Raw genomic sequence first — 144,179 nt, forward strand, 5'->3', positions numbered from 1 at the left:
TGAGCTCAAAGAAGGTTAAGGGGTAACTCGATCACAGTCTATAAGTATCTACAGGGAAACAGGTAATATTTTTTATTAGACCAATTTCTTTTGGTGAGAGAGACAAGCTTTCAAGCTGCACAGAGCTCTTGTTCAGGTCTCTCTAATATCCTGAGACTAACATGGCTACAACTCTACTGCACACGTGGGGACAGATATTTGGTAATAGAAATTTTTCAATCTAGCAGACCAAGGTATAACCGGAAGTTCATGCTTGACAGATTTAGATTAGAAATAAGGTGTAAATGTAATGGTAAGGTTATATTAACCACTGGAACAACTTATCAAGGGCTATGGTGGATTCTCCATCACTGGAAATTTAGACACATCCAATCTTGAGTTCAAAAAGATATGCTCTACTTCCAATAGGAGTAGATTCAGATCCTATGGTCTGTTATACAGGAGGTCACACTAGATGATCACAATGATCTCTTAGTAGCTATGAATATAATGGGTATTTTCACTGTTCATTTTGCAGCAAGTTACATAGCACTGGGCTGATTAGTTAAATAACCTACAGATCAACAGAGGGGAATGAAAGCTTCATGCTGAAGCCTACTCTTATCAGCTCTAAGAATAGGAAATAAAGTGAGGGAAAAAGGTGTTGACTGGCTTATTTTTATAATGCTAACAGAGTACTAGGAACTGTACAGAGAGGAGACAAGATCTCTGCTGCAGTTTATAGTCTAGCCTGATCAGAATATCCAGCAAACACACAGATGGTATCAACTGATTTTTGTACCACAGAAAAGCAGCAGGTTTCAGAGGTCACAGAATCATAGGTCCTTGTGTATTAGATGGTGGTCCTGAAAGATCTTAAAGGTGACCTGTGAAAAGGAGGGAGGGAGAGAGAGAGAGAGAGAGAGTGTCTGTGTGCGTGTTCAAATCGTTACCTAATATGATTTCTCTTTTCGCCATCTAGAGAGACATCCTTTTAAGGCTAGTCATGACATTGGCTGTAGAAGTAGATGTTCTTTGGTATCAGCATTTGGGCAGGGTTTGGCTAACTTAAATGGTTTCAATGGACTCCTCTTGGCTCACCTTGTTTATCTGCATCATTGTCAAAGATTTTGATGCATAGATAACTAATCCTAATGAAGATGTATTTATAGGGCTTGTATTTCTTGGGGTTTGTTAATTTAATTTTTGGGTGTATTTTTAGCAATTTTTGACTTGTGTTGATTTAAAAAAAATTTTTTTTTCAGGGTTTCTTTGTATATACTGTAATGAGTAGTACATAAGAACGGCCATACTGGGTCAGACCAAAGGTTCATCTAGCCCAGTATCCTGTCTTCTGACAGTGGTCAATGCCAGGTGCCCCAGAGGGAAAGAACAGGTAATGATTAAGTGATCCATTCCCTGTCACTCATTCCCAGCTTCTGGTAAACAGAGGATAGGGACACCATCCCTACCCATCCTGGCTAATAGCCATTAATGGATCTATCCTTCATGAATTTATCTAGTTCTTTTTTGAACCCTGTTATAGTCTTGGCCTTCACAACATGCTCTGGCAGAGTTCCACAGGTTGACTGTGTGTTATGTGAAGAAATACTTCCTTTTGTTTGTTTTAAACCTGCTGCCTATTAATTTCATTTGGTGACCCCTAGTTCTTGTGTTATGAGGAGTAAATAAACTTCCTTATTTACTTTCTCCACACCAGTCATGATTTTATAGACCTCAATTATATCCCCCCTTAGTCATTTTTTCTCCAAGTTGAAAAGTCCCAGTCTTATTAATCTCTCTTCATACGGAATGCGTTCCATACCCCTAATCATTTTTGTTGCCCTTTTCTGAACCTTTCCCCATTCCAATATATTTTCTGAGTGGGAGTGACTACATCTGCATGCAGTATTCAATATGTGGGTGTATTATGGATTTATATAGAGGCAATGTGATATTTTCTCTTATTATCTATCCCTTTCCTAATGCCCAACATTCTGTTCGCTTTTTTGACTGCCGCTGCACATTGAGTGGACATTTTCAGAGAATTATCCACAATGACTCCAAGATCTATTTTACACATTCATTACGGTAGCATATCTTTATAATATTCCCTGGTGCATTTTGTCATAGTACTATTTTAAATAGCACTACGGCAAAAATACTAGAGGAACCATAGTGTGCACAAGCAAGGTCTACACAGACCAATTAATTCACAACATTTTAGAAATCAGGCTCAGACTACTGCGTCTGCACTACTGCTCCATGTAGACAAGCTCTTAGATACAAATATTGTAACTATTTCTAGTGTTTATCGGTTAAAACCAAAAATCAGATGCCCCATGTATTTATCATGATAAGCGAAGAACATAAGATTTTTTTCCAGCTCTAAGTGCACTACTTTTAATTAAATCTGCATGTTTTCCCACAAAGTCATGCTATATCCTGAAATAGCTCTCTGTGTGAGATTGTCAAGTCAGATACGTTTAGTATGGATTTTCCCAAGGTATGTGTTTACACCTTGACTTCTATTAACAAAAAATTTTTTTAAGGGGGTCAAACTCAGCAGTAGCTTTTACTTAAGATTTGTCTGTTTTCATGCTGTGCTGGTTTTCGTAAGTTTTGAAAGCGAGTTACCTACATATGGATAGGGCTCACATCTGGATATCCACACATCAGATGCGAAAACAAATTTTTCATCTAGAACCCTGCAATCCATTTTTGTGGATTGGATGTGGATACAAATTTTGTATCCGCTCAGGGCTCTACATGTGGATTTTGCTTCCGCATCCATGTTGACATTTCGGTTCACCTTTCCTTGCTCTCTAGGCATTTCAGTTGGTATTTACATTGCTGTCTGTTTTTTTGTCATTGCCAAACACAAGAAAATCCACCATGGCCTTCCAGATCCCTAAGAATGGGCATGATGCATATGTGAAATAGTTCCTGTACATTGTTTATTTGAAACTGATATCTTACTTAAAATATATGTTCCCAATAATTCATTGGGCTGATATGATTCTTTAAGGAATGGAGTTTGGCAACAGCTACTGTTCGCAACTTTCACTGACAGACAGCAAACCTCTTGGATGGATGACGATTTCAGCTACTTTGGAAATTTGGAAACATTCCCTGCTCACACCATTAAGTTCTTAGATCAAGGCATAAAGATTAAAGCTACCAGTCAGATTTTCAAGGTAGTGTTTCTATTTTCTTTGTACATAAATATAAACATAGTTCTTAGTCTTTCATACTACTCCAACTTCAAATTTGTTTTTTCCAGAGTGAATCTAATTTGTTTTGTTACACACACCTTTTATTTGATTTCAGGATTTTTTAAAATTTATTTTCAATACAACATATAGTAAGGTCTCTTGCTGACATGAATGTCTGTCTACACACTGTTAAAAGTACATCATACTCTGTACAGTAATTACAAAGCAATTAAGACCAGCTGGAAAGTTTTTGCACTCTTGTCCTCTCAGACTTCTAGCTGCAAGCTACAGAGTATGTTATGTGTTGCCTTCAGTTCTAGATTTAACCTTTTGATACCCCAGAACCTGAGTTTACTCTGGTACTTAACGCTAAAAGCAACCACATCTAGCCTTTTGTTTTGTTCTTTTAGAAGGGCAGGATGTGCAAAGGTATTTGTTATCTACGAGTTTACAGTGGGAATGGTAGAGATGGATTTCTTGAGGCAGACACTAGGCACCACCTACATTTTTAATTCTTATAGACCCTGATGGAACACTACGTCAAATGTCCTTTGGTTCTTATGCATTTCAACTTGGAATTTCCCCCAGGGTACTCTCCCCCCAACCCCAAGGTTGTAGAAAACCACAAACTTACTAGTCTCTGTGTTAGTTTGCCTACTTCCCTTTTATGGCAACATCTACCTTTTCCATCTATTAGCTGCCCCAGGAAGTCAGCTATGCTCAGTCCTTTTGACCATAACTAGACCAACTATCCTCAGGTATTTGTTAGATGAGTGGCTGTATTCACACACGGGAATAATTTGAAGAAGCATGCAGCAAAGCCCCTCTAGAGATTACTTTATCATGTGTAACAAATGTGAAAGCATTTGCAAGAGCTAGAGGCACATGGAATTCAATTTAGAACAGTCTGTACTAAATTCTGACAACTGACCTTTCAAATCATATCCAACGTTGATGCTTTCTCTAGGTCCATCTTCCACTGAATTTCTTCTTTGTTGAACAGATTTTTGTCCTTCATATACTTGTTAATTTAATTTTTTTCTATCCTATTCAATTTTTCCTTCTGTAGCGAGCGTTCATTGTTCTAACATGTTTGGATTTTAATTTTTAGATTTTTCACAAACATAAGGTTTTAATGAAAGTGGCTAATTGTCTTGACTGGTTCAACAGAAGTTCAAACAAACAAACCTGATATAAACAGCAAATCTAAAACCAGTCAGCTCCATAGTATGACTGCAGGTACGATTCATGTTGTACTATTTATGTACACGGAGTAATCTGGAACAGGCAAGTATTTGATTAAGGCATAATAGTAACACCTTTAAAACTGATAGAGTAAAGAATGCAAGAGCTTCAAAGTAACACTTTGGTAACTTTTCAAGTGTATTAGAGATTTGATTACACTTTAATTAGTAAATATTAATGCTATATGTATTCTCCTCTCCAGCAACAATACTTAACTTCTTATGTACTGTTTGATCTGAGCAGCCCCAAAAGACAATAGAAAAAACACGTCAGCAGTTTAATTTCATGATAGTTTTAATCAGGTAATTGCAGAAAAACATTGAAACTGTTGTATGATATTATCTGATGTCAACTTACAAGTGTATGATGTAACAAAACAGTTACAAACTTATATATGCATATTTACATTATATACTCAAAAGTAACAAGCTATATTCTTATACATAGAAGAAATACATCTATGACATGAGTTAAACTAAATCATACATCATTTAGTAGAAAGAAATAGCTGTTAAGATTTTAATGGAAATAATATACAAGTGAGGCACTTTTTGAGGTCGTTAGGTGGAAAGCAAATGGCACTGTGCAAAAGAAGAGGCAGTCTTCACAAATGAAAATCTATGTACAGATTATACTGTAGCTTCAAATACAACTGTTTCTCCACTAGGTAATGCTTTAGAAATCTCAAAACTAACAACAACATTTGCAATTTAAGAAGCTTTAAGAAAAAAATGCTTACGTTTATCAGTGCACCAAAGCATATGGAAGTTTTAACCACTTGGCTGCTGACTAACAGTACCATAAGGCTTTCTCCCCCCCTCTGGTAATCCTTATCTTGATATTTTATTTCTTTAATGAATACGTATGCATCACGGTACTGTCCACATACAGTGGTGTAAATTCTGTGAAAATGTAAACTCCAATTTAAAAATTGTGCATTATTTACATGGGGGTTTTCAACATTATCCTCTAAGTACACATGGAAAGATCATCCAAAAGAGAACAAATCAGAAATGGGAGTGCTACATTTCAACATGCAAAAATCTATGCATTCTTTGAAATAGTTTATCCAGAGCATAACTCATGCACTAAGCATCCCTTACTTTGCTCTGGACACTTGTGAATTTTATAGAACCATTTACTGTGCTGTTCTACAAACAATTACTTATCAGAGGTTTCTCAGTATTTTGTTTTAATCTTGCTTAGAAGATTATAGGCACCCCACTTCACAACTGTTGGGCTGATGGTGTGCTTGTTTAAAAAAATTTACCCAAAGAATTAAATTCCTCTATCTACATAAGTGTTTGTACCACCATCTTGTAACTAGTAAAAATCCCAAACAAAGGCAAAAAAACCCCGACCCAGTTATTCTTGGATGTCCACTGGTAGAACACTTTTTTCAGTCATGATTTTAGCCATTATCTTGATTTTAGTGACACAATTTTATATTTTAGGCCCATCTCATATAATCTATGGTCCACTTTGCAAATTTGTACTCTAGCAAACACTATTTTATTTTTAAAGTCAGCTGTAATGGAAACATTTAAAAGGCATAAGATCTCAGGAATCAGAGTAAGGGTTCTTATTCCCACTTCCAGTTTAGGATAGTTTTTACTAAATTCATACCTCAAACAATGTACTGTTGTATTTAGCTGGCAATTTGTACGGGAATATAGCTACAATACATGATTGGGCTATGTAATCACGCTTGCCTTTAGTTTTTCCAGTAGGTGGTGCCAAAGTGCTACAGTTGACCTCTTTCCCCAGGAGACTAAATGCTTTCTTTTCATAACTGTAGAGTTCACCATGCCAGGAAAAAGAAGAACAGGAGTACTTGTGGCACCTTAGAGACTAACAAATTTATTAGAGCATAAGCTTTCGTGGACTACAGCCCACTTCTTCGGATGCATAGCATCCACGAAAGCTTATGCTCTAATAAATTTGTTAGTCTCTAAGGTGCCACAAGTACTCCTGTTCTTCTTTTTGCGGATACAGACTAACACGGCTGTTACTCTGAAACATGCCAGGAAAGTGAATCTTCTATGGCGGTTTCTTAAAACTTAGGTCTCCCATATGGCAGCACAGAGATCTGTTACAAAGTCACATGACTAAAATTTGACTTCCGACTTTTCAGAAAAAAAAATTGTATTAAGTTTCCCTCTTCACTTTCAAAAACTTGAGAAAAGATTTCAGAAGGAAAGGTAAATGTCACTTAACAGTGCCACAGACAAGGGGTGGGATGCAAGGAACAGTCTCTGAATGGTTTTGCAAAGTGTCTATTTTTGGATACTCAGAAAGTGCCTCCAAAAGTGAATAAGAACCCAAACAGTACAGAGCGGCATACATCTCTGTGCTCTACTACTTCCAACCCATGTGTCAGTGTAATTCTTTTAATTAGTCTTAAATTGGGTGAACTGCTAGAAAGACCCATGGTGAAAAAAGATAATAATGGTATTAAGGTTTGTTTTTTTTTAAATGGATTGAATTTTTAAAAAGAGTAAAGGAAAGGATGGGGACAAAATTTTAGCAGCAAAGTGGTTAAATGCAAATTGAAAATATTACTGCACACATTCAGTAAAATTATTAAAGCATATATGTTGCATATAAAATACAGTACAGGACCAGGAGTTGCACTATGTTGAATAGTGCTCAGAGGAAATTGTTAAACTAATTTTTTCCTGAAGTATATACACAATACAATTCTACAGTATTTTCCTATACAGCCAGCAAGTTCTTTTCTTAGGTTGTTCATACCTCGCTCAATCTTGTTAAAAACCTAGCACTTACAAATATTTTTTATTCACAAGGAAAACATTCCCATTTCACTAATGAATAGTTTAAGTAACAGTCTATTCTAGGCAACCAAGTTTATCTGAAAACACATAAAGCATGAAAATCATCCAGAGTAGCAGCTTTCAAATATATAAACAGTAAAAACGATACTTAAGACTGCTGCTACAGTGTCATATTCTTGGATTCAGTTTATCCAATCAATTTTTAGTACAAAACTAGAAGCTCTTTCATAACTTCTACAGTTATCAATATATTTGTCTTCTTTTCAATGTGAAATAATACTTCAAGATGCTCTATGTACACAATGCTGTCAATTTGAGCTGTCATATAAATATAAATGTTTTCTTTAAAAAAGTATTTTACAGACAGATAGTGTTATATACATTTGTTCAGAATTTGATTCCTGGACTACAGAAGAGAACTAACAAAAGCTTTAATATATGTAAGAAAGAAAAGGTACATACACCCACACTGGGAAAAATGCATAGAAAATTAAGGTTATTTAAAAAAAAAAAATCAACTATGCAACTTTTTATAGGAAAGGTGTACAAAGGACATTCCTTCCCACTCCAACCCTATTGGGATATCTTCCTAAATGAATGAAGGCCTTTACTTCTGTTAGAATTTTAACATGACATTAATTAAACATTATGAGTGAATGTATTTTGTTATACCATGTAATAAGAGTCATAACAACTTGTTTAAAAATTCTCTAACAGTTAACCTGTTAGAATACTTGACCAACTGTTCTGTAAATTAAACACTTAGTAATATAATACCATGGCCAATTTTATATACATTTTGTGTGTGTGCACACAGACACAGACAAACAGACAGACACACACACACACACACAAAAAAGTTTACTCCAATTTTTCAGGGGCTGTAAGTTGTTAATTTATTTTTAAACACAGAATAATTTTATTCTTGCCAGTTTAAATAAAAAGATGCTACAATTCAAAATAATGAAAACAATTTCAATTTTTGTTAATTATTAATCTTTCAGTTTAATCGTCGTACATGATAAACAGTTGAACATATAATCTTAGTTTAACAGAAGGATAAATTGAGAACACTGATGACATACCATTACAACTGCCTTATTGGACCTTTTGCTTTGCTGAACATTTGTAAATGCGATAAAATATTTTTTGGAAGACACCCCAAAAGAAAACAACTTGCTGGTTGAGTAACAGAAAACAACTTCTTTTGCTATAATTGTTGAAACCAAAGTAATTTATATAGAAAAATAAATGTGTTCTTATTAGAACATTTTAGACACTTACATCTGTGCTTAACAAAAAAATATTGGTCACTCAAGACTATAATAATTAATATTTTAAAGGTTTTTTGAGATTACCAGAATGCATGGATACAACTCAATACAAACTGTAGCTGACGGGAAATAGGACTGAAAATACCAATTTGTCCATCTGGAATAGAAATGCTACTAAATAAACTAATTAAATATTTAAAATACTATTATGGAATGTGATTGTAGATATGATTCATACCTACTATATAACTGGAAGGGGGAAGGAAAGTTTAATATGTAATAATTCGTACCTTACACATTTAGTTAAATATAAACATTTGTTATTTATATATAAAGTTGCTTCCAAAAATCTATTAATAAGTGATTTAGTTGCACTTAAATCAGTTTCATTTCTCATTTGCCAAGTATTAACTTTTCTTAGTCTTAAATCAACTGTCATTAGTGCACTTTTAATTTCCTCTCAAATAATTTGTAATTCTTTTAAGAGCCCCATCACCTAAACCATGAATGTACAAAATGGCAAAAGTTAATCCCTTTTAGTATAACTGTAGTTTATATACTCATTTTATAGCCAATAATAAGAAAAGGCTTCCTTTTCCAAACTCCTTCGTAACTTGCAACGAAACACCATGCACTGAAAGGAAATAGTTAGGCATGGCTACTAGCATTTGTAAAATGCTAAGGTCTGACAAGTCTTGCTGCTTCTTCCACATCAGGCTTCTCTTACACGAGAAGATTTCCTTCTGCTTGCCAAAGGCTTCCACAAATCCAAGATAGATGCTTCCTGGAAACAAAGATTTTCAGCTCTATTTGGCACTAGACTGTTCATCCAGCAGCTTTATGCTTTCCTCCACAGCACCCACACACCTCACCACAGTGATGGCATGCTCTCAAGGGGAGGTAGCAGCACATACATGGGGCAATGAATGACAAAGCTATCAGGGCTAACCATCGTAAGCAGAACTTGTCATCACTAGTGTCACATGAGCAGGGGTCAGAGAAATCTCCTTCAGAGTCTGACATGCAGTGATATAGCATGCTCTCTGCACAAAGCATGCAACTAACTTGGTATATGCATCTTTTAATAGGATCTGGAGCATCCTGACATTTCCCCCTGCCATTCTCTTCATGATTAAATCTCTCCTGGCAGTATATACAGCGAGAACGCTCACCATCCTCTTTCCTTCTTTTTGACTTTTTAAATTTTAACGAGGAAGGCTGTGTTTTAAATACCACAGAACTCTTCGGGTCTTTTAGTGAATTCAGCTTAGTCCCATCCACACATGGATATAGATAGTCCGATTTTTTATTGTCGGACTTAGAAAACTGTATATTGGAGTCCGCCTCATCCCTCTCCAGATCATTTTTCCACATGTCAGGATGTCTGTAGTCTGCATAACGACGTATTAAAATATCACGAGGATTTATTCTAACAATTTCCTCTTCATCCTGAAAGCTGACGTGTCTGATTGATTTCAATGGGACCTGAAATGGTAAATGGAAGCATCTTGTTAAATTACGTACAGGGACACAGTTAAGTTAGTACTTCAGTTACCATACAAATCAGGTCTCAGAACTTTTCCCCATTGCCAGGAGATGGTGCTTTCAGTTTATATATGATCTAGCACAACCTGCATAACAGACTTTTACAAGGGGTAAGCTCAACTTATCTTGTGAAGCAGATGATCAAATAACATACAGGTTGCAATGCAAAAGCCACCACCATCCATTCTTGAATAATTTCAAAATACTTTCTAATGGAGTTGTCTTTGCTTACTGAAGCAGTACTTCAGAAGAAATGCATTAATGTTTATGGTGGGAGCTCACAGCCAGTTACCACAAAAAGGGTTTAGAACACAGCTGGCATCTAATGGAAATTTTGCTAAACCAAGATTGACATAACTTTTTCATAGTTCTATAAAGATTGGCTGGTGATGAGAGCCATCTTTCACGATTAATGAAAATAAGTTTGCTATAAAGTTTTCGCTTATGAGCAACGATTAAAAGCAAACAATCCTTTCCCATCGCTGCCAACAGCAAACAAGTCCCTCAGTTATAGGGGAGGTTAACCTCTGCCGAAATACTTGAGATTCATGAAGATTTAGTTGGCTCCATGGAATAAAGTTCAGAACCAGCCAACCTTGCAAATGGTAAACACACTAATATTGTAGAGCAAGATAGAGAGGGGAATCTTTGAAAAGCTGCGGAGCACAGTCCTCAATAAAAATATAGCAACAGAAATCTAAGATACTGTAGTGGTGCTGGGTCTTTAATGGCAAGCATATATACCTGACTTCAGCTCAGAATGGGGGGTGGGATAGCAACGAATGCTGGGAAAGGCAGCACTATATAAAATTGTATAGTTCTGTCTGCAGTGCCTCATGGGAGCAGTTTGTGCTTTATGCTTTCCACAATGGCTCTAAGAAACACTAGACATGAGGAAAAACCTGGAGTGGGGCTCTCCATTAAGGCAGCTAGGGTAGCAGAAAGGACAAGCTGTGGGAAGGACCTGTTAAGAGGCTTAGAGACAAGCAGAAAAGAAGGCAAGGGGACTTTGGGGAGGATTATGTTGTCCAAGGTCTGAAGGTATTATACAGAAGGACCTCCATGGAAGAGTGAAGTAAATGAAGGGAAAGGCCTGTGGCAACACAGTAATGGTGTAGGCTTGAGGCCTGGCATTGGCACCTGCTGTTCAGGTGCGTCAAACTGGGGATTCCTCTACAGCAACATAGACTTCAGAGGAGGTGCAAGAAATCCCACAGTAGACATATGTGATAACTGCTCCCCAAGGAGCATGAAGTTTTATATTCTTTATGAAGTCTTTTAGTATCTACTATAATAGTTCTATTCTTGTTAGCCATACAAAATATCCAATCTTTCTTTGAATCTTGCTAAATTCCTGACTTCCACAACATCCTGTGCAGGGTGGATTGATTTAAATGAAAGCAATTTAAATCACTGATGGTAATCATGATTAAATCAGGAAACAGGAAACCTTCATTTAAATAATTGATTTTAATCTTGTTCTGCATTTGCACTTTAGGCATTTTCCTAAAGAAAAGCTGAATCTCATTTGTTTGTAACCATGCTGAACTGCAACTAAATAAAGCCTTTACATTAAATTTGGTCCTTTTTGCTAACCAGAAAGATACAGCATGTCTATACACATTTCTTTAAACAATTATATAGATTAACATATATTTTTTCAGATTCTTAATTTTTATATTTTATAAAATGGATGCCTTTTTGTAAAATGGATATATGATCCATTTTTATTTACTAGATTAGTTTATTTGTGATTTGTGTTAAGCTCTATTCGGATGGAAATTAGAATTCAATGGGCAAAACCAGCTTTTTTTATTAGTTCAATTAAATGACCTTAAATCAGACATGCCAAACCCACGGAAAAAAACTGCAGAAATTGGGCTTGGTTTTGGCTTAATTGGTGTGAGAGTTGCTTGTTGGCTAGTTTTTGGCTAGTAGCTTGTTTGGTTTGTAGATTCTTTTTTTTTTTTTTTGATTGGCTCCCGGCGGGTAGGGGGGTGCCACAGGGGGGACGACAAGCAAGGGAGAAAGTCGGGTGCACAGCAGACCCACCAGAGCCCCAGACTGCATGCCGGGGGGATCTAGTCACATAGAGTGTTGGGGTTCTTAGGGACTGGCTTGTTTTGAAATGGGATTAGCTTGATTTTTGGCTTATTGTGAAAGTTAGGGTGCTTATTTACCACGTGAAAGTTGGCAACTATGCTTAAGTGTGCTGGAGACTTTCCAGGACTTTCCATGATCTCCGTGACTTCTGCAGTGGCTGGTGCTGGCTCAGGGACTGCCAGGCAGCCCCTGGGCCAGCAGCAGCAGTTTGGGTGTGTAGGAGGGGGTTCAGGGCTAGGGGGTTGGGGTGAGGGGTGGAGCTTACCTCGCGGTGGGGGGCTCCCCCCCAGCATGTCTCTGCAGCTCCTAGGCGGAGGGGCCAGGGGGCTCCACGCATTGCCCGCAGGCCCTGCCCATGCAGCTCCCATTGGCTGTGGTTCACAGCCAATGGGAGGTGTGGTACCGGTGCTTGTGGCAGGAGCAGAGCGTGGAGCCCCCCTACCCTTCTCCTCCCAAGGAGTTGCAGGGACACACAGTCAGGTAGGGAGCCTGCCAGCCCCGCCAACCCTCCCCCTCAGCACCAGCAGGGGTCCTGGGCCATGCGCCACTGCCAGCCCCTCCCTCCCAGCACCAGCAGGGGTCCCGGGCCACCCACCCAGAACATCTGTGGTCCCCCTGGACCATCCCTTCAGAGCATCTGCAGCCCCCTACCCAAGTTTTAGTTAGGGGTATATAGTAAAAGTCATGGACAGGTCACAGGCCATGAATTTCTGTTTATTGCCCGTGACCGGTCCATGACGTTTACTAAAAATACCTCTGACTCAAATGTAGCCTTATTTATAACTAACTGATTTATTAAACAAAAGGACATATCTGTAGTTAGTGAACTGAACCGACTGCTTCTGGTCACTATGAACTTCAGATTTTAAAACTAGTAGATCTCATCCTCTCACATCTAGTTTTTATTGCAACACTGGAAGAGGAAAACAAGCTTCCTTGCTTTTTCAAATTCCAATTGGTTTCTTAACAGTCCGAAAGAAATAGTTATAGAACTGAAATAGTTCAATAAACTGAAATGAAGAAAATATTCTCTCTGCCCTTGCAGAAAAGCCTACTGCTGTCAAAAGCTGGTTTAGCACTTCAATAAACTAGTTCCAGGTGCTTAACCAGTAACTTTCACCCATTCGGTGGTTTGAAAAAGTATTTCCTTTTATCAGTTTTGAGTCTGCTACCTTTCAGTTTCGTTGGATGCCCCTTGTGTTTGTATATTAGACATGGAGAACAGAAGTTCCTCATCTAATTTCTCAATACCATTCATTACTGATGTATACTTTTATCATGTCCCCTCTTATTTGTTTGATCTCTAAAGTAAACAATCCCAATATTTACAGTCTATGTGAGAATTTTTCCATGCCCCATATAATCTTGTTGCTAGTTTCTGAACTCCTTCTAATTCTGCAATATCCTTTCTGAAACTGGGGTGACCAATACCGAACACAATATTGCAGAGGTCACCTCATCTCAGAAAGAATACTGAAAGAAACTGGGACTGTTTACCATAAAGAAAAGACAAATAAGACAATAAAAGCATACAAAATAATGAATGGAACTGAATAAGCAGCTAGAGAACTTCTATTTGCCCTATCTTGTAATACAAGGAGTAGGGAACATTAAATGAAACTCCATTGAAAGGAAATACTAAGGAGCTTACAATCGAAGTATAAGAGGAGACAACAGCTGGAGGCAGACAAGCAATAGCGAGGCAATTATGTTCAGTATAAATTAGCAGCAGTCACAGCACATCACAAGCATAGCCTTTATTGAGTGCTTTATTGATATCAAAACACAGGTGAGTTTTAAGGAGAGATATGAAGGAGGATAGCATAGAGGTTCTGCACGTACATATTGCAGAAACTTCCCATAAAATAAGAGGCAGCTGAGAGAAAGCATAAGTCTCGGTTCATCCATAAAATGGGAATACTAATACTTAACTTCCTCACGGGATGCTGCAAGGATGAATTCACTTAGGTTAAGCGAGGAACTCTGGTACTATGCTGGGGGGTTATAGAAGAACCCAGAGCAAGAGAATGGAAACTCTTCAACTTTCAAGTCAGTTTTTTTCTCACTCTGCTCTCAGGTGCATGATTTGTGAACCTTCTAACAGAAAAGGCTGAGGGGGTTGAGCCCCCTAATTTAGCAGATCCACATGATACCATAGGTAGGGGCCATCTGTGAGGACACCGTGGTCGCTGTACTATCATTTAGACCGTACAGAAGCTGTTCTACCAGAGATACCCAGCCCTTCGGACTGACATTCCCTGGAGCCTCTCTCAGTGTGGGTTTCCAAAATGCAGAGGAATTCAGTTGAGTTGCTCAGTGAGTTTAAGGGTGGAATATGTCATGAAGAATATTTGTTCCCTTGGCCCTAATCCATAGAAAATTTGAGGCTGGGCTTCCATTTGGTCTAGGAGAAAATGCGTGAACAGAGGACTTATGGCAGGCAACCAATACTACTACTTTTTTCATGCTTCCTCTGGGCCTGAATTAAGGGGTTAGGGCTCCCTTCTGCTCATGGAAGCAGAGATATCCCTAAAGATTAGGGAAGTTTCTGAACAGAAGTCTGAACAGAAGTAGTTATGGTTTTAGCACTTGAAGCGGATAATCAGTTATTTTTTTAAATAGTTACTGCATATTTGTCATAAATCTGTTCATTCTTTCCTTAGAAGTCCTTCACTCACACAAAATGCTGAAAATGCATTCTAATTAAACAGAAATAAGTCCTTCCTTAAAAAACTGGTTAACTAATAATAACTAAGGACAAGATTAGGGTTAATAGTCCTGAAATTTGACTTTTTTCCTTCCCCCTTTATGTTTGTAAACCTCGTTATTTTTATTTATTCATTCATACACATGGATACTGTATCCACTTCTCCTTCCCCAAATCACCCCCCAATCTACCACCTGCTCAAATGCTTCAATGCTGATATATTAAAAACTTGGCAGCAGTCCATCCCAATAGCAAGCTAATAACAAATCAGTGGTCAAGGGAGCAGGGGAAAAAAAAAAACATCTATAAGGAAACAAGTTTTAGTACTGAACTTCCAAAAGGTTTTATACATGAAAAGTATGAAGTAATTTTAAAAGCTAGGTGATACACCTTGATAGTGTCCTTTTAAACAATTCAAAAACAGGAAGTAAAGGAGACTACAACAGTGTGTGACCCAGGATCAATTATGTACAAAACATGGTTGGCGAAATAAATTATGTTTACAGTGTGCCTTTCATTCAGAACAATCCCATTCTCTAACTCAACGCGCACACACACACACACCATGAAAAAATGGGTGTTGCCATACCAATTCTAATGAGACTAATCAATTAAGGTGGGCTATTAGCAGAAGGAAAAAAAAAAAACGTTTGTAGTGATAATCAGGATGGCCCATTTCAAACAGTTGACAAGAAGGTGTGAGTAACAGTAGGGGAAAAATTAGCATGGGGAAATAGTTTTTACTTTGTGTAATGACCCATCCACTCCCAGTCTTTATTCAAGCCTAATTTAATGGTGTCCAGTTTGCAAATTAATTCCAGTTCTGCAGTTTCTCATTGGAGTCTGTTTTTGAAGTTTTTTTGTTGAAGAATTCGACTTTTAGGTCTGTAGTTGAGTGACCAGGGAGGTTGAAGTGTTCTCCGACTGGTTTTTGAATGTTATAATTCTTAATGTCTGATTTCTGTCCATTTATTCTTTTGCCTAGAGACTGTCCGTTTTGGCCAATGTACATGGCAGAGGGACTCTGTCCACATATCTATTCAAGGGACTCCATCATAGGACCTAATCACATCAGCCACACCATCAGAGGCTCATTCACCTGCACATCTACCAATGTGATATCTGCCATCATGTGCCAGCAATGCCCCTCTGCCTCTAAGGTGCCACAAGTACTCCTCGTTCTCAGAACCTCATGAATCCTTTGCCTATTTCTTCAGATACGACTGTCTTTCAAATCAAAGAAGAATGTTTATTTTACTACTTCTGGGTAATTAGCACTAGCTGATACAAGTTTGTGAAAGGGGATCTTATCTTTCTTTGGAAGAAGACCTAATGTATTAGAGGGCTCCCTCCTTATGCTTTTTCCAGAGGCAGAAGTATATTCTAATAAAATGCACTGAACTATTATTTGAACTTCCACATTTTCAGCACATGTTATGAACATACTCTCTAGAATTTCCTTAGTAAAAAGTTCCCAAAAACTTCTTGGCATATAGTCCTCTATAATAAATTTGTTACCCAAGTCAATAAAAATGTCTACTACTTCTATGCTGTCTATCAAAAACCTTGATGCTTTGACACTTAAGAAGCAGCAAAATGCACACATCATATTGGAAGACTAAAGTCAGTATTTTCCTTAGTCTTAATATTGTATGTAACACTATCTTTTGGAAAGTGTATTTTAACATTTGAAGCAGTAAAGCACACATTTCCTGTGTCAGTGGTCTTTTCCTTTTGTAACTTTTAATACTATTAATGTACAATTTATATATTGTTTTCCTGTTGTACCAAACATTATATCCTGGTCTCTGATGATGCTATAAATGAAGTTTCTCTAATAATATTAATTAGAAAAATACTCTATGCAATACACCCCAAGTATACATTTATTTATAATTTCTAACCAACACAGTTTTTCCATACTTGCCAAAAATGTTGTTTTGCTGAGGACTAAGACCATGGCAAATCAAAAGTTTCAAAAAATAAATGGCTTATTAAAACACAGAAATATGTAATAAAGACTTGAAAAAAAAATTCAGAATGTGGAAATAATGGCTTTTCACCTAATCTGGTTAACTCAAGGATGACTAAACAATTTTACAAAACTTAACTTTCAAAACATCCTTTGTGAGGTAAAAATCCTACCACATTTCAGAAAGTAATTCAGTGCAGTATCTAAATATAGGGGTTTATAATTCAAGTGTCATCCCAGCCATACCTATGTAGTGTTGGATTAAATGACTAATATAGAATTACATGGTAAGTGAAACAAGAAATGTTTCTATGGTTGGAAGCAGGATTGGCAATTTCCTGGGAAAAAATTAGGTTAGGACAGGGCACTGGCAAATACCAGTTGAAACTGGGAAAAATAAAAATTATTAGAATATACTAATGAAAATTACTAAAAAAATATCTAGCAATTTAAATAGTTTTGCAGTATATATAATATTTTAAATTGAAATGAGTCATAACATGTATAACTTCCTTGAGAAAATACTGAAATATATACACATTCTGATGTTCAGTATATTAAATATATTAGTTTACACCTATTGCAGTTTTACTTTTTATTTGTACAATTTTAAATCAATCTCTGAATCTACTGCTTATGTAACCACAATGTGAATATGTAATTAAAATGAAGTGTAATGGGATGTGCATGAACAAAACAGTTTTTAAAATAGAAAATGCCTTGAACTGGAACTAACTAGTCTTTCCTGGGGTGGTAACAACTACAATTTCACATGGTAAAAATCACATCTGGTAAATACCATGTCATCCCCAGTTGGAAATCTCTTACCTGGTTGGGATGGCTGGGAAAGTAGGCTCTTCTAGAGTTCAATTCCTCAAACGTTGAGGGCCTTATATTTGGACTTTTATACGGTTCGCTGGTTACTACGGTTTCATGTTGGAAACGGTGATCTTTTAATGAACTGGAAGTATCGTCTTGAATTGCCTAAAATAAAAAGAAATCAACTTTATTCTGTTCTTGATATAGATTTAACATTTACGTAAAAATCTCTAGGAATATCAAACCATAAAAATCTTCAAACTCTCCAATATATACATATATATTTTATAAGATACATGTTAGAAGGAAACATTCACAAGGTCTCAAACAACATTTTTTTTAAAATGGTTTCAGTATCGACAAAGTCAGTCTGCCCAACAGAATGAAATTCCCTGTCCAGAGAACGGATACAGCATAGGCAGCAGCAATACAAGCCTCTCTACCCACCCATGCACTTCAAATCTGACATGGAAGAACCACTTCTAGGAGGGAGTGTTTAGTCCAGTCTCCAATACTATTTGTTCTAGAAATGTCCACAAAGGTGTTAATTATTGCTGATTTTGACAGTAGCTTATACTGTGTGTTTGCAAAATTGTATTGCTCTCACTACAAATTGTGTAGAAACAAAAACTCAGACATACTGCTGGAGGAAAAAGTTCTGAAAGTAATGATGCGTAAACAGAATTACTGTTTGGGTATCAAGTTTAGAAAGCAAGTTTGTTTAACAGATTGGCTTGCTATAAAGGAAAATAAATGAACAAAAAGTGAATTTCAAGATAGATACTGGAGCTGAGTGCCACATAGTCACAGCAAGCATACACAAAACTACTAATGACTATCCAATATTGAAACTAAGTTTACATGAAACAACCGGGCACAAGGTTAAGACCCCGTGGCAAATGTATATTAAGATATCTTTAGGATAAATCCCACTCATAGCTTCAGACTGTGGAACAGGAAGTGTGCTTTGGTTGAATAGTGGTCTGTTTGTGCAGACGATCAATCTACTGGACAGAATGGAGATAATTTTAAAGAATCTGAGGTGTTTAATGAGTTGGGATATATTGAGGACAGGATGTAGTGAATGAGAATGAGGCAGATCCCAGTTAGCTGCCCCTTCCCCCCCCAAACAACCACCCCATATGACATATAAAGTTCTGTTAGCACTGACAGATATAATTAAAAACTAGAATTGACTGGGTGATAAAATCTGATGTTACTGAAAAAGGTCAAACTTCAACTTTGAGTTAATGGTGGTCACTGTAATAAAACCAAACAAGCTAAAGATTTGTAGAGAGCCGAAATATTTGAATAAGCCAATTCAACACAAACTACTGCATAGGACCAGATGAGATAGTGATGTTTAGACTTCAAAATAGAAGAGTATTTTCCATTTTGGATGCAAACCAAGAGCTTTGGTATGTCCAAAAGATACAGCAAGTGCAAGACTCTTGACTTTTAACTTTCCTTTTGGTAAATTAAAAAAGTTCTGAAAGTAATGATGGGGGAGGGATAGCTCAGTGGTTTGAGCATTGGCCTGCTAAACCCAGGGTTGTGAGTTCAGTCCTTGAGGGGGCCACTTGGGGATCTGGGGCAAAATCAGTAATTGGTCCTGCTAGTGAAGGCATGGGGCTGGACTCGATGACCTTTCAAGGTCCCTTCCAGTTTTAGGAGATGGGATATCTCCATTATTTATCTATAAATATATGTTTAAATAATTTCTTCTTTAAATTAGCTCTGCATCTGAAGTAGAGAAAAGCATCACATTCTGGATCTTTGAAGATCTGGATGAGATGGAAGGAGAGGTTACTTACCTTACAGTAACTTGAGTTTGAGATGTTTTGCCCCTATGGATGCTCCACCGTAGGATGCATGCATGCATGCTTGTGCCCTCTCGACTGGAGAATACAAAGCAATGTCCATTGGCACTGTCACGGGGCACATCACTCACTGTTGGCCTGGCGCTGCCTCGTGGTACTCTGGGGATTATCTCGAGGCCGATGCCCGTCTGTGGTTTGCACACCGTCACTCTGTCTCTGCTATCGACTTGCTGCCCCTCTCGCAGCCTCAGGAACTACAACATCCTCTTTGTGGCTCAGCCCTCCGGCCGTGTCACTGTCTGTGTTCCCCCCTTCTGGGGGAGTGTAACTTCTCAATAGTCGGGCAGTCCCCTCACTCATTGCCTCGGTGCCACTTGCTTAGTAGCTGATAGGGGAACCCAGGCCTGCCTTCTTCTCTGGGTTCTAGTCCAGGGACCCTCAGTTCAGCAGTCTGGGCCTTCTCTCTCTGAGCTCACTGGTCTATCCCTGAGCTGCTTTCAACTACTGGTTCCCCTTCTCTTCCTGGGCCTACCAGTTTCCCAAAGCCTCCTCCCAGGGATTGACTGCCTTTTCCCAGCTGCCTCTTCTCCATTCAGCTCCTGGGCTTTATAGGCCCCACAAATTCCTGGCCAGCTGAAGTTCTTTAATCAGCTGCCATATGGGTTAAGTGTACCATCTGGCCTGCATTAAACCCTGCAGGGTGAGTGTGGGGTAGTCATCCCACCACAGGCCCATATTTGCACAAAGTAGCATCTTGTGCCTCCAAACCAGGGGATATAAGGAGACAAGGACCCACTGCCACTCATTTCCTTCTCAGCAGTTGAGAGCCTCCACAGCTGAGGAGGAGGAGGAAGAGGACAGGAGGCGGAGCATCCATAGGGACAAAACATTTCAAAGAACTCAAGTTACTATATGGTAGGTATCTTCTCTTTTGAGTATATGTCCCTATGGGTGCTCCACTGTAGAAGAATCCCAAGCAGTAACTTAACAAGGAGGTAGGTGCTGAGGAGGCACATTCAAGACCGTTCAGAAGATTGCATCATCAAAGGTAGTAGCATCCCTGAAAACAGGAATGATGGTGTAATGCTTGGCAAAGGTATGGATGGAAGACCAAGTCACAGTCCTACAAATTTCTGGTATGGAAACATCCTTCAATAGAGCTATATATGTGGACTGAGATCTAGTGGAATGTATTACCACTCTGTGAGGGTACTGCATCCCAGCAGATTCATAGCAGGTAAAAAGATGCATCCTGAAACCCACTTTGCCAGTCTGTGTGTGGGGAAATAGGTTATCCCTTCATTCTCTCAGAAAATGATAAGGAGAGGTCCAGAAGGTCTTAGTCCCATCACGTAGAAGGCAATGGCCCTTCTGACATGTAGTGTATGTAGGCTGGTCTTATCTGTGGAGGTATGAGGTTTTGGGTAGAATACTGGGAGTCAAATCTTCTGATTAATGTGATATTCTGAAGAGACCTTTGGGAGGAAGTGAGAACGATGGCATAGTATCACCTTTTCTTCATAAAAGATGGTATATGGTGGGCCGACCTTAAGGGCACCAAGTTCTCCCATTTGTCTAGCTAAAGCAATGGCAATGAGGAATGAAGTCTTGAGGGAGAGAGAACAGGTAGCTACTGGTTCAAAGGTAGGTTTCCTTAGGACAATAGGAAACAAATCGAAGTCGCAACTGGGAGAAACAGTCTGTACAGGGGGAAACAAGAGGGTTAAGACCCTTGAGGAATCTAGCTGTAGTAGGGTGGGTAAAGACTGAAAAGTCTTTGATGGGTGAGTGGAAGGCTGTAATAGTGGCCAAATGTACTCTGAGTGTAGTGACAGGTTTTCAAATCCAACAGGTAGCCAGGAGTTTGGAGACCAGGCCCTCTGAGGCTTGGGAAGATTAAAGAAAACACCAGGAGTGGAGCACTTCCATTTTTGAAAGTAGTCTAGCTCCATAATAGAGAACCATCTAGGAACCATGTTGTCAGGTTCAAGAAGGAGGATTGGAGTCGATCAGGGCCCCGAGTCCTGCAACAGGAGATCCTTCCTGAGATGAAGTTGGTGAGATGTTGGCACAGAGAGGTGTAACAGGCTTGAGTACCATACTTATCTTGCTCAGGAAAGTGCTATGAAGATAACCTTCACTCTTTTCTGATGCAGTTTGGAGTCAGGTCTTGAGGATTAAAGGTAGAGGTGGATAACATACGGTAGGGGATGGCGTAATATATCGTGAATGTGGGTACCGAAGACCATATCGCGGCCCTGTAGATGTCCTGGATAGGGACGTGCGCCAGGAAGGCAGCCGAAGACGCCTAAGCCCTAGTCAAATGAGCGTTTACTATCGGTGGAGGCACAGCCTGTGCCAACTCGTAAGAAGTACAGATGCAGGTAGTGATCCAATTCAAAATCCTCTGAGAAGACACCGGAAGGCCCTTCATCCCATCAACTATCATGATAAAGAGCTGGGTTGATCTGCGGAAGGGCTTGGTGTGCTCCAGGTAGAACGCCAGGGTGTGCCTGACATCTAGAGTGTGCAGCTGCTTCTCCTCATTTGTCATGAGGGGCTTTGGACAGAACACCGGGAGGAAGATATCTTGGTTGACATGGAAGTGCGACACCACAGTTGGCAGGAAGACCGCATGGGGCTGCAGTGGGACCTTGGAAGACGTGATTAGATTTCTTTCTTTTTCCCATTTCTTTATGGCTTGTGGACTCCTCTGTGCTAACCCAAGATGCTTTTTGTTTTGCTTCTAACCTTTAAGCTGGACCTCAAGAAAGCTGTTGTTGGTGCTTAATTCTTATAGTTGCGCTCTCTCTCTCTTTTTTTTAAATCTAGCAACAGCCTGAGTTTTCAGATGCGTTTTCTTTTTTCTTTAAATACAATTTACCTTTTTTAAGAACAGAATTGGATTTTTGTGTCCTAAGAGGTTTGTGCACATGTTTAATTAGCTGGTGGCAACAACTTATTTCCTTTCTTTCTCAGCTCTTCCCCAGAAGGGGGTGAAAGGGCTCAAGGGTACCCACAGGAAGGAATTCCCAAGTGCGCCTTCCTGGGTTCTCAAAGGGGTTTTGCACTTGGGTGGTGGCAACATCTACCCATCCAAGGTCAGAGAAAAGCTGTAATCTTAGGAGTTTAATACAAGAGTGCAGTGGCCAGTATTAATTTTTAGAATCCTTGTGGGCCCCCACCTTCTGCACTCCAAGTACCAGAGTGGGGAATTAGCCTTGACAGAGGCCAAGGAGACCATGGGGAACTTCAACTTCTTGAGGTACTTGTTGAGGCGCCGCAGGTCAGGGATGGGTCGTGGACCCCCCCGTCCGGCTTTTGGGATAAAAAAAATAGGACAAGTAAAACTCTTTCCCCCTCAAGTGCAGAGGGACTTCCTCCACAGCTTCCACCTGCAGTAGGCCTTGCACCTCCTGAGTGAGCAGATGCTTGTAAGAAGGGTCCCTGAAGAGGGACAGGGGGTGAACAGAAAAAAACTGGAGGGTATATCCCCCCTGCTACTGTGCTGAGGACCCACTGGTCTGGTGTTATAGAGACCCAGACAAGGAGAAAGGGGGACAAACAGAAAGTAACAGGGGAGCAGGATCCAGCACACAGGCTGGAAGGGTGTCCTCAGGCACATCCTCAAAATGCCTGCTTGTTACCTGGTTGGTTACGGGTGGAGCTCAGGTGAGCTGAGGGTGCCGGCTGATGGCCTTGCCAGCGCTTACAGCCCTTGCGGAAGGGCACTGACCGAGGTTTGCTTCCGAACCTCGGGAGCTGTTGCGGCTTAAACCGCTTCCTCGCCGGCCCCAGCATGTAAAGACACAGGAAGTGCAAGGTAGTCCTAGAGTCTTTCAGGCCATGTAATTTACTGTCTGTTTGCTCCGAAAACAATGCCAAGACATCGAATGGGAGAACCTGGATGGATTGCTGAACCTCCATCAATAGGCCCGACAACTGCAACCAGGACGACCGCCTCATAGAGATGACCAAAGCCATGGTCTGGGTCGTAGAGTCTACTGCACCTGAGGCCGCTTGGAGGGCTTCCCTGGCCACAGCTCTGCCCTCATCGAGACTAGCCAGAAATTTTTTCCTGGGGTCCTCTGGCAACAAATCCATAAATTTGGCCATGGACTGCCAAATATTAAAACCATAACGGCCAAGTAAAGCCTGATGGTTGGCTCCTCTCAGTTAGAGGCTGGATGTAGAATACATTTTTCTAACAAAGAGATCGAGCCTCTTTGCCTCCTTGTTCTTAGGCGTCCAAACTGTTGGTCCTGCCTATCATGCTCATTGGCTGCCAACACAACCAATGAGCTTGGGGCAGGGTGGGTATAAAGATACTCATACCCTTTAGTGGGGACATAGTAAGAACGGTTACTTACCTTCTGTAACTGTTGTTCTTCGAGATGTGTTGTTCACGTCCATTACACATTAGGTGTACGCGCGCCGCGTGCACGGACGTTGGAAACTTTTTCCCTTAGCGGCTCCCGTCGGGCCGGCAGGGCCCCCTCCTTCCCACCAGAGCGGCGCCCCACTCCAGGGTATATATATCCCTGCCGACCCGACCCCTCCAGTTCCTTCTTGCCGGAGACTCCGACAGAGGGGAAGGAGGGTGGGAAGTGTAATGGACGTGAACAACACATCTCGAAGAACAACAGTTACAGAAGGTAAGTAACCGTTCTTTCTTCTTCGAGTGATTGTTCACGTCCATTACACATTAGGTGATTCCCAAGCTTACCATTGGAGGTGGGTAGGAGTCAAGGTACAACTGACTGTAGCACAGCCCGTCCGACCATCGCGTCCTCTCTGGTCTGATGATGGATCGCGTAGTGGGCTGTGAACGTATGCACGGACGACCAGGTGGCCGCCTTACAGATCTCCTGGATAGGGACCTGCGCCAAGAAGGCCGTTGAGGACGCTTGGGCCCTAGTCGAGTGGGCCCAGATCTCTGGGGCCGGAACATTGGCGAGCTCATAACACGTGCTTATACAATGCACAATCCATGCCGACAAGCGCTGTGTCGAGATAGGCAAGCCTTTCATACGTTCCGCAATGGCAATGAACAGCTGAGGTGTTCTGCGGAACGACCTGGTCCGTTCCAGGTAGAATGCCAATGCCCTTCGAACATCAAGGGTATGTAGGCTGCGGTGGTGAGGGTCCATATGGGGTTTAGGGAAGAACACCGGTAGACAAATGTCCTGTCCCATGTGAAACTGCGATACCACTTTCGGAAGGAATTTGGGGTGCGGCCTCAGTTGCACCTTATCCTTATGAAAAACTGTATAAGGGGGTTCTGAAGTGAGGGCCCTCAATTCCGATACCCTCCTGGCCGATGTGATGGCCACGAGAAACGCCACCTTCCACGAGAGGTGCATGAGGCAGCAAGTGGCTAGGGGTTCAAAGGGGGGGTCCCATGAGCCTTGTTAGGACTAGGTTCAGACTCCACGCAGGGACAGGCGGGCGCGAGTAGGGAAACACCCTCTCCAGCCCCTTGAGGAATCGGGCCACTGTGGGGTTGGAGAACACTGACACTCCCAACTCTCCCGGATGGAAAGCCGAAATGGCGGCTAAATGCACTCTAATCGAGGCGGGCGCAAGCCCTTGATGCTTGAGGTGCAGTAAGTAGTCCAGGATCGACGGAACTGAGGCCTGTAAAGGCTGTATGTGCTGAGGCTCGCACCAGTGGGAGAACTTTTTCCATTTGGCCAGGTAGGTCGCTCTTGTAGAGGGCTTCCTACTACTAAGGAGGATTTGTTGAACCTGGTGAGAGCACCTGTGTTCTGCATCGTTCAGCCAGAGATACCACGCCGTGAGATGTAGCGAAGACAGGTTCGGGTGGAGCAGGCGACCCTTGTCTTGTGTGACTAGGTCGCGATGGAGGGGGAGGGTGATCGGGTCGGCTATGGACAATTCCAGCAGGGTCGTGAACCAATGCTGGCGTGGCCAGGCCGGGGCGATGAGTATAACTGTCGCCCTGTCCCTGCGGGTCTTGAGGAGGACCTTGTGTATGAGCGGAAACGGAGGGAAGGCATACCTCAGGCTTCCTCCCCATGGGATCGTGAAGGCATCTGCTAATGATCCCGGGCTGAGGTTCTGGAATGAGCAGAACTGAGGGCATTGACTGTTGTCCTTGGTGGCGAACAGATCCACCCGGGGAAAGCCCCACCTCCGGAAGATTGAATGCAGGACGTCTCGCCTCAACGTCCATTCGTGCATTCGGTAGGATCGGCTGAGGCGATCTGCTAAACCATTTTGGATCCCCGGAAGATACGTTGCGATGAGGTGGATCGCATGGGCTATACGAAAGTCCCATAATTGGAGTGCCTCGCGACAGAGGGGAGAAGACCGGGACCCGCCCTGCTTGTTTATATAGAACATGGCGGTAGTGTTGTCCGTCAGGACTGCCACGCTGTGACCTTCTATGGTGGCGTGGAAGGTCTGACAGGCGAGGCGAACCGCTCTTAGCTCCTTTAGATTGATGTGAAGCAGTTTGTCTTCTCTGGACCACAGCCCTTGGGTCCGTAGTTCCCCCAGATGCGCCCCCCAACCCAGGTCCGATGCATCCGTTACTAACGTCAGAGTGGGCTGTGGGGCAGCGAAGGGGATCCCTTCGCAGACCTGCTGTTGATCGAGCCACCAGCGGAGCGAGCCCAACACCTGATCTGGGATCGTCACCACTCGATCCAATGGGTCTCTGTTGGGGCGGTACGTTTGGGCAAACCACAACTGCAAAGGCCGGAGCCTTAGGCGGGCATGTCTGACCACATGTGTGCAAGCTGCCATATGCCCCAGGAGCTGCATGCAACACCTTGCCGTTGTCATGGGGAATTTTTGGACTGAGCTTACGGCCCTCTGAATTGTCAGGAACCGTGACTCTGGGAGGCTTGCCCGCGCGGTCACCGAGTCCAGGGTCGCACCTATGAAGTCCAGTCTCTGTGTGGGGACTAACGTGGACTTGGGCACATTGACCCGGAGGCCGAGTCTGTCGAACGTCTGCAAGGCCAGCGTCACGTGAGATCGGACCTCGGCCTCCGACCTGCCCGCGAGAAGCCAGTCGTCCAAGTACGGGAACACACGCATCCTTCTCTTCCGAAGGAAGGCTGCTACCACGGACATGCATTTCGTGAATACTCGTGGTGCTGATGGCAGGCCGAAAGGCAGGACTGTAAATTGGAAATGGCGCTGGTTGATAATGAAGCGCAGGAACCGCCTGTGGGCCGGATTGACAGCGATGTGAAAGTAGGCATCTTTCATATCGAGGGCAGCGTACCAATCCCCCGGATCCAGGGATGGGATAATAGTTCCAAGGGAGACCATACGGAAGCGCGCTCTGATCAGAAACTTGTTTAGGTCGCGCAGGTCCAAGATAGGACGGAGGCTCCCTTTTGCCTTGGGAATCAGGAAGTATCTGGAGTAGAATCCTTTTCCCCTTAGGTCTGGTGGGACCTCTTCCACTGCTCCTGCTGCGAGAAGGGTCTGTACCTCCTGCATGAGAAGTTGCTTGTGAGACGGGGAAGGGGGATGGCAGGGAGGGGGCGAGGAAAACTGGAGGGTATAGCCCGCCTTCACTGTGCGCAGGACCCAGCGGTCCGATGTTATGCGCAACCATGCCCGGTAGAAATGGGACAGGCGGTCCTTGAAACTCGGAGGAGGATCCGGTATGGAATGTGGTACGCTGTCCTCGGGCGTAGCTTCAAAAGCCTGGTTTGTTCCCTGGCTGCGGCTTGCCCTGGCCGTGACCTTGGCCCTGGTTAGGCGTATTGTTACGTCTCCGCCTGTTATCCCTGCCACGACAGCGGTATGGTTCGTGCCGAGGGCGGTACTGCCTCTGTGGTGGCTGAGGTTTAAAGGGCTTGCGCTGTGTCACCGGGGTATGCATACCCAACGACTTAAGGATTGCTCGCGAGTCCTTAAGGCTATGTAACCTGGCGTCCGTTTGGTCGGAGAACAAGCCCGAACCTTCAAACGGGAGGTCCTGCAGTGTGGTCTGCACCTCTGGCGGAAGGCCTGAAGCCTGTAACCATGCCGAACGCCTCATCACTACCCGACGCGATTGTTCTAGCCGCTGCGTCGGCTGAGTCGAGGGAGGCCTGCAATGAGGTCTTGGCCACCGCCATCCCCTCGTCCACCAGGGCCGTGAACTCAGGATGCGCGTCAGGTGGTAGGGAGTCCTTAAACTTGGAGACTGATGCCCAAGAGTTAAAATTGTGTCTGTTTAGAATCGCCTGCTGATTAGCGATCCTCAGCTGAAGGCCCCCAGATGAATAGACTTCCCTCCCGAACAAGTCTAATCGCTTAGCTTCCTTGCCCTTGGGCGCAGGAGCTTGCTGGCCATGACGCTCTCGCTCGTTGACCGCCGAGACCACCAGCGAACAAGGAGACGGGTGTAAAAAGAGGAAGTCAAACCCTCTAGATGGGGCGAAGTATTTCCTCTCCACGCCTCTTGCAGTCGGTGCACTGGAGGCCGGCGTTTGCCACACCGTCTTATAGTTGGACTGGACTGTCCGTATAATCGGGAGAGCGACTCTGGAGGGCCCCTCCGGGCTCAGGATATCGACCATGGGGTCCTCCTGTTCTACAGTCTCCTCCGCTTGCAAGCCCAGATTGAGGGCTACCCGACGAAGCAGGTCTTGGTGCGCCCGATGGTCAATCGGGGGAGGGCCGGACACCATCGTGCCTGCTACTGCCTCGTCCGGCGAGGAGGAAGAGGTCGGGGCCTTCTGCCCATCCTCATCTTCTTGCAACCCGGCATCGACCGGTTGCTCCTCTGGGGCCTGACCCACATGTGCTCGGTGCCGAGTCCACTCCCTCCCGCTCCGGCGGTCTAGAGACCGTTGCCTCCTTATGCGATGGCGGGTGGTACCGCGGGGAGCGGGATCGGTACCCTGATGGCCCGGATCTCGAGGTCCTAGATGGGGGCCCTTACTGGTGGTAGGCCCAGGGTGTCCAGAAGGGCCATTGGCTCGGTTGGCCCCACTGGGAATGGCCATAGGCTTCGTAGTCCCTGCTAGCCTGCGCCCTATGGGCATACCCGCCGTACCGGCCCGAGTCAGTCTCCGAGACCACGGACGGTGACCTGGAAGGCCACGGCGGAGCCATAGGATGGTGCCGGTCCGGGTTTGGGGAGTAGCGCCTCTGCGACCAGGACCTGGAGCAGCGTCTCGCCGACCTGGATCGGTACCGGTGATCGCGGGACCGGGAACGACTACGGCTGGTCGGCCTCGGGTAACGTACCGCCGACGCCTCGCGGTGCCGACTCGTGCTTGGTTGCTGAGTCGGTGCCGACCGCTTGTTGAAGCCCGACTGCTGCAGTGCTTTCTGCACCGAGGGCAACCGGGAGTCCACCGAGGCGGAGCTCGACCGGGACCGGTGCCCTGAACGGTGCCGAGACGGCGACCGTGATGGGCGCACCATCGCCGGCTTGCCTCTGTGTGGCAGCTTCGGCGGAGCGTCCTCAGTACCTGTAGGGGCCTCAACGGACAATGCAATGAGGTCCTTAGCTGCCTCAAATGTGTCCGGAGTGGAGGGCTGTTCCAAGAGCTCCTCCAGGCCTTCATCCTCACTCGACGCGCCTATCCCGGGGCTCGACGGGCCTTTCGGCGCCGGAGCCACTACCGGGGTCTGTGCCGGGGCCGTACCGGCCTTAGGCGCACTCGAGGTCTTCACCGGCGCCGCCCTCTTATGTGGGGAGCGTCCTCGGGCCTTGGGTTGGCCCTTCGATTTTGCCGGTGAAGACGACTGGTGTCATACATGCCCCCGTTGGGTCGGTGCTGTGGGCTTCGGGTGACCCGCCGGCGCCGGTTCCCGCACCAATGCCGGGGCGCTCCGCACGGAGGCAGATGGTGCCGCCGAAGTGGAGGGCTGCAACGCCGTCTCCATGAGCAGCTGCTTAAGGCGAAAGTCTCTTTCTTTCTTAGTTCTGGGCTTAAAGGCCTTGCAGATCTTGCAGCGCTCTTTCTGGTGAGCTTCCCCCAGGCAGCGGAGACACGAGTCGTGGGGGTCGCTCAATGGCATAGGCTTGCGGCACGTGGCACAAGCCTTGAAGCCTTGGGCGTGCGGCATGCCCCGCCGCCCAGGGCCGGTGCCGGGGTTGACCAAGCAACCACAGCAGGAACTTTAAGTACCTAATGAGCTGTTAACTACTAAGCTCAACACTACTACTAAATAATTGATAACTGTTTGCTAAATAACACTAATGACTATGCTAAGGGATACTCTCCGACGAGAGACAGAGTTGTTCCAACGCCGCCACGGATGGTAAGAAGGAACTGGAGGGGTCGGGTCGGCAGGGATATATATACCCTGGAGCGGGGCGCCGCTCTGGCGGGAAGGAGGGGGCCCTGCCGGCCCGACGGGAGCCGCTAAGGGAAAAAGTTTCCGACGTCCGTGCACGCGGCGCGCGTACACCTAATGTGTAATGGACGTGAACAATCACTCGAAGAAGAATTTTCTTTCTGCCCGCTTGGAGATGGGGGGCAGAAAGGAGGGTGTCTGCCACAGGGCCTTAGTAATTTTTACCACTCCCTCGTGCACTGGCAATGCCACCTTGGAAGTGGCTGCTGCACTTAGCACATCGAACAGGGAGTCTGAGGGCTCTGCCAGTTCCTCAGCTTCCAGCCCCAGGTTTGAGGCGACCCTCTTCAAAATTTCCTGGTGGGCCCTTGCATCATCCTGGGAAACCAAGTGAGAGGGCCTTGCTACCGCCTCATCAGGCAAAGATGAAGAGGAGGCAGGTACAGATGGGTCTGTCAGCTCCGCCACTTCTGCTAAGGGAGCTTGGCCGAGGCTGGACGGCCTTGGGGAGCCTGCTCCGACTCCGCGTCCGAGTCAGGGGGTGGGCAAGAGACTGTCACTGACCATCTTTCAGATGCCCCTGAGACTGACCTATGCCTTGTGATGGGTGGGGAAAATCCCCAGGGGTTCCATGCTGCCCCTGGTGGCCCACAGGGGAATGCCAATAGTGGGTGGCCTTGGCCTGCGAGCACGGTCTCCTCCTTGCTTTCCGAGCCCGAGGACGGAGAAACTTGTCTGGGGGACTGGGATGGTACCGAGGCCACCTGTCTACCCCGATTCTGTCAGCTCTGGCTGTGGACTTCCATTGAGGACCTGTACGGAGACGATGGCTCTTGGTGCCAAGACCCCAATGACCGGTGTCAGCGTTCGGTGGATCGGTGATGGTAACCTGGCGATCGATGCATCAGTTAGAGAGTGGTGCCGCTCTGTAGATTGGGAAAGGGAGCAAGAAGACCGACGTGTCAGAGACTGTCAATGTGCTCACGGTGAACTGTACTGGTGGATCTGGCGACCAGGCTCTGGCGTCTCGACCCTCCAGAATGGTGCCGTGAGCTGTGAGAGCAGCTCGGGTGCTCCCGGCACCGGTGTTCTGGGCTTTGATCTGCACCAGATCGCTGGCAATTGATGCCTAAAACCCAAGGAACAGTGCCTCGAGTCCAGGGACCGATGCCGGGGACTCTGGCAGGCCAGCTGACCCGCATCCGGGGACTGGTGGCACTGTTCAGGCAAGTGCTGACAGGGCACCCACTGTGGTGAGGAGCAGTGCCACACTGATGGAGACCGCTGGAAGGGTCCCAAGGCAGGTTTACCTCTTGAATGGGGAGCCTCACCGGCTGGTGTGGGCGGTACCGGAAGGGACAGTATGTCCTGAGGATACAGCAGCACCAGGTGCTGAGTGCCTCTGCCACTTCCTGGGATGGGGTTGGGTCTTGACAGCTCAGAGCCTGGCCACCATCCAGAGGGGAAGAGCTGCCCCATGCAGGTTTTTGCTCTCCTCTGGCTCTCTCCTTCCTTTTACGGGACATAGGAGAATGCCCCCTCCCGGCCTTAGTTTGCTTTTTAGCTGGTACAGGGATGAGGAATGGCGCCAGTTGGAGGTTGGTGCCGGCGGTGCGTTCCGCACTGAGGCTGCAGTACTTGGAGCAGAGTCTGATCTTGTTGGCTCTGAGGCCGGTGCAAGGGCCGACTCCATAAGGAGCGTTCGGAGATGAACATCCAGCTCCTTTTTAGTCTGTGGGCTGAAGCTCTTGCAAATGCAACACTTGTCGCTCATGTGGGTTTTTCCTAAACACTTCAGGCAGATTTTATGGGGATCACTGACTGGCATGGTTTTTTTGCCACAGTCATAAGGTTTGAAGCCCAGGGACCAGGACATGCCCCCGTCCCTAGGCTGAATCCCACATGGGACTAACTATTTCTAACTTAACACTAAAGGAACTATTAAACTATGCAACTTTGAACAACTATATACAACAAATTCACTACTAGATATAGTACAGATGGGAAAGCTTGTGAAGCAAGGAGACGGTCCAGCACAGTCACTGGCAGCAAAAAGGAACTGAGGGGGGTGGAGACGGTGGTGCCCCTTATACCGGCGCATACGCGGGCCACTCCAGAGGGAACCAGAGCCGGTCTCCTATGGATACCACTGAGGGAAAAACTTCCGGCACCAGTGCATGTGGTGAGCACACATACCTATAATGGAATGGATATGAGCAAGCACTCAAAGAAGAACGAGAAAGATATAAAATTAACATGGAACACATTCAATGGATTAAAAGCTGGCTAATTGCTAGGTCTCAAATGTAACCGTAAATGGGGAATCATGATTGCACCGGTGTGTTTCTAGTGGAGTCCTATGGGGATTGGTTCTTGGCCCTATGCTATTTAGTATTTTTAAGTAATGACCTGGAAGAAAACAAAATCATCACTGAAAGTTTGCAGATGACACAAAAATTGGGAGAATGGTAAATAATGAAGAGGTCAGGTCACTAGTACAGAGAGCTCTGGATTGCTTGGTGAGCTGGACTCAAGCAAATATGTATTTGACCAAATGTAAATGTATACATATATGTCAATGTACATATTTAGGAACAAAGAACGTAGGCCATACTCATAGGATACGGGACTCTATCCTGGAAAGCAGTGACTCTGAAAAAGATTTTGGGATGGAGATGGATAATCAGCTGAACATGAGCTCCCAATGCAATGCTATGGAATAAAGGGCTAATGCAATCTTTGGATGCATAAATGGGGGAATCTTGAGTAGGAAGGTTATTTTACCTCTATACTTGGTATTGGTGCAACCAGTTCTGGCATATTGTGTTTAGTTCTGATGTCCACAATTCAAGAAGAATTATAAACAGGAGAGCATTCACAGAAGAGCGAGACGAATGATTAAAGGATTAGAAAACATGCCTTATAGCAATAGATTCAAGGAGCTCAATCTATTTATCTTAACAAAGAGAAGGTTAAGGGTTGACTTGATTACACTTTAAGTATCTACATGGGAATATTTAATAATGGGACTCTTCAATCTAGAGGAGAAAGATATAACATGAGTCAATGACTAGAAGCTGAAGCTAGACACATTCAGACTGGAAATAAGGCATAAATGTTTTATAGTGAGTAATTAACTCTCAGTACAATTTTCCAAGGGTAATGTTGGATTCTCCAATGAAAATTTTTAAATCAAGATTGGATGTTTTTCTAAAAGATGTGCTGTAGGAATTATTGTGACGAAGTTCAATGGCCTGTGTTATACAGGAGATGAGATTAGATGATCACAATGATTCCTTCTGGCTTTGGAATCTATGGATCCATGCTCCGGCACAAAAAAAAAAAAAGGTAAAAAACCCCTAAATGCTGGATTTAACGTGCAAATTTCTGAGCGCTAAATTGTCAAAGAAAGGTACCTAAGTTGTATCTACAAAATTTGCATATATTCAGCCATGTAACAGAAGTATGCAAAACATCTATTTGTGTATGCATTAGCATAGTTTGCAGGCATATCTTAGAGTAAGTCTACATTGCAGTTGGAAGTACACCTCTACCCCGATAGAATGCTGTTCTCGGGAGCCAAAAAAAATCTTACCGCATTATAGGTGAAACCGCATTATATTGAACTTGCTTTGATCTGCCGGCGTGCACAGCCCCCTCCCCCCCCCCCCCTCCGGAGCACTGTTTTACCGCGTTATATCTGAATTCGTGTTATATCGGGTCGCGTTATATCGGGGTAGAGGTGTATAAAATTTCCTGCTCGGGTAAAATGTACACATGCTAGCTTTGAGCTAAAGTGCTAAAAAATAGTGACATACAAACAGTTGCTATACTATGTTTTGTGTGGAGTTCCTTCCTATCATCTGTCCATATTTACTTGAGCCCAGCTTACCAGGCGATATAGATCTTTCTGAATTAGTGACCTGACCTCTTCATTATTTACCCACTCTCCCCAATTCAGGGCAGGGTGGAGATGAGAAGAAAGAAATGTACTAGAAATTCATAAGGTAATAACTGAGGAAGGAAAACTGTAGAAAGGTTGACATTTTGCCTAATGACACGGACAGTGTCCTTTTAATTATCTTCACAGTTTTTTTCCTATTCAAAATATCAGAAATGATTAGATTTCAACAAAGCCGCTTACTTTATATGGGTGCAAAATAGTTAAATGAACCAATAAACTTTTTTAGTGAACTCATAATTCAGAAATATCCAAAGCAATTTTATTAAATTTGAAAAAAGCTTTACTTTGGACAGAGGATATATATGCCAAATTTTAGTCCAATGTGAATTTTTATGGCATAATTATGAACATTTAAGAAACAGCATTTATAATGGAAATGCTGACTCAACTTGAAGAAGAGGTCCTAGAAACAAACTCCAGTTATACTGAAAAAATTCTTTAAATAAGAACCAAGCATGTAAAATCTTCCTTAAGAACGAAGTTACATTAAATATAATAAATATATATATTACACAAACACACATGCACACATCCTCCTCTTCTACTGTCCACAGCAATTACACACCGCCCACATTCAGTATCCTTTTACCAGTCTGCAAAGTTCAGCACAAGCATAGGTTATAGTCAGTATTATCTGTAAAGTAATCTACGCCAGTTTTTAATGCACAACGGAAATCTGGTTTGCTCCCAGCTGCTGGTATAATAATTACTGTCCTATGGTTGCTACGAGATACTAACATTTTTTTCCCCAAGACTACTAAAACATTTCTGTGCTCACAGGCAAAAGGATGCTGGGAAAAGCAATAAAATGAATCCAGCTGTAGCTCTCCAGCGGAATTCAAAGCCAGATGACAGCTGTAGAGAAAATGAAAACCAGAAAGAGCTTCTCTCTTCTTCAAAGCTTCTCTCCTCACTTTTCCCTTCTCCCAGTTTGCCAGAGCTAAGCCTTGGAGAGAATTCAGCATTGTTTTGCAAACATTGTTAAAGATGTTCTGTTTTCAGTATTTTGAATGATTATTCAGAAGGAAGGATAAAAAAAATCACATTTCCCTTACTTGTACTTTGCTTCCATGAGGCCTGAAATTTTGCTGCTTGATTCTAACCAACAGGTGAAGGTTTTAAGTAATTTTTTTTTTTATTTGAGTAAGTGAAACAGATCTCAATAAATTTAAAGTAACCACCTTCTGTTTTGGTTTATCTTAAAGTGATGGAGCAATTTTCAGATTTCGCAGTAAAGCCTTCACTACAAACAATCACATGCATTTTTTGGCCTAGATTCTGAAAGTGTTGAAATGTTGTCCAGATTAGTTTGAATATTTTTAAACAGTTTAAGAAAAATAAATAAGACATATGACATATATTGCTTCTCCTAAGTCTGCTTTGCCTAATCACAATGGAACACGATTTTTGGTGTCAAATCTGGTATACAAATTCATAAACCATAACAGGAAGTGGTCTACCTTTGAAAAAGTAAATAGGGAGAGATTAAATAGCTAATAATTTGTATTAATCAGAAAAAAATAGTAATTCCGCTTCCTTGTTTAGTATGCACTATCCCGCACACAGAATTGCTATATTAAATTTAAATAAGGAATACAGATGACTGTCACATTTACTGCTTGGAGTTAAACCTAATTAATATGCTATTTGCACCGCATACAAATAATTAGTGTAGGAATTTCTTGACCCCGTAATACATGAAACAAATGAAATTACAAACATCACAGTATCTCTGCTAAATTAGATTGCAGTTACTTGCATGAGGCCATAATGCTATAAATTATTTTGGTAAGATGAAGCCTAAACTTACTTCATTTGAACACAAAAACCTGGACACTCATTAAATATTACCTTTACAAAAAGGAACATGACCAACTCACATCCTATCTGCTGCAGTAAGACCATTTTAGACAATGTATGTGAATCACAGGCCTTTTTGCCACTTTGGCTGAAAACCTGAAGCACTTAATCTTGATAACAACAATCAAGCACTTCCTTGGAGTCAAAGAATATGACAACTTTTCTTTTTTTAACCATCAAGTTTAAATTTTCCTCTGTCTTTGCCTGCAGCAGGAAACTCAAGGAAGAACTTCCTGTCTTAGTACATCAAAACTGTAGTGAAACAGTGCTAGTGGCCTGTCAATCACACCAATATACCTGAACAACAAAATCTGTCAGGCATTGTAACATATTTGATGCATCTTGCAAGTCTCAAAATCAAAATTTACAATAAGCATATCAATTTGAAAGAAATAGGCAAGTATTCCAACAATACAGTATGCTTAGACTTCACTATCAGATGAAAACAGATTAAAAGATATTGATTAGTTCTTCACTTTTGGTTTATGATTCTTAACTTCTTCATTTAAAAATAAAAAAAAAATCACCTCTGTATCTATAAGTTTATATTTAGTCGAGGAAAACAACTATGGCCAGCCACTTAAAACTGCAGGTACACCAAATGCAAAAACATGCACTTCAGCTGAGCCCACATGTCCTATATTTAAACAAGAAAATCCGATAAATGCATGCCTCATTGCTTAGCTTCCCACTCATGAGCAATAAATGGGTCTCTGTGCACCCACTGTACTCAGTTAAAAATTTGTCCTTTAAGTCTCTATACATGTGTATGCGGAGATTTTATAAATATACACACACACACGAAGTCATTTATGATTGCACCAACCTTTTTATATAAATTTATATTTGGAATTAATGTAGTAACTAGTTAATAAATTGTACTTAAAATGTTAAGTTGAACCTACTGTAAGAAAATTGTTTTTGAAAAATAAATAATGTCAGCTAACCACTTATGGTGGTGAACTGGTATTTTATGGTGCTAAACAACAAAAATATGTAGACTGAGTGCTAACAGTGAAAGTCTTCAGATATAACACACAAGTGATTTAATAAATGGTAGTTTTAGTCTCACTAATCAATAAATATACCTGTACCATTCTTTCACTTAATAGCAGTTTGGGAAAAACTGAAGTGCCGATTTTTTCTTTAAAGAATGTTTAGGATTTCAATAATATTTTCTGCAGTTGAAAAGTAAATATTAAATTATATAGTTTGAAGGTCAAATGAAAATGATATCAATTGAAAAAACTTGTTAGATTTGGTTGTCAGCTGGGAATTTTCTTAAGTTTCTTCAGGATTCTTCATTTACACAATCTACCTTCTCCCTCATTAATTCTAGATAGAAAGAATTATCTAGAATTATCTATCTATCCTTCAGCTTTTGTATTGGAAGGTATGAACTCATTTTCATTTTTTAAACTATTTAATTATTCATGTTCTGTAACCTGCCTTGCCTTTATTAAAATGTTGTGTGGCCAAACTTCCAGTCTTTATACTAATAATATTCCTATGGATTTCAGTAGCAGCAGAACTTATGCTCTAACATACATTTCTTTCATTTAAACCAAAAAGCCATCTGAACATAAAGTTACAGACCCTTAAAAAAAAAAAAAAAAAAGTTATAAAGCAAGAAGTTCAGTTATCACCAAACTTAGCTCCCACACATTAAAGGGATTTTATAACAGTGTAATATTATTATATACATATCTTTTAATAGGTCTACACTAGTAGAAGTACAAATGAGTCCAGAGATGTTATGTAGATTTTGAATTTCTAGGGTTTTGATAGTTTTAAATAACTAGTTGTTTTATAATAAAATGTATTATATGCTAAATATTGTATTGTAAATATTGTACAGTAACTCCTCACTTAAAGTCGTCCGGGTTAATGTTGTTTCGTTGCTGATCAATTAGAGAACATGCTTGTTTAAAATTGTGCAATGCTCCCTTATAACATCATTTGGCAGCCACCTGCTCTGTCCACTGCTAGCAGGAAGAGCAGCCTGTTGGAGCTAGCTGGTAGGGGCTTGAAACCAGGGTGGACCGACACCCTCCATCAGCTCCCCACTCCCCTAAGTTCCCTGTGTGGCAGCCACCCAGCAGGCTGTCAGTTGCCGGCAGTTCAGCTGTCCCTCCCCCCACTGCCATGTGCTGCTCCTGCCCTCTGCTTTGGAGCAGGGCAGGGAGAGAGGGAGGCTAATGTCAGGGTGTCTCCCTCCCCCCACTTCTGCACCCCACTTTCCCCATCTCCATGGGGGGAAGGGGGAGAACAACACGACAGGGCTCAGGAAGGAGGGAGCTTCCTGGGAGCAGCTGCTGTCAACTTGTTGATCTACTTAAAAAGGCAGTGTACTTAGAGTGGGGTCAGCATACTTAAAGGGGCAATGTGCATCTCTCTCACACAGGGTGTGTCTCTCTGTCTGCCATGCTGTCTCCCCTCCCTCCATTCATGCTGCCTTGTTAATGTAGCCTCACACTCTACAACAATGGGTTAACCCCTAAGGGCTCAGCCAAAAGCTAGTTCATCATTTAGCAGTAAGGCATTCCCTCTGACTTCACCACCTCAACCAAGCTTCACAATCATCATCGCTGTGTACAGTATTAAATTGTTTAAAACGTACAGTGTGTGTGTGTGTGTGTAAAAAAAATAAAAATAAAATATAGTCTTTTGTCCGGTGAAAAAAATTTCCCTGGAATCTAATTCCATCCGTCCCCCAATTTACATTAATTCTTATGGGGAAATTGGATTCACTTAACATCGTTTAGCTTAAAGTTTAATTTTTCAGGAACATAACTACAATGTTAAGCAAGGAGATACTGTATTGTAAATACTGTAAAATGTATTACATGCTAAATATTACAATATTCTTACTGCACATGTACACAATCTTTTTGTGGGATCTGTGTAGTATGATGATTTGAGAAAACTGCAAAACCGTGTTAAAAAGGTGGATTAACATTTAAGAACCTACTACAAACATCAGCAAAATATCTTTGAAATTTCAGTGAATTTGTCTAGCATCCCAACTAACAAACAATAATATGAACTGCAGAATTCTGCTATATAGCGGGGCTACTTTGCTGATGTGAATTTCAGGACACTACTTTTTGTAGCAATATCTTTATAAGTTTGAATACAAGTCCGCCCCCTTGTATTTTAACTACAGATTGCGAGGATGAGCTCTATTGGACATATAAAATTCTGGCTTAAAACAAGTGGATTATGCCTCAAAGATTAAAATAAATATTTTAGCATTTTCATCTCTGAGCAAAGAACAGTTCAGATTAGGTCAAATTTGGGGCTTATCTTTTAGATGTATCTGCCAATATTTTAAACACTCTCCTGCTCCTCTCTCTCCCCTCCACCCTCATTTTTTTTTTTTTTTAAAACTAAAGGCTTATTGTGCACATATACTGAGTCATTAAAATTTAAGCATATATCAAAGAAAGTACTACCTAATAATTGGAAGAGATGTCTGGATTAGAACAGTGGAATGGGGATGAAGCCTTTTAAGATTTAGTGCAATAAAACTGGATGAGCCCTGTCTCTCCAGATATTTAGCACAGGAACTTTTGTCAAGGAAGTGATTATAGACCTCTTCATATAGCAAACCCCCTAGAGTCCAGAGCTGGAGTACTTACCTTGATGGAAGAGAGGTTAGGCTCTCAAACAAGGGGGGGGGGGGAATGTAGTCTAGAGGGTTAGGGTTGAAGAGTAAGCAAGTTATGTGGTACAATCAATGAAATAATCTAGCGATGCTGCTGTTATGCTAATCCTGCAATGAAGTAACATAAAAGAGCACCAAGCCCTACAGAAGCATCGCTGTACTGAATCTGGTTGAAATGTGTTATTTAACTATAGTCAGACTAGTAGATCTTAGCATGTGACAGATTCCGCAACCCTTCCAGTCCATAGAACACATATGGCTAAACAGAAAGTTCAAAATTCAGTCAGAATTTGCCCTGTGCTGCAGCTTCAGCAAGGAACTCCTCATACTTCAAAGGGCAGAGCTACCTGTTAGCAGTCAAGAAGCAATAGGGCACAGCTGATGCATTTTGTTCTGCTCCATGTGTGACATTAGTGCCAATTATTTAATCTAATTTGCCCTTAACCATAAACACACTTCTGATCAACCCAATCTGCTCTTAGTAGTGGTGGTGGTAGAACACAGAACTGAACAAAACTTGGCAGTTGTGGCTTGGGTAGGTGGGTCATCAAGGGTATCTAGAAGCATAGCTGGGTGGGGTGCTGACAGGATTTCTACAAATAATGGTACTGGAAGTCAGGGAGCTCATAAGCGAGCTTGGTGCAGCTGACTGTGGGAAGAAGGAGAGCACGCAGGCGCCTGAGACTAGTATCGGGCCCCTCACCTTGTGGTAGTGTGCTTCCTCCTCAAGTGCTCCTTCCTTACTGGGATGCAGCAAGGGGAACTGCAATAGAGGGGGTGCCTGGCTGCCTGTTCAGAGACAGAGTGGCCAAAACAGAACCTACAAATAAATGCTTGCAGCCTTCCCATAGCATAACCAAACATACGAGATTCAGCCTGACCTGCAGGAATGTGAGACAGGGCGCCAAATGCAATACTGCATGGAACTTGGCAGTTCTGAAAGGGACTGCTAGTGAAATACCCAGAATGGTGATTATTTTTAAGATGACCAACTTCATACTTCCTTAACCTCACCAATAAATGGTATCTAACTCCACCACTACCGCACACACTTCAACAACAGTGAACCACAGACCCGGTCTACCCCATGTGAGGCTGTAAGTGTGCTCTGATTATGCCCCTTCCTACCATCAATGCACTCTCTACTCTAAGGAAGTAGGAAAGGATGGTGTACAACTGCCTATGCCAGCCTAGGATTCCTCCATACTAAGGGAATCCTGAGCTACCCAGTTAATACATCTTTTCAGAACCTTATCCCTGGTGGCTAGAGCAGTTGCTCCAAATATTTGTATATTAGAGGGGAAAATTAAGGCTTATTAATTGATTGTCGAAGTTTTGCTTTCACTAGCAGTGTAAAATCCTTGTCTGAAAATATAAGTAAAGGTACGCAATAAACACATGTCTTTTTCTGTCTCATCTACTGCGTGAATTTCTTCATTACCAAAATATCCCTTACTTTACTATGCCATGCAGATAGAATGGGAGAACTTATTTTGATATTTGTTTTGCCACCAAGAGACAGATAAGAAATATGACTACAATAGGGATTGCTAATCATGATGGCACTTCACACTGTGTATTCTGGACTGTCTGGGATACTGTACTCAGATGAATTTTATCTATAAATTCAGACTAATTGTAAACTCAGACTAATTGCTATGAATAGGGGTAACAACCATCTTTTGTGAAGGAAAACTGAGTCCCCACTCTCCCTATAATACAAGTAATTCTATCATTATAAACTTGTCTAAATTATGTTAGTTTAAAATATATAAAATATTAATGTGATTTTCCCCCAACAATATTATTGTTCCTTCTATCTATAATTAATAACAGTGTCCCCAGACTGTGAGGTGTGCCCCCTCAGGGGTGTGGGGGTATGCAGAGGAACATTTTGGGGTGGGGACATGTGTCAGGGACAAGGCCAGCCACCATGGGGGGCAGGAAGGGAGCACCACACAGCCCCCTCCACCCTCAGCCCCACTCCACCCCCAACTGCAGTTCTCTTCTACCCCCAGCTGCAGCTCCACTCTCTGTCCTCAGGCCAGCTCCTCCTCCTTCCCAGTTCTGTCCCCAGCTCCATCTTCAGCCCAAGCTCCTCTGCTGAGCCAACTCTGCTGTAACAGACTGTAGTTGGGACTTACATGCTTATAAATGAAGAAAAGCACCTATGCTTTATACAGAGGTGACGTGGGTTTTTAATTGTATAACTTGGTAGTTATTACTACATATCAATTTCAGAGTACTCAATGGTGTCTGAATAAGGGAGCTTGTTAAACTCTAATCTCATCGATGTCTATAGAAATTGCTCAAGAACAGTTCAAATAAAAATTAATCCTGTAATGTTGCTATGGTCAATAAAACCTTTAAAAGATGTGTAGGGACAGCTTTAACTATGGCACCAGCTTTATTTAAAATTATCTGAAGTTTTCCAATATGACTAACCTGTTTGGACTGGACTTTTCCCACTGCTTCCTCTAAGACTCTCTCAGGTTGTGTTGCAGACCCTCCAAAAAAAAACACCCCACGAACCAAACAAAAAACCCACAACCCTAATCATGCCCAGTGCCAGCAGAGTATACAATACCACAATGACATCCAGGTCAGCAAATAAAACTGTATATTTTTGAAAGACCCTGGCTCCTCTGCTTTTCTTTAAATGTTACCAGAGGATCAGACTTTGTTTCAACAGGACACATGTTCCCCTGGAACAGACAACAAACTTAAAAATTGGACTTTTAAAATGGCAAACCATCTCCTTGTTTAATATGTATTACAAAGATATGAGATGGGCTGGATTATAAATTACTTTCCAAAATAATGAATCTAGGAAACTCACTTTAATTAAACTTTAACTACTATAAGTACTAGGAAGAAGCAGCAAAATAAAATTACAAAAGTCAATCAACTGTCATTTGCTCTAAATTATGTGATTGGTATAAAGCTAAAACACTTACTTGAAAGCCATCTTCAGCCACTTCAGCATCACTGTGCAATGGTGGACAACCTGTGGAAAAATGAAAAGGGAAAAAATAAACAACATTCGTTTTACTTCCTTCACTATATATGGCTTCAATCATTCCATCTGAACTTCCAATAACCACCTAGGATACAAAAACTGAACTAAATACATAGACCTTTAAATAAGTAGATACACTGCTTCATCATTTATGGTTACAAGCCTATCATACAGGTTCCTAATACTTCTGCTGCTCCTGTCAGCATGGTCTTCTAACTAGCTTGCAGTTCTGCTTTGCTATGTTCTTACCATGGACTATTTCTAGTCACCTACTTATTTGCTTTTCTCTCCTTGTCTTGTAAAAGCTCCCCCTGCCCCCAGAAATCTCTACCATGAATCAGAATTAAGAAAGCACTCTTTTTTGGATTAAATATTTTACAGATTTTTCAAACATTAATATATTTTGTTCTACTCCCTCATACTAGAATCTTGCAACTCCCAGAATTATGCCTTAAGCTGCATCAATTGGTAAAAAGGCAATATGTTGCACATATCTAAAGACAAAAATATTTCCTTCAAAAAGTTACTTTGGAATACCATCAATAAGTGCACACACACAATACACAAGGATAAACATTAAAGGGAAAAAACAGTGTGTGCTCAAATGTTCACTGATTAGTCTTGCATTTTTTCCCTCAGAGCTCAACTCATGACAAGTCTTTTTAATAGAACAAAACAATTAGCATTCTGCCTTTTACTTGCATTGCTTCATGTACATAAAAAAAAAAAAATCTCAGAAGGATATCTACATAGAATATTAAACTCTCCATTGTTTGACCTTCCCTTTTATACGTCTGAAAGGGACATTCCCTCCCTTTTCCATTGGCAATTTTTTTTTGCCTCCTCCCCATTTATTGTGTTTCTACCTCAAAACAGTCTTTGTTTTACTGTCCTTATGCATCAGTTTCTATGATACAAGCACAGCTCTGGGCCTGTGTGTCAATTAGGCCACGTCTACATTACCCACCGGATCAGCGCGTAGTAGTCTATCTAACGGGGATCGATTTATCGCGTCTTGTCTAGACGTGATAAATCGATCCCCGAATCGACACCCGTACTCCACCTCGGCAGGAGAGTAAGCGGAATTGATGGGGGAGCCGCGGTGGTTGACTTGCCGCCATGAGGACGGCCAGGTAAGTCGAACTAAGATACTTTGACTTCAGCTACGCGAATAGCGTAGTTGAAGTTGCGTACCTTAGATCGATACCCCTGTGCCCCCAGTGTAGACCAGCCCTTAGACCAGAGCTTAAGATTTTTCCATGAGACATTTTCCCACAGATCCTACTTAAAAATCATGCATGAAGTTACTTTGACAGCGTCATTTTAAAAAATTACTATGAACTAAGCATCTCAGCAAAGAAAGTAATCTTAAAGGTGTCTGACCATTCAGCTACATGGTTCACATGCTAAGAACATATAATTTGACATTTCCCTAGAGATACTAGTGTGGATCCATTGATATATACAAAACAGTATCAACAAATGGGAAAGATGGACTTGTAGTTAAAGCATAGGACTGGGAATTTATGGATATGGTCAAGTCAGTTCCATCGCAGGCCTCTGGCATGATCTGGGTAAGTCACTAAACCTCTTTATGCCTCTGTTTTCTCATTTGTAAAATGGAGATAATGCTTCTTCATTACACAGGCATGTTTTGAGAATTAGTTCATTAGCAAAATATTAGGACCTTAGATGGAAAGCGCTAGAGAAATTCAAAGTATTATTAAACTGTCCAACCATTACAACCATAGTATATTGTGGAACAACGCAAATTTTTAAGTACTTAACAGCATTACATCAAAATACATTTTATGGTGTCATTTCACAAGGTTAATACGGATTCGTTTAAAAAACAAAAACAAAAAACAAAAAAAAACCCCCAAACCAAGACATACCTTGAGAGATATCTTCTACAGCTCTACGGATGCCTCTGTCAAATGCTCGTGCATCAGCAGGACTCTGAAATGTAAGGCCAAACTTCTTGTCATCAATCTTCCAGTGGTGAAAAGTTGGGGTAACTTTGTTGTAAATGAGGTCCTTCTTTAATGTACATTCCAAAACCACCTTCCAGAAATTAAGAGGAAAAAAAATTGTAATTCTCTGAAAATATCACAAATTTGTAAAGAAAGGGTATTCAGTATACATCTTTGGAATTTTACTTGAAAAATGACTTCTTAAATACAGTTAACAAGTCCTTGTTTAATTTCTTCCCAGTACAAGCAAGCAGTTTCAATTAAGGCCAGGTCTACATTAGAAACTTTTGCCAATATAGAAATGTCATTGAGGAATGAGATTTTTCTTTAGTGACATTTTTATACCAGCAAGAGCCCTGGTGTTGGCATTATTTTCCAGCATGAAAATGCTTTTGCCAGTATAGCTTATTTTGCTTGCCAAACCAGTATAAGCTATACTAGCAAAAGAACTTTTTTTTTATTATTAAACAAAATCTTCCTATCACTCTGCCATTTTTCTGTTTAAAAGTTATCACACAGTAAGCTTCAGTTATATTACATTTGTTGCTAAAAAATGTCAATAGTGAACAACCTGTAACAAGGGCCTTATTATCTCATGTTTTCGCAGCACTGTTTAAATTTAAAGCACTTCATGATAAGTTGTTACATACTATTTTTTTCCTTTAACCTTGCCATATAGTCTTTTCAGAATGCTAACTTCAGCATTTGTTTTGTACAACATAGTTACAAACACACATAATATAAAATCTCTTATAGTAAATGAAAAACAATTATTTTGAACACAGTATTTGATTAAAGAGAAGACTCGATCAATGTTTTCTGCATATCATTTTTACCCACTAATTATAAGTACCTCTTGAAAGCAAAATTCTGTTTCCTTATACCACTAAGGTTCCCTCACCACAAAAGCATATTTGCCACTGGATTGCACTATTTATATTTTTTTAAATATAGGTCATTTGCAATTTCTGGGGAAACCAACATAGAAAATAATTTGCAAAGATTACAGTTAAGAAAAAGAGGGTCATTCTGGGCCATCAACATGCTGTGTAAGAAATATTAGGTTCTTAAGCCAATCACTGGCATTTTTCTGATGACAAAGTCCTATATTTAGAACAGCTCTGAAGGAGATAACATTAGTTGTTAGATTACCTATATTAGCCTTCCTTCTCCTCCCAATCCAGGATTGTTCCCCAGATTTTTTTTTTTTTTTTAATGCTTTGTCTAGTCCATTTTGAAGCATGTGATGTGATGGAACTTCCTTTGCTTCTCTTGGAAAACCATTACACAGTTAAGGTGAATTTAGGACTATTTATCTTCCTATTTGGCTTTTGTATTCCTTATTCATCCCACTTTTCAGACTTCAATTGTCTTCTATCGTCAATAATTACTCCTCTCTATGCAACATTAATTTTAATTTAGATCTTTTACTCTTTCCTTACATATGAATCTCTTCAGATTCATAATTATTTTTGTTGCTCGTCTCAACTCCCTCCAAATGGTTGATACTGAGGTACTCTATTCTAGGTATAACTGCCTGCAAAGAGAGAAATTATGGCTTCTGGCTACCTGCCTTTACATGTGCATCAAAAAACCCCAAACCAGAGTGTGATATGGTAGCAAAAAAAACATTGTCTATTTTTAATTTGCAGTCCACTATCACCCTATGTCTCTTTTGGTACTAGTGCTTTGTAAGTTTCTTCCTCCAGCTCAATGTTTTCATTTTGGATTGTTCCTCTTCTTCCCCAACATTAATATTTCTTCTTCATTTTTAATAATATATCACCAGGTCCATTTGTATTTTTGTATCTTATGGTGTTCAAAATGCCTCCTTATCTGGAACCAAAATTATGTTATTTACACTCGAATCCACAACAAAAGATGTGAAGTACAGGAACACTGATTCCGGCAGTTACCTGACTGGACATCTGCTCCCAGCTGTGTTAATCTAAACACCAGGAGATAAAATTAAATGAAGGATGGGAGAAAAATCAGTGCTTTAATTTTGTTGCTAACATGTGAGGGAAGTCTATTTTGAGACAAACATCCTTTACAGTAGCATTAACCACCTTGTGCTGAAAACTAGCATTTCTGGATGGCAAGAATGCTTATACAAGATACATTAGCACTGAGTCAACCTCCAGGCTGGCTATAAATTATAATGCTATTCACAAATCCAGACTGTCACTTGATCAAAAGAAAGGGGTTTTGGTGGTCCCCCACCCCTTTTGTTAAACTGTTTTATGGAATATCTGTTTTCTATATTACTCAATATATTTCTCTATGTGAAATACATACAGATCCCTAACCCAGTTTAGACACTAGGATAAAGTTTAAGTTGCAAACCCATAGCCAAATATCCAAATTACTCCTGATACCCTATGTAAACCCAAAGGCCCTGTTTTCCCCTCTGCAGCATAGAACAGAAGAATCTCTCACTTGCTCTTAATGTTCCCCCAAAGAAGCAGAATTTCAAGAATGCCTCCCTCATTTTCTTAAGCCCACAGATAACTCTCTCTGCTAAAGACAAGTCGTTGGGGATTTTCAGGAATTCCACCTCCATGAAGAGCTTAGAGATCTTTAGATGAACAGAGTTATACAAACTTGTTAGGAATTATGTTTATATGGACCCATGGAGAATCTGCTTTTTTCAGCACGTGTCCCTGAAGCACCAGCAGATTTCTGGTTCGAATGAAGCAACATTACTCCATTTCTATAGTGTCTGGTCTTGCCCATCCAGAGTTTGAGTTGTCTTTCAGCATTAAGTTATGCTAGTTTTGCCAACACTCTGCAATTTCCCTCATCCCTCTTGTTGGGTGGTATGAAGGCCAATGGCAATACATGCAGGTGGTACAGGTAGATAACCTTGATCTCTGGCAGATTTCGTGGCTGGAATAAATGAAGTAGATATAATCTGGTCCCACATCTAAAACAGTACTTAAGACTGTCACCCAAGATTTGAAATTTTCTTTAAAAAGCCCCCAATTCAATATAATGGCATGATATAATTTTCCAAAATAGGTAGAATAAAAGATTTCATCCTGGAGAAGGGAATTGTAGAGAAAAGCTCTTTCAGTAATGGTTGGCATGCTATTTCTCTGCATTCAAGAGCCAAGCTTCCTTCTACTTCCTTACAAATATCTTGGATTCTTCCATTCTTAAAAAGTGCTTACTAACCGCTCATCTGTCTTAATGCAACAACCATCCTGGAGAGACGTACGATATTGTGCCACATCCAACAGGATATCTATTTAGGTCCCTGCATATTCTGTGGTTGAAGAATTTTCCCTGATCCATACAATGCTGCTAAATCATGCTGTAGATTCTAAAAATTTTCCTTAAAATAGCTATTACCCATGTTTCTGAAGATAACTCGGGAAACATGAACCAAGTTTATATCAATGCAATTTTGTCTTCCGAAGCCTGCAGATATCCTGAAACATAGTGCTGAGGTGTGAACTGGCCTGCTCATAGTAAATGATTAATTCAAACCTAAATAAGACAATCTAAATATCAATACTTATTTCTCTACTGTGCTTTCCCCACAATCCTGAATTGCCATTCTGATGCTTTCCAGGGGCACTCAGGGTTATGAGGCAGTTCACTATCACCCATCCATAGTGTAAGAACTGTGTCTGCAGTGGGTCAGCTCCCTGACTCCATCAAGAAGCCCCTGGGTCACACTTCCAGATGTCATGCGGCTAACAAAGGTTCCAGCTTCCCTACTGCCTACTCCTAACCCTGTGTTATGCATGTCAATTTAAAAAAACAAAAAACAAAAATCTGCGGTATACTAAAATATGAAGATGTGGGCATAGTCCAAAAACTGGGTTTAACAGGGTCTACTGTTCTTATTATTCATTTTGATACTGAATAAAAACCCTCCACTTGAATACTCAGTTGAAGCTGATGTAGAATTCTCAGTTTTATATACCATAATCCAAGGACCTCACTCACAGAAGTTAGGTCCCATTTGCCATATCAAACACATAATTTTGCATCTATTTGGTATAATGAATTTTTTTTAAAAGATTATTAATTTGAATTTTCTGTGCAACTTTTTTGTTTTAAAAGGATGATTTATTAACCTACCATCCCAAAAACTAAATATTTATACTTTCAGATAAGATATACATAATTGTTTCCATGATTCTGGCCAGAAAAATGTCATTTTACTACCATCAGCTATTGTTACCAGCCTCTAACTCTGCATCACATAATACTTATTATTTTTCCCTAGTGGAATATGTGTATATATATTCAAGAGACAACATGCAAGTGTACACGTGTAAGTGTGCTGTGAACAGAAATTATTGCTTGCTAAATTATCATGCATCCCAACTAGCTTAGATTTTCAACCTGAATTAACATTTCATTGGTTTGAATGCCATAATCTCATAACAGTTACAGCAGAGAACCTATAGACTTCATGAGAACACTCAACGGACAAAACACTAAAAGGTTACCGAAATAAAGCTATTATACTTTATAAAATATACAAACAGAATATTACTTCTGTGTAGTGCAAGTCAGAACCATTTTATATCAGGAGCATATACAGTCTCAAAGTAACAAGGTTTAGACCCTAGAAGCAGAATATTAGCAGAGATCAATAAATTCTTAAGTACAGTAACAAAGTGATGTGGTTTTCCTTTCTATCATTATAAAAATCAACATTCATTTTGTGTGTCTTTGTTAACTGCCATTCTCAAAACTTTGCTTAAATTGGCAAAGGTGTTTAAAGCAATTTTTGACCTGGGTAAGCAAGTCTACACTGAAATACAAGTTACAAATTCACACTTTCAAACAGTTAAATTTATTTTACACAAGATTAACACAAGATACCTGTACCACTACACAGAAATTTTTTTCAGTAAGCATAAGATGACATTTTATTTGGTGTACACCTCCGTTTTGATAATATGCCTCAGAACTGGAAGCTTACTTATACAGAGATATACCTATCTCCTAGAACTGGAAGGGACCCTGAAATGTTATTGAGTCCAGCCCCCTGCCTTCACTAGCAGGACCAAGTACTGATTTTGCCCCAGATCCCTAAGTGGCTCCCTCAGGGATTGAACTCACAACCCTGGATTTAGCCACCCAATGGTCAAACCACTGGGCTATCCCTCCCCCCTGATTTTGCTTTGAACACCTTTGCCAATTTAAGCAAAGTTTTGAAAATGGTAATTAACAAAGACACAATTAGCTTATATCGGGAAGCTAATTAAGCAAGTTACACAATCTAATTGGCTTCCAGTTGTGCTTCTAACAAATTATATCATTATATGTAAGTAGATACTGTTCCATAATATATCACAAAGGGCTCAACCCTGCAAACACATATGCATGTAATTTTACTTGTATGGAGTAGACCCACTGAAATCAACAGGATAAATGAAGCCCTCTATTTTCAAAAATCACTAAAATGTGGGAAAGAAAGAAAGAAAAGCAGAGAGGTTTTACTTTTTTGGGAAACTGTGTAGGCACATGTAAGAGAATAAATGGTGATCCACTATGCTATTACAGCAATCGACCTACAATCATGGGGTATAATTATATGCAACAGAAAAATACTTAGGTTTGCAGGAGTGAGGTCACCTTGGTCAAATGTGGCTATAACCAATGCCAGGACACCTTCTGCTGTGTTGCACCAGTAACTTCCGCAATTGGCAGGGCATACTTCATAGGATCATGCAACTACAGTCTTGTTTAAAATGTGCATTAGACCTTGCTACAACCAGTTAATAATTTCTAAGGACTAGAGAGTCAGACACACTTATTCATGCTGAGCACCTTAGTTCTTGAGTAGACCAACTGATTTCAAGAAGCTTCCAATTCATGGGGACTTCTTTGGGTGGGGTGTATAAAATGTATTGTCTATAATGCATTTTATACAACCCCATGTAAGAAAGGTTTATGGTTTGAAGACTGAAGCCACCTATGGGAGTCTCCCAGAGAGGATATGGGAAGGAGAAATCCTGTCCCTGTCTCTGTCCTTCTGTTTAGAGGACTACGGTCTTCTGCAGATTGAGATTATAAGGAGGAAGATGACAGGGCACTAAATCCTCTTCTTGGGGCACACGAAATGGGAGGACCCCTTTTGGAATCCATACTTTGTTTCAACCTCCTTCAACTCTGCAGAAAATGCAAAAAAGTTGCTCTAGAAGAAAGTCCAGATAGAAGGAAAGTGTTTCCATTTGCTTCTCACATAGATTGTGTTGGAGGAGGAGAGAGATGTTTTTGTGGAGGAGTGGAGGGAAACAGCAACTTCTGAAGCAAGCCTCCTTCTCTGGGCTCACGAGAAGGAGAGCTAAGGTTTGAAAATTTTCTAGATAGAACAGAAAAATTAAACCCTTGAGGGAAGGCACCCCCTCATGACTCCGCATTTTGGGCATAGCCTTCTCTTGTCCTGTGGAGACAAACATTTCTATGGTGCCACTCTGTTTTGCTTCCCCTTTGGAACAGCCTTCCAGACAGGGTTAAGAAAGGGCTGACTCCTTGCCTGCAGATTTTTATTGTGGGGGGTAAGGTCACAAAGGAAGATTCTATTGTTCCACACAAGAAAAAAATATAGCCTAAGAGTTTAGGCAGACTGTGGAGGGGCTCAAAGCAAGGCACACAGACTGTGCCCAAAGTGGGAGATTTAAGCCATTTGGTCCCCTATCATAAGGTACTGACGCCTACTCTGGGTGCTCAGAGTAGCGCTCCCCCTACGGTCATTTTGGAAGTCAGAAATCTACTCTGTGTTTGGTGGTGAAGCTATGAACATCAGTTCAGGCATCTTAGAGCAAGACTTGCTCTGGTTCTTCATAGGCAAATTAGCCACAACCACTCAAGGGGCAGAAGGGCTTGCTGAAGGCAACATCTTGTCTGAGACAATGTATGCTTTATTTTGCAATGGGGAGGGGACTGAGACAAACCCCAGGGGGAAACCTGGAGAGGGGACCCAGTTCCTGACCACACAAGACACAAACCTCTGAGTCCATCCAGATCCTGAGGGGTGAAGACAAGTTACCACAGGCTTGTGACTTGCTCTTAAGAGTTTACCTGCCACGTGATAGTGAGCAGAGTATACTAGGGACTGAATTTATGAAGACAGAATAGGGGGCACCCTGGTTCCTGGGAAGGACTCCTCTAGAAGCACAGCTACCATTAGTTTAGAAATTCATTTTGTTGCTTTAGCTGATTTGGCTCTGCAGCTGGTGCACCTTATCTGCCTTCTGACAGCTGCAGAAGAAGAATAAAAATTGGCTGGGCCTTCAGGGGTTGGGCTACTTCCCTTCTTATCAGTCAGGCTAGATAAATATCCATGATTTCTATGTTTATGGTTCTAGTTCTTCACTTTCTTCCCATTTTATTCTCTTAAATTGGGAACTTTTTTTTTTTTTTTTTTTTTTTTTACACACACACACTGGTTTATTTAGTTTCTTAATTGGTACCAGATTTTTACAATTTAGATAGTTTTTTTACCTTCACATTTAAAGAGCCCATGTGTTTCCGGAGCCGTCGGTACTGAGGTGGCCGCACTCACAGCCCTTTTTATGAGCCTTTACAGGGAGAGTCTGCTGACTTACAGGGGACACCACTTACCACGCATCTCAATTCACTGCCCGTTTCACCCTCACTTGATTTACATACGGTTCGCTTGAAATCACTTCCTGGTTGCATTATACTGGTATAGAGCTGGAAGGGGTCGCTTCTGATTGGCTTCGAGGCAGCAGGGTAGCTTGTTGCCGGGTAGGGTTGCTGCTTGTTTTTGATTGGCTGAGCCTGGGGCTGGGAGCCAATCAGAAAGCTTGAACAGTGATTGGCTGAGGCTCAGCATGTGTTCTGTTCTCCCTGGTTTTCTGCGCCTGTGTTGCGGGCATTCGGAGCAGCATATATGAGTTTATAGGTTTATTTGAATGCTGTTTACAAAATACAGTGTTCAATAAATACATTAATGTTGCAACATTAGTCATCTATAATTCATTCAGTACAAAAATCTGGGTTATTGTGGTGAAAAGCCTTGGTTCAGGAACCAATCCCCCCTCATACCATTGATTCCTATGGGAAAATTCTGAGGAATGAATTGTGTTGCAAGTCCGAGGACTCCCTGTAATAAAGGAGGAAGTGTGTAATTATGTCAAGGGTATTTTGTGAGACAACTTTACATTCCAACAGAGATCTACACAAGCTGGGTAAAGTTGTCCAATAGCGAGCCTCCTTTTCCTCTCCTAAATTAAATCAATATCTTTGTTACCACCACTTTGACTTCCTTCCTAAACTACTATCATGGCGTTTGTCAATAACATGCAACATTTTAAACATTTTATTTAGAAAGACTGCACTAAGTTTCTTAAATTGACCCATCACATGTAATTCTGAAGGCTCTACATAGGATCCAGCTAAAGTTTGTTCATCACTAATCTTTAACTTCTAGAGTAACTAAAGAATCTTCAAAGTTAAGAATTCAGTGTCAAAATAATCAATAATTGCTTGCTAAATGCTCTCAATTTAGTGAGGTTATTTTAAGAGAAGCTTTTATGTATACAATTTAATTGGTTAATCCACACTCACATATAATTCTAATAACATTTATTTAGATTGTTAGGGTTTAACAAAAAAAAACAACACAAAAAAAAAAAAATATCCAGGCTGTGCCTGGTAAAAATACTTGCAATTCAGACTGATCAGATATTTATGCTGTTAAGAAATGAGTTTCTTTTCAAGTTAATAGCAAGACTTCCTACAGACAAGGCAAACACTCTTGAGCCTGCTTTAAATCAGAAGATAAAAAATGAAAATATAAAGACAATTTTATGGGAGTAAAACAGAAAAAAATTGTAATTTAGGAAGACTATATACTCATGAAGGTAAAAAAAAAAAACCCCCACACATTTCTGAAAATTCTACTTTCCACAGACCAAGAATTCATATGGGTGGGATGGGAATGATATTGGAAAGGAAGCCATAGTTACTTGTGTCCCAATCCTGCAAAGACTTACACAAATGTTTAAAAACTTTAAGCACAAATAGTCCCACTGAATCTTATATGACTACTCATATGCTTAAGTCTTTGCAGAGTTATAGCCTTAATAACCAAAACATTACAGGACATACTATGCAAAGCTAAAATAGTCTTTCCCAGAAATCAGAGACAGACTAAATACATAATATTATTTATTTATTTATTTGCTGTATCCAAAGATTATTTAAAAACAAATCAAAATTTAATTAAGAGGCCCACTTTAAAATTAAAGACTAAATATCATATTGAAGAGATTCAGGTTTGAAGACCTCGACTGCAAGAACACAAAGTGAAACTTTCTTGGAGACACTAATATCATTCAGTGACCATATAAAGTAAATTTTGAACTGTATAAAACAATGCTTCTGGAAATTTAAAATTAATTTGCTTTGTGTTAAGAACTGCCATCTTGTGTCCTATGCAGCCATTATCATAATTATAGTTACATGTAACTATTTCTCAAAATCAGAAGTTGATAAGGATATTCTAATCTATATTTAAAAAAAGATTTTGTGAAGGATCCTACAATCCCATGTCACTTGTTCCACTTTGTGTCACAGTGGTCTCTATAGGCTCTATTGTGGAGAAAGATGGAGACTTTCTCCATTCCTTTGACTTTAACTGTTGTGGTATCCAACTTTCTTGCCTTAAGGACATAGTTCTGTTTCCTTCCAGAGCACTAGCAAACAACTTGATAGGGATAACACAAATCTCAACTCTGTTCAGATTTAAAAAACAAACAAACAAACAAACAAAAAAACCCCACACACTTGTCCATTTGCAGAAAAGAGAAGAGAATGGGCCAAGACTTACATGCTTGAACACAGAATCTACAATAAGATCCTTCAAACTAGCAACTACACAAATTTTACCAGTGTAGGAAGGATGTTAATCTAACAGCTCTTAGCATCATCCATTTGTTCCTTGACTCTAAGGGTATGTCCACACTGCAAGTAAGCCTGTCCTTGAGCCCAGGCTGATGCCTACCCCCCGCATCTACACTGTAATTACACTAACCCAGGACCCTGTAGGGTTGGAGAGTCCAAGCTCAACTTAAGCCACTACCCAGGGTCTGAGCCATGTTCCTTTGCAGTATTGAGGCAGCCCCGCCTGACTTGGATACTGGGAGTCAGCTGGAAGTATTCCACAATTCTATGGGGATACTTCCTTAGTCCTTTCTATCCCAACAATCTAAAATCCAACCTATTGAAAACAGAAGCCCCCCCCACCACCACCGCCCCTTTGCAAAGAGCAGCAGCTCAAGTCAGCATTAACTCATTCTCTTCTGATCACTGATCTGCAAGAACACTATCAAAGAGCCTCATGGGTTTGCAAAGGAGAGCGAACTGATCAAGACTTTTGCTAAACGAGCTGCTTCCTGGTAATGTGTAGGGAGGGCAGTCAAGTTTCCCAGGCCCAGGGCTAGAGTGGTCACATTTCCAGGGGAAATGGGGACTCTGGGATATGATTACTTTGACTTGGGTCTGTGCATTGCAACATGGACACCAGAGCACTAGGTTCAAGCACGCATTAGAAAAAAGTTTTAACATAGGGTTAAAATACAACTGAGATGCTCAAGCCCAGAGTCACCTAACAAGGGTCAGCTGACTTAAGCCCCACTAACCCTGGGCTTACATTGCAGTGTAGACATGCCTTAAAAGGCTGTCTTACAGCTTGCTATAGTCCGTCTGATGAAATATCATTGTCTGAGGATCTCCCCACCTACCCTAGCTACTAGATGGATATGAGGTCATTTCTTTTATCCTAACAGTTATCCTAAATCACCTGAGGTATCAGATCTTTCCTGTTGAGTCACTACATTAGCTTTTGATTACAGCAGCTTTCCTTTGAAGTCAGAGACAATACAAATGTACAGCTTCCTTTTACTCTCTTACCAAACATCTATCCCCATAATTAGCTACACAGCAACTCCTTTTCCAAGCTGTATTGGTATCTGTATTTTACAGGAGTTTCTCACATTGTTTGCTCAGACTGCACTGGAAACAAACTTCTTGCCTGCATTCTAGTTATCTTCCTCACTCTGCTGGTATTCATTTAAAGAGGCACCTTCCCTAGAACTTAAGTAACATCTAAGTACAGGTGTACGTCAGTGGTACAGAAAAAAAGTAGTATTAAAATTGGGGATGGGGCACACACACATACACACAAGTTGATTGTTTTGAACGTGTATGAGATTCCAGAAAACTAGATAATGGGTCTGCCCTCCAGGACCAGAGCGTGCTCATGCCAAATGCAAAACCTCACTATCTTCTGAGTGAACTAGATACCAAATAGATCACATGAGGCAGGAACCAAAAAATTTGGTCCAAAACCCCCCAAACAACAACAACAACAACAAAAAAATAATTTAATTTCCAATCCCCTCACCTCACATCAGCTTAGTAAGTCTGCCCATTTGCTACTTTTGCAATGGGCTTAACAAGTTCTAAAGGTAGTTTGATGTTTGAGTAAATAATACATTTGCACTTTATTTTCAGTTTGGATACAGGAGTAATTAGCCACTGAAACAGATTTCCAAGGGATGTGGTGAATTCTCTGTAATTTGGTGTACTGAACTCAGTATTAGATGGCTTTCTAAAACACATGCTTTGATCCAACCACATGATGTTGGGTATGTTACAGGAAATGACCTGTGTTATGCAGGAAGTTCAATTATATGATCATAATGATACCATCTAGTCTAAAAATCTGTGATCATACAACATGAAACTCCAGAAAACAAAACAAAAACAACAACAACAAAATCCAAAGCAGTACTAGGTGAATATTTTCTTTTTATATCCTTCCCCCCTAAATTCCCAAACAGGAACTAAAAGACCTCTTTGTGCTCTAGAACCAGAATAATGAGAAAGAAGGTCAGAGAGGATGTGTCTTGGGATTCCATGAGGAATCGCCCCATCTTAGAAAGCATAGCTGCTGGTCATAGTACCAGCAAAGGAAGAGAAAAGTTTCAGACCTCCTATGCAAGGAACAAGTTTTGAGATGTCAGGACTTTGGAGGAGAAGCGGTCTCAAATGGTAGCCTCTCTGGCTCATGAAACTGGGAGCAGGTGATAGAAAGGACTGTTCAAACAGAGACTATGAAGGCTATGGCTGCTTGCAAAGCAGGAGAAAAGAATTCAAAGATCATTTTAGCAAGCTCTTCATTATCTGGTCTGCAAACAACTCTTCGGGGATGCTCCCTGCTCCAGTCACTTCAATGGAAATTTTTTGTGTTGAGAGAAGTACTGATTGAGATAAGGAAAAGAGTAGTCATTCCTGCAGTCTGAAGATAATTTAACTAACTTGTCCACATGAATATAGTATGGCTGGATTAACTTTGAAAATGGATTTTCCCTTCTGAGTGGATCATTGATTTCACAATCTTTATCAGAGAATCTAAGATTTGGAACAACTGCTCAGATCTTCCGACACATTCTTAAGAGCTTCTTTAGATGAGAGAGGCAATGGGTTGAAGGCTCTTTATTTGTTCCTAGTGAGTGAATAAGATTCACCAAGTTTGTCAACTTCAATACTGGTACCTTTTCCTTTATGCTGAACTAGTCCAAGGATGATGGAGAAAGTTTGCCCTCTTCCACTGATGACGTGGGTGATCTATCAGCTCTTCCGAAGTCAAAACTCACCAAGAAACTCCTTTTAATGGCTTTTCCCTTTCTGGTCACACATCACCCCCTTTTATCCAATCAAAAGAGCGTGTTGCAGAGAGTGACCTGGCTGACAGCCTAAGCATGTCAGAGGTTGCACTGTGCAGGGGGAAAAAGAGACAGTGCTACTATGATGGAATTTAGCACCTTATTAGAATCTTAGAGTTTATGGAGGTCTGGTGAGAGGCTGGTTAGGGCTAGAAAAAAGGTTTGTGAGAAAAATCTAAACAACATGGGATCACTAATACCCTCAGTTTCTGAGCCTGCCAAGTGCTGGACAATGGGAGGAGGAAGAGGGTCCAAGGCTTTCAACAGGGTTTGGGAAGCAACCACCACTTGCCATGGAGATTGTGACAGCATCATAGGACCTCCTTTCTAACTGCTGAGATAAAGGCAGAAAATTCATCAGTACTGATGGAGGAGCAGGTACTCACATGTGAGAATTAGCAACACAGATCTAAAAAGCAATTCTATCTTTCATCCTAAAAGGAAACTGCACACTTCATACATGTAAGAGATGAAACTCTTGTGAAATGCAATGTTCGCTAGCATACTGCGCTGTAACTCCCCTGTGTGGTTTTCAAGCAATGCAATGTTTTCTAGTATTTATTTTATCAGAGTCCAGACAGATTATTTTCAAGCAATAACTACAGAAACTGCCTTACTCTAGGTGGAAAATTTGACCCAGAATAAAATGTTTATAGTTCAAGATGGAATTCCTTCTGGACTTTTTTTTTTTCCCCCCTTTTTTCTTTTTTTAAACAAACTTCAAGAATGTTGCATGCTTGTACTTTTCTGCTTTTCTGCACTTTGCTGACTTCACTGATTTTGCCAATGCACAAACAGAAAAGAGAGGTTAGTTTGAAGCTCTCTTAGAAAGACAGAGGGGAGAAAAACTAATTGTTTGCCAAAAAGTGTATTTTTGAACTTTTGAAAGGGCAACACTTAATTTTAGAGACACAGGAAGAAAATTTAAAGAGTCAAAAAATAAAATACGGTACTTGCTCTTATAGGCATATGAATATTTAGACAGTGTAAAATCACGCAACAAAGAGTGGAAACAACTATGGCTAAGAAGTTTAATTATTCTGTAGACCGGGGTCGCCTACGCGGTGCCCGCAGGGGCCATGGCGCCCGTCGGGGCATCCATGTGCGCCCGCCTACTGGCCACTGGAAAAGCAGCTGATGAAATGCTGCCAAGAAGCGGCAACATCAAGAAGCACTACCGCCAAAATTCGGCGGCATTTCGGCGGTGATGCCACTTGATGACGCTGCTTCACAGTGGCATTTCGGTGGCGACGCCTTTTGACCGTTGCAGCTTCACGGCGGCTGCTTGTCCGGCGGCCACGGTCCTTGGCGGGTAGTCGTCCGGTGCCCGCCCCACGGAAAAGGTGTAGACCAACAACATGTAGGTGTTACTTTTAGGTTCTATCAAGTTATACATATGTTGTATTCATAATGTAATTTGTTACCGTTTTATCCCTGAGTCGTTCTCCGTGGATAAGAAAATCAGCACAGCTGTTCTCTTCTTGATGAATGACTTTGAAGACCGTAACGCAGCTTAGTCCACCCCCTCCAAGTGGTAACCATCCACCACTTGAGTCATCCCGGGTCATCACCACAGCTCGCACTCTTGCATAACTATTACTGAAAGAGATGCAACATGAACAAATTAGTTTTTCCATAGACACAAAATGGCTGAGCACCCAATCTTATTTGAAATACCACGACCACATTAATAAAAATAAATGTCTGTTAAGTGCTTTCTGTTTTCCTAACAGTCAACCGAAAAGAGAGCAGACGCTATAACCTGGAAATCTGCCCAATATTAAACTAACTTTTAACATGCTTTTATTTTAAATCTAACTTAAAAAAATTGTTTTGTAAGCCTCTCCTTTTCCTTGGGCGCTTTTGATATAATTTCTTGTTGTGGTAAATATCTGGTGATCAGAGAAATCTTACCAACCAACATTAGCCTTCAGTAAAGATACAAATGGATTTAGAAACCATATATTTAATGGTCTAACTATATCTAGGAAGCATCGGCTTCTGACTGAAGACTAATTATGAAGTGAGTCAGGTTTCCAATATCAGTTGTACAGAAAAGTAAACAAATGAGAAGGGCTTGATCCTGCTCCCACTGAAATCAGATTAGGAGCAGGCCCTAAGCTAAGAAACCTGTTTTTTCCCCCCGTTTGCTTTACAACTATGTTTTCACCAGTTCCAAAAGTTATATTCTTTAAGCAATAAATAAATAAATACATAAATAAAATAAATAATAAAAGAAGCATATATACTACAGGGTCCTATGAATAAAGAAAATCTTAACTGACAATAGATATTTCTGCTGATTGAACTATGTAATTTTTACGAACACCTAAAATTACTTCTTGTACCAAAGTGGCATTTTTAAGAGAGTACTAGACTTATTTTAGGACCATTTGCTCCCAACATCATCTTTTCTGTTTGATACATGATGGAATTTACTTGCATTTTACATAGTTCTTTTGAAATACTGTAAAGCAGAGAAATCTAAAAATTGGTTTATTTAAAAAAAAGTGTGCTATATTATTTCTTCAAAAGTCTCTGCCAACTCGTTTTGTTTTTTTGTTTTTAAAAAATGGAAATGCTAGTTTGTGACTTCCAATTTGCAACTTGTTGTGTTTAAAAAAATTAAAGAGAGCACATGGTTAACCCAGGAACTTGTGTGATCGTGCCCTCTGCACAATCATTTATGCACTTTAGAAAAAGCAATCCACTATTTTACAAGAAATGAGGACCATATGTTTGGCTTACACTGGGTTTCAGAAATCAAGTTTGCAAAGTTACGCCACCTGAGTGATGTTATATGAACTATAAGAATTGAACTAGAAATTTACAAAAAGATATCTATACAAGAGTACTATTTATAATCAAATGCATCTTTTTGGGATGTGGGAGAATGTTTTATTTCACAAATGGTTACATTTTAACACATTAGGAATTTCTGATATTCCATGCTGATCTTTTCAAAACCTTTTAACACACCAGAAGTCATTGTTGGGCTTTCCTGGTTTAACTTGTAATTCAAATATATAAAATAAGCATTATGATGTAAACATCTAATGATCAAATACATAAAGTTGTGCAAATGCGGCTGTACAAACTGGAAAATGAAACAAAAGTACACAAGAACATTTTAGCCTATGGGTGACAAATGAAATATAAGTTGTTCACTGAACCTATGTCTTTCGTCGCTAAAAACTGTAGCTAAAGTAAACATTTGCTGTGGTCTGTGTAATGACACCAATGGGAGCCATTTTAGTACCATTATCAATTAGCATCCTCTCCTTCACCAGGGACATCCCAAAACGCATGAAGGAAGCACTGCCATGCACTCACTCATTCTTATATTCCCAGAAGCAGCCAGATAACCAAGTATGAGTCTCAAACTTAATTTTTCACAGTGCAGTATTACTGCAAGTCTAATTGGTCTCAGATCTATATTAAGAGAATTTCAGTTGTAAAGACAAGATCTTAAAAAGTGTCTGCTTATACATTTAAAATCCATTTGCTTCAGACTTTTCTTGGTCACTGCTCCCTTGACAGCATATAAGCTGCTCCTTCTGAAGGAAATCAAGGATATTAGGGCTTCCCTGTGAATAAGGGAAAAAACAGTGTGCAATGCCACAATCTTGTCTGACAAAATATTACATTTCTGCTCTCTTCCACCAGGCCAACTTCAAATTTAATGTAAGGAAACTGAAGTTCACAAACCAGCAGAATACAGTACCTAGAGAGGTTTCAGAACTAAAGTTCAGTACTTCTCTTTGTATGTTAACAGAAGTATTGCCACTTCCACAGGCTTCTGTACTTTTACTATATCCCCAAATATAATTTACAGAAATATAGAACTTCCTTTTGTCCAAGAGCTCTCCAAGTTACAGTAACACCATCTTCACATTTAACCTTATGCTTAATTGTACCATCTAATCAAGTATATTGAACTATGACAACATTCAAACCGTAAACATTTTGATCAACTACTGTGAAATCCATTTATACAACTGATAAAGGCCAATTAGTGTAAGATTCCAAAATAAAAAGTCCCAACACAAATAAAGATGGTACAGTACATTAACAACCCCTTCATACTAAAATGATGAAAACTTCTCATCCAAACATCAAAGGATGAAAAACTAGGGCTATCAAATGATTTAAAAAAATTGTGATAAAAAAAAAAAAAAAAAAATCGCACTGTTAAACAATAATTTAAATTCATTATAAATATTTTTGGATATTTTTCTACATTTTCAAATATATTTATTTCAATTACAACACAGACTACAAAGTGTAAAGTATTCACTTTATTTTTATTACAAATATTTGCACTGTAATAAAGATAAACAAAAGAAATAGTAATTTTTTTTCAGTTTACCTCATACAAGTACTGTAATGCAATCTCTTTATTGTGAAAGTGCATTATGTGGGGAAAGGGGGGGGGACGGAAATTAGAGGTAGGACCCCGTAAATGGAAACAAACTTGTCTGTCTTAGCGATTGGCTGAACAAGAAGTAGGACTGAGTGGACTTGTAGGCACTAAAGTTTTACGTGTTTTATTTTTGAGTACAGTTAAAGTAACAAAAACAAATCTATATTTTTAAGTTGCACTGCAACAACCAAAAGGTTAATTTTTCAGTATCTTTTGCGAATACAGCAGAGATCGCTCTAACTTTTATGCCATTGGAGCTATTAGTCCCTAAAATCTCTAACACTTCACATGTTGATGTGCCCTAGAACTCAATCTACACTTGGGAATTTTAGGAACAAATTCCTACTGGGTGCTACCACTGGCTTCTGTAGACAAGATTCCAAGATCTTTCAGAATTACCACCACTGAGTCAATTAAACCTGTGACATGACATTTTTAAACAACTGTCAAAGGTTTAATTGGCATAGTGGCAAACAGAACTGGCGTCGACGGCGAGCACTTCCAGGATCGATCCGGGATCGATTTATCGAGTCTAAGCCAGACGTGATAAATCGATCCCAGAACATCAATTGCCTGCCGCCGGACCCTCCGGTAAGTGTAGACGTACCCTTTGAGCTCAGACATTCTTCTGGCTGACATTATAGCCACAAAAACCACCACTTTACAAGAGAGATAAAGCAGAGAACATATTGCTAGAGGTTCGAAAGGAGAACTCATGAGCCTTAAGAGGACCAGGTTAAGGTCCCAGGGGGCACCAGTTGCCACACCTAGGGGTACAGTCTGTCTAGCCCCTTAAGGAAGCATCCAAACATAGCAAATACCAACTGCCCCGCTGCATGTGGGTGGAAAGCGGAAATAGCTGCCAGGTGCACCTGGATTGATGAGACTGCCAGCTCATGCTGCTTTAAGTAGAGTAAGTAGTCCAGTGTAAAAGGGATTGAGGACTGCAGCGGAGGGGTGCCCTTCTGTGCAGACCAAATAGAGAACCTTTTCCACTTGACTACACAAGTGGCTTTCAACTGCCAAGGAGAACTTCCCCAATCAAATCAGAGCACTGGTGCTCTAGTGGGTTTAGCCATGGATTTTTCACGCGGTGAGGTGGCGAGACTGCAGGTTGGGTTGCTGAAGGTGGCCGTGGGTCCTGTGTGATGAAATCTGGAATCAGGGGCAATGTCATGGGCATGTCCACCGAGAGGTTCAACAGCATGGAGAACCAATGTTGGCGGTGCCATGCTGGCACTATGCGAATCAGCAAAGCCTTGTCCTGCCGGACCTTGAGGAGGACCTTGTGGATAAGAGGGAATGGCAGGCATGCACGCACGCATACAGCAGGCGCCCCATCCATGAAAGGATAAAGGCATACGTGATTGAGCCGGGGTTATGATTCAGGAAAGAGCAGACCTGCTGGCACTTCCTATTGCTTCGTGTCGTGAGATCCTTACTTCAGGAAGATACTGCTGACGACGCCCGGTCAGAGAGGTTTGGAAAAAGGTACGCCCACACAGACTGACTGTGAATCGAGCCACCACCGGAGGGACTCGAGAGCCCGAGGAGAAAGCATGAGCACCAGACTGTCCTGATGGTCCAGGTTTGGGCTGTAGGCTTGGACCAGCCACACCTGGAGGGGATGGAGGCTGCAGCCTTGAGTGTTGCGTAAGTGCACACTGCCATATGCTCGAGTAATTTTAGGCAGTTTCTAGCAATCGTGGTGGGGATCCAGTGGAGACCTTTTATGATGGTCTCCATGGCTAGAAAACGAGACTCTGACAGGAATGCCCTGGCCCTGGGTGGAGTCCAGGAGAGCCCCAATGAATTCTATTGTTTGAGTGGGACCCAGAGTCGACTTTGCCACATTGAGGATGAGACAGATTGAGGAACGTTGTCCGTACCAGGCTCACAAGTTCCTCCACCTGGGTTTGGGACCAGCCCTTGATGAGCTAGTCGTCTAGATATGGGAAGACTTGCACCCGACACTTTTGAAGGAAGGCCGCCACGACCGCCATGCACTTGGTGAACACCCAAGGCACCGCCGATAAGCCCAAGGAGAGGACCATGAATTGATAATGTGTGCCGCTGACCACAAATAGTAGAAATTGTCTGTGGGAAGGGATTATGGAGATGTGGAAGTATGTGGAAGCCCTTCAAGTCGAGGGTGCGTACCAGTACCTGGATTCAGAGAGGTAATGGAGGAGGCCAGGGAGACCATGAGGAACTTCAGTTTTTTCATGAATTTGTTGAGGTTTCACGGGTCTAAAATGGGTCTGAGCCCGTGTTTGGCCTTGGGGATTAAGAAGTAGCAGGAGTAGAATCCCCTGCCCCTAAACTCCAGAGGAACCTCCTTTACACCCCCAGCTGTAGGAGCGTTTGCACCTCCTGCATTAGCAGTTGCTTGGAAGAAGTGTCCCTGAAGAGGTACAGGGAGGGTGAGTGGAAGGGCAGGAGGGAACAGAATTGGAGAGAATACTGCAGTTCTTCAGTGCTCAGGACCCAAATGATTTGAGGTTATTTGAGCCCAGGCATGGGACAGACAGTTCACAAGGGAGGGGAAAGATCCGGGTATTGAACTGGTGCTCTGTCTTGGGGCACACCTTCAAAAGTTTGGCTCTGAGTCCAAGGTCTGCTTAGCCGAGCCCTTCCCTTGGCCGGAGGAGGACTGAGATAAGCACCTCCTTCTGCCCCACTTCCTACTGTAGTCCTGTTTAGGAGGGGCAGGGTAGAATTGTTGGGCAGTCTGGGGCTCAAATGCCTTTCTTTGTGGGGCTGGTGTGTGCAGTCCCAAAGACTTGAGCGTCACCTGCGAGTCCTTAAGGTTATGCAGCCTTGAGTCTGTCTGTTCAGCAAAGAAGATGGAGCAGTCGAAGTGCAGGTCCAGAATTGTGTTCTGGACCTCATGCAGGAGCCCTGAGGCCAAGAGCTGCATCTCATAGCTATGGCCGTGCCCATAGTGTGGGTGGCCGAGTCAGCTCAGTCCAGGGCGGCCTGAAGAGAGATCCTGGCAACCACCTTTCCCTCCTCCAGAACCGCTCCAAACTCCGAGCGGCAGTCAGCTGGGAGTAATTCCTGGAATTCGGCCAGAGAGCTCCAGGAATTATAAGCATAGCGGCTCAGGACCGCTTGCTGATTCGCTATGTGAAGCTGGACCCCCTGGTGGAGTAGACTTTCCGACTGAAGAGGTCCAGCTTCTTAGTGTCTTTGGATTTGGGGGTAGGCCTCGGTTGCCCCGGCGCTCTTTGTGGTTTGCTGCCTCCACCACCAGGGTCCCCAGAGGTGCTCATACCCCTTAGAAGGCACAAAGTATTCACATTCTGCACCCTTGGCTATCAGCGGAACAGAGGTGGGTGTGTGCCACAGAGCCTTGGTGGTATTCTGTATGGTTTTGATGAGGGGCAGAGCCACCCTCGAGGGCCCTTCAGGGGCCAGTATATCCACCATGGGATCCGTATCCTCAGAGACCTACTCTGCATGCAAGTTCAGGTTCTGGGCCACCCTCCTGAGCAGGTCTTGATGGGCCCTGATGTCCATAGCGGGAAGAGTGGTGGAGGTGCCCGCTACCACTTCATCTAGGGAGGACGAGGATGATGTCCTCGGAGGCACGGTGTCCTCTTGCCCCTCCGGCCATTGGGGATCCCCTTGAGAGGTGCAGGAAATGACACTAGCACCCAGTGCCGCAGCTGCTTCAGTGCGGACGTCCTTATCAGCCTGGGCTTGTGCATCCCTACCCCAGGCAGGCTCCTGGGCTACAGACATGGCCGATGGAGGGATTAGTGCCTCCGACACGGACCTGGAACCCAGACCCTGGACTTGGCCAAAGGCCGATGGTGTCCAGAAGGGCCACTGTGTCGGTCCCTGCCACTGCGGTTGCCAGGACATTACAAGCACTGGCTGCCCTTCATCTTGCCTAGGGCAGTGACGAGAGCGGTGCCGGCTCTGCCTGGAAGCATAGGAGTCCGCCTCCGACGAGAAGTCTGAATCTGACCAGGGCGGTGCAGATCTTTTTTTCTTGTGAAGCACCAGCAACTGTGAGCAGTGCCTCGCACTACAATTGGTCCTCGGTGCCAGGGAATGGCAGTGTCATGGCCCTTTAGAGGAGTCCTTCCTCGGTGCTGAGTCCAGCGCGCTGCACACTGAAGCACCTGGCACTGGTTTGGAAGCTGCCTGGGGTGGTTGGGGTTGAAGAGCTGACTCCATTAGAAGACGCTTTAAGCAAAAGTCCCACTCCTTAGTTCTGGGCTTAAAACCCTTGCAGATTTTACACCTGTCAGACTGGTGTCCCTCTCCGAGACACTTTAGATAGGAATCGGGTGGGTCTCCCTTTGGCGTGGGCTTCAGGCAGGACCTGCATGGCTTGAAGTCCTGAGACCGAGGCATGCCCCAGTCCCCAGGACGGGAACAAAGCAGTGTGTCTGTGTGGGGTAACCCCCAACTAAAACTTAACTATAACTTTCAAACTATTTACAGAAAGAAAGGGAGAGTCCACTAGGGAATCTCTTGCTAATGCAAGAGAAAGCTGCTCCAACCATCACCACTGGTGGTAAGAAAGAACTAAAAAGGCGGTGGGTTGGCAGGGACCTATATACACGGCCATGAAGGCGCCACTCCAGGGGGCTCCACAGCTGACCTGATGGGTACCACTAGGGAAAAATCTTCCAACGATCGTGCATGCGGCGCGCACAAACCTACTTGGAATTGTCATGAGCAATCACTCGAAGAAGAATTTCAGTTAACATATACAGCTAGAACTCTCACCCTAGATAATAGACATTTTAAAAAATGTTTGGTTTTGGATATTATGTAAATAGTTATATTATAGTAATGCCCCAAATTGGGGTTGTTGTCCTAATGTAATGGATGCTGTACAAAAACATAGAAAAGATGCATCCCTGCCCTGAAGAGCTGTTACGTTTTTTCGGTTTAGCAGCTGATAATTTTCAAATAGTTAAACTACTATTACACTTTTTCCTTGAATGTGTGAAACAGATATCTATACCATGTGAACTCTTTCAGATAATAGATGCATCCTTACAGAACTGTAAGGTCAGCACGTCTTTTTTTTTTTTTTTAAATTATTACTTTGTACATTTGTTTACAATCACTAGATCTGCGGTCCTACATACTTGTGATACTAAGCCACTGGAATGCATTACTAAACATTAACGGAGTTCTCCCTTCTTCCATCAGCATTGCAAAAGTTTAAGAGCCTACTTCCATGCAATTTCACGGAAAGAAAAACACACCACCTTTCAGTTTCTACAGTATTCCACTTTTGAAACTACCAGTACCATTCTCACATTCAGCATCGCTATCCTTTTATTTAACCTCAAATTGGAAATATAACTCAAAGAAATAGTGATCACATCTGAAATTACACTGTGAACCTATGGGTAGAGCAACTATCCTCTGCATATTATTATAACTCATGAAAAATATTTTTCAGCATTTTAAAACTATAAAGTCACCTCCAAAAATTGGATCCACAACTGGAATTACTAACTTTAATGCATGTGACACTGGCTACCATATAGGATTTTGTTTATTTTTTTAAAATATGTAAATACTTCCCCCTAATTTGTTTCAATATTACTAAACTTTCTATTTGGAAGTATGTAACTAAAATGTCTTAACAAAATTAATTTTTTGTATATATAGCTAACATAGTACAAGATGAATTCCCATAAATCCATGGTCAATATATTATGGCAAAGATAGTTGTTACATTGGCTAGGCAGTCAATTTGTCAGGGAAAAAATCAATTTGTGCAATGGAGTGTCTAACAGATTGAAAATGCATCACTATGTTGGAAGAGGAGAGAAAAGAGATTTTTATATTATAAAAGTCTATGTGCCAACTACAGGACACTATACAAAAAAAAAAAAAAAAAAAAAAACACTCTGCCATGCTCTAGGTTGGCAGGTCAGAGTGAGCTCTTCCTGGATCCACACTCCCTACCTCAGGTTGGTGCTTTGTAAGCCTGTTTTAATTTTTGGGGGTTTTTTTTTGTTGGGGAGAGGGCAACATAAAATGCTTTTGTTTGCTCTTTGGGAGAGACCTCAAGAGCTATTCTTCTGACACTTAGAGTACCTGATATCAAAACAGGAGAGCACTTTATGATTGCAAACAGACAGGGCAGAGGAGACTTTATGTATATATAATTAGAAACAAGATAAAAATGTGTGGATTACATAAAGGGTATCGTACTAACACCAAAATAAAGTCAGACAAATCTACTGTTTAAGTTAGGTGAATATCTGTACTTGTAACAGGGTGCTAGTCCTTCGGGCACATGTGTGGAATGGGATGTTTGCTTTAGGTATGTAGCCCTTTGAAAATGGAGTTTTGGGAGTGGCAGCCTCCAGGTGGAGGACATGACTAAGTCCTAATGGAGATGCCACTTTTATCAGCAAATAGACTTTGTCAGGGTAGCTGCATCTTCCCAAAGCCTTTTGCTGGCCTAGCTATGTTGGTTACTGATGTGATTCCTATTTTCCCCCTTCCCCAAGACACATTCCTAACTGACAAAGCTATGCTGGCAAAATTTTTAAGTGTAAACACAGCCTGAGAAGAGTCCTGTGACCACAGGATGAAAGCAAGACCGCTGCTATAGAAGAGGCAGCCTACTCTCAAGTAAGGGAGAAACCAGAGTCTTGGCAAGACCTGGGGAAGTGGGGCTCCGGACAGCAACCAGGCCTGGGAAATGGAGTCCACGAGCCAGACCAGATCCAAGAATTCTTAGAAGGGAGTACAGAAAGAAACCCGAGAAAGGGTTAGGATAAAGGGCCTAAGAGGAAGGCCAGGTGATAAGAACAGGAAATACCTCCAAATGTTGCAGATGGACAAGGCTGAAGTGGAGGACTGCTTCATTATTTAGGGTCTTGAGGCTGGAGAGCCCCACACCTTGGGGCAGAAAGGACTCAGCCTGGAGGGAAGGACTAATTGTGAAACTGCTGACCAGTGAAGGAACTGTTTTCATCTTGCAAAACCAGGAGAACTGTTTGTTGTGTTGTACCTTAATAAATCAGACACCAGGAAAGGAGATTTTACTCCAAAATGCATTGTGTGAGAGTTCTGAGGCATGAATGACTACTTATTCTATTCCCAGACAGTGTAACATACTTATCACGTTTTCTTGAATTTTATTAATAATGATTCCTTGAAAGCAAACTGAGCAAGATCACTAGACCTAGGTTTTCCTTATTTAAAAACTATGTAGATTTGATACTGTGAGTATAAAAATGCTTTAGTGCTCTTCAGCTCCCAACCTCCCACTTGACATATTAGAAGCCCTTACAGGATGCCCTACAACAAAACACCGTTAGGTGCATGATAAATGGAGAATTGGTAAGAAACTGATCTGAATTCAAGAGATGATTATAGACAGCAACTAGGCATTTAAAAAATATGAAAAATATTTTGACTGTGTCCTTTTAGTAAAAACTATTTCTTATTCTGTGTGTGTGTGTGTGTGTGTGTGTGTGTGTGTGTGTGTGTGTGACAGAGAGAGAGAGAGAGATGGTTTTAGCAGTTATTACTTTTCCCCCCCACAAGGCGTGTTTAAAATGGTAACCATTTAGAAGCTTCAATCACTAGAACATACTCAGAAGCCACCTCCAGCAAGAGAGTAAAAAAACCAACCAAACAAATAAAATAAAAGCTAAAACTCATCGTTTAGGACACAGTAGTACACCTCTACCTCTATATAACGCTGTCCTCAGGAGCCAAAAAAATCTTACCGTGTTATAGGTGAAACTGGGTTATATTGAACTTGCTTTGTTCCACCGGAGTGCGCAGCCCAGCCCCGCCTCCCCCCCCCCCCCCCCCCCGAAGCACTGCTTTACTGCGTTATATCCGAATTTGTGTTATATCGGGTCATGTTATATCGAGGTAGAGGTGTAACTACAAGGGCAAATGTACTAAAAGCCAAGTATTTATGTTTGAAGCAGAGTCTTTTTCTGTTCATTATACTTCTAATGTCCTCTGAGAATTTGTTCACCCTGCTGTGCCCAATTCAAAGCCTTCCTAAAACCCACTTCCTGTTATGAAGCCTAGAAGTAGAGGAGAATGTATTCCCAACTCTCACAATTTTATTGGCACTCTAGCATCTTTTGGGTGTTTTTTTTTTTTAAACCTGTCTCATGAAAAGATGAAAGGCTGCCAACTCACAAGTTTTCCATTCTTCAAACTAGCCACCATCTCCAATTGGGGCTGAAGCCAGCACAATGGCTACCATTTCTCTACAGTCTATCTGCATGTGGAAGTGATGCTATCCTTAATAAAACTGACTACCACCTCCCACTGTTTTCAATGAGATTGAAGCCATGCCCACAGGCAAAATGGACTTCCACTCTGGTTCAAAGGGCTAGACAGGACACAGGGTCTTTGAGGAGCAGCAGAGATACTGTGAAGGTGGATATGGAGAGTGAGGGCGAGCAGGCAACTGTAGGGAACTGAAGGTGGATTTAGTGATTGCAGGGGGTGGCAGGAGAGAAGTGAGGGGAGTGCTGTCCAGTCTCAAGCAACATGTGAGCAGAGAAGGGGTAGAGGGTGTCAGGGAAGTGTTACTTTTTGAAAAAGACTAAACCAATCCCATATTGTTTTTATTGTGACATGATCACTTATATGAATGAATACGTTCTTTATATGTATATGGAATTCATCAACCCTAAAAAGGTAATGAGTTTTATTTGAGTGTAAACCAGGGGTTCTCAACTGGGGGTTGGCACCTCTGAGGGGATCGCAAGGTTCTTACATGGGTGGTCACGAGCTGTCAGCCTCCATCCCAAACCCTATTTTGCCTCCAGCATTTATAATGGTGTTAAATATATAAAAAAGCATTTTTAATTGATGGGGGTGTTACATTCAGAGGCTTGCAATGTGAAAGGGGTCACCAGTAAACATGGGCGGCTCTAGCTTTTTTGCCGCCCCAAGCACGGCAGGCAGGCTGCCTTCGGCGGCATGCATGCGGGAGGTCCAACGGTCCTGTGGCTTCGGCATACCCGCCGTTGAATTGCCGCCGAATCCACAGGACCAGCGGACCTCCCGCAGGCAAGCCACTGAAGGCTACCTGACTGCTGCCCTCACAGGGACCGGCAGGGCGCCCCCCGCGGCTTGCAGCCCCAGGCACGTGCTTGGAGTGCTGGTGCCTGGAGCAGCCGCTGCCAATAAAAAAGTTTGAGAATCACTAGTGTAAACCATCATGCATTAATTAGGTTGGAAGTTCTCAAACTATTTACCATCCAGCCCTTTTTTTAAGGAAAGGAAATAAACTAGAAGGGGAGAAAGTCAAGACAATGTTAGGAAATGGATAACAGTTCTCCTATCTGAGGTGTGAGGAGAGGGTAAGAAGTTTTCATCTGAGTAGCCAGGGAGAGGCATGCATTTGTGTGTGCGTTAAAGGTTGACTTTTCAACCTAAAATTATCACACACATTGGCAGAGGACCATAGAGGAAAGTCAAAAGACGCTTAAAAACTATGATTTTATGGTTTTTTAAATCGCATTATTTTGGGGTCCAATCTCATCAGTTTTGAGGGGTCCGTCCACCTCATGATGTCTGATGTCCTAAGGTTGGTAATACTGCCTACCAAGAAATAAGAACCTGTAACAAGAAAACTGAACCATCAGGATGTATATTACAACTAAAAAACTATACTAAAAAGGAATATTAAGGTTGCAAAATTAAACACTCAAAGTTAGAAAATGCCAGAATTAAGGTTGGTCACACAACCTTATTTCAGCTCCCCTGTTTGGATACAGTTTTAATCACATACTATTTCCCCCCACAGAACCCTTGTCTCATTCAGTTACTGAATATTTATTTTTATCCTCCACATTCAATGTGTTGCTCCAGTCCTGATTTAACACTCAACACCCAAACCTAACACTGAATACAAAGTTATTCATTTTTTTCTGGGATGTTTCTATGGTACTCTCACTAGCAGTTAACTTATCCTTACAACACCCCTGTGAGATTAGGTGGTACTATCATCCCCATTTAAAACAGTTGGAGAATTGAGGCTCAAAGATTAAGGCCACAATTCTCAAAACTCTCCACTAATTTTGGATGTGTAACTTGGAATCTAGGGCCTGATTTTTCAGAGTACTTAGCATACTTTATATGTTCAAAACAGAGCTCCCATTTACTTAGTTGCAGGCTTTGGGTGTAATTTACTAATTAAAAAAACAAAAGTGAGAAACAGAAATTCTATCATGTTGAACATGGGCACACAAGATTTTTTTCCCTAACCTCATTCTTGAAAAACAGCTGAGCTGTTATAGCTGAAACTTAAAAAGAGTAAAATAAAATAAAAAAGCCTGAGGCAGACACTCTGTATGGGACAATTCAGCTCAAACAAGTAAAGTTTGCCAAAGCTATAAGCAACCGAGAGAACAGGATCTTATAATGAAAAGTGTTGGAAAACCATAAATATAGCAGGTGATACCAGTTGTGTCTGTAATACTATTGGTTACTGAACAAAAAAACAACAACAAAGTGCCAAAAACCTTATTGCCATCTTTGCCCCTTACACCGTTTACCTGTCTGCCTGATCCTTACTTGCTGTGCCACATCAAGTCAAAACTGTACACTTTTAGGAGCAGAGACCATATTGCCACTGGTGAGGTGCCTCCACCAGAATGCTTGGAAAAAGACAAGAAAACCAAAAGAAAGTTTTACAAGACCTTTTAAATAAAAACAGCACTAGAACAGTTTGATATTTTGTCTAGCAGCAGGATGAAGTCTGAAAACACCAACATTTACAAGGAAGACAGGCTTTGTAACTTTTTCAGCCAATTCACCAACCTGAGGACAAGTACAGGTATGTATCCTAAGGCAGACTTAACTGAATCTTAGATGACCTGACACTTTAGTAAGTTGGCACCTCCAGGGTATGTGAGTACAGTAAGACCACACACAGAGTAAGGTACTAGTCATCTTGGTTAAGGATGGCAGAAAAATCACCCTCAGTGTGCACACTGAGGTGTGGACATGTTTGGAACAAAATGACTTGTTGATTAATTCTTGACAAATCAAATAAGACTGGGCTACCTAAAATAACTAAGTAGACTATAGTAATATTTTATGTGGAAGTATGGCTGCTAAGAATTCATGCCACCCTCCACTCATTAAAGTTTTCAAACAAAGTACCTTTGTGCCGTCTCCTATGCTGCCCCTCACGCTTGAAACTCTGTAAACATCCAGAAAGCTACTTCATTATCACCCTTCACATCCCTAACTTTGCTGTGATGCCTTAAAATCCATACCCCCACCACCACCACACACTTGGCAATGGTGAGAGGTCTCTGATGTGCTTAGACCACTACCTATCTTGCCAACCAGTACTGTCTTACTGTTTCCTTGTACTCCTCTCTGTCTGTAGACGTTGTCTCTTGTCTTTTACTTAGATGTAAGCTCTTTGGAGCAGGGAACTTCCTTTTGTTCTGTCTTTGTGCAGCAGCTAGCACAATGGGGTTCCCAGCACTATGGAAACACTACTAACAACAACATGCCAGATCCACTTCCTCACATGGGTTGTGAAGCTCTAAAGCCGGCAATACCACAGAGGCAGGTTGCAGCTAGGATGCACAAGTGGTCTCTGCATCCCAGTACCTCCAACTCTGTGGCAGCTCCTTCCACAATAAGTGTCTGGCATATTTAGTTAGACCAACTGCAGAATCACCGACAAACTCCACCACACTTTCTCCCCAAGGAAAAATGGCAGTCCAGCCCTCAATCCTTCAATTTACACCTACATTCAATAAGCTTACTCTTAACTCAAACAGTTGCATATGAAGTAGAGAATCACACAATTAAGGTAGTTAGAGCCTACCTTTCGTTTAAACCTACCTTTCCACTTATATCTGTTTACAAAGTCCATATAATTCTTTGTTTCCCTTCCCACATGGGTTGGGTGGGAAATGTAGGCAGAAACACATCAAATCAAGTAGTCCTGAGCAAATACATAACTAAATAAAACAGAGAAAAGAATTTTCATTTAAAAAAAAAATCAGTGTCAATCTCTAAATGGGCTATGAACTTTGTGTATAAGTTGTATTATGGATTATAAAAAGTATGCTGAACAAAAATGTACTATCAGGTGCCTTAAAACCCTGTATTATTACAGTGAAGTTTGTGTCAATATAAAGTTTGTGCATTATAAAGATTGACTTCTAAAAAGAGTTAAGTTGGGTATATAAATTTGCTCCTAAAATGAAACTCAGTAATTAAGAGTTTTAGCGAAAGCTATTTAAATCAATCTCTCTCTCTCTCTCTCTCTCTATATATCTCCCCATCATTTTAGATATTTGTATTAGTAACTAGTAAATTTTAGTTCTGTCAAATGATTAAAAATAATCACGATTAATCACAGTTTTAATCGCAGTGTTAAACAATAACAGAATACCATTTCTTTAAATATTTTGGGGTGTTTTCTACCTTTTCAAATATACTGATATTGGTTACTACACAGAATACCAAGTGTAGAGTGCTCATTTTACATTATTTTTATTACAAATATTTGCATTGTAAAGAAAGATAAAAGAAACAGTATTTTTCAATTCACTTCATATAGATACTGTAGTGCTATTTCTTTATCGTAAAAGTGCATTACAGGGTGGGGAATTACAGGTAGGACCCCATAAATGTAAACAAACTTGTTTGTCTTTGCGATTGGCTGAAGAAGTAGGACTGATGGGACTTGTAGGCTCTAAAGTTTTACATTTTTTATTTTTGAGTGCAGTTATGCAACAAACAGATCTACATTTGTAAGTTTCACTTTCATGATAAAGAGATTGCACTACGATACTTGCATGAGATTAATTGAAATTATTACAGTGCAAATATTTGTAATAAAAATAATATAATAAAGTGAGCACTGTACTTTGTATTCTGTGTTGTAATTAAAATCAATATATTTAAAAATGTAGAAAAGGATCCAAAAATATTTATAATAAATTTAAATTGGTATTCTATTATTGTTTAACAGTGCAATTAAAATGGCAATTAATCATGATTAATTTGTTTTGAGTTAATTGCAATTAATTGACAGCCCTAGTAAATTTATTAGTTTCAAAACAAAGAAATGACTTTGTCCCTTAAATGTGGGCTACTAGCTTGCAATCTTTCATTACATTTTCTTTTCAAACAGCAAAAATACTTAAAGGGACAGTATGCAAGTTAGATTCAAATTTTGATCTAGCTTAAAAAACCCTATGAAATCTAAATACCAATTTTAAATCCACCACTCAGTGAATAAAGAGAAGCTACACAATAATTAGCATGCAAGGCCTCCTATACTGATTTGCATTAGCTGTTCAGCTATTTTCACAACTGCATACCTTTCAGTAGAGAGACTATAATGAGGCATACAGACTAACAAAAGGAAATTGCACAGGCTTCTATTTAAGCAGTCCTTAAAAGAAGAGAGGAACTGTACGATGCAGGGTTGTTTTAATGGTTTTGCAGTCGGTCACTGGTAAGAATCCAGATAAAATCAGTAGGGACCAGAAATGATTTTTAAGTAGCCTATGTGCAACTTCATGATTCATATTTCTACAATCCCAGTCATAATTAGCACTGTTCTTGGCAGTCTCAAATGCCAGTGATTGAAAGGAAATGGTGACAACTATGCTCTGAATACTCCCTCTAATTCAGAGAGTTAGGAACACTGGCAGGATATTGTAAGGAGAGCCTTTGACAGCTACCACTTAATTTTAACTCCTGTGTGGCTAGGCAACTTTGTTTCCAACTACTGCCAAGCTATTATCTTTCACAAGGACCAAGTTATGGAAGTTAGGTAAGGGTTTCAAGTGGGTGTGCATAAATGAAGAAAACCTACAACAAAACAGTAAACATATCTTAATTCAAACGAATTAACTGTAATGGAACATTATTTGCTGCTGGTCCATGTAGTCCAGCAGCAGCCAAACATCAGAAAAAGTTGAGAACTTCCTCATCAGTTGTGCAAAAGCGCAAAATTAATAGTGCAGTATTATTTTTGGGGAGATATTTTCTTCTTGAACAAAGATAACATCCATGAAGCTGAGTATATTATTCTGAACTTGCATGCCTACAATATTAGTTAGCATAATCATCCACCCTGTTTAAAAAAAAAAAAAAAAAAAAAACGCAACTGCAAGGGGGATCCACCGTGTATACATTTTTACATATCCTTATTCTGACAACAGCAAAGTGTTACAAACAAACAGAGATCATGAGATGGTTTGTTATGCCTATATCTTTTTGCTTCCTCTTTGGACTTTAAAAAAAAATGATTACATTTATTAAAAACAAAGGTTGGGTGAAATTAGCTGAAAGAAATTCTGAAGAGGGATTCAAAAGGAAGCAGGTTGAGGCTATATGGTATACAGGGTCAAACAGTCTGCTCCAGGAAGCGGGCTCAGCATGAGAGAATGCAAACTCCACATTAGGTAGCTGTTTTGCTTAGTTGGTGATGTATCCAAGTTAGCAAGTACCATCCAATAGAAGAGGTGAAACCTCACCTACAGTTTAAGAAGAATGGGACTTTTGCATTGTTAGCAGAAGTAGGGAGATTCTTGCTGCAATTGGATTTAAGTTACACAGTTTTATAAGACAATATAAAAACTAGCAAATTCTAAGATATGTTTAACTAGTTTTCTATTAGTCAATTTACTTCTTAAACAGGATGGATAAAATCAATTATTTTTCAAAAAGTCTATTTGATCTAAAATGAAATTTTAGTTAAATAAAAACCACTTATTTTTTATTAAAAAAAATAATTTGAAATTATGGCAACCTATGTTAAATCCAAAATTATAATCTATTAAAATAAAAAAAAAATTAAATAGTACCTATTTGCTGCCAAGTTTTAAAGAAAAGTCAAATCACTGAGCTGGTGGAAGTCATTGGCTATGTACCTGGAAACAAGTTTAGCACTTCAACAAACTAGCTTTTGACAGCAGCTTCTGCAGGGGCTGAGAGGATATTTTCTTCTTTTCTGTTTATTCAACTTGTTCCAGTTTATTCAACTAGTTCAATTTAGTGACTAGTTCATTGTTTTTGTTTGTTTGTTTTTTTCAAACACCACACACAATTGGAAGCTGAAAAGGCAGAAAAACTTGTCTTCATCTTCCAATCTAAGAATAAAAACTAGGGGTGACAGGATGAGAAAGACTAGTTCTAAAATTCTGAAGGACATGGTGACCAGAAACAAGCACTTCAGTTCACTACCTACAGAGAATACTTCCTTTGTTTAGTAAATCCAATCATATTTTTCATTTAAAACTATGTTTTGATCATTTCTTCTTATGTATCCATGCATTTAAGCTAGTTAAAAAAACAAAACAAAAAAAAAAAAAAAACCCACAAATTAACCACCTGGTTTTGTGCATTAATTGAATGTAAATTTGCATCCAAATATAGCTTGACAAAAATCACAAGTAAAAAATTAATCTTCATCTTCTCAATAAGAAATGCATCCGTTCACCATCTTCTAACATAACAAAAAACATGCAAAAATTAAAAATCTGAATGTTAAGCTATAAATAAATACATATATTGTTTAAATAAATATGTATAGTTATAAGGCATTCTCCTGGTTAGCAAAAAGAAATGTAGTGTAAAGTGTATATTTATTAAGTGTAAAGGCTATATTTAGTTACAAATCAACATGTTTTAATGGTTACCAACCAATGAAAATGACGCTTGCTGTAGGAAAATAACTAAAAAGCACAAGCGCAAAACAAGATTGAAACTGTTTACTTAAATCATGGTTAAATCAATCCAAGCTATTACATTTCTACTTATCATACATAATATTTACAAAATAAGGGACCTTATTCAAGTAGTGGAAGTGGATATACATTAGTCTCCCTCTTCATGACCACATAATTCTGTCTTCCCACATCTATGTAGCTGCCATAATCTAGAGAAATTGCCTCTCAAGTGATTTTTGATAGTGTCTTTAAAAAAAAAAAAAAAAAAATCTCCAAAAGAGTTTTAGAAGCAGAGACCTTGCCTACAGAAAGATAGACACACCATCCAGTTTGTCATTCTGCATATTTAATTCCTAACTGCAGCTGTAGATGGTATAGACCAAGGAATAAGAATCCAAACAGGGCACAGCAGCAGCATATTTACTCTTGCCTCTTTTCCCCCTCCAGGATCAGAGATACTTTCTCTAACCACGAGCCACAGATTGCAAGTGTGGGACTAATATTAACCTCCTGTAGATCATCTTTGATATTAGGTGAACAATCACTCTTCTGTGTTTCTAAAAATGCCAAAGAAATCCTATCTGGATTCTGTTGATTGTAATGCCTGAATAATCCCACTCATTGAGGAAAGTGGAAGTTATAAAAAACTGGTGTACTATCAGAAGCAATGCTACCACCATCATCAGGATTTTATTAAGAGTGCTCAGAGCTGAGACCAGAACAAATGTCAAGTGTGTACTACTCCAAGTGGAGTGTTCTAAAGATGACCATTCAATACCTCTAGTAACATTCACATAAGCATCTTGTAAATTTACAGGCATAAAAGTCCTCATACGGATTTAAGAAGCTAGGATAGATATTTACAACTTCATTTTTAAGTTCTGGCTGTGGACAAAGGGTCACCTATTTTGGGTCCAAGACAAGCCATCTTTCTCTGGTCTTTTTTCAACCATGAAAGTAACAATGTATTCGCCAAGTAAGAACGGCTGTACTAGAAATATAATTCTTATATCGAGGAGATAATACTGCTTTTGAGTACAGTGGAGGAAACATCGAAGTCACCATTCTTCAAAGGGAAGGAAGAAGAGCTATGAAATATTCCCTAGACACAAAACTCATCTATATAATTCAGGGAGCATGGGGTGAGGTCCCAGAGGATTGAAGAAGGGCAAACATAGTACCTACTTTTAAAAAGGGGAACAAATTGGACTCAGTGAATTATAGACCAATCAGCCTAACTCTGATACCTCGAAAGATACTGGAACAAATTATTAAACAATCAATTTGTAAGCATCTAGAGATCATTAGGTTATCAGGAACAGCCATCATGGATTTGTCAAGAGTAAGTCATACCAAACCAACCTAATTTCCTTGTTTGACAGAGTTACTGGTTTAGTGGATACGGGGGAAGTAACAAACCGAATCTTGATTTTAGTAAGCTTTGATACAGTCCCACATGATATTCTCATAAATAAATTAGGGAAATGTGGTTTCAATTAAGTTACTACAAGGTGGATGTACAACTTGTTGAAAGGCCATACTCAGATTATCATACTCAAAGAATATCAATGGTTCACTGTCAAATTGGGAGGCGTATCTAGTGGGGTCCTGCAGAGGTCTGACCTGGGTCTGGTACTATTCAATACTTTCATTAGTGATTTGAATAATGGAGTAGCAAGTATGCTTATAAAATTTGTGGATGACAAAAAGCCTGGGGCAGGGCGGGGGGATTGCAAGCACTTTGAAGGACGGGATTAGATTCCAAATGACTTGACAAATCGAAGAATTATCTGAAGTCAACAAGATGAAATTCAGTAAAAACCAATGCCAGGTACTTCACTTAGGAAGAAAAAAAATTCAGATGCACAACTACAAAATGAGGAATAAATGGTTAGGTGGCAGTACTGTTGAAAAACATCTGGGAATTACAGCAGATCATAAATTGAATGAGTCAGTAATGTGAATTGCAGTTGCAAAAAAGGCTAATATTCTGAGGTGTATTAATAGGAGTATAAGACAGGCATGGGAGGTATTTGTCCTGCTTTACTTGCACTGGTGAGGCCTCAGCTGGAGTAGTGTGTCCAATTCTGGGTGCCACATGTTAAGAAAGATGTGAATAAACCAGATACAGTCCATAAAAGGTTTAGAAAACCTGATCTCTGAGGAAAAGTTCAACTAAAGGGACATGCTTAGTCTTGAGAAAAGAAAAGTGAGGGGGGACTTGATAATAGGCACCAAATATGTTAAGGGCTGTTACAAAGAGGACAAGGATCAATTGTTCTCCACGTCCACTGAAGGTAGGATAAGTAGTAATGGTCTTAAACCACTCAGAGTTTTAGGCAAGATAATTTTTTTCCCCTAAGAGATAGTTGGTTAAGCACTGAAACAGGTTTCCAAGGGAGGTTGTGGAATCCACATCACTGGAGGTTTTTAAGAACAGGTTAGATAAATACCTGTCAGGGGTAGTCTAGGGCAGAGGTCCCAACACTGTGGGGCACATGCCCCTCTGGGCGCACCGAGGAATGTTCAAGGGGAAACAGCAGGGCCTGGACCAGTCCACACAAGTGGTGGGGAGAGAGCACCACCCAGCCCCACTCTGCTCTGGCCACACCCCAAGCCTCGACCCCTGTCCACAGCTCCGTTCCTGGCCCTGCTTCCACCCCCAGCCCCGTCCATGTTTCCCCCTTGCCCAGGAGCCACAGCCCCGCTTCCGACCTTGGCTCTGGGTGGGGCATGACTCTGAAAAGTTTGGGGACCAATGGTCTAGGTTTACTTGGCCCTGCCACAGTGCAGGTGGCTGGACTCAACCTCTCAAAGTCCCTTTCTGCCCTACATTTCTATAAGAAGATTCCAAGATTGTCACGGCGTGTCAACCTGAAGCTTACAATGTCTGCTGAGTCAATGCAAAGTGACGGAAACAGCTACAACCATGGTTGAGAGATCTTTTTGTTTAGAGTATCAGCAGGTTCAACTTCACTGGGATTCACAGTCTGTTATCCATTTTTCAAGCTCTCAGCCATTTTGACTTTATGAATTTCACACGAGTGGTGTACAGCTATAGCAGGGCATGTATTTATGCCATACCAAGAGTCTTAAACCATTGTGATACCAGAGGTAACTCAACCAATCACCACACTTACTTTACAGCTAATATGAGGAAGACTGCACAGATGGTTGATTATTTGGCCCAACAGCCACCACCCCTTTGGGATGGCATGGGCTTTCAGCTGATAATACAAACAATTCTCATCCATTCCTCCCAATACTATAAAAGCCTCCCTTTTCTGACAAAATGTTTGAAAAGACAGCAAGTGAACAGAGAAAAAAACCCTTTCCTGACATTTTGGGATGTTGGAGTTATAATCCAGTTTATGGAAGAAGTCGTTAATCCTTATTTTGTCTGTATTTTAATGTACATATTCTGCCTACAAAGCTTGGTGGCCAACATGGCCTCCACTCTGGGACATTTAAACTAAGCATTGTGTGAAAAGTATTAATGAGTCCTCAGTATAAAAAGGCAACCTTTAAATAAATAGGGCTTAGGTCCTCCTTAGCTTCTTTATGATGAAAGGTTTTTATCAACAGAAGAAGTTCCCCACATCTCATCCTCAACTGTTTGTTACATTAGAAATTCAGATCTGGTCTATCCTGGGAGACTAACATGACTCAAGAATAAGTGGAATTAGGATTATCACAAAAGACTGAAAACTCAGTAATTGAGAGAGTAAGAGATTCTTATACCAAGGTGTAATGATTTAAATCAAAAGGATTTAAGTCACTCATTGTAATCCTGATTTAAATCAGCAAATAGGAAACCTTCATTTAAATAACCGGTTTTAATTTTGTTCTGCTTTTGTACTGTAATTATTTTTCCTAAATAAAAGATAATTCTCACTGGTTGTTAATCATTGAAATATGTTGATTTGCAACTAAATATAGCCTTTACATTAAATCTGGTACTTCTTTTTGCTAACCAGGAGGATACTGTGTATCTACCTACATTTATTTAACACATTTATTCAAATTATTTTTTACTTTATTGTTAGAACATGGACTGCTTCCTTCAGCACTGAAAACTAGCAGAACTCATCCTCACATATAATAATTTGATTCATAAATTATAAGAGGAAAATAAGCTTTCCTGCTTTCTCAATTCCTGGTTGGTTTCTTTGAACTTTGAAACAAACACTAGTCATTAAACTGAACTAGTTGAATAAGCTAACATGTAGAAATTCTCACTGCAACTGCAGAAGGGGCTACTACTGGTCAATGGCTGGTTTAGCACATCAACAAAACTGTGGTTTAAATGCTCAACCAGTGACTTCCACCAGTTCTGTGGTATGGCTTTGTTTAAAACTCTAGCAGCAAACATATTGCCTAAATATTTTTTATTAATTCAAATTTTAATAGATTATAGTAAATTTAGGCCTTAGAATATGTTGTCATAATTTTAAATAGATTTATTTAAAAAAAGAATCCTATTTTAATTTAAATAAAAACAATCCGTTTTTTAATTTATGTTCATCCACTTAGTTTAACACCTATACCTATGGCCTGGTCTTCACTAGTAAAAATAAGGTGTATTTAAAAAACAACAACAAGCAACAAAAAAACCTCGGGGCAGCTAACGTGCATGAGCTCTCCCAAGCAAGAAACAAATGAAGACAGGGCACTTTATAGTTTTACACAAGGTAAGCTCTATGAGGTCAGCCCCAGGCAGAAATATAATGCTGGCCTCGCCTAGTTTACCTTGCAGTAAAACTTAAGTGCCTTGTTTTCACTGTGTTTCTTGCTTGGGATAGGTCATGCATGATAGCTGCCCCGAGGTAAAATTTATATTATATATATATATATATACACACACACACACACACACACACACACACACACACACAGGTTTTTTTTTTTATTACCAGTGATGACAAAGCGCAAGAGAGTCTGTACTCCATCCACTACAGGTAAGTTCATCATTCCTGCACAACAGCGCTCACAATAAACATCTTTCAGACCACCAACACTAAGCTGCCAACAAACCCAGGGAAGACCAAATTTCATTCCTGAATATTTTTAAGATTAAAATAAGCAGGAAAATAAAACGTAACTTTTCAGGACTTTTTTTAATATAACTACCACCACGAAAGGGCACAATACTAGTTTTAAAAAATCCTTTAAGAGCAGATTCCAGAATATTTCCAGGCAAGATCTTCTGAAGGACGGTGACATGCTTTGTCTGGAAAAATCCCCTATGCCAAAACAAAAGAAAACCAAAAGCCCAACTAAATGGACAGTATGCTAAGACTAGGTTCATACTGTACTGGTACTTTTGTTGGTAACAAACTTTTGTCAGTCACGGGTGTGAAAAAAAAACACACCCTGACCAAGGTAAGTTTCACTGACAAAAGCACCGGTGTGGACAGTGCTATGTCAGCGGGAGATGCTCTCCCGTTGACACAGCTACTGCTGCTCAATGGGGGTGGTTTAATTATGGCAAATGGGAGAGAGCGGCTTCATGGGAGACCTTACAGTGTAAAATCTGTAGTGTAGCCATAGTCTAATTCTCTCCCCTGAAAAGGCACAGGCAAAGTCCATCAGGCCAAGCGATAAGCGCTAGTGATATTGGTGATCAGTGATGTTCCTGAGGACCTTCAGCAAATTAAGACATTAATCTGAAAGCCTCTGTCACCTAAAGAATCTGGGGTAGCCACGTGAAGGGAGATGAAAGAGAGAAAGAAAACAAAAACACTACCGCATCTTTACCTGCAGGAGCAGTAGCTTGAGAGTGAAGCACATCGGAAGGAGAACCTGGGTGCCCTTGCTTAATATACACACAAACTGGTGGGAAACGTGTCTTATTTGTATGCGACAGAAAACAGATAGCAAACATCTAAGCTTTACTGTGTAGTTCTGTTATTTTTCATATATTAACAGTTTGTTTTCTTCAGTAGCTAATCTTTAGCTGCATTTGAAGATGTGCTGATGACTTGAAACAAATTTTGGGTTTAAACACCACAGAAGAAAAAACGTGGATAGTCTGGGACTATGGAGTGGGAAAAGAATGAGAACCACTAGTGTAAGAAATCTGTAGTCAGACAAAAGAAGAGATGCAAAACAATCCGACCTATTAGGTATTTTCTGCAGAATGGAATCCATGACTCCATCATCTTCTACAGTCCTTGAATTCAGAAGTTCTTCCTGTGCCAGGGGAGAAATAAGGATCTGAAACATCAAGAGCCTCAAGTCTTCTCCATTTAGAAGCCTGGCTTCTTAGGGCTGGTCTACACTGGGGGGGGGGGGGGGGGAAATCGATCTAAGATACGCAACTTCAGCTACGCTATTCACGTAGCTGAAGTCGAAGTATCTGAGTTCGACTTACCTGGCCATCCTCACGGCGGCAAGTCGACTGCCGCGGCTCCCCCGTCGACTCTGCTTACTCCTCCTGCCAAGGTGGAGTACAGGTGTCGATTCGGGGATCGATTTATCGCGTCTAGATGAGAAGTGATAAATCTATCCCCAATAGCTCGATTACTATCCGCCGATCCGGCGGGTAGTATAGATGTTGCCTTAGATGTGAAATCAACTGCAGAATAGAGTGCTACCATAAATTGCACCTAGTTTCTTCATCCCAGGATTATATTAATTTTTTCCTAATATTCTTTGCTAGAGTTAATTAGATAAATTAGATTCCAGTTGGTGAAGCATATATGACTGTTACACAAAAGAAGTTTCACTTTTGTGTGACTCTAAAATACACAAGGAGGAAGCAAAATTGGTTCTAGAAGAGGAAGATGAGAAGGGGAGAAAATCTGGTAGCAGAAAATACAGACATTCTGGCCATTGTGAGAAGGTAACTCTGGTAACAACTGCTTTGCAGGGAAACTGTTGATTCCAAACAAATCAACTGAAAAATGTATCTCAGACATTTAAATATTAGCAAATCTAGTCTGTATAGCTTTCATCTTCAGTGATAATCATTACTTTGACTGCTTGCAAATATTGTACAATATTTCTATTTACATTTTCAAAGTTAAATAATGAAGTTATGCAACACTGCACAGCATACTTAGACACTGATGAAGTACACTGGGTCAAAACTTTGGTCCAGTTATTTAATGTATGTGTTATGGTAACACTCAGATATTCTAATTAGTTTTGAAGCTCCATCGTACTAGGAACTGTACAAACGCATAACCACAAGTGTTTATAAACATGCATTTTGTAGATTAATCCTGTTAGTAGTTTATCTAGTGCAACAGATGCTCCCAAAGAGATGAGTCCCTAATGTTCCACTCTAAGCTAATGCTAAACTCCTTATGAATTCACCAGGAACAGGACTGGACCTGTGGTTATTTTAGTAATAAACAAATTACTACCATTATAAACACTACTAAGCTTCTGAAGTTTCATTTCTCATTCAATATGGAGATGTGGAAAAACAATACCACATGATATTCATGTTAATATGTCAGTGGCAACCAAAAATAGACAGATTATTAAAACCACATTTTTTTTTTACATGCTATATTTTTGTTGTTAAAATACTGACGTTTCAGAGTTTGCTATCCTGCAACTATTTAGGGGAGTGAAAACAGTAGCGAAGTTCTCTCTACACTATCGAGGCCTAAACACAATTTTATCCAGCTATAAGACTCAAAATCGATCACTTTACACTCATGGCTTTCTGCAACAGAGGTAAATATTCAATCTGGTTCTACCTGTTTTATATTCAGAACTTCCACCAGCCACTATTTTCAAACAAGTTAACACATACCAGGTGAATGTGCTTTGTCTAAGAGACCCGCAGGTTGATGCATGTTGAAGCATTTTTCTGTCACTTACATTAAAAGAAATCAAGAACTAAAAAAAATAAAAATAAAATAGCAGGTTGGCTTTTCAAGAATAGCCTCAAAGAGGTGTAAGTGATGATAAAAACTTTCCAGCATAAAAAAGTATCCACTGTAAAGGGTACTGAAACCAGTCATTCTTTAAACAGCCATCTTCATTAAACTATACTTCTATTCTATGTACTTACACTTACATTAAGCCTGTTAATTCATCTTGTACTATAATATGAAAACTGTATACAATTTTAAATGCAACTACTATGGTCCTGAGGACCCTATATAGTCCTCTCTATACATTTTACTAATTTGTTAGTGATTGTGATTCTTTATATTTGCTCCAACTATGGTCTGTGTTTATCTGCATTTATTTGCTCTTTTTGGCAACCTTTTTTCTCCTTAAAAAAATCTATTTTAAATATAAAGACATATACAGGAACACTACAAGAGTTCCTGGAATTCCTCCCTTACAAGGATTCCATTATTTAAGTGGGGATCCCTGATTTATCTGGAACACAGAAAAATGCTGGGATCTGAAAGAAGAGCTCTGTAGAGTTCAAAAGCTTGTTTTTTCCACCAACAGAAGCTGGCCCAATAAAAGATATTACCTCATCCACCTGGTCTCTCTCAGGAATCTGAAATTTTAAGTTTTAATGTTGGGCTCTGATATACTATCTTTTGAGGATAAGTAGGTTCTATATTCCTGAAATGCAGGCATTTCAATATGAACAATCTAAACATTTCACAGAGACATGTAGAGTGACACTATTAAGGAGTCATGTGGTAGAAATTCCTCTGCCTAGTGCAATCAATATCAACTTGGGCCATACGCCAGCAAACACCGAAGTACCTGCATAGCTTTATTCACATATGAAGTCTGGTCATATATGTGAATTTCCAGACATGTATCAGTATCCTCTATGTTTGGCATACTGTCCTGTAACTTAGTAATACACATAATGATTTGCAGTTCATGTTTTACTGACTAAATTTTGTATTTCAGATACATTGATAAGCATTAAGTTGGATAAAACTCAAACTAGCAGGTCTATTTATTCTAATAGCAGCAAAAAACGCTCTACTTACACAATGGACAGATTTCAATATGGTATTACAATATTGATGTGCAAAGCTGGAGTAAGGGCTTTTCTACATGGTGCTACAATAGAAGCACACCAGAGAGGGGTGATTTCATGCTGTGCTCAAACTACCCCATCTAGACCCTGCTGGTGCACTCTAGAAGGTTCCTCCACAGAACTACATTAATGTGAACTAGGCATGTCTTAGAGCAGTGATCTCCAACCTTTTTAAGCACAAGATCACTTTTTGAATTTAAGTGCAACCCAGGATCTACCTTAAAGAAAATGTAGAAATAACTGTAATCACACAAACCCAAACACCACTGCCCCGCCCCTTCTGAGGCTCCGCCACACTCACTCCATCCGCCTCCCTTCGTCACTCGCTCTCCTCCACACTCCCTCACTTTCACCAGGCTGGGACAGGAGGTTGGGATGTAGGAGTGGGTGCGGGCTCTGGGCTGGGGACAAGAGGTTCGGAGTGTGTGACGGGCATGGGACATGGGTTGGCATGCCGGAAGGGGTTTAGAGTGTGGGCGCTGGGAGGAGGTGCAGGGGGGCTCAGGGCTGGGGCCAGGGTGCGGATGGGCTTCAGGCACTGCTTATCTCAGGCAGCTCCCGGGTGGCAGTTCAGCAGAGCCAAAGCAGACTCTCTGCCTGCCCTGGCCCCATGCTGCTCCCAGAAGTGGTCGGCATGTCCGGCAGCTGCTCCTGGTAGCGGGGGTGGGGTGGTGTGCAGGCGGCTCCACGCGCTGCCCCCATCCACAGGCACCACCCCTGCAGCTCCCATTAACTGCAGTTCCCCATTCTCAGCCAATGGGAGCTGCAGGGGCAGTGCCTGCAGGCGAGGGCAGTGTGCGGAGACACACCCTTCCTCCCCCCCAGGCAGTGCCTGCAGGCAAGGGCAGTGTGCGGAGAGACACCCTCCCTCCCCCCGGGAGCTGCTGCCGGACTTGCCAGCCGCTTCCGGGAGCAGCATGGGGTTAGGGCAGGTAGGGATCCTGCTTTAGCCCCACTGCCCTACTGGACTGTTAGAGGCCAGCTGCAGGAGGGTTGCCAACCCTAGATTGTGATGGACTGGTCGATCATGGAGTGACTGAGACCAACTGTCAGAGGCTCCATGATCAACCAGTCCATTGTGATCTCCTGGCTGGTGACCACCGTCTTCGAACATGCCAGCTGGGTCTCCATGGAGCAGTTAGAGCGCAACACATTACAGTGCTTTGCGAATCACACCCCTCTACCGAGATAAGCCCTAACTTACCTTTAAGAGGGCATAGTAACTTTTGAAGAAAAATTACCTTTAATGCTGGACTATTTAGATCAACATGGATAGATACAGTCTTCCACTAGTTAGAGTAGATAGTATTGAGTGCGTTTATGTTCATATGTATAATTTTTATTTTAAAAAAGTTTTAAATATGGGTAATGAATACAGATCAATAGCTTCACATTTAGTGACTACTCTCCGTTCATTATGAAACACTGCATTTTATAGTACAATCATTCCATTTCAAGCTAGACCAATACGCCTATTTACACTAGGGATGTAAACCATAAGTTAACCGTTTAATGTTAACAGTTTATGTAAATTTAATCAGTTAACCAATTAAATGGAGAGGGGCCCGGGGACCAGGGTCACAACGGCTGTGTCCGGGGGTTAACAGTTAGGGTTGGTTAACTGGTAAGACTAATGCTTAATGAGTTTCTATTAGAAACGTGAGCCAGAATTCGTCATATAGAGCACTGAACTTACATACAAAAATCTGGCAGTGAACAAAGCAGCAGCATATAGAACTACTCGATCAAATTTGCAGTATGGAATTACTGAACTCTACTTCTAAACCCAGCAAAGGGCTTTATAAGATGGAATCTGTTTTACACAAGTTGTCTATCCGAAGAGGGTAACTCTGACTTTAATTTGAGGGTTTTTTTCCTTCCAATCTGTAGCTGGAACTACACTACACTACAACTGTGCTATTAAAGGTAAACAATACCCAAAAAAAGAAAGGCTGAAGGAGAAAGAGAGGGACAAAATAGTAAAGCACCCTCCAACCCCACACCTGCAGCAGACAGGAGACTGAGGTAGGTAGAGCAGTAAACACATACCCCTTCAGAGGAAGTGGGGTGTGGAGTACAGCACAGTAGACTCAGGGGGGGGAAAGGCGAGAGATTCTCCTCACTTCCAAAGCTCATGAGGGAGAAAGGTCTGAGTTTTAGACACCTTATAGCTAATAGCTGAGATGAAAGAATCCCCAAACAAGGCTCAGAGACAGTATCTGGGTAAGCATGCCCTCTTCCTTAGCAGAGAGGGTGGGAATAAATTTATCACAAGGGCATAGCCCCATGACTTATAAAGTCAAAGCAGTGTTTTGCGCTAGGATTTTGCTCTAGGATCAAATGCACTGGAATAGGATTATGTTAGTTTCCTTTCCTTGACAGTTTAACTAGAAACGTTAAGAGGAGCTTATTTCCAGTCTCTCTCAAACTAGATCATCTTGCTTTACAATTCTGTTGCAGAGACTATATTCAGTTTTTAATAGCAGGGCAAACTTGCAACATCTCAGTTAAAACACTTATTGCTTAGATTTTAATTAAAATTGTTTAAGTGAATGTGAATTTAAGTGAATGTATTTCAAACAAAAAAAACCCCAAAACCATAAAAAAGCAGGGGACCCTGTGCTCATAACCCCACGATTATACTTTTTTTTTTTTTTTTTTAAAAACAGGTTTCTTGCCCTAGCCCATTTTCTGTGAATAAGGGTAATCAAACCTCATTTTGTTATATGACAAAACAATAACTGAATTAATTACCTTGCCCTGTTTTCTGCACTCCATTACTTTCCCCTGTAATTATAAGCACATAATAATAATACTTTTATAATAGTAATCAATTATAGTAATAAGTGGGCCCGTTAAGAAGGAAAAGCTTGTGAACTCAATCTAGCTCCAGCACCTGCATATTCCCCTCTGGAAAAGCACACAGACATTGACTGATTCCATCATATTAAAAATTATGTATGTAACTACGCATAAACCATAAGTGCAACATAATTCACTCAGATTCATAAAAATCTATTAAATCATTATGCACTACCTTCTTATTACCAGTTGTATGCTATGTAAACTGACTTGCCATTTGTGACCCACATGTAATACTGTCCCATCACTTCATGAGTGTCTCAGTAGTCCAATAAACTGTATTCAGAGACCCACAAAAACGTCAATACATGAGCATGTGGCATCCATTTTAACTTCAGAAAAGCAAGTCGCTGTAGCTGCTTTTAAAGATTTTGTGTTGACAGTAAAGGCATATCAGAGCTTTAAATCTGGAAAGACATTTCAGAACAGGAAAGATTACTTACTGGAATTTAATTGGTTATAACTCTGATCTGCACATTCGGATTCATCATGGACCAAATCCTTATTTCCTCCCCACAATTAGGAAGTTAATACAATTCTTACTGTTGACTCAGAGAAAAAAATTCTATGGAAAAGCAAAGGGAAAAACTTAACTCTAGTATTTTTAAAGGATATTTATGAAGTCCTAGAGAATCTGATTGCTAAGTGATTAAAAATGAATTCAGCATTTTTCTAATGATGAAACCTCCAAACATATTCTTAAGATTTCACCACATACCAATGTTATAAGCAAGCTAGTAGCAGTGGTCAATTATATCTCTCTCCTTGATGAGTATTCACTGTCTCCCCCACCCCCTTGCAAGGTTTAAGCAAATTATTTACACACACAATTGCTATGACTGAATAATTTTAATTGTTAAGTGACATCAGGGAAAGGGGTTTTTTTTGCTACTGAAAACACTGTACTTTAGCACAGATGAAAATGTCATCTGGGGGGTTTTGTTTTAATATTATGAGAACATTTGATTTTGCTTGATTTGATACCTAGCTACAACAACAAAAGCATAATTTTCTTTTACCTTTTTTGCATCGTTTTATGGAAAACAAAACACCCCCGCACCTCAAGCTTTACAGGTTCCAATGTAGCTGTGAAGGGACTGGAATGGTGGAAACTGTTCCTCATTTGGGCATCAAATTTAAGACAAAGTAATTCAAGGGTCCTACCAGTCTGCACATTTCCACACACACTTACACTTTAGTCTTGCTGATCAAGTTAGGATAACCTTTCTAACTTTGAAATTTCTGCTTAATAATGGTTTAAACAAAAGTATAAAAATCTTCCATTAGGATATAAACTGCAATTCCTCCTTAAAACCAGGTTTTATAATCCTAATATTAACTAAACCTTATCATGCAAGCACCATTATTTGTTAAGGGCCTCTCTCATATGGGTTATGTGTCAAATAGATTTAACTCCAGAAATGTAACATGGTCTTATAATTATTATGACTAAATTACAAGTTTTAAAGTAGACAGACATCAGAGTAAGGAGACCAAGCAATCATGGATTCAGGTTATGTACATTCTCACATACTCAGTAAAAGGGAAATTAATAGATTTTTCTCTATCAGGAGAAAATAACTGACTTCATTTCTGTTTTAACAACTGACACCGGTTGACTAATCAAATTGTATCTTTGTTTCATATGATGACAGTTACTAACCCATCCTCTGTAACAGATGCAAAATAAAACACTTAGCAGCTGTGAGGTGAACAGAAAAGCTGCTCTATTTAGTAACCAAGATCTGCACTACAGGCCTTCCTCTAACACTGAAACTCATTTTCTACTGCAGGATGATGAAAAGACACAGCACAGTACAAAACCACACATTTAGCATTTAAAGATGCCCAAGGAAATCCCTTACAGAAACAATAAATTCTTATGAGGGGAAAAAAAGAGGCGCTGTAGGAGTTAAAACAAGTCACAGGTAAATTAGAGACGAGAGCTGAAAAAGCTGACAATCCTTTTAACAGAAAGAAGCCCTTAAGACTTAGAATAAGCTTCCTTAAAAAAAAAAAAATCTTCCCCGCATGTACCTGCATTTACCATTAAGTATTTTATTAAATGTAATAAACCCAGTAAGGCACACTTTGTACCACATTAATGCATACAATAGAACCCTTAGTTCATAAAATAACTGGAGACTGAGTTCATAAAAATCAAAAAGTTAATAAAATTGACCTGAAAATTACAGTAGATATGGTGCACAAATTGCAGTGTGGACCTTACAATAATGAAGAAATTAAATTTTACTGTCTGGCCCATTTTTTGTTTTCCCAGGCTGACTGACAATAGGGTCCTAGCTTGTGATAATGCACTAGGATAACAGCTTTACAAGTTTCAGAGTGGTAGCCGTGTTAGTCTGTATCAGCAAAAAGAACGAGGAGTACTTGTGGCACCTTAGACAGCGTTACCATACGTCCAGATTTCCCCAGACACGTCCGGCTTTTTGGTACTCAAATCCCCGTCCGGGGGGAATTTCCAAAAACCTGAACATGTCCGGGGAAATAGGGAGGCAGCATAAGCCAGGGTCTGCCTGGCCCCAGCACAACCCGCAGGGTCGGCAGCGCAGCCCAGCCACCCGGCTACATTGTAGCAAGCTCGGGTGGGGGAAGGGAGGGGTGCCGCCGCAGAAGGCAGCGAAGGGGCCGCTTGCTGCCCTCAGATGCCAGGCAGACCGCGCGCCCCAGCAGAGCCCGCAGGACCACGGGAGGCCGGGCCCAGCCAGCGGCTCAGGCTTCCCTCACGGGCGGGGACTCCCCAGCCACTGGGAAACCCTTTCTGCGGCCCCATCACCCCGCACAGCAGGAAGGAGCTTGTGGGACAGAGAGTGCGGCGTGTGCCGGGGCTGCAGGGACCCGCGCTGCCCCGGTCGCCACTGAGCGTCTGAAGCCCCTGCCAGGCAGAGGCTGCCGGGTGAGCGGGGGAGCAGGGCAGGCGGGGGGGTGCAGAGGCTGCAGAGCGAGGAGGAGCAGGGCAGGCAGGGGCATAGAGGCTGCAGGGGTACGGGGGCGCAGGGGCAGGGCAGACGTGGGGCGCAGAGGCTGCAGGGGCGGGGGGGTGCAGGGGCTGCAGGACGAGGAGGAGCAGGGCAGGCAGGGGCATAGAGGCTGGAGGGGCAGGCGGGGCAGGGCAGGCAGGGGGTGCAGAGGAGCAGGGCAGGTGGGGCATAGAGGCTGCAGGGGGGTGCAGGGGCTGCAGGGCGAGTGGGGAGCAGGAGGCACAGAGGCTGCAGGGGCCGGGGGGGTGCAGGGCAAGTGGGGAGCAGGGAAGCACTTAGCAACTCCCAACCAAGATCAGAGTGGCAGGGAGGAGGGGGAACGCAGGGTGCTCAGGAGGAGGGGGCAGAGTTGGGGCTGGGACTTTGGGGAAGGGGTTGGACTGGGGGCGGGGAAGTGGTGGGGTTGGGGCAGGGCCGGGGCCCCGTGGAGTGTCCTCTTTTTTAAATGTTTGAATATGGTAATCCTACCTTAGAGACTAACAAATTTATTTGGGCATACGCTTTAGTGGGCTAAAACCTACTTCGTCGGATGCATGAAGTGGAAAATACAGTAGGAGGAGAGATTTTTTATATACACACACACACACACACACACCATGAAAAAAAATGGGTGTTGCCATACCAACTATAATGAGAGTAATCAATTAAGGTGGGCTACTACCAGCAGGAGGGAAAATACAAGAGATTTTTTTTTTTTTTTTGTGATAATCAGGATGGCCCATTTCCAAAAGTTGACAAGAATGTGTGAGTAACAGTAGGGGAAAAAATTAGCACGGGGAAATAGTTTTACTTTGTGTAATGACCCATCCACTCCCCGTCTTTATTCAAGCCTAATTTAATGGTGTCCAGTTTGCAAATTAATTCCAATTCAGCAGTTTCTCGTTTGAGTCCGTTTTTGAAGTTGTTTTGTTGGAGTATTGTGACTTTTAGGTCTGTAATTGAGAGACCAGGAAGGATGAAGTGTTCTCCAACTGGTTTTTGAACGTTATAATTCTTGATGTCTGATTTGTGTCCATCTATTCTTTTGCGTAGAGACTATCTGGTTTGGCCAATGTACATGGCAGAGGGGCATTGCTGGCATATATCACGTTGGTAGATATGCAGGTGAACGAGCCTCTGATGGTGTGGCTGATGTGATTAGGTCCTATGATGGTGTCCCTTGAATAGATATGTGAACAGAGTTGGCAATGGGCTTTGTTGCAAGGATAGGTTCCTGGGTTAGTGTTTTTGTTGTGTGGTTGCTGGTGAGTATTTGCTTCAGGTTGGAGGGCTGTCTGTAAATGAGGACTGGCCTGTCTCCCAAGATCTGTGAGAGAGAGGGAATGTCCTTCAGGATAGGTTGTAGATTCTTGATGCGCTGGAGAGGTTTTAGTTGGGGGCTGAAGATGACGGCTAGTGGCATTCTATTACTTTCTTTGTTGGGTCTGTCTTGGAGTAGGTGACTTCTGGATACTCTTCTGGCTCTGTCAATCTGTTTCTTCATTTCAGCAGATGGGTATTGTAGTTTTAAGAATGCTTGATAGAGATCTTGTAGGTGTTTGTCTCTGTCTGAGGGATTGGAGCAAATGTTTGGCTGTAGACAATGGATCGTGTGATGTGGTCTGGATGAAAGCTGGAGGCATGCAGGTAAGTACAGCGGTCAGCAGGTTTCCGGTATAGGATGGTGTTTATGGGACCATCACTTATTAGCACTGTAGTGTCCAGGAAGTGGATCTCTTATGTGGACTGGTCCAGGCTGAGGTTGATGGTGGAATGGAAATTGTTGAAATCATGGTGGAATTCCTCAAGGGCTTCTTTTCCAAGGGTCCAGATGATGAAGGTGTCATCAATATAGTGCAAGTAGAGTAGGGGCATTAGGGGACGAGAGCTGAAGAAGCGTTGTTCTAAGTCAGCCATAAAAATGTTGGTATACTGTGGGGCCATGCTGGTACCCATAGCAATGCCGCTGACTTGAAGGTATACATTGTCTCCAAATGTGAAATAGTTGTGGGCGAGGACAAAGTCAAAAAGTTCAGCCACCAGATTTGCAGTGACATTATCGGGGATACTGTTCCTGACGGCTTGTGTGGAATGTTGGTGTAGAGGGCTTCTACATCCATAGTGGCCAGGATGGTGTTTTCTGGGGAAAGTGACCAACGTACAGAGTGTCTAGAATAAGAGTGTCCGCACAGAGAGTTAATCTTGAATAGCTACAGCACTTGAAATAAGGTAGCACTTTACCTGATTCTGGAACAACTGCTCCATGTACACAAGCCCCTGTTCAAGATATTAATTAGCAAATGAAAATGTAATGATTTTCACCTTACTTCATAGCAACTAATGTGGGTGCAGTCTATCTTTGTTGCATTAGAAGGCAGACATATTAACATCAAAAACTAGAGACTGATAACTGTACACTTAAAACTCCAAGAACTTAGTAAGGGGCAAGGTACATTTTAAAACAAAGAGAGGTGTATTTTTTGCATTAAAGACAAACATACCCATAAAATACTTCCGCAAGCATCTCCCTTCACATCAATGCTCTGTGCTGCTTGCCTATAATACAAAATATACCTCTACCCCGATATAACGCTGTCCTCGGGAGCCACAATATCTTACCGCGTTATAGGTGAAACCGCGTTATATTGAACTTTCTTTGATCCGCCGGAGCACGCAGCCCACCCCCCCTCCCCCGGAGCGCTGCTTTACCGCGTTATATCCGAATTTGTGTTATATCGGGTCGCGTTATATCGGGGTAGAGATGTATATATAGAGCAACACTGTTCCAACTTTTCTGTTTGAAAACCATATCCAAAAAAGTATCACTGCATAGAATACTGAAGTGTCTATATCAAATGGTAGAGCATGATTTCCCAATCTCTAAAATGTTTCTGCCACTTCTAGTTAGTAAGTGGCTTTTATTGTTTTGTAGTCTCAATTTTCAGTGCCCCAGGCAAGCACTTAACTGATTTGTGAAAAACCTCCAATACCTAACATGGGCTTGTTAACATGTAGAATTTTTTCCCTACTGCCATAGCAACACTGCATGAAATGTGTGGGGGGGGGGGGGCGGGCGCGCGGGGGGGAACAGGCAGGCTCTACAAGAGTATGTTTAAAGTTTATGATAACATAGTATTGATCTCTTAGCTGTTTTAAACTAGAGAAGTTCAGGATACATACAGAAAGGATAACATACTGGAAACCTTATCAGGATTAAGTTTCAACATTTGTTACTTGCCTACTAAAAAATTAAGTTTCCTGAAGGGTGGCACAGGTTAAGGGGAATTAAGTCGACAGGACTTATTTTCTAGTTATTTTGTATGCATTAAGGGCCTGATTTTTAGAAGCGTTGAGTATCTGCAGCTCCCACCAGCTTCTTCTGACCTCTTGGGTGCTCACCATCTCTTAAAAATCATTTCAATATGCTTTCACTGATATCAGCAAAAAACAGAGGAAGGCCAAAGGTTTCAAGTGTGTCCATTAGTTTTTAAGATCTCCTTTAAAACATCTATTTATTAGTTTTAGAGATGGTGAGCACCCAGAAATCTCATTTACTTCAGCTAAGGTGGTTTGTACGCCCAGAAAATAAAAAAAAGGGAGGCCTGGCACTGGTTTTGTAAAGAACCCAATAAATGAAGCACCAAATAGGTGGATAAAGTAAAAGATGCTGGCCCTAACCCTTACCTGTAAAGTGTGCTTCTGTCAGGTGTGCACTACCAATTAGGCAGAAAGACAAAGCTCAAATGTTTGTGTGATTCTCCTCATCACACTAATGTTTTAGGAAGACTAAAAAGAATATGACTAAAGCATATTTAAGAGTAAAAACTTTCCCACAATGAAAGAGAAAGGAATGGGTGAATAAGAGATCGGGGGGAAGAGGTGAGCTTCCAAACTGATATGTAATAACTCAGCTTCCTGGTAAGCATTAAAATATCCTTTTATGCACAGAAAAAGTACCGTCAAGCCGAAGAGTTTTAAGAAGCAGTTCACAACAATCCTAGCTAGAAATATTACAGGGTATTGTACAGACTTGCCCAGGAGTAACACCACCTATATCTGAAAACTGCAGTAAACAAAAGAGCCTTTGATTAGTATATGAGGAAAAGAATCAGAGTAAAATTCTGTCTAAATTACATACAAAAAACCATTAGGACAAGGTCAATGTTTCAAAGAACATTACTCAGAAGTTTGATAGTGTCAGAATTAAGGCTAGAAACCCTATTTCTGCCCTTTGACCATAAACATGATAGTCTAATTATATGATCACATGCTATTTGTTCTACTCTTGCCTCATTCTGTCTGCAGGAATGAGGCAGAGGGCTGCAAGAAGAGGAAGGATGTTTCTTTGTGTTTAAGGCATTGTACTTGAGGGTTCTATTCCAGACTCTGCAACCCTGTCAGAAGTCTTCCCACTTATGCGCTTGCCCTAAGGTTAAATAAGCAAATGCTGGCATTTTCAAACTTTTAAGTGCTTGAATATGCAATATTAATGTTATTTGGGCATATCTGTGTATGCCATTTGCAAGTGTTTTTAAAGACTCAACTGAAAATACAAAAATGCCATCATGAGGAATCACAGTAACTGCCCATATGGGCTGGAGCCCAGGACCTTTAATAAAAGCCACAGCACAGACCTAACACTTGAACTACATGAGTACCTTGTAACAGAAGTAGGCAGTTATCCTCTGGAGGCCAGAAGGGGATTTAAGACACACTTTGCCATTGCCTTAAAAGTATTTGATAGACAGAGGAATGAAGGGAATTGGGAATTTTGGATTCTATTTCTTCTGGAAAAGTGGGGAAAGACAGCATTGCCCAACAAATAGCTTCACCATATTCATTCTCAAAGGCAGTATAATTAAGAATCGAATAAATCCTACCGGAGACCTGGGACCAGATTCTAATCCCTGCTACTACCCCTTTATAACATTCCAGATGTATAAGGAGCTGTAAGGGGAGAAGAGAGGCCCATAGAAAGAGTCCCCCGGCATAGAGCTGGCAAACATACTGCTATGCTGCCCCTCCATCATGGCCCCAGCATAGTAGTTTACTGGGAGCAGGAGTGGAAGCACCAGAGCATGGAGCACTTCAGTAATTCTGGACTGCAGCCACACCCTCAGGCAGCCACATAAAGATGCCATAAATTAGAGCAACCTGAGTGCTCCCATTCCCCACTGCCCATTTTATCCCCTACCTTCCTGAATGTCAATGGCATGGCAAAAGCCACTCCTGCTGCCATTCAGGACCTGCCCCTTCACCAAAATAGGGCTGTGCTGTTCCCTGTGTGGGAAATCACAGGCAGTATATCATGCTGTGAGCTACATCTTATTGATTCTCTTTTAGCCTTTTAAAAACAGGACACGTCCGTTTTAAAAAACTATTATTTTAACAAACTTATTTAGCTATGTTACTAACAATAATATAAATTAAGAAGATCATTTTACAAATCCAATTTACTCTTCACTGTGCTTCTTGTTTACTCTCTGCATTAGTCTCAGCTCCTGGGGGGAAAAAAGAATCAAATCAATTTCATTTCTGTTCACAATCAATCTCAGCTTCAGTGATGGGATGTCACACATTACAGGTGAATGTTTATTTGTTTAAAATTGTTCTTTATGGAGTTATTTTAAAATGGGCAGGAAAGCATTTCTACAGGTTTTAGAGAAGCTTGTGCTTATAAAAATTAAATATGGGAACAAATGCAAGTTAACAATATTCCTTTCATTGTTTTAAATAGAGAAATATTTAGATTTTCAAAATACACATATACTAATTAGGAATTTGGGGTGGAACCTTGTAAAGGGTGGGGAACACATCATCTGTTTTTACTTTTATGCATTTATTCTTATGCTTGAAAGCCTCCATCTCCTTTCTTTAACTACAAAAAATTATATTTCAAATTCTGGTACTGTTCTTCTGTGACATACATTGGGATCATATTATTTGGTCACTCAACTAAAATCCGTGCTTGTCAGAGGGGAAGAACCTAACTACTTACATTTCTGTGGCATCATATCACTAATCACTTTATTCAAATGCTACGTTGTCAGAAGCAATACATTCTTCCAGAAGAGGCACTAAAATTACAACACATGGACTTTTTCCATTTCAAGTTAACACAAAGATCATAAGATAAAACAATATAGTTGTAATGTCTACTTGTGTTAAACTCTAATGATATTTTAAAATAAATCTTCAAAAGCAACTACATCCGAGATAATCATCTGTGGCACAAAAAGAGTTCTGTCAGTGCTAGGAAGCAGGATATAGTTAAGACATCTGTGGTTTTTGGTCTATCTGCCTGTAAAGGAATTAGGTCCCAAACTACTGAGTTTAAGTGCAGCTTTTTCAAGCTTGCTATACACTTATTTAATCTATTTTTAATGAATCTGTGGTGGCACTATGAACCAGAGGAATAGAAGCTTTTAATGTTCATGTGTTCTTTTCTATTTCCGCACGACTGACAGAATCTATAAATACAATTATCATGATTTATTACTTTGGGAATTACTTATTTTTTTTCCTTCTCCCACGTTACTTGGACTTAGTTGGGATTTTATTCAGGATGACAATTATATGCAGGAAACCACTCACTACTAAAGGTGCTTTTCATAGTGAACTGCAGTATTTAGAACACTTAAGTGCATGTTCCCCCCTTCAAGAACATACTTGTCTACCTTAAGGAAGGCCAACAGTAGAAATAAAATAGTATCCAAGCCACCATTTTTTATAGCTTATAAACTGAAATAATGGACCAACAATATGGGATCTGCGGGTCATAGTGGATCACAAGCTAAATATGAGTTAACAGTGTAACACTGTTGCAAAAAAACCAAACACCATTTTGGGATATAGTAGCAGGAGTGTTTTAAGACAGACAAGAAGTAATTCTTCCGCTCCATTCTGCGCTGACGAGGACTCAGCTGGAGTATTATGCCCAATTCTGGGCGCCACATTTCAGGAAAAATGTGGACAAATTGGAGAAAGCCCAGAGAAGAGCAACAAAAATGATTAAAGGTCTAGAAAACATGACCTATGAGGGAAGATTGAAAAAATTTGGTTTGTTTAGTCTGGAGAAGAGAAGATTCAGAGGGAACACAACAGTTTTCAAGTACATAAAAGGTTGTTACAAGAAGGAGGAAGAAATGTTTTTCTCCTTTAACCTTAGAACAAGAAGCAATGGGATTAAATTGCAGCAAGGGCTATTTAGGTTGGACATCAGGAAAACCTTCCTGTCAGGGTAGTTAAGCATTGGAATAAATTGACTAGGGAGGCTGTGGAATCACCATTATTAGAGATTTTTTAAGAGCAGGTTAGACAAACACCTGACAGGGATGACCTAGAATCTAGATAATACTTAGTCCCCTGCACTCAAGGTAGGACTGAGCTAGATGACCTCTTGAGGTCCCTTACAGTCTTATGATTAGGAGAATGGTAGGTAAGGATTAGATGAATTCAAGACCAAAAAATGTTGTCTTGGTCTCTACATTGATAAAATGTGTTTAAAGCCCTCCCTAGATCTAAAGGCTGGTCTTTATTACAGATCCTTCTTGATAAAGACATACAGCATATTCATGTTCCCAGTGGCATATATCAACAAAAGCCACTGGGAGATATGGACCAGCAATTTTTAATCACCAACTGCTTCTTCTTAAGCTAATGTCTTGAGTCAAAAACTTGTTCTCTTCTTATCCAATACTGGATAAATGAAAAGGAGAACCAAGGTGATCCATATTTTGCTATGCTACTCTTATGCAGCATAGCTCTTTTATAAATAAGCTATTCCACCTATTACTCTCAGTTGCTTGATAAGTAAGCTTTTCTAGTATGCTGTGCTAAAGATTTCTTTTTTTCCTCAGGAAAGAGATCTGGGCATCACTGTAAACATATCAATGAAGACTTCTGCTTCGTGTGAGACTGTGGTCAAAAAAGTGAACAAAATGTTAAGCAGCATGAAGAATGGGATTGTGATAAATACTAAAATTAAAATGCTTTTTCTACATCAGTGGTGGGGTCTCATCTGCAGTACTGGGTATATTACTCATCATCCCATTTTAAATAGGATACAACAGAACTAGAGTGGGTTTCAATAAAGAACAACATGAGTCAAGGATATGGAAACTCTTCATATGAAGCAAGGATGAAACGTTGGGACTGTTTACCTTAGAAAAGGAGATGATTAAGAGAGGAAAGATAAAAGTATGTAAAATAAAGAAAGGCATAAAGAAAGTGAATCAGGAACTTCTGTTCTCCCTGTCTCATAACACAAGAACAAGGGAACATTCAATGAAATTAATAGGTGGGTCAAATGCAATTCAAGGAATTACCAAGGAATTCATTGCCATGGGAAGTTGAGGCCAAGAACTAACAAGATTCAAGAAGGGATGTTAATATCAAGAATTTATCATAATTGAAGATAAAAATTGTGTGGAAGGGATATCGTGCTTCATGGCTTAAATCAATTTAGAATTATGATGAGATCTAATATAGGGGCAGAATAGTCCAGAAGTACCTAGTGTGGGATTCTTACACCTACCCCTAAAGCACCTGGTACTGGCCACTGTCCGAGAGACAGTAATAGAATAGATGGACCTTAGGACCACAATATGGTAGTGCCTGTGTTCTGTCCAAATTCCCTGAAACATACTTAACCCAGGGGGAATCTGCAGAGTATATTTAGGCCAGCACAAAATTCCATACCACTTTATGTGATGTTTTTATGTCACTTACATTAAAACTCTATACATATTGTAATTTTTTCTGATTTTTTTTGTATAAATTAAATACTGTCCCTTGTCTTTTAAATACAAGAACACTTCTCTGCAGGGCAGATTCATTTAAATCAAAGCAACACAATCACCAACGTAATCCTGATTTAAATCAGCAAGTAGGAAACCTATATTTAAATAAAGAATTTCAATCTTGTTTTGCAATTGCACTTTTAGTTATTTCCCCAAAGAATGGTTGATTTTCATTGGTTGGGAACCATTAAAATATACTTATTTGTAACTAAACAACCTTTATGATAAATCTGCCCCCCCCCCTTTTTTTTTTGCACTAACCAGGAGGATAAAGGTATACAAGTGTAATGTCAGTAATTATATATTTTAACTTAATTTATCCAGATTCTCAATTTTTACATTTTTATGTTAGAAAATGGTGAATGACACATTTCTTATTTACTATATGATTAATATTTTACTTCTGATTTGTGTTAAGTTCTATTTGAATGGAAATACAGATTAAATTACAAATGCACAAAACCAGCATATTTTTATTAAATGAAACTACTTTAAATGTGCTGATACATAAGAAAAAAGGTTTATCAAACAATGTTATATATAATGCTGTTTTATTAAACAAAGGAAGGATTACTTGTAGTTAGTGAGTCACAATGCCCTTCAAGGCTGTAGAACTAGTAGACCTCATCCTATTAGAAATAGCCCCTACAAGTCAACCCAATCCTACTGCTTGTTCAGCCAATCACAAATACAAACAAGTTTGTTTACATTTACGGGAGATAATACTGCCCACTTCTTATTTACGTCACCTGAAAGTGAGAACAGGCATTGGCATGGCACTTTTGTGGCCGGCACTGTATTACATACTAGATATGCTACACATTTGTATGTCCCTTCATGCTTCAGCCACCATTCTAGAGGACATGTTTCCATGCTGATGCCACTCGTTAAAAAAAATAATGCATTAAATTTGTGACTGAACTCCTTGGAGGAGAATTGTATGTCTCCTGCTCTGTGGTTTTACCCACATTCTGCCATATATTTCGTGTTATGGCAGTCTCGGATGACATCCCAGCACGTTATTCGATTTAAGAACACTTTCACTGCAGATCTGACAAAATGCAAAGAAGGTACCAATAAGAGATTGCTAAAGATAACTACAGCACTCAACTCAAGATTTAACAATCTGATGTGCCTTCCAAAATCTGAGAGGGACAAGGTGTGGAACATGCTGTCAGAATTTTAAAAGAGCAACACCCAGATGCAGAAATTAGAGAAATCAAACCACCAAAAAAGGAAATCAACCTTTTGTTGGTGGCATCTGACCCAGTTGATGAAAGTGAACGTGCATCAGTCCCCACTGCTTTGGACTGTTATCAGACAGAACTAGTTATCAGCATGGAAGCATGTCCTCTGGAACGGTGGCTGAAGCAGACAGTTACTGCTTACTATTATTTTTGGTACTTAGCTTAAAATAGATTATAATAAATTTAGGCCTTAACATAGGTTAAATATCCAATTTTAAAATAGATTTATTTTTAAAAATAGCCTGTTAAATTTAAAAAAATCATTTAAAAAAATCTATTAATTTTTAATCCACCCTTATATTCTCTTCCCTTTTTGCCTTCCATTTCAACATTGTGATGTATTATGTTTTCATCATTTCCAGCATTAATTTTTCACACTCCTACCTCTGAATTCTGTTAATCCATTTACGCTGACACTGGCTCTCCCTAATAAATTCTCTCTCCATGTCCAATTCCAGATTATCACAATAAAGTAGGCAGAGAAGCTCCCCATCCTGCCTTTATAAGCAGGAAAATTAGAACAGTATCATATGTTGATCCATAGTGAAATTAGGATTTTAAAATTTACTTGATATTCTTTCAGACTTAAAATTAAATTGTAAACCTTAAATGTTTAAACTCAGAGTTCACTTTGTTAATTAAACTGATGCATCTCCACGCACTTATACATATAAATTTCAGTAGTGCTACAGAGATGCATGGACACAGACAGTAATTATATGCAGAACAGACAAACAGCATATACACAAATATCTGTCATAATGAAGAACTAACCTGCATATACCTTTATAGATATGCAGAAAATGACTAAAGGACAAATTAAAGAAGACCTGCAAAATGAGGCTTCAGTCCTGCAGACATAAATCATACACCTAACCTTTACTCATTAATAATCCCCTCTGCACGTGATCAGGGCCAAAATTAATAAATGTCATTAATTTCCAAAATACACACTGAATGTCCCTACTATTCATTTCAACTGTTGGATGTAACACAATCACCTTTAAAAACAAAAAACAAACAACTTTCTTTCTCCAAATAATGCCACTGACTCCAGTTCTACTTGTTTCAGAGTAGCAGCCGTGTTAGTCTGTATCCGCAAAAAGAACAGGAGTACTCGTGGCACCTTAGAGACTAACAAATTTATTAGAGCATAAGCATAAGCATAAACTTATGCTCTAATAAATTTGTTAGTCTCTAAGGTGCCACAAGTACTCCTGTTCTTTTTCCAGTTCTACTGTGACATCCCAGAAAAATTTTTTCTGGGATATCACAACAATCAAGGAATGCTGGTAAAGCTGACCCATAAGTGTTTTTTCTTGACTTCTCAAATTATTATGTAACCTGAAAGTTCATTTGCCTTCAGAGTAATAGCTGGGACATAAGGCCAAGTAAAGAGTATGAGAATGCCAATAAAATTGGAATGGATTCTCCAGAACTCCAAAACAAAATTATGCCCTAGAAAGAAACAATTTATAAAATGGCAGTGACAATCTAATTAGTGAATTCAGAAGGGACACTAGCAATTTACATTTTTAAAATCTCTCTCAGTTTATATACATCTTACTTGTACTACAAACAAACAGATTATTAAAAGTGACAGAATTTTAGAAATCTATTTTTTTTCTATGTTTGTCCAAGTTGCAAAGGTGCATTATACAGAAAGAAAGAAAGAAAGAAAGAAAGAAAGAAAGAAAGAAAGAAAGAAAACAGACCAGTTAGTTTCATTTCCAGGGTCAAGGTCTCATATTAACCTAATCATTCAATATTTTGACTGGAAATACAAGGGGATACTTAAAAATATTAATTCTATTGCAATTTTATTTTAAAGTTCTAGGAAACCATTTACATTTGTTTTAGATTTTGTATAACCTAATTTTATTTTTACACAGCTAGTCTAGTTTTGGGGGATGCATCTGACCCAACGTTTTTCCCTCCACACTGAGTCTTCCGTGTGTATGTCTTGCAATTGGATAGCTCAGATCTGCCATGACATGACAGATTGATATACCTCTCTGATAACACTGTCCGTTCATTGTCAAACTATGGACAGCTACATACCTCCATCATAAAAAAAAAAATTAAATATATTTAACAGGGGAAATCTATGACTTGATAGTTAAAGGAAATGAGAAGGTTATATGAACACAAGATCACCTTTCATCCATAAGAATCTCAGAAGAATTTACAAATCAGAGCCTAAATGTACAAGCCTACAATATGCACAAATGACCCCCAAAATTGAGTTCAGAAAAAAACAGTAAAGAGGGCTTGCAGAATCAGGCACCACTTCTCTCACTAAAGGGCAACCTACAACTAACATACGCAACAATAGGATATAATGAGAAAAAACTGCTAAGTAGAATGTCACTTACTTTTGGACTAATGGGTCCTAAAACAGCATTGTATTACAAAATGAGTTTGATAATTTCATCCAAGTTTAGTGATTTTTTAATGTGGACAAATAATGCCACTTAATTTTAACTCTCATATGCAGTGTTGTTGTAGACGTGTTGGTCTCAGGATATTATAGAGACATGGTGGGTGAAGTTGGCCCAATAAAAGATACCTCACCCACCTTCTCTCTCCATTTAGTAGTAAATTTATTCTGTTCAATGGAGGCCTGGTGATGGAATTATTGGGGTACTTCTGGTCAAGAATGGAGGTATATACAGGAGAGAGTAAAACTTTGCAAGGTGCCTGTTCACGTTATGCATAGCTCAAACCAGCATTATTAGCTCATGTCCAAGAGCATCAAGAAAAGTCTTCACTCTTCCACTATATCAAAATGACAAAAACAATTCAACCTTCTTTTTATTGTCCATCAGCCAAGTCAAACTGCCATGAAAACAGTCCCAGCCAGGCCCAGCATGGCACAGCGCACACAAAAATCTACTTGCTCACCCTTTACCACAAAGAAGAAAATTAAAACAAAAACTACACAAAAAAACTAAAACTATTTGTCCAACTACAAAAATACCTATCCATAATAAGCAGAATTTTCTATGGCTGCCTTCTACATATTCATTTAAAAATACAAGAAGCAGTGACACCCGATATAGCTTTTAACTTTCACGCCCTTTTATTTCACGGACCCCATTTACAGTAAGATACAATATATTCTTAGATGAGATCAAGCTCTAAACAAAAACACATAGCTCAATCCTTTAGTCCTTCTGCATGAATGGGAGTTTTGCAAGCACAAAGACTATTGACCAAGCTCCAACCATAGTTCTCAGTTACTTAGGCCTGAGCTATACTAGCGGGGGGGGTCGAACTAAGATATGCAACTTGAAGTCGAAGTATCTTAGCTCGACTTACCTGGCCATCCCCACGGTGGCGAGTCGACTGCCACAGCTCCCCTGCTTATTCCTCCTGCGGACGTGGATTACAGGCGTTGATTCGGAGATCGATTTATTGTGTCCAGATGAGATGCGATAAATCGATCCCCGATACATCGAACACTACCCGCGGATCTGGCAGGTAGTACAGACATACCCTTACATTGCAACAAAATGTCTTTCCAAGTACCCGTATTTGCCTTTACTTGAAGAGAAATTTGTAGATGAATACATTAAGGTAATAATGTTGTTCTCTCCTCTGTTGCTATGTGAAAGACGCACACAAACAGGTGAAATAGTAAAACGAAGTGCTGTCAAACCACAAATTAAACAAAATGAAAAAGTTAGAGGTTGTTTTAAATTTTTCAGTTATAGTAATCTTGAGTGTTACCTACAACCATAGTAGGTAAAAAAAGCTGTTCACACAGAAAAATGATCTTTAAGTTGACAGTGCCTTGTAAGTTTTTACATTAACATATAGAAAAAATAAAAATGCACACAAACTGAAATACCCCTCATTTCTGATAAAGTGTTGAAGTCACTCAAACATCACTCTGCTGGTCTGTTAACAACAAAACTCCCCCAATCCCTCTAAAAATCATCTGTCATATATTTGTTAAATATATTGTTTGGATAATTTATCAACACTGTACATAAGCATTTTAACACAGCAACCCACTCAGTACTTCTAACAAGGGGTTCAGGTAACCAGATTCAATTTGTTTTGTGGCTGGGTAACTAGAATCCAACAACTAAGTGCCCTTGAATATTGTTTTTAATTGGGATGCTCAAAATTTTTTAAACAGACTAATTAAAAATATAATTTCTCATACAGCATCCTCTACATTGGTTCAAATTTTTTTTTTAAAAAGTGTTCTGCTCCTTTGATATTTAAAAAAGGTCTTTTCAGCGAGAGAGAGAGAGAGAGAGAGAGAAAAAAAGGCTCTCTAAATAGGAAAGTGACTATACAGAAGTGCTGTAAAATTCACAAAAATAGAAAAATATTTCCTTTTCATTGACTTTTCAATTTTAGCCATCTGAGGCATTTGTTAACAGAAGCTACAGCATTATCTGAGATGTTATTTTCAAGCCAATATCATCTCATTAAGGTTAGACTTATTAGAAACACTAGCATCTGATAGTCCTTGATATGGAAATAAATAGTAGTGTTATACCGATATCATAAAAAGTAATCTGAATTGTTTATTGCTATGGGAATTGGCAAAATGGTTAATATTTTGTCTTGAAAGCAATGCAACAAAATGCACTGGTGAATTTGTTTTTTCAGTATTTTATTTCTGATTCACTATTCCTAAAGATGAAATTACTCTATCTTCTTAACACTCCTTTCCTTAATACATTTTGAAATGTAATAAAAGAAAGTGATTTCTGGATTAATGTCTCTCTTTGAATGCAATCTTTATTTTAAAAACAAAAACAAAAAAAGAAGAAAACCAGCAACAAAATGTACAGGTTTCTCCAGGCTCACTAACAATAAGCAGTCTCTCCCCCATTGCACTCTGACATAAACCTCTTAGTCTCTCCTCTGTCTATGCAGATCTAATCTGCAAGTCTGTTTAGCACAGACAGTGTACTGCACAGTGAATGGACAGCCAGGTATTTTATGAATGGAGTAGATCACGTGCTCCCAGCACCTCCCCGAGCTGATATTTCCCACATAACTCTGTCAACAAGCAACTTTAAAAAAAAAAAAAATACAAGTAGACATGGAAATCCTAACGTTCAAACTTCCTACAATAACCAGTCCGTTGACGTGCAGGAAAAGGCCTATACAATTTGCATGGCAGGTCTTGTTGAATGTCAACGGTGACGGTGGTTTAATTTTTTTTTTTTTTATGAATGGAGATTGTGGTATGCAAATTAGAACGATTCACAAAAAAGAAAACATGGCGACTGCTTCTGCCTCGTTACTGAAGCAATTCACCTTCTAAACCATCTCAGTGTAATGCTTCGTGCTTTACAGACTGGAGCTCAGGATTTCTCAAAACTCTTGTTATCCAACTTTGAAAATGTAGTCAATGTTTTAAAAAGAAAACTGCTTTTCCTTAACGAGATATAGCTTAAGGAATGAAGGTTTTATTTAGAGGAATGCATGCAAATGACAATCTGCCTCCCGCTGCCAATGACATTTTTGTCATATATATTAACTCGCTATTTAAAATATATTTTTTTAAAAGCACACGACGGTTATTTTCCATCACCAAGAGTTGTCTCTGCACTATGACGAGCCACATCACTCGTAAAACAAATTACAGCAAATGACTAAATTGCAAGTCATTATTCTGGAAAGGATTACACAGCCTGTAGCAGTCAGAGCCAACAGTAAGCCTTACGCAAAATGTTTCTGATAAAGACTGAGATCAACCTACCGCAAAACACTTTGCATTTCTGTTTTTGAACGCCATAAGACACATTTACTAGTAGAATATTATTTCTTCCCCTCCATCCAAAATGTAAGTATCACGGACTAAATTCAGAAGGACAAATATATAAAAACCACATGAGGCCGAATTATTTCATCCAAGCTAGGTACATTAAAAATTTAAGAGACTTTCTTTCCCCTTAAAAAAAGAAGTCCCAACAGATCATTTAAAAACAAAAAAAGCCTTAGGGAAAAGTTTAAACTTTATTTACATTAACTGACTCATCCAATTAAAATTCAGGAGCAGTTTCCTACAGGATGAAGCTCCCACACACTAGTTTCCATGTGGAACATCTAGGAGATAAGATCTGATCCCAGGCGGCATGTGGAGGAGTGGGGTGCACTGTTGATATCTGTTTGGACATTAAACCCCACCGTTCCCCAACTTCAACACATGCCGCCGCCACTACCTGGCCACTTTTCTGTCATGCTGTAATTGCACGGCACTTTCATAGAGACTGGCTCCCCATCTTTATGAAATAAGCTCCTAAAACACAAGACGAGACCCTCAGGGTTTCTATGCATGTACGCGCAATATAAACAGACACACGGGGACAGATCCAAAAAGCTAGAGCAATGCAGCGTTGAAATGCCAAAATGTAAAGGCAGGGGAGCCAGGAAAGAGAGGAATCCGAAGAAGAGGAATAATATTTGCTTACTCGTTGTTAGAAGTCGCCGTCTCCTCGCTCATTTTTTCCTCACCGTGATCCGACAGCGAGATGGAGCAGCAGCAGCACCGACGCAGCCAGGGCGCAGCAGGAACTCACCAGAAACCTCACCATTGTTAACCCCCAGATCTGCCTCCCCAACGAGAATCACTATCAAGGCTGCAGGGGCAAGGGGCAAGTCTTTTATCCGAGAGCCGCAGGGACTTTGCTGGCTGGCGCTGGAGCGCAGCCCCCTGCCTCAGCGAGGGTGGTAGCCGCAGCCCCTCTGGTCTTTAACGGGAACAGGCTGGCGCTGGTGGAAGAGGAAGGCTCCCAGCTGCAGTGAACTCCGCGCCGCCGTCCTCCTGCTGCAGCTCATCTCCCGATGCAGCTACCTTCAGTGCCCTCCTCCTCCTCGCCGAGCGGGCTCTCCCCTCGCAGCGCGCCCCTGGGCAGCCGCGGCACAAATTCCTCCGAACAGCAGCGGCTGCGATCCGAGAGGGGAGGAAGGGGCGGGGGGGCAAATCACCCACCCCTCCCGCAGCGAGCAACAGCCCCGAGCAGGGAAGAAGCCGGGCGGGCTGGGGGTGGCGCGGGGAGGCGCTGTGAGGCAGCTGGGGGGGATGGGGCGGCGGGATGCGTCACGGCTGTTTGTGTGAGGAGAGGGGGAATGGGGGGAAGGAGCCAGCAGGCGTCCCGCGGAGGGGCGGAAGGCAGAAGCCCCCAGCCGGAGCCGGCGATAAGTTCAGCAGCCGCGCTCCGTCCCCAGCAGCAGCAACTCCATTAGCCGCAGCCCCGCGCTCTCCTCCCACCTCCTCCTCGCAGGAAAACTGGGCGGAAGCGTTGACTTCAGGCTCCTTCCGCCGCCACAGCTTGATTCCAAATAACCAGGGGAGAGAGGGGGGCGGCAGAGAAAATAATCCCCTCGGGCGCCCCCACGCAAGCAGCTGGAGAGGCCTGCAGCGCCTCCCTTCTCAGTGCCTCCAGGGCAAGCTAGTTTCCTGAAAGTAGTTCCTTCCCTTCCACTCACTTCCCAAGGAGTTGTCGGTGTCACACACACACTCGCAGAGACGCGGAGGGATCTATAAAGCGCTGCAAGCGACCCCCTCTCCCTCCTCTGTGTGCGTGTGTGCGAGAGAGCGAGAGCCTGTGGCTGTATGTATGTGAGGGAGAACTGAAGAGAGTTAGCAAGAGAGCTGGAGCTGCTGCCTGCCTGCACGGCCTGGGAGGGTGAGGGCCCAGAGAGGCTGCAGGGCTGTAAGGCAACCCGTGCACAGTGCAGGCAACTCGCTTCCCGTCCTGCAAAGTTGGATCGGTCGGTGCTGTTCCCTTCCCATAAGGACTGGAGACGTTGGCAGGCAGGGAGGCTGCCCTGGTGCAGCACAAAGCGTGTACATGGCACACACTCATCTGTTACTCTGCTCATAAAGTGGGCTCTGCTGCCACACTGCAAGGGGGCGGACCGGGTTAATGCACGCAGCGCTAGTGCTGAGGTTGCATTGCTGCACCACAAAACATTGCACGGTATTCACCGAGTGCTGCTGGGCTAAACTGCAATTGCTTCTGTTCACGAAGAAGGGAATGGTTAATCTACAAGGAGCTTGCTCCCATGGAAGGCAATGGGATTTTTGCCATTGAGTTCAGTGGGAACAGGATGCTGCTCCGGTTACATGCCAATAGCTGCTGCGGAATATGCTCATTGCATGCATTAATCTTCTTGCCAATGCAAGGAATCAATATACTTTCTGTAAGCCTGAGCCAATACTTTTCTGTCCATTCAATCAATTTTTTAATGCATGGATTTGTTTCTGACATGCTTGAAAAGGGTTAGCTAATAAGCACGAGGTGTAAGATTGCAGACATGGAGGAATGCGAGAAGGGATAGTGTTTGCTGTCAGAGGTTGTTGAAGCGTGGCCTGACACACTTCAAACAAATGCCTCTCCTTCTACAGTACACGTAGGAGGCCTGTGACTACCATTTATCATTACTATCAGAGTTCGCATAGACATATGCAAAGTGTTTTTAGTTAATCGAATATTTCCTCTTTAAACTCTCCTATAGGGTTGGCAGGCTTCTTTACCAATGTGGATGCACCTCTGGGATATCAGCAACAACAGCACCAATGTCTCTTTGTTTTGTCCTTTCTTGCGTCTGATGAAGTGGGCATTCACCCACGAAAGCTTATGCTCCAGTACTTTTGTTAATCTTAAAGGTGCCTCAGGACCCTCTGTTGCTTTTTAGTGGATTATGTTTTCAGTGTGTCCTCCTCTACGTAATTCTTTATTGATGCTGCTTTTAGGAACAACAATAGACTGGAAAATCTAGAAACATGGTTACATTTTTAAGGATGTGCTATGCTTGCCTTTAATCCATCCAGTTTAAATCCTTGTGGATGTACTATCCATAAAATGCACATTACTCACTGTACCGTTTCAGTTTTGAAAAGAGCCCCCTTTATAAATAGTTTCTTTATTGTGTAAATCTGGAATCAGTTTATCTGTGTAGTTTACATTATGACAGAAGAGAAACAATATGAAAAGGCATATGCAGTGATGTTGTAGCTGTGTTGGTTCCAGGATATTAGAGAGAGAAGGTGGGCGAGGTAATATCTTGTTGGTGTGAGAGAGAGAGAGAGAGAGAGACAAGCTTTTGCACTTATACGGAGCTGGGAAGAAGAGCTCTGTGTGAGCTTGAAAGCTTATCTCTCTGACCAACAGAAGTTAGTTCAGTAAAAGATATTACATCACCCACCTTGCCTCTCATGAAAAATATATGAAACACAGACTTGGCCTCCTCTCTAAAACAAACACACAATAAAATGGAAGTACTTGTAACTGTTCCAGGATAGGTATGCAGGAGGAAGAGGGTTTAAAAAACCCATCCCTAAGCCTTTTCAGCTTATATAGTAAACATGTTACTGTAGAAGAGCTTCTTTGCCAGATTTAATTGAAAATTAGAGATACAGTGAAACTTGCACTAAAGATTATCTCCCTCTTTTATGGGGCCACTTATAATTATACCACATGTTTCCAGTATAATTTTGTTTCACTTCTATTGGCCAAACAGTTTCTTACTGGCCACCTTGGGTAGTTGCTTAGGACAGGTTTCCCTTTCTCAGTAGACGTGGTGCCTTTTGGGTTCAAGTTTCAGCAATTGCTCCCAGAAATGTTTTTGGGAGGAACTGTCCTTTGTTCAGTGGGTGAAGCAGTCCACGCAGATGCTACAATGAGAGGTATATTATATTTATTTGTATTACCATAGCACCTAAAAGCCCTAGTCATGGACCAGCCCTAGTCATGGACCAGGACTCGATTGTGCTAGGAGCTGTACAAACATACAGCAACAATGATGATCTCTGCCCCAAGAGCTTACACTTTTTTTTAGTTTGTTTTTCCTTCTGTCAATGAATTTCAATAGAACCATTTTTATCTAACACAGCATGATGTATTGATGCAAGAAGGTCCTTCTTTTATACATAATTTAAATTCCTTATAATATTCCTACTGATAGCAATTTGTGTGTGTATAAAAAGAGTTCTAACTTAAATATAATGGAACAATTACAGTAAACTACTATCACCCATTCGCTAATAATGTCCTTTAACACATATCTCAAACATGCAGCAATAATATTTTTCTCTTTGTATATACTGTAATGAATAATCTCTTTATAATGTTTTACTTTTATGTAGTGTTGTTTCGAACATTAAGGCAAAGTAGGGAACCTTTAGTGCACACCAGCAGAGCCTACACGGGCCAATTAATGTGCAACATGATAGCGTGCTTTGGAAATCACATTCCCATAGTCTGCATTACTGCTCTGTGCAGACAAACCCTTACATACTAGTAACCATTTCCAGTGTTTACTGGATAGACACTTAGTTTCTTTTCTTGGGGTTGTTATATCGGTGTTTATCAGTTAAAACCGAAAACCAGAAGCCCTAAATATAATCTAGAAGAATAAAATTGTTATTTGTATCACAGCATCTATGTGAAAGAAGGAAAATATTTTTACTCTGAGCCATAGACACAGGATTATTCTAGTTATCTAAGTGAGAGTGTTTTTCAGTTTACTTTCTGTTTTGAGACTGGCAGATAATGTGATTTCCTGTTAATTTAGTCCTTGTTTTATACTGGTTTCAAAGTTTAAATGGCTAAGATCCTGTAAGTTAATAGTTTACAAAGATAAGTTGATTAATATGTTCCAGTAGAAGAAATGCTCAGGAATCAGTTCACTTTGTAAGTTGATGATATAGCTCCGTTTAGATCCAAATGCAGCAGAGACAGAGGCTCATGAAGTAGAAGAGAATGTTTGGAGAGGTTTTTTTAAAAGGGTTTTCAAATATGTCGTTTCACTGTGGTAGTTCACAAGATGAAACATTTTGCAGAATATCATGAAGACACAAAGGATTTCAAATAATTGCAACATACTAATCTTCATATCCCGGAATAGTGGTGTGGAACCTGTAGCCTTTTAAACAGAGGCATTCAAGGGTGTGTCGTAAGAAGAAAATGTGAGCTGCACCTTGCATTTTTTTATCTAAGTGTTATAATCAGTACTGTCAGTACATGGAAGAGGTAGGGGATTCCAGGTCCTCCAATGCCTCCCACCATATCTTCAACCAGCTATACCAGCTCTACTCCCGGGAACATTCCTATGCTGGAGAATCTGTAGCAGGAGAAATGTGAGTGGTTTCTGCTCCCTTAGGCAGTGTCTGGGAGAGGCAAAGAGAGCAGAACAAGGCAGGGAATCTGCCTCTATGTGTTGATTGTGGCACCTTTACTTTTTAAAAATAATATTTTAGGCCCATGGGGTAAAAAGGTTGGACATCACTGTCCTAAAATATTTGCAAGGCCTAAATGATCTGGAAAAAGAGGTAAACAGTGAGGTGGCAAAATTTGCAGATGATATAAAATTACTCAAGATAGATAAATCCAAAGCAGACTGCAAAGCATTACAAAGGGATCTCATAAAACTGGGTGTCCAGGCAACAAAATGGCAGAGGAAATTCAATGTTGATAAATGCAAAGTAATACACATTGGAAAACGTAATCCCAACGATGCATACAAAAAGATTGGAGACCGATTAGCTGATACCACTCAAAAAAGAGATTTTGGAGTCATTGTGGATATTCCTCTGAAAACATTCGCTCAGTGGGCGGCAGCAGTCAAAAAAGCTAACAGAATGTTAGGAACCACTAGGAAAGAGATAGATAATAGGACAAAAATATAATAATGCCACTATATAAATCCCTGGTATGTCCACACCTTGAATATTGCGTGCAGTTCTAGTTGCCTCATCTCAAGAAAGATATATTAGAAATGGGAAAGGTACAAAGAAGGGCAACAAAAATGATTAAGGGTGTGGAAAAGCTTCTATATGAGGAGAGATTAAAAAGACTGAGATGATTCAGCTTAGAAAAGAGACGACTAAAGGTGGACAAGATAGAGTTCTATAAAATCATTAATGGTGTGGAGAAAGTGAATAAAGAAATGTTATTTACTCCTTCACATAACACAAGAACCAGGAGTCACCCAATGAAATTAATAGGCAGCAGGTTTAAAACAAACAAAAGGAAGTACTTCTTCACACAACACATAGTCAACTGTGGAACTCATTGCCAGGGGATGTTGTGAAGGCCAAAACTATAACTGGGTTCAAAAAAGAATTAGATAAGTTCATGGAGGATAGGTCCATCAGTGGGTATTAGCCAGGATGATCAGGGTGCAACCCCATGCTCTGGGTGTCCCTAGCCTCTGTGTGCCAGATGCTGGGAGTGGATGACGGGATGGATCACTCGATGACTGCCTCTTCTGGTCATTCTCTCTGAAGCACCTGGCATTGGCCACTTTTGGAAGACAGGATAGTGGACTAGATAGACCATTGGTCAGACCCAGTATGGCCATTCTTATGTACTGTTTGGAGCATAAACTAGTGATGCTGAGTCAGGTATTCTCTTAGTGTGAGTTATTTATTTACAAAATGTACACAAGTCCTGTTTCCCTGAACAGCGGTGGTAACAGCCTGCACACAGGCAACCCCCTTTTGCAGATACATCAGATAAGGCACCACTGCTCTGTCACAAGAGGCTGCCTTGAGCCTCTACCATTCTCCAGGATTCACACAAAACATAAACAGATCCAACTGCTTAAATACACTCTGCACTTTACACCTGGGAAACCCCTCCATCTGCAGGGTCTGAAAAAGATGAATCCTAACTTGCAAACCATTAGAATCTTGTACCATAACAATATATATGTCTAATATATACCCCCACTTTATTACTGATGTAAGGATGGATCCTCAACTGTGGCCAAGATACATTTGGTGCAGCTGGGGGATATGGGGCAGGCCAAAGGCAGCTTCGTGGCTGGGCTCATGCTGGCCACAACTGCTGAAATATATGCCTGGCTGCCAATGGCTCAAGGTGCCATTTTGGCATCCAAGGACTGTCACAATGCAAGCGTGCTCTGGCCTCAGCTCTTTTCATGGGAATCCGACCTATGCCAAGGATTAATAATGGGGGTGGCATAGAGCCATTGATAGGGTTACCATACGTCCGGGTTTCCCTGGACATGTCCAGCTTTTGGGTCTTTAAATAGCCATCCGGGGGGAATTTGTAAAAAGCTAAAAATGTCTGGGATTTCCCTCCGGATGGGTATTTAAAGACCCAAAAGCAGCTGACAGGGCAGCCGCGCTAGATTGAGCCACTGACTTGGGGCCTCGCTGGCAGCAAAAGCTCCTCCCCAGCTCCCCTGCCACCCCCCTGCAGCTTCAGCACGCCGGCAGCACTGCACGGGGCCTAGGCATAGGCCCCGCTCCCAGCTCCACCCCTTCCCCGCCCCCATTCCAACCCCTTCCCCAAATCCCAGGCCCCGCCTCCTCCCCCAGGCACGATGCTTTTCCCTTCCACCCCACTCCCTCCCAGACTTTTGCACGGCAAGCCTGGGAGGGAGGGGGGAGAAGCGGAGCGCTCGGGGAAGTTGTAGAGCGGAGGTGAGCTGGGGCAGGGGGGGCACGGGGAGAGCTGCCCACAGCAGGTAACGGGGGGGGGGCGCAGGGGAACCACTCCCCGCCCCAGCTCACTTCCACTTTGCCTCTGCCTGCAGCCTTGAGCGCACAGCCACGCCGCTCCGCTTCTTGCCCCCTCCCTCCCAGGCTTGCCACGCGGAAAGCTGATTCGAGGCAAGCCTGGGGCGGGGGCGGAGAAGCGGGGCGGCTGCATGTTCAGGGGAGCAGGCGGAGCCGGAGCAGGGGGGTTGGATGGGGTGGGGGTTCTGGGGCGGCCTGTCAGGGTGCAGGGGTGTGGAGAGGGATTGGGGCAGTCAGGGGACAGGCAGCGGTTGGATAGGCATGGGAGTCCCAGGGATCTGGCGGGGGCGGGGGTGTGGATAGGAGTCAGAACAGTCAGGGGACAGGTAGGGAGTGGGGTCCTAGGGGGGCAGTTAGGGTGGGTGGGGTCTCAGGAGGGGGCAGTCAGGGACAAAGATAAGGGAGGCTTAGATAGTGGGTGGGGTCCCGGGGGGTGGTTAGGGGCAGGGGTTCTGGGAGGGGGGCGATCAGGGGACAAGGAGCGGGGGGGTTGGATGGGTTGGGGGTTCTGTGGGGGGCAATCAGGGGGCGGGAAGTGGGAGTGGCTAGGGGGCGGGGCTACCCCCCCTCCAGAGTGTCCTCTTTTTTGAAAGTTCAATATGGTAACCCTAGCCATTGATAAAATAAAGAAAATGTATTTCATTAGGAAGTCATAGAACTTACAAGAATTAATATAATCATGCAAATTATCATCAAGTTTTCTGCAATTCTTTCCTTTTACATTTACAATTTTAATGTAAACTGACCTATCTAAAACTGGCCTGCCCTGACCTGAACCTGTCTTTGGCATTCTCAACTGCTCAAATATTTGAACTGAAAGTATTCAATTAACAATAAATTATTGTGGTGTGGCAGCAATCCGGTACATCTTGCAAAGGTTACTTACTTGGCAGGAGGGGAAAAACTTAAACCAGGAATAAATTTGGTTCAATATACATATTTAGCACCTCTTAAAATGGCTTACACTTTTGCTTGCGAATATCTATAAAGAAATAGCTGAAGATAGGAATTTCTATTTATTCATATTGGTTGGTACACCTCTTACATTTATGATTGGGGAATTATATAAAGAGTGGGAATTAGGAGGGTTTTGGGTGCATAACTACTTATCAGCATGGGATTCATATTAAAAATGCCATCCCAAGTATTCATTCCAGGATTGTTTAATTGTGGGAATTAAATCAACAACTCAGAGTTTAGGTTTTAACTCTAAAATAATAATTTGGAAATGTTCCCCCACAAATCAAAATAAATTATGATCACATCCAGATATTAGTGGTAGATTAATTAACACAAAACTAAAGTAACATGGATGTTAAAATTTTCCTGAGTTATAGCATTTTGAGGGAAACTGTTAAAAGTAATTGTCTTTTTGGGGGAAAGGGGAGGTATTGTTTCCTATTTTCTACAGTCACAATTCTAGTGCTAGTTAAACACTGGGTGGTCATTACACATATCCTACTAATAAGGATTTAGCTGAATTGAGCTGATTAAATCTATATTAGTATTTCAGCAAAGTCAGATCTTGTTAACTTCTAAACAAGATTCCAGATACATACAGAAGATACAGAAAGCTGCCTTCCTCATCAGATACTTTTATATTGAAAATAGACTTTTTCTATCAAATTACAAGAACAGATTACAACCAAATTTCTGTAAATTCTTGCATGATCTAGGTGGATGTGACTCAAACAACCTGAATTTCAGAAGTTATTCCAGTGATTTGATGTGTATTTAAAATAATTTATACCACAGAGAAAAACAAATACTAGCACTAGCTTCTCTCTGTAGGCGATATGGAAGCCCAAGGTGGGGGATGGGTTGCCAGGTTTTAGTTTGTTTGGTCCTTGCAGTAGCGGTCAAAGGGAGGCAAGACAGGAAGACATTCTGTGTTAAGGCATAAACCTGAGTCGAGATGTTTAATCTCAATTTTGTTTGTTTTGCTGGTATTTATTCCTTAGAGGACACGGTAAACAAGGAAGTTTCTACCATTTGGAGAGAATTTCATATCAATTTGTGGATAAAGTTACATGGGTTTGGAATGAACTGTCTGTTTCTGAGCAGGCATCGGACAAACACTAATTCCCATCTTGAGCTCTGGCCTGTGGTCCTGAAGTACTGGAGTTGTTGGATATATTAGTTCTACAGTCTGTCCTGTCTGGAAAAGGCCAGTGAGGAAGAAATGGTAAAGTCTTGAAACACTTCGAGGGTGGTATGTTGCCAGTTTCACTTAAGAAAGTTATGTACAGTCTCTGCACAAGACAAAAGCATTTCTGGATTCTGACATTCTAACAAACTATTGCTGGTATGTAATGTTGCATTTTTGGTTAATATCACTGAAAACTCTATGATGAGCCAATTCTCACAGTAACTTGCTGCCTCAGATTTGCTTGACCCTTGTCAGTTGGGATTCTGAGCATGGTACAGCATGGACATTGAATTGGTTTGCTTAATAGACCATCAAATTGGTTTGCTTAGTAGACATTGAATAATGAGCACATCCATGACCGGATTTAGGGGCAGGCAACTGCCTGGGATGCTGGACTTGGGTTGCTGATTTTGTTGTTAGCAACAAAAGGGAAAAAAGAATGTTTTCGTATGTGGATTCATTCTTCACTAATCTCCTAGAATTTTCTGGACCTTTGTAGAATCTTGTGGAACTTTCCAGACTTTCTGTAAATACAGATTTATAGATCCTAGCATGCAAATTTATCGTTTTATATGATAAGGATAAATCATGCAAATTGTGTATTGAAGTAATGAAATGGGCTATAAATGCAATTTAAAAAAAGGTATTCTAACATTTAACAAATGGGGGTGGGGGCCCGAAGACGTGCCTCGCCTGGGGCACCATTTGGTCTAGGGCCAGCCCTGAGCACGTGTACATGTTGGTATTAATAGATCAATCAACTGCCTTTACTGCTGGTCATGTGGCACAATTGACTTGCCTATGAACCACAGTGGGAGCATCTGGAGGTTTACTCTAAAGTATCTCCATTCCTTTCTTGCTGAGAGTTTTCAGAGAAAGCTTTTGAGCTACTGTTCATTCTCTTTGAGGTGCTCTTGTGTGGGGTTCCACACTATTCAATCTGTCTCTCTTTTTTTCAGTGTGTAGATGAGGCTGACGGGAGAGTTAATGAGGAAACTTGTCTTCAGTATGCTGCTGAAACTCAATACTATCCTGCTGTTTCCTCCATCTAAACCACTGCAGCTGAGCATCTTATTCAGAGTCTGGGGCATGAATGAGAGCTAGCTGAAAGGTTCAATTGGGATAAGCCAGAAGTGATGCTGTTTGTCTGAAAGAAGCAACAAGAAGATATGGTGAAGAGTGTATTTGTCCCTTTGATTGAGGATGTGTATCTGCCATTTTCAGTCAAGTAGTAGTCTAGGGGGAAGGGATAGCTCAGTGGTTTGAGCATTGGCCTGCTAAACTCAGGGTTGTGAATTCAATCCTTAGGGATCTGGGGCAAAAATCAGTACTTGGTCCTGCTAGTGAAGGCAGGGGGCTGGACTCGATGACCTTTCAGGGTCCCTTCCAGCTCTATGAGATAGGTATAGTAGTTCCCTGGCTACTTTTAGATGATAAGGTAGCAGCAGTGGCTTTTGTTCATCTATGTTGTGACCATTAGGTTCAGATGGAGACACCACCACACCTTTGTCATTTTGAGATAAGATTAATAGATTATAAAGCCATAAATCACTACTGTGATCATCCCCTCTGACCTCCTGCCTAACACAGGACTTTCCTGAATTAATTCCTGTTTGAACTAGACCATATCTTTTAGAAAAACATTCAGTCTTGGTTTAAAAATTGCCAGTCATGGAGAATTGCATTGTAAGTTGTTCCAATGATTAATTACCCTTACTGTTTAAAAATTGTGCCTTATTTCCCATCTGAATTTGTCTATCTTCAATTTTCAGCCATTGGATCTCATTTTACCTTTGTCTGATTGATTAAAGAGCCTATTATCAAATTTTTTATTCCACATCTAAATACTTATAGACTATGATCAAGTCACCCTTAATCTTCCTGTAAGCATCTGACTCTCTCGCCGACTCTCCTCTTGTGGCTGGGAGTGGCATAATGACTCTCCTCCTGCTTTGGTTCCCCCTACCAACAGCCGCTCTGTTCTTGTGGTGGTCTATCTCTTCCTGTGACTTGGTCCTTTGGTGGGCCAGGTCATTTTTACTCTTGCTCCATCCCGAGAAACCAGAGTCTAACAATGCCACTGGTCTGACAGTTTCATATCACAGATTCAGCTTAATTTCAGACTTCTGGGTACATGAGCCCATGGTTCCAGGGTCTTCATACCCCCACCATCTATGGGCCCTCTAACCTGGGATGCAGCCCTGGGATACAGTATGAAGCAGATAAGGTCTGTTCATTCAGACCCTCTGCTGTATCCTTGGTCTGCTTCCTTCCATGGCCTGCAGCTAGGCTTTTCTCTCAATCACTGGTCCGACTGATGCTTTTGCAGCACCCAAAACCAAGGGAATCCAACCTAGCTGAGGAACCAAAAGAAACAAAAAGGTTCTGGCATCCGACCTACCTACCTCAAAGGGGATCTGACACTTGGGAGTCTATAGGTAGGCTCCAGCCCCAGTTGATCCTTCCAGGCAGCTTCAAAGCAGTCTCTAATTAGGATTTGACCCCAGCCAGACCTTCCTTCACAGGGCTAGCTCTAAAGGTCTACTCTCCCAGTCAACCATCACTGATCTGGGCTTTTCTTTTATCTCCTCTCTCCAGGCTCGACACCTACTGCAAGTGTAGCAGGGTGAGGCTGATTGTGCCACAGATTATTCTTAACCTCTTCAGGCCCAGTGGGGGGTTGGTACACCCCATCACACTTCTCTTTGACAAACTCAACATATTGAGTTCCATGAGTTTATCACTATAAAGTATGTTTTCTAATCCTTTAATTATTTATATGACACTTCCCTGAATCCTCTCTAATTTATCAAAATCCTTCCTGAATTGCAGACTCCAGAAATGGACAGAGTATTCTAGTAGCAGTGTCACTAGTGCCAAACAAAAAGGTATACCTTGCTACTCCTACTTGATATTCCCCTGTTTATTTATCCAATAATCACATTACCCCTTTTGGCCAGCGCATTACACTGAGAGCTCATGTTCAATTGATTATCCACCATGATTCCCTAGTCTTAATCAGAGTCACTGCTTCCCAAGATAGAGTCGTCTAGTATGGCCTACATTCTTTGTTCCTGTATGTATGACTTTACATTTGACAGTTTTGAAATCCATATTGTTTGCTTATGCCCAGTTTACAAAGTGATCCAGATCGCTTGATATCAGTGACCTGTCCCCATCATTATTTACCAAATCTCCAAGCTTTGTGTCATCTGCAACCTTCATCATCAGTGATTTTATGTTTTACTTCAAGTTATTGATAAAAATGCTAAATGGCATAGGTCCAAGAATTGATCCAGTCAGGACCCCACACCAACTTGATGATGATTCCCTGTTTACAGTTACATTTTGAGATCTATCAATTAGCCATTTTTTAATGTTTAATTATGCCATGTTTATTTTGTATCATTTTATTTTTTAAATCAAAATATCATGCCATACCAAATCAAATGCCTTGCAGTAGTCTATTACATCAACACTGTTATCTTTATCAATCCTGTAATCTCATAAAAAACTATATCAAGTTAATTTTACAGGATCTATTTTCCATAAACCCAAGGGATTAATTGTATTATCCTCTTTTAATTCTTTATTAATTGAGTCCTCTGACAGCTGTTCCAATATTTTTCCTGGGATCAGTGTTAAGTTGACAGGCCTATAATTATTCAGGTAATCTCAATTACCCTGTTTTAAACATTGGCACATCATTAGCTTTCTTCTAGTCTTCTGGAATTTCCTGAGTGTACCAATAGTTATTGAAAATCAACATTAATGGTTCAGCAAGTTCCTCAGACGGCTCTTTAAAAACTCTTGGATACAAGTCATTCAGACTTGCTGATTTTAAAAATGTCTGATTTATTAGGTGCTATTTAACAACCTCCTGAGTTTACTGTTAGAATGGAAAGTATTTCATCATCATCATCATGATATGACTACATCATCCGAAATACAGAACATAAATATTATTGATCACTTCTGCTTTTTCTGCATTATTATTGACAACTCTACTATTTCCAAAAGTCTCGGGATCCACCTATCTGAGATACTGCCTCTCTCCCTGGATGATACCGCTGCAACTAAAATCAGCACAGTACTCAAGCTGGAGCCCCTCAATTTAAAAATTGAAAGAGGGTCTGCTAATAGGATATTTTCCATGATGAACCCTTGACTTTAAACTTATTTCCCCATTATTTCAAAATAGGCCAAATCTTTTGATTCATAGATTCCAAGGTCAGAAAGGACCATTGAGAACATCTAGTCTGACCTCCTTTTCAACACAGGCCATAGAACTTCCTCAAAAATATTCCTAGAGCATATAATTTAGGAAAAAAATCCAATCAGGATTTAAAAATTACCGTCAATAGAGAATCTACCACAACCCTTAGTAAATTGTTCCAGTGATTATTTTCCCTCATTGTAAAACATTTATGCCTTACTTCCAGTCGGAAATTGTCTTTGATCTTTCAGATTAGCCCATCCTTTCTCCCAGGCTTCGCGGAAGGGGGAGTATAGTGAAGGATAGAATTTTCTGGGAAATAGGAATGTTTCTTTTAGTTCCTCCCCTCACCTCCTGCAATTGGGGGATTAAGCTATACAGGTGAATTTATTATTAAGGATGTTACTTCAATATTTCTCAGGCATTCTCTCCTAAATCCTAGGATAGCTGCTCTTTTTGTTTCAATCACAGCAAATTAGGCTATATATATATATGATGGAAAACAGAGGGAAAGCTTCCAAAGATCTACAGTCAAAACTTCAACCCTGTCCTTTGAAGCATAATAAACAAACACAAATAATCCAAACACAGTATAAGCCATTGAAATCTGATAATTTTTAAAAGAGTTACATTAAGAGGCCTATGCTCAATGTAGACTACACAGGGATCTGTCTCTGTCTCTGTCTCCCTTATTCTAGGCTGAATATAGTCTCTTCTTGGTTTTATATATCCTTATCCTTTATCAGTCCTGAGAAGCAGGCCTCTAAATCTTCAAAAGGAAAAGCAATAATGTCCTAAATATATCCAAAAACTACAACCTTGCCTGCAGGCCAGCAACATGGAACAGATAAAACAATTCACCACAGTCTGCTCCAATATACATAAAAAAGGAACTACAGACATATTTTTGTTTCATCTGCAAAAGCCTGTGTTGTTTAGGGGAAGTTGTGGTCTAGTGCACGGAACACAAGACTAAAAGTCAGCAGTTCTGACTTCTAGTCCCAACTTTGCTACTCTAATGTTGTTTGATCTTTGACCAGTTATTTAAAATCTGTGCCTCAGTTCCCTCATCTGTAAAACGGGGATGATAATGCATGCCACCCTTTATAAGGTGCTTCAGAGATAGCAGTTATGTACCACTTTTTATCCTTCAAAGTATTATTATTTTTCTCAACCTCTGTGGTTCCAATACAGGGAAGAAGCAAAGAAAAGTGAACAAGCAAAGTCTAGATTGGGGTAGGCAACCTATGGCACGGCACGCAAACTGATTTTCAGTGGCACTCACACTGCCGGATCCTGGCCTGGGGGCTCTGTATTTTAATTTAATTTTAAATGAAGCTTCTTAAACATTTTAAAAACCTTATTTACTTTACATACAACAATAGTTTAGTTATATATTATACACTTATAGAAAGAGACCTTCTAAAAACGTTAACATGCATTACCGGCACGCGAAACCTTAAATTAGAGTGAATAAATGAAGACTCGGCACACCATTTCTGAAAGGTTGCCGACTCCTGGTCTAGATGTAATTTTGTGCACTTAGCTTGAGTGACAGTTGCAAGTATTGTTGACTGAGGCCATGTCTACACTACCACTTGTTAGCAGAATTTATGTCACTCAGGGGTGTGAAAAAAGCACATTCCTGAGAGACATATGTTTCACTGGCATAAGTGGCAGTGTGCACAGCGGCATGTCGGCGGGAGAGCTTCTCCCTCCAACATAGCTACCACCACTTGTTGGGGGTGGTTAATATGTCAACAAGAGATCTGCAGCTGCCTCAGTACAACTGTAGACATAGCCTTAGAAAAGGCCATGAGTATATCACCGAGAAGCTGATGAGAGAAATTGCCAAAGCAAACACGTACAACAGTACACAGGGATCATCCAGTTACTTCCACAGAGCATGTCTGTTTACTAAAAAGGAGATAGTAATCAGCAATGGAGATTCTTGCATACTATTTTCCTCTTCTGGACCGAGAGCAGTGATTGTTCTTGCCTCTTTTCAGTTATAGGATGACGTGATGATGATAACATTTTGTTCTAAAAGAGCCCTGTTTCATCCATAGATTTCAAAGTACTGTACAAAAGTGGATGAGCATTATTGTTGCCATTTTACAGCTGGTAACTGAGGCCCACAGTGGTGGAGGGCTCAATTGTACCTCTAGAGCACAGTACTATGTTGAGGTTGGTGCAGAACCGCATTGTATTAATGTAGCTCCCAGTGTGCAGGGGAAGCATATCCACTGGCATATTGTTCAGGGGGAAAGAATATTGTAACCAACCCCATGACAATATGCCATTGCAAGTGTAGTAGTATGCCAGCTCTTATGTATCTTGTAGTGTTCTTGTGTACCATATGTTCAGAGATAAGTGCTGTAGGCACCCAAGCTCTAGGCTCTTCAGGATCTAGCCCTCAGTTGGTTCCCAAGGCTCACACACTTAAGAAGAAAGAGGACTTCATTATCACAACTACCTGAAATGGCACAAACACTCAATGGACAACTTCTTCAACACTGATAAACTAAGAGAGATAAACACAGCACATAGCAGTTCCCAGTCTAGGGTTGCCTGGCTGTTTTTTAACTGTCCTGGCTGGGTTTTTTTACTGCCTTGACGGCAAAAGATGCAATGTCCGGAGGGGTGGGGGTGGTTTGGCCTCTCCCTGCTCCTCCATCCTGAGGTGAAGCAGGAGGAAATGCTCAGCAAAGACTTCCCATGGGTCTATCCCTTTAAGAGCCAGGTCTCCCTTGGAGGGTTCAGCTGCCTTCCCCTCCTTCGCAGCACGCTCCAAGAGCATCTGGATCTTCTAGCTGCTGTCTTGTTAAGAGGAAGGGGGCAGGTGGATTTGTTGTTGTGGGTCTACCTTCCCCACTGGCTGCTTGTGGATTTGACAGTGGTCTGGTGTCTCCTTCCTCTCCGGCCAGACGGGGCCTGGAGTGCAGCTAGTGGCAGGGAAGGTAAGACGAAAAGAGGCCTTGAACTGCCCCCAGTCCTGCACTTGCAAGCTGCACCACTACTTGGATGAGGGGGGATGTGGGTGGAGAATCAGACTGCTGGTGGTGGTTCGGTGCCTAGGGTTGCTAATTTTGGTTGTATGTATTCCTGGAGGTTTCATCACGTGACATAATCTTTAACTAAAGGTTAATCTTCAGTTCATGGAGACTCCAGGACAACTGAAGAGTTGGCAACCCGATGCCTGAGAGAGGAAAAGAAAGGTCAGGCTGGTGTGTGTGGGAGGAGGGGCAGTGGCAACCCTATGCAGTCCCCAAAGGCAGACCAGTAGAGTGCCAATAAGATAACAGTGTCACTGTAACTTCTCCATATTGTCATCCTGCTTTCAGGCCACAGCTGTGTATCATCTGTTGCAGATACTGCTAGACTCCTCCCAACAACAAGGTGTATGTCTGTTCAGCTCTGAAACCCTCCAGCCCCAGCTCCCAGACTGCCTGGTCTCCTTCCCTTAGGAGCCACCTTCCAGTGGCTGCCCCCAGCTCAGTCACCAGCTCTGAGTCATGTCTCTTCTGATCTCTGGATATTACTTCTCTTTCCTGTGCTGAAGGGATTGTGGACGCCTCTCTGGGTTGGGTGCTGAAAGAGAGGGTAACAATGCCCAGTAAGGAGCCAGCATGTGCATTACAATGGTGGCCCTGTGCAGTCTTCTTTGTTGATCAGGCCAGAAGAGAGTAGAGCTGTGGCTCCAACTCTCCTACACAGAGAGAAATCCCTGCATTTAGCTAACATGGGGATTTCAGTTGTACATATTATACCTTATATGGGCTGCTCAAAGTGCTGGGGAGAGGCTCTTTGTACCTTATCCCATTGTGAAAGGACCATGGACAATGTGGGCTTAAGTGACTTGTCTTAGGTCACTTATTGAGTCAGAGGCAGAACTGCTAACATCCAGCCTTTTTTCACTCTGCTAGACTGCACAGGGATGAATTAACCTTTCCGTGATCTGTCACAATATGTCATTTACATCTGACATCACAAAATCATGACACACACAAAAAATGCTGTGCAATGGAGACTCCTTTTGAATATTGGGTCCAGTTCTGTGGATCTGTCTTTACTTTGCCTTTGAATGTATTTCAGTTTAGTTTAATATATTTATTATTTATCTGGAGTAGACAGTTAACAGTTAGGTGACAACATTTGCAGATGAAACAAAATTATTTAGGTTAGTCAAGACCAGAAGAAACTGTGAGGATCTCCACAGGGAAATAAACAAAGGGAGGTGAATGGACATCATGATGGCAAATTAAATTGGGTGGTTTTTTGTAATGGGGTGACAAACTGGGTGTTGACAAATGGAAGGTAATGCACATTGGAAGGAGTAATTTGAACTACTTCTACACATTGCTAAGTTCTAAATTAATTGTTACCACTCAGGAAAAATAAAAAGTAAAGAAAATGTTAGGATGTATAAGGAAAGTGATAAAAAATATTATAATGCCATTATATAAATCAATATAATGCCTTTATCTTGGATACTATGTTCAGTTCTAGTCAACCCATTACAAAAAAACTATATCAGAAATAGATGGGATCCAACAATAGTCCCCTCGATTAGAAGCATGAACAGATTCCTCTTTGAGGAGAACTACTGTTTAATTTAGAGAGGAGATAAATAAAAGGGAGCACAATAGAGATATATAAAATAATGAAGGTCAGTCTTGCCCTCCTATTTACCTGTTCTTATAGTACAAAAACAAAGAGCCATCCACTGCAATTAAAAGGAAACAGTATAAAATTAATAAAAGGAAAGAGTGGGCCAGATTCTTTTGGGAGCAATTAGGAAATGTGTTACGACATTCTGATTCTGTGCCCCCCATCTCCTGTGCATTTTAGAGCAACTCAGTGGCTGTTCGGACATTTGCCAGCTGGCATTTTTCTCAGGGGACCATCTGCTAGCTAAGGCTAACCAGAGCAGAGTGTCCTCCACTGCTCCTCCTCCCCACTCACAACATATCCATCCCTGCTCCTGACATGTCCTCTGGGCTTGGAGCTGGTGGGAAGGTGATATAGGACCCAGCTATGCCAGCTCTACACCCACTGAGAATGCCCAGCTAGGGAGTTATAGCAATTCTCTGATCCCTTTGCAGTGCCTGAGAGGCACAAAGGCAGCGATGCAGTTATTGTTTTATGTAATGTATAACTAGGGTGACCAGATGTCCTGTTTTTATAGGGACAGTCCCATTTCTGGGGACTTTTTCTTATATAGGCACCTATTACCCTCCACCCCCTGTCCCGTTTTTTCACAGTTGCTATCTGTTCACCCTATGTATAACCCAAGGAACTAACTACCTCAGGATATCAATGGGACCAAGAGCTTTGGTTGGATTAACAAAGATGTGACCAGTACATTAGCAGAATCACAGAGGGACTCTGTGATGCTAGATTGCCATGATAGCTTTCAGATGGGATATAAAACCAAGGTCCTATTAATATTCATTAAAAATCTCATGGCAGTTTTCACACAGGCAGGGTATGGATAATCACATCAACAGTTACATAAATTAGGATAAACATTGCTAGGAGATATGAATCCTCATGCTTCAAGGCATAAGCCACCCACGAACTGCCTCGGTTTAGGAAGAACCCTCTCCATTACATAATTGTTCAGTATGGGGGTTTCTTTCACCTTCCTCTGAAGCATCTGGTACTTGTCACCCTTAGAAATGGATCCTATAGACTAGATGGATAGCTAGTCTGAACCAGTATGGCAATTCCTATGTAATCTAATCCTTTTTGATAATCATGTCACAATTTCCACTGGTGTAACTGTTGAGTTATTTTAAAATGTATGCCATATTTTTCCATAAAAGTCAATTTTTCAGCTTTTTGATGTATGACGACGTTGTGAAGGAAATTTGTATAGATGTGTGCAAATGAGTGGGGTTGCATGCATATGTGTGATTGTGGGTGACTGCTTTAACTTTATAGAGATAGCTGTTCATGAAATAGCAATGCATCACTAGCAGAGAAAGTGGGAGGACTATTACATAAATTAGAGCTATCCAAGGATATCTTTAACTCACTCTCAAGTGATTTGTGTATTTCTCCCTTCTTTGAAGAGAACGGAGAACAGGTGTGACTAGTTCTTTTGGGCCAAATTATATATCCTCCCTACAGCATTTAGTCAGTGTTCTCGTCCCTGATTGTTCCCAGAGATATACCATAAAAATGCTACCAAAATGCTTGTTAATAATTTGAGAGAATTTAAGCAAGTGACCTGCATTACAGGACTCTATCACTTATCTGAAGGGAAATTATAGTAATTTTATGTTTACATAGTGTCTTTAATCTCAAAGCACTTTTCATACTATACATGGGAACCTCTCTACCTGCCACTCCAAGTAGCAACTTCTGGGATGGAGATGGCTATTGTTCAAGGCAAGGCACTGGAACACATACTTTTATATAAGCATGTGCTTAAATCCCATTAAAGTCATTGGGAATTCAGCACATGCTTAAAATCTAATTAAGCATGTGCTTAAGTGTTTTATTGCATAAAAAGGGATTACTCACTAGCTTAAAGTTAAGCACATTTAAGTGTTTTGCTGAAGCAGAGCCTTATAGGGTACAGCAATTTTACAAAACTTTTAATACAGGATGCTAGAAATATCATATCCTATTGAAACTTAAATGACTTTAAATAAAAATTAAACTCACCAGTTAGGTGTTACATGTGTGTTACGGAGAAACAGTATTTAATGAAGCAACTACTTTTTTAAATCTCAGATTAATCTGAAGCTCTCCAAAAAATGGACTTTGTAGAAAGCTCTCCAAGCAGTTCCCTCCATAGCTGGGATTTCCAAATGTATCAGTTCTTTGTCTTTTTCTGGTGCTCAGATTGCAACTGTCACTGAGTCACACAGCTTGCTTTAGGCCCACAGCCAATTTGATTACAACAACAACTTGTGAAACATAAAAAGGTAGTCTTTAGATCCACATCGAGCACTTTGCTAGGGAGTTGAACTTCGCTGAACAAGTCCCAGCATGGCCACCTAATAAATCTGGACTCATCTTACACCAGGCTCACAGATTTAACACAAAAGAAAATTGGGAATTCATTGTGAAATCATCTTCCCCAGTCCATTAAGAACTGTCACAAACTAATGGGATCTTGAAGTAGTCTGCGCTGCTTCAACTGTTATAGCAATATATGTTAGTGCTCTTATGGCAGAAGTTCCAAATGGTATAAACATCACAACAAATGCATCAGGTCTTTTTGATGTATTTTCAAGTAACCTTTGTTTGTTAATGAAATTACTATCTACCAGCTTTTCAGTAATATCTGTCTTCTTCGGGGCTTACGCAATCAAATTTGTTCACTTCTTTATACAATGGCACCTCAAGAGATCTCCTTTATCCAGGGGATAGTAAAGATATCAGTTAGGAAAAGAATGATCATGTGATCTGTTTCCTGGACTACGGTAGGAGCTATTATCAGTGTTTATATGGTAAAACCTTTTGTCAGCATTTTTCAACTTGATTATAAAAGTTTGCTCCATACTTCCCAAAACATACCAAGGTTCACACAAGACAAGAACAACTTAATATTTTTTTAAAAAGTTCAGTTCACATTACATAAAATCATAAGAATGGCCATACTGGGTCAGACCAAAGGTCCATCCAGCCCAGTATCCTGTTTACCGACAGTGACCAATGCCAGGTGTCCCAGAGGGAGTGAACCTAACAGGTAATGATCAAGTGATCTCTCTGTTGCCATCCATCTCCACCCTCTGACAAACAGAGGCTAGGGAAACCATTCCTTACCCATCCTGGCTAATAGTCATTAATGGACTTAACCTCCATGAATTTATCTAGTTCTCTTTTAAACCCTGTTATAGTCCTAGCCTTCACAACCTCCTCAGGCAAGGAGTTCCACAGGTTGACTGTGCGCTGTGTGAAGAACTTCCTTTTATTTGTTTTAAACCTGCTGCCCATCAATTTCATTTGGTGGCCCCTAGTTCTTATATTATAGGAACAAGTAAATAACTTTTCCTTATTCACTTTCTCCACAACACTCATGATTTTATATACCTCTATCATATATGATTTTATATACCCCCTTAGTCTCCTCTTTTCCAAGCTGAAAAATCCTAGCCTCTTTAATCTCTCCTCAGATGGGACCCGTTCCAAACCCCTAAACCACATTGCTGCAACCTGCTTGCTTTAGTTACATGAATTCCAAAGGGGGCATTGAGGGTTGCAGTTTTAAAAACTTTTTGCACCCCAGTAGCAGATAACTAAATTGTTTGTCAGTTAAGTTGGAAGTCTCTTACAAAGTAAGATAGCGCAAGACTATAATTTGGCCCACAGCTGCACAGGGAAATAAAGGACCATAAGGGCTCCTCCAACTTTCATGCATGGCTTACCCAGATTGCCCCTCTGAACACAGGGGGTGAAGAGCAGATGCCCTGGGGCCACCACTCCCAACCCAATGCAGATGGGAAAATGGGTGAAAAGTGGGTAGAACTTTGGCTTAACCGCCCATCCTCTTCCTGGCCACTGCTGGCCAATACTGCTAAACTAGCATGGGGGAGAAGAAACGTGCTTCTATTAAAGAGATGATGAAAATTGGAAAAGGAATTGTGATTCTCTGAGTTCCTTCCCTAAGGCAGTGCAGTTTCACACTGCCACTTACACAGGGCTAGACATAAAGACTCAGGGCTTGTCTTCACTACTAGGGACATTGACGCTGCTGCAATCGATACAGCAGGTGTTGATTTAGCAGGTCTAGTATAGACTCGCTAAATCGATGGCAGAGCACTCTCTGGTTGACTCCAGTACTCCACCTCTCCAAGAAGAGTAAGGTAAGTCTTAACACTTAAGACGGTGTCTTCACTGCGCTGCATCGATGGGAGACACTCTCCCGTCGATGCAGCGCAGTGAAGACACCATCTTAAGTCAACCTAAGTGATGTTGACTCCAGCTACATTATTCACGTAGCTGGAATAGTGTAACTTAGGTCGACTTACCCTGGTAGTGAAAACAAGCCCTTAGTCTTGCCCATATTTGGTTCTTTCACATTTCTTAGCTCTCTGGATCAATTCATTGTATCTTGTCCATAAACGTCTCAATAAAATTACATGACAAGCAAATAAGGGTTGCAAGTTGGTATGTGGCCCAGAATCCTTGTGTGTAATTTTTAAAATGTAAAAATCCAAGATATTCAAGTTTAAAATGAATTTTTGTAGAGGTGTAAGGAAGAGGCATTGGGTGGCTCATGTTTGGCAATCAGAAATCAGAACCTTTCAGTTCTAGGATTTGAATCCAGATTGCTAACATTTGCAGGCAATTCACTGGCCAATGTGAAATGAGTTTGATGGTCTCTGTCAAGTTCTTGGTGGACATCAGTCCTGTAGATTAAGGCCAAGGAAGTGAAGTTTAAATTTAGGTATAAACTAGTGTTTAGGATTCAGATTTGAGACCACATTAGGTTTTGAGTTCAGATTAGATGGAACTCAAATAATCTATAACTGAAAGTAGAAAATAAGTCCTTCCCATTATGGATACAACATCTGAGTCAAAGCTGTAGGGAGGTTAGGGATTCAGATCCAGGGATTCAAATCCATACCCCTTTAAATCTGAAGAGAGTAGTTTTCAAGGTGCTGTCTTTGGTTCATATCTAGTCTCCATCACAAAGTCACCATTGCAACTATCATTAATTGGCACATTTCTTGGCAGGCTCAGCAGACAAGCTAGATTGTGAATGCTAAACTAACCCCTACTAGCTGTGTCCTCCCATTATTTATATATTACAGGACAGGGACCATCTACTACTTTGTGGTTGTACAGTGCCTAGCACAATGGGGCCCCATTCTTGATTGTCTTTTGGCACTACCATAATAAACATGATTAACAATAATAAGTTAGGGTTGACATACATTTGTGGGGAGGTGTGGAAAAACTGCTTTGCCGTCAATGGATCAGTGGCAATAAGTTATATATTTCTTATCCTCCTCACTGTTTAAAAAACAAACAAACAAACAATATCATTGGAGACAACAAAGGAAGTGAATTTAATTGCACTAAGAACTATGGTAAAGTAATGTAAATGGTCAGACAGAATTCACAAATGTGAAAAATTCAGATTCAGGTATTTCACACTGTTCTTAAATCACACCATCATATGATGTATAAGTCTTTGGCTACATCTATACTATGAGCCAGGATGGTGATTCCCAGCTCGCGTAATCTTACGCTAGCTCTCATCTGAGGTAGCACACGAAAAATAGTAGTGTAGCCATGGCAACACGGATAATAGCAGCAGTACCATGGACTAGCAGCCCTGAGTTGGTTCATGCAGGTTTGTACTCAGGGAGGTTAGCATGGTGCCATAGCTGCCTGTGCTACTGCGGTGATGCTACTATTTTTAGCATGTGAGCTCAGATGAGAGTTAGCATAAGTACGTTTACACGTGCTGAGAATCACACTCCTAGCTCATAGTGTAGACTTAGCTTTAGATCTCTGCATTATCTGAGGAAAGCAAGGGAATTTACCTTGTTAGCTTGAGTTTGTAGGTTTAACAAAAATGTTTTAACACAGCTGAACTGTTCAGGTGTAAGTTGTCTTTATCGGGGAGGGAGAGAGAGAATTTCTTCTTTTCAGCCAAATCTAATTTTCACTGTGGCAATTCACCCAAACAGCCTATTTCCATTTAGGAAATGTGTGGCAGTCAAGAAGCATACTGCTCCTCTTGTGATCTGGGATACTGACAGAGTATTTCCAGTTATTCATTCTAAATAGGAAATTTATACAAGTTCAACATAGAACACGTGGTTGGAAATGTGCTCTGTGTTTTTGGTAGAATTCTTCCATTACTAAAGTCACTACTCTCTTAAATGTCTGCAAAGTGCCATTGTTTTATATACTGTGCATCTCTCTCACCCACCCCCCTCCCATTATTTCTGAAACCTGAAGCATTTATACTAATAGACCTCGACAGTTATAGCTAATGTGAAAATATTATACATTTCCAAAATTAGTATACATTTAGGTTATGCTATTATTAATTATAATTATATTATAATCAAACCTAGAGGCCTCAATTAGATCTGGCCCCACCACTGTACATACACATGGGAGGCGATAGTCCCTAACCTAAAGAAGGTAAGCTCAAAATAGACAAGACGTACAAAGGGTGGGAATAAGTAAATGGTTACTGATGGGGAAATGAGGCACAGAGAAATTAAGTGACTTGCCCAAGATCATTGAGAGAGTCGGTGGCAGAGACAGGAATTTAACCCAGAGCCTGTAACTTGTATTTGCCTTGACTAGTTACAACACAAGGACTACCTAAAGCAGCAGGAGATAGTACTGCATTAGCATTGGCCAAGTGTTTTGGAAAATTAAAGTAGTTTAACAAAAATTAGTGCCTGATCATGCTCTCAATGAAGCAAACAGCAAAGCTCTCATGGAAATAGGACAGCCCCTGTCCTTGTTTTGCATGTAGGTCATATAGATTCAGTATCTGATACTGAAAACAGAGGTGTTTATTAGTGAAAAAGTGACAGTCTTTGTCGACAGTAAAGATAAAGAAATATGCTGTAAAAGGATACTTTTGAACAGACCTCCACAATTGTGGAATCTACCCCAGAGATAAAGGAAAGGAAGAGAAAGAGAAAAGCTTTGAAATGCTTAACCATAGCAATTGCATCATTCTTCTTCAAGATCATTTTGTTAAGACACATTTACTACATGGAGGGGGACATGTCACGCAATGAGCTATTAAAGACCCTGTTCTGAGGGGACCTGCATGCAGATTTAGACTAAAAAGGTTCGACTCCAAATGGATTCATCCATTCCTTGGATCACTGGGAAGTCTCTGAAACAATCAGGTACATTGTCTATCAATCTGTTTCCATACTGAGTATCACAATTTGATTCAAATGGTGAAGGGAAAGCAGAAAAATGAAATAAATGGGGAAAACCACGAACCTAATCTTTGAACTCAAAGCTTTAGAACCGTTTTTTAAGTGGGAACTAGAAGGCATGTAGATAAGAAATACAAGGCATACACCAAAGGTCAGTCCCAGTAGCCAATTAGTGACTTCCATAGGAATCTTTAGTCAGTTCAACATTTAATTTTATGTACCTCCTAAGTATCCAAAGGGTTGATAGGAATGATGTCTTGTTTCTTTATCCATTTGACAAAAGATAAAATAAACTTACTCTGACATGAGACCCTGACTCCTTGCAAAGGTACACAGGGCCACCCACTGCAAAGTATATTTATAGGGGACTCCTGTATCTCCACTTTATTTTTCAATGGAAGATTCAAGGTATCATCCACTTGCCAACATTTTTCCATAAACTTCTACTGTTTTTTAATGGATGGCACTGTATGCCATAGTACTGAACTAATGTCTCATATTCTTTGGGAGCCTTTGAAATGAAAGCTGCTGTATAAATGTAGTAATAGTAGTAGTAGCAGCAGTAATCAGAGTGTAACATGGGTGGCCTCCTCTAGAAGATCACCATTTGCAGTGAATTGCAGAGTTGACCTATTTGTATTCAAGAGGTCATGTTTTAATTTTTGACAATATGAGTCAGATTTGGGCATCAAGATTAATGTTGACACTTTAATGAAATAGCTAGTTGTTTTGACTTGCTTCTCTTGACTTGCTCCAAGTTACCCAACAACATGCTGTAGAAATAGGCTCACCTAAATCCTTCATACCTAAATGCAGAATTATGGAGTCCATTAAGAAGTTTAAATGACCTGTTTGGAAAGGCAGAAATCCAGTAAAGCTTCTAATTTTTCCACGATGACTGATGGATTTGGAGCACTCTTAAGGGGTGGCTGCATAATACTAAGTGTTTAGCGTGTGCCAACCTTGCCACCTTACATGAACCCTGTAATTACCTTTATTCAAACACCATCTTCAATAATCATCTGAGCAGCGCACTTACAACTACAGTAGTTTTCAAAGATTTCAGACTTCAAAACAGGAAAAGAGGGAATTTGTCTCCGGGAGTGGGGAGGAATCAAACAAAACATGTTCATTTCACGTATTCATCTGTTTTACGTCACTTGATATACTGAAGCTGGCAAAGAAGAATCATGCTGTGGGGTGTTTTACTATGAGGTGGTGCTAGGGAATCAAGGACACTCTTCTAAAATGTCTGAAAACATCCAGTAATGGAATAAAAGTGGGACAAAAACATGGTGGGCAAAGTACGAAAAGCTGTTTTCTTGATTTGGTGATAAAGCTTTTATTTAATATAGTAACTCCTCACTTAAAGTCGTCCTGGTTAACATTGTTTTTGTTGTTACGTTGCTGATCAATTAGGGAACATGCTCATTTAAAGTTGTGTAATGCTCCCTTCTAAGTTGTTTGGCAGTTGCCTGCTTTGTCTACTGCAGGAAGAGCAGCCCGTAGCAGCTAGCTGGTGGGGGCTTGGAACCAGGGTGGACCGGCAGCCCCCCTATCAGCTCCCCATATCAGCTCCCTGCTCCCCTAAATTCCCTGTGCAGCAGCTGCACAGGAGGCTAGCAATTGCAGCTGTCCCTCCCCCCACTGCCATGTGCTGCTCCTGCCCTATGCCTTGTAGCTGCTACCCGAGACTCCTGCTTTCTGTGCAGGGGGGAGGGAAGAAAGAGGGGGGCTAATGTCAGGGTGTCCCCCTCCCCCCTGCTCCTCGCTTACCCCATCTTCCATAGAGTAGGGGGGACACACGGGGGCTCAGGACTGAGGGAGCTTGCAGCAGCTGCAGTAAGCTGATCTAATTAACAAGGCATTGTACTTAAAGGGGAAATACGCATATCTCCCTCCATTCCTGCTGCCTTGTAGAGTGAGAGAGTTAACCTTTGAGGGTTCAGCCAATTGCTAGTTCATCATTTAGCAGTAAGGGAAATATCCCACTCTCTGACTCCTCCACCTCAACCAAGCTTCACAATCATCATCACTGTGTACCAGTATTAATTTGTTTGTTTAAAACTTATACTGTGTGTATATATACACACACACAGTATACATTTTAAACAATATAATATAGTCTTTTGTCTGGTGAAAAAAATTTCCCTGGAACCTAACCCCCTCATTTACATTAATTTTTATGGAGAAATTGGATTCACTTAACATCATTTCACTTAAAGTTACATTTTTCAGAAACATAACAACGTTAAGTGAGGAGTTACTGTACTTGTGTGCTTCCAAAGATTGGATTTTGCATCTTGTGTTTTGCTGTGTAGGACTCAGACACAGTATCTAACAATATACTCTTGTCGTTTTTCAGTACGTCTGTGGTTAATGTGGTCTACATTGACAGCATCAACTAATGGAGTTACAGTCAGTGATTGTGCTTGTCATAGAAACATATGATTCCTTTATGTGTTTTCAAGCACTATGTCATATCCTCCAAAATCCTATCCTCCACCTTAGTACTTAGTTAACAAATGCAGCTCATATCACTACCAAGTATGCATATTGTTGCTGTGCTTTTTAGGTTTTATATTCAGAGAGTATATTCTGTTTTTATAAGACCTGTAAAGGATTTTGGGCCAGATTTACACCTAGTTTAAGTGGATACAACTTCATTGATTTCAGTGGAGGTACATTGGCATTCACCAGGCCTGAATTTATATCAGATGTAAAGAAAGCATCTTCCTGTAGATTAAAGCAACTAGTCTTCACAACATTCCCTCATCCTAGCAGTGCAAAGGGCATTTCCAGGGGGAAATGACTGGGGCTTCTATGTAGCCAGATCCTCTCCAGCTGCTGGAACATCTCATTGGGCCCAGAGACAGCTGAATATAAGTTTGAGTAGCCTGGAACCTGTTCTGATTTACACTAGGGAATCCGCTCCAGGATTGGGGGATTGTAAAGTTAGTGTACAGCTACCTTTACCTGTCCCCAGTCAGTGTTATGCCGAGTTCTGCTTGGATGGATGGCAGGATCTGGCTTTTCATCTTAATCTTTATTTTCAAGACTGTTTTTCCACTCCCCCTATACTAGCAATAATGTTTTCCCATTAGTAATATATTCACAATCAATATCTTTCAGGGCTGGTGAGCACCTGGGATTTGCTTTGGTAATATCCCAACCTGGCAGCCACTTACTGCCTCATATTTTACTCATGACCACACTTATTGCTTAAATAAATGTCAGTTAATGTATGGTGATAATAGACATTGAGTGAACACAAACTAAGATCTCTGGCCCCATCATTCTTAATCCTCTGGGCATAGATCTCTTGTGGTTCAACTGCCTCAGTGTAGTCCCCATCACCTCACTTTCAAATCCCCCACAGAAGGTTTTCCATCAGCCTTGCCATCTGCATGTGGGGAAGGGAGCATAGGGTGAAGTTCAATGGGAGATGTACATTTTATCACCTCAAATTCCACAGGGAATCTTGAAACAAGATGATAACAGCAAAAGGCAAATCAGTTCATAATTCCTTCTGTGAGAAAAGCTACTGCAGATGACAAAGGACAGATCTGTCAGAATTGCTGCAGTAAAATTACATACGTTTGTGACCAAAATGTTCTCATGGGAGCTGCAGAAATGTTAGTATATGCTACTCTCAAATTACTTACAGAATTGCTGGAATAGTCACATTGTTATTTTTAAACACCATTCTGAGGAAGTTCCCTTTCCTTTCTGTGCCATGTGGGCATAAATGTTTTAACCCTCCACATCACAAAACCTGTGCTCTTTGCATGCTGCCTTCTGCTGATCAGGAATCTCCACTCCACGATTCTGGGTAAATCATGCAGTGGTTCCTGTCACCATCCTCGTGACTGAAGTGGTGCTAACATCTCAATTCTCTTTTGATAATCATCAGCCGGAAGGAACTTTATTTGGTATCAAGCTGAAAGCCTGTGAGTCAATATCTGTCAGCTAGCCTGAGGGAAAAACAGCTCTGAGCCAAGGTGTTGTTATTCTACGTATAATACTATGGCTTTTTGAAATGGGCACAATGAAAGGGTGAATGAGTAATTTTTCCTACTGTGATTTTTCACTTAAATGACAATTCTCAAACACTACATAGGAACTCTCCAAAATGTGATCAGCTTTTCAAGTGGAACCCATTTATTGGTTATCCAGTCTGCAGAAAATGTACCAGGGAGAGAGACAAGCAAACAAGACATGCACCCTCCTATCCATGTCTGTGTCCACTTAAGAGCTGCTTTCCTAGATTTAAAAATTCTCCACAAACTGCCTCTACCCTCTCTCTGCTTTCACTTTCTGTTCTGCTGCTCATTCATTCTGCTTCTCCAGTCTAAACTCTTTCTCTCTCTTATATTGCCCCACTCCTGTTCTTTTGGGAGTCACTCTTCCATTTGTGCTGCCTTATCTCTAAATCTCATCTTTCTTCTCTTGGAACAATTGACTCCCTTTAGCACTGTAAATCTTGTCTGAAAACTAGAATCTAGTCAAAAACTGGAAAAATATGTCCATAAAAATGTTACAGAATTTATTTCCATTTCTTGTCCAAATTTTGACATTTTCTCAACAACTCTGCTGAAAACCTTCAATTCCACTTGTCAGAGAGTCTAAAGTATATGAAGGATGCCATATAAAACCATCACATATTTACTGCAAAACATATGAACAAATGAGTCCTAATGATCTTGAAGAGGGATTATTTGTTCACACAGAATCCAAATATACAACCCTTATTCATATAGGAGAGCATGTATACCAGTTGTCCCACTGATATCAATAGGACTACTTGCATGAGTAAGCCTTCTCCAAAGCGACTGAATGCTGCATAGTCGCACAGAGGATATTCCCACAAATCATCGATGTTTTTATACTATACCCATCATGTTATCCAAATATAGCCATCATCAGATTTTTGAGACAGGAAACAACTCTACCCAATATGTACTGTATGGCTTACTGGAAAAGGTTTACAGCTTGAACTCCCTGAGACTCCCTTCATCAACTCCTTAGGACAGGAACCACATTTTTGTTTTTTGTTCTGTGTTTGTACAATGCCTAGCACATGGGGTCCTGGTCCATGACTAGGGCACCTAGGAGCTACAGTTATACAAATAAATATTACTAATAAACTCAAGTGAGAAAACAGTATGGGACCACACTTGCCAATTTCTGGACACCACAAGTAGGTGTATAACATTTATACAGGCATTCCTTTATTTAAAATCCCTGTATTATTTTGACAGAAAAGTGCCAAAATACAAAAGGCTACTAAAAAAACAACAACCAAGTTGCAGAGAAGAAAATGCCTGGGGATACCAGTGCTTTGTTCCGTGAGGAACTGCTAGCAGTAAAATACACTGATAAAAAGTAACAATGTGTCCTCACTCTTCCTTCTCCTTGAGGAGCACCCAGTTGTAGATGCCATCTGAGATTAGAACACACAAAAACAAACCTACATGTGCAACTAATTATATCAAAGACATGGGAGGGGTGAATAGAACAGATCAAATGCTGAAACCATATGATGCCACAAGGAAAAGCGTGGCTTGGTTAAAAAAATGTAGGCCATATGGTCTAATTAGTGATGTACAATGCCTTTGTTGTCTACCAAATATAGAAAGCTGTAACTGGAAGTATATTGTCCTTTCTGGACTTTCAGATGTTTGTGCGCTCCAGCTTCCTATTCCTGCTAGTTGTTGCAAAGGTGGTAACTATAGCATGTCCCAATGAGCACTATTTCATTTTTCAGAGTAGCAGCTGTGTTAGTCTGTATCCTCAGAGGATATGGCTGCTACTCTGAAACCTGTCATTATGCAAGGCACTGCATTTAGCCGTATGGAGTGGAAATCCATCAACTTCATGAAAAAACTCGTACAGATACAGACAGACATCATCTTCCTTTCCAAATGCAAGCAGATGGACATCATACCAAAAGGACTAAAGGTAAAAAATCCATTACAATCTACATATCACACAGACTATGCTGAGAGACTGTGTCACACACTCTCAAAGAAACTGCGAAACCACCTGATCAGCATCCTATACAGCAAACAGGGAAAGATTAAGAATGAGCTCTCAAAACTGGATACTCTCATAAGAAACCAACCTTCCACACAAACTTCCTCATGGATAGACTTTACAAAAACTAGACAAGCCATTTACAAGACAAACTTTGCCTCTCTACAAAGGAAGAAGGACACTAAACTATCTAAACTGCAACATGCCACAAGGAGCCACAACAGTAGTTCCCTTAACCCACCCAGCAATATTGTTAATCTTTCCAGCTATACTCTTAGCCCAGCAGAAGAGTCTGTCCTATCTCGGGGCCTCTCCTTTTGTCCCTCCAGACCCACAAACATGATACAGTTCTGCGGTGATCTAGAATCCTACTTTCGACGTCTCCGACTCAAAGAATATTTCCAACATACCTTTGAACAGCATACTAACCCACAGAATCCCCCCTGCCAGCACTACAAAAAAAAGGATTCTGCGTGGACTCCTCCGGACGGTCGAAACAACAGACTGGATTTCTACATAGATTGCTTCCGTCAACGTGCAAAGGCTGAAATTGTGGAAAAGCAACATCACTTGCCCCATAACCTCAGCCATGCTGAACACAACGCCATCTACAGCCTCACTATTTCATTACAACACTTCCCTCTTATTCAAGGAATGACTGAAATTGGTGCTTGACTTTTCCCCAAATTCAGATTCTTTTGAGAGAAGTAGAAAGAGAGACACAAGACACAATTGCCCATGATGCCTCTACAAGCCAGGTGTCCACTTAGAGGAGTGCTTTAAACAATGCCATTCTTCCTTTGACTACTAGAGGGATTCTATACTAAAACTATGCAGTCATTACGAGAACCTTTGTGTTGAGCTCAACTGCAGGAAAATCTTCTTGATTGTAGGGATGTATTAGGCTGTGGAGTATTTTCCCAAGGAAAATGGGTTAAATCCCATAATTTTGGGCATTTAAACCTGGACAAAACACTGGAAAGTATACTATAGGCCAGTGGTGCGCAAACTTTTCCAGTCGCGTCCCCCTTACTATTCAAGGAATTTGTCGTGCCCTCCCCTCCAGTGGCACCCTTATTCTGTGCTGCTGCTGGCAGCGCCGCTGCCTTCAGAGCTGAGCAGCTGGAGAGCAGTGGCTGCTGGCCAGGGCATTCATGTTATTTGCAGTGCAGGAGGATTATTTTTTTTAATCCAGGTTCCATTCCACCCACAATACCTACTCTATTTTTATCCTGCTACCTCTATTACAGCAGCAGGTCCAGTTTCTTCATCCCTCCCCGCAAGAGAATCTCTTGTGCCCCCTCCCCAGGGAGTAGGGGGATGAGTCTCCCAGTTTGTGCACCACTGCTGTAGAGAACAATCCTATATTTCCAGAAAGATGGACCTAATTATTTTATATTTTACCTCCTGACTAATTTTTGAGATTCTGTAATCTGTGCAGACACTGAAATCCTCAATTTTTGTAGGCTCAGAAAATAGAGGGGGCCAGATCCTGAGCTATAGCAGAAGTAGGGGGCAGCGGAGGTGCAAAAATAGCTTAAAGTTAAACCATAGTCAGGGATCAGCATGGCACAGGGGCCTAAAAACCCCTTTCTTCAAATTCTTCTCCTGTCCACACCCTTTCTGGAGCAGTGTCAAACTAGCATGATCCTATGGGGGTTGCACTGGTGGTGTGGCATGAAACAGCTGCACCACTCTTGAAACTCTTACCCATAATATACGTGCAGCAGGTTCTCTCACTGTTCTGGTATTTTAATGTATCTACATGGGATGCTGTTCTTCACCACTCTGAAAAATAAATTTTATTCACATTATACTTGGTGCTTGAATAAGGGTGAGGCATACATATTTAATATTGTTGCGGGCATTTTTGGAAAGCTCTGTAGGTGGTGATTCCTGCTGGGTTCAGGATCCTAGTCTGCTCTATGAAACTTCAATTTTTTTCTGGGCAGTCACAATTGCCAATTTTAAAATAAAAACATCTCAGCTAATTGGATCTTTCCCCTCTCAAAATATACAGTTTCAATGCCATTATAGTGACTTCCACTTAAATCAAATTAAAATTTCAGAATCAAGTAATTGGCATACAACAACAAACAAACATACACACTTAACACTTCCACTGATTACTGTGATCGTTTTTCATTGAATTACTCCGTGTGAATATAAAGGAATCATTGACGCTGGAAAGATGTCATGTGATTGCTAAGGAAAGTCAAAATTGAGAACAAGACCTCCACCCACCCCAACCTCCAAAACCTGAAATATGGAAGTTTAAGGAGGTGTATTAGTCAGACCTTGCAAGATATAGCTTAGGTGGGCTGATGCCTGGCTGCCCTGTGGTGGTATAATTTTCTACCCAGAAAGGGCTTGGGACTGCACAATTGATGTGAGCTATGTTTGTAACTTAAATGAGATCAAGACTGGACCCTAAATGAACTGTGAGCACAAATCTGAGCAGGTGCACCTCTAACAACTTGATTTTTGCCACAATCAGGTCATTAGCATTTGCTAGATTTATGCCTGCAAAAAAGTGACCATCCTTCTTTTATTCCTCTAAGAACTGCCTTATGTAATGCTAGCTGTCATATGCACCTTGGTGGTCATAGGCATAAACAAGATTAACTGCTTATTTCAATCAAATAAGAATTTGACTGGACTTGATCAACACAAGGTGCTATACTGTACTATAAAACCATAGGATTGGAAGGGACCTCGAGACATCATCTAGTCCAGTAACCTGCACTCATGACAGGACTGAGTATTATCTCTAGACCATAGAGTAGTTCAATCCCTCGTCAATTTTCAGTTTGTAAATCAAAACTATTTAACAAGCACAAAAACACCCAAAATGTGTGCCAGCAAAGGTGTACATTCTAAAGACACATATAACTTCAAAACAGCGAAGCTTATTTAAAAAAATCATTGCCCTAAAGAATATGGTCCCAAATTTATACTGAGTTCAAGTGCACAGGGCAATTTATAGCCACATGCAAACCCACTGAAAATCTAGATTTATAATGGAAGTTCTGAGAGAAGGTCTGATTCTCTGCTGCCTTAAATTTTGTGCCAACTGGGTGTAAAATACTTCCATTCTGCTCTAAATTCTGGCATTTAACACTCACTTGGCAGAGGTGTAAATGACTACACAAGATGTGAGGCAGCAGGCAATCAGCCCCACACTTAATTTACACAGCATGTTGGGCTCCACTATAATACAGTGACTATAAATTAGAGGTGTCATCATTTTGTGTTCATCAGTCGTTTTGTGTCAATTCATCCTCAGTAGAATATGATCTGGTTCGATATAAAAATATCACCAGTATCTGTACAAATAGATTGTGTAAATAAGGAACATCTTAAGTGAACAGGACTCTTGATCATTTCCTCAATATTCATACTGCTATCTAAAGGATTTGAACATGTTACGACATCAAGCCTGGGAGGTTTACTTCCCTGTTACATAAATTGGAAGCCCCTGATTATTCTATAAATCAAGACGTTCAAAACATTGTGTAGACTACTAAAGATTTGTAAAGGGAATACATTTTTACATTCTTGGAGGAGACCTTTATATTAAAGTTTTCTTAATGACTCTCTAATATCTTAAGGTGAATTTTGCATTTTGTTTAGAGATAAATTGGCTTCTGTATCATATTATTATGATTATTTGTTATTTGAATTACCCTAATGACTAGTACCCCAGTCATGGACCAGAAACCCTATATGGCCTATAGTGTTGCCAAGCCTCCAGGATTGTCCTGGAGTCGCCAGGAATTAAAGATTAATTTTTAATTAAAGATAATGTCATATGATGAAACCTCCAGGAATTCATCCAACCAAAGTTGGCAGCCCTATTAGTGTTCTGCCTCTCCCCACACCAGCTGACTTTTCCCTTTTAGAGCCCCCCTTTAATTATTAAAATAACTTCTATGGAAATATTGTTACATAAGGAGTGCATCTGTTCCAGCTGTTTATTCCTCACCTCAAGTTTGCTCAGTTCACTGTTTGTGACGTCATCATCTCCTCAGGGATATCACAAATGGAAACTTAGAACTTCAGATGAAGAATAAGCATTAGAAACAAATGAGCTCCTAAATCAAAAAGCCAATCCTGAGCGTAGGTCCAGCTATAACAAAACCATGTAAATTGTGTCTGTAACTTTGGTTACCTTCTGTATATATTCTATTCCTGACAGAGGGGATGAACTCTGATTTCAGTTGAGGGTCCTGCACACAGAAAACACAAAACTAGTAGCCGCATAAAAGTCAATCAGATATATTAATCTGAGGTAGGAAAAGTGGAGTTGCTAAGGTGTTAGGATTTTGAGTTTATGTTGCTGCTCTTGGAGCTTTATCTTAAGAGAGTGTGTCAGAGGAGTCCACTTACCTTTACTGAAGGAACAAGGGGCCTGTTTAAGGCCCTGAAACT

General features: G+C 41.0%; 1 protein-coding gene across 1 annotated transcript; it reads right to left on the reverse strand.

The window, feature by feature from the left end:
* Positions 1-7,544: 7,544 nt before the first annotated feature.
* On the reverse strand, positions 7,545-109,977 carry SPRED1 (sprouty related EVH1 domain containing 1). Its single transcript, XM_054027845.1, has 6 exons — positions 108,381-109,977; positions 58,388-58,562; positions 44,161-44,329; positions 42,204-42,253; positions 17,664-17,819; positions 7,545-9,993 (listed from the first exon to the last, which is right to left on the reverse strand). The coding sequence occupies exons 1-6, from the start codon at positions 108,410-108,412 to the stop codon at positions 9,334-9,336; spliced, it is 1,242 nt and encodes a 413-aa protein (XP_053883820.1). The 5' UTR covers positions 108,413-109,977; the 3' UTR covers positions 7,545-9,333.
* Positions 109,978-144,179: the final 34,202 nt, after the last annotated feature.

The sequence above is a fragment of the Malaclemys terrapin genome, chromosome 4 (genome assembly GCF_027887155.1).
Source record: "Malaclemys terrapin pileata isolate rMalTer1 chromosome 4, rMalTer1.hap1, whole genome shotgun sequence".
NCBI classification, from domain to species: domain Eukaryota; kingdom Metazoa; phylum Chordata; order Testudines; family Emydidae; genus Malaclemys; species Malaclemys terrapin.

Bases quoted from the DNA above. Each gene is read 5' to 3' on its own strand.
- SPRED1 (XM_054027845.1), bottom strand. From the start codon at position 108,412: ATGAGCGAGGAGACGGCGACTTCTAACAACGA. The intron at 17,820-42,203 runs GTAAGTGTTTTA...TTTTTATTTTAG, and splicing joins TGGCTGAAGATGGCTTTCAA to GCAATTCAAGACGATACTTC. The intron at 9,994-17,663 runs GTAAGAGATTTC...TTACCATTTCAG, and splicing joins TTCCCAGCCATCCCAACCAG to GTCCCATTGAAATCAATCAG.